This window comes from Lepidochelys kempii, chromosome 2, assembly GCF_965140265.1.
Source record: "Lepidochelys kempii isolate rLepKem1 chromosome 2, rLepKem1.hap2, whole genome shotgun sequence".
NCBI classification, from domain to species: Eukaryota; Metazoa; Chordata; order Testudines; family Cheloniidae; genus Lepidochelys; species Lepidochelys kempii.
Window position 1 is genome coordinate 121865264 of NC_133257.1, and position 115916 is coordinate 121981179.

General features: G+C 40.6%; 2 protein-coding genes and 1 long non-coding RNA gene across 3 annotated transcripts; 2 read left to right on the forward strand and 1 right to left on the reverse strand.

Moving 5' to 3' along the window:
* The first annotated feature begins 893 nt into the window (after positions 1–893).
* On the forward strand, positions 894–38361 carry VPS4B (vacuolar protein sorting 4 homolog B). The gene is made up of 11 exons (XM_073332214.1): positions 894–1066; positions 9638–9749; positions 15831–15981; positions 18264–18331; positions 19050–19169; positions 19703–19859; positions 21723–21871; positions 22034–22115; positions 24782–25001; positions 32203–32343; positions 36557–38361. The coding sequence occupies exons 1-11, from the start codon at positions 1043–1045 to the stop codon at positions 36656–36658; spliced, it is 1326 nt and encodes a 441-aa protein (XP_073188315.1). The 5' UTR covers positions 894–1042; the 3' UTR covers positions 36659–38361.
* Positions 38362–50109: 11748 nt separating this feature from the next.
* LOC140907070 (uncharacterized) lies at positions 50110–60989 on the reverse strand. Its single transcript, XR_012157356.1, has 3 exons — positions 60761–60989; positions 55640–55699; positions 50110–51782 (listed from the first exon to the last, which is right to left on the reverse strand). It is a non-coding gene; the product is annotated as an uncharacterized lncRNA (long non-coding RNA).
* Positions 60990–61331: 342 nt separating this feature from the next.
* On the forward strand, positions 61332–108361 carry KDSR (3-ketodihydrosphingosine reductase). The gene is made up of 10 exons (XM_073332215.1): positions 61332–61558; positions 69886–69975; positions 75189–75245; positions 83132–83197; positions 83356–83451; positions 86852–87043; positions 89242–89325; positions 99354–99437; positions 101913–102014; positions 102346–108361. The coding sequence occupies exons 1-10, from the start codon at positions 61445–61447 to the stop codon at positions 102463–102465; spliced, it is 1005 nt and encodes a 334-aa protein (XP_073188316.1). The 5' UTR covers positions 61332–61444; the 3' UTR covers positions 102466–108361.
* The last annotated feature ends 7555 nt before the right edge of the window (positions 108362–115916 follow it).

Below are 115916 nucleotides of genomic sequence, written 5' to 3' on the forward strand. Positions count from 1 at the left end.
AGAGACTAACAAATTTATTTGAGCATAAGCTTTCGTGAGCTACAGCTCACTTCATTGGATGCATTCAGTGGAAAATACAGTGGGGAGCTTTATATACATAGAGAACATGAAACAATGGAGACATGAAACTGTAAGGAGAGTGATCAGGTAAGGTGAGCTATTACCAGCAGGAGATCGGGGAGAGGTGGGGAAGGAACCTTTTGTAGTGATAATCAAGGTGGGCCACTTCCAGCAGTTGACAAGAATGTGTGAGGAACAGTGGACTTGTGTGGACTAGTCCAGGCTGAGGTTGATAGTGGGACAGAAACTGTTGAAATCATGGTGGAATTCCTCAAGGGCTTCTTTTCCATGGTCCAGATGATGGTTACTGATCCATGAGCCTACACAAAGGCCCCACATAAGCACTAAGATTGCATAGCACCCACCAGTGTGCTAGGCACTGTACGTCCAAACACAAAATCCTGGGGCCAGCTTGGAAGTGGTTTACAGTCCAATTTTAAACATCTGGTGACGGGGGGGGGGGGCAAGTCACAAAAGGGTGGAAAGAGCAGGACGCTCCCAGTGCCCTAGCCATGGCCAGAGCTGTGCACGCCGCCGGGCGTGCAAGGAGAGGTCCAGGACTCAGGGGCCCACACCCAGGCTGCAGGTGACATGCAGGAAGGAGCGGACGCTCCTAAAGCGGGGACCGCGTGAGGCGACCGACGCGCGGCTCTGATTGACAGGCAGGGGCCGCCTCCGGCCCTCCGCACCGGGGCGCTACCACTGCAGGCGGGGAACGGCCCGTGGGACGCTGGGGGTGGGGCTGCGGCGGCTCCGGCGCACAAGGTCCCGCCCGGCCCCGCCCACAGCCTCGCCAGCCTCCGCCCAGGGAGCGGCTGCATGACGTCACGCGCAATCACGCGGGCGCTGGGCGGAAGCGGAAGCGGAGGGGGGGTCCCGGCGGCGTTTTGGATACGGAAGTAGCGCGGGGTCCGGGCAGTGGGTTCCGCAGCTGGGAGCAGCTCCAGAGACCGGACACAGCGCGGCAGCGGCGTCCCCCGCCATGGCCGCGTCATCCAACCTGCAGGTGGAGACAGGCGGAGCCGGGGCCCCGCCCAGAGCGTCCTGCTGGGGGAGGGGGTGTCGGGGCCGACTGGGGGATTGGGGAGGGGAAGGGGGTGTCGGGGCCGAGGGGGGTGTGGTGGGCGGGCAGGGTCTGGGGAGGGGGCGGGCGGGCGGTGTCTGGGGTGGGGAGCGGGGCTGAAGGGAGCGGCTGTGGGGGGATGTCCGGCCCCTGGGTGCTGGTGCTTCCATAGTGCATCCCTTAAATGCCTGCGGCTCTCGGCACCGGTTGGGACGGCTTCTGTCGAGTATCTTGCGGTTTGTCTCGAGTCGGATAAAAAGCATGGGGTTTACTTTAAACCGTGTCGCCTTACCCGCTTTTACCTACCTCTCTCCTCAATCCCTAGTGTTAGAAAGGGGGATTTACGCTTGGTAGGTGGCCAGGACGATCTTCATCCAGCCAACATATGTTAAAGCATCTCTTGTCCTGTCTACCTTAAGCCTTTAAAATACCTTGATTTGTTTTTAAAATGCACCCTCTGTCATAGTTTAAACAAATTGTCCTGTTGGTATAATATGTCTGCCCTGCTTGGGGGTTTATCCCCTTTGTCCATTTGCCGTTAGCATCCTGGTTCAGTTGCTATGCACAGTGATGTTCACTGTCATCTCTTACCATACGCCCAGGATAGCACATAGATTTACCTCCTCATTTTTCAATTAAGTCCTCAGTTGTTTCTGATAACTTGAAGAAGCATATATCCCACATGCTACCATATATTTTAGGTTGGAGTAGGAGCGATCTGTAATTGTTAATATCCCCTCTGCTCTGTTGGCTGCATGGTCACTTTTTTGGGGGTGGGAGGGGCACTATGCTTCCCTTCTCCTTGTCTTCCCACAAAAGTAGTACTGCTATTGTTAAAGTGGTAACACACTTACAACTGCTGTCCTGCTAGATTAGTTATAAAGGTGGTTATACTGATATAACTATTTGGTTTAAATAAAAAATCGCCCCTGTAACTGAAATAGTTACACTGTGACAAAACTGGCTGCAGACTAGGCCCTAGTTTTTTTTCTCTCTCACACACACACACTTTTTTTTCCTGATTCACTATTATTTTTATTATCATAGTACTTAAAAGAACATTTTTTAGAAGCCTTCCTTGCCACAATGAAATTTATGCTCTGGAATCTCTAGCAGTCTAACATGTTGTTTCTGTATTATTTTCCTGTGTTTATAAAAGGGGAGGCATAGGCCCCTTGTCAGAGTTTTCAGGCTAGTTTAAGTGGGTTTCAGAAGTGGCCAATGAAGTATGTAGATTTTTGTTTGTTTGGTAGGAGCAGGACAGGAAGGTAACACAACCTCCTCTGCTTGCTGGGGATCTGCTTTAGCAGGTGGTCTTTTCACATACCGCTCCCCCTTCCACCCCCCAAAGAGAAGATTTTGCTCATGGTTTTAATGAGACAAAGATTCAAAATTTCTCACACCTGTTGGCTCCTATTTAAAAGGTCTCCGTTTTGAAACAAGCTTCCTTTAGTTTAATCTACCTGAAACCAAAAGGTTTTTGCTCCAGTGCCATTGTGTCAAAACCAAACAATAAAGGTACTGTGCTACTTCTCTTCTGAGCCCTACTGGTGCTGCTGCTGTGTATCAACTTTGTTTTGTCTGATGTGTTAGAGAGAGCCCAAATCCTGACATGGATGTATGCACAAGAGACAAAGGACAATGCATCCCATGAAGTGAGCTGTAGCTCACGAAAGCTTATGCTCTAATAAATTTGTTAGTCTCTAAGGTGCCACAAGTACTCCTTTTCTTATTGTTAGTACAGTTAGCAGAGGAAATAACTGTGTATGAGAGAACTGAATATAGTAACTTTTACTATATAAGTGTATAGTTACTCTAAGTAATTTTCAGAGTAGTAGCCATGTTAGTCTGTATCTGTAAAAAGAACAAGAGTACTTGTGGCACCTTAGCGACTAACAAATTTATTAGAGCATAAGCTTTCGTGAGCTACAGCTCACTTCATTGGATGCATACAGTGGAAAATATAGTGGGGAGATTTTATATACACAGGTTTCAGAGTAGCAGCCGTGTTAGTCTCTATTTGCAAAAAGAAAAGGAGTACTAGTGGCACCTTAGAGACTAACCAATTTATTTGAGCATAAGCTTTCGTGAGCTGCAGCTCACTTCGTCGGATGCATTCAGTGGAAAATACAGTGAGGAGATTTATATACACACAGAACATGAAAAAATGGGTGTTACCATACACACTGTAAGGAGAGGTTTCAGAGTAACAGCCGTGTTAGTCTGTATTCGCAAAACGAAAAGGAGTACTTGTGGCACCTTAGAGACGAACCAATTTATTTGAGCATGAGCTTTCGTGAGCTACAGCTCACTTCATCGGATGCATACCGTGGAAAGTGTAGAAGACATTATATACACACAGAGACCACGAAACAATACCTCCTCCCACCCCACTGTCCTGCTGGTAATAGCTTATCTATAGTGATCATCAAGTTGGGCCATTTCCAGCACAAATCCATGTTTTCTCACCCTCCGTGCCCCCCCCCCCACACACACACACACAAACTCACTCTCCTGCTGGTAATAGCCTATCCAAAGTGACCACTCTCTTCACAATGTGTATGATAATGAAGGTGGGCCATTTCCAGCACAAATCCAGGTTCTCTCACTCCCTCACCCCCCTCCAAAAACCACACACACAAACTCACTCTCCTACTGGTAATAGCTTTTTGGAGGGGGGTGAGGGAGTGAGAGAACCTGGATTTGTGCAGGAAATGGCCCATCTTGATTATCATACACATTGTGAAGAGAGTGGTCACTTTGGATGGGCTATTACCAGAAGGAGAGTGAGTTTGTGTGTGTGTGAGGGGGGGGGGGCGGAGGGTGAGAAAACCTGGATTTGTGCTGGAAATGGCCCAACTTGATGATCACTTTAGATAAGCTATTACCAGCAGGACAGTGGGGTGGGAGGAGGTATTGTTTCATGGTCTCTGTGTGTGTATATGATGTCTTCTGCAGTTTTCACGGTATGCATCCGATGAAGTGAGCTGTAGCTCACGAAAGCTCATGCTCAAATAAATTGGTTCATCTCTAAGGTGCCACAAGTACTCCTTTTCTTACTGTAAGGAGAGTGATCACTTAAGATGAGGTATTACCAGCAGGAGAGCAGGGGGCGGGGAGAAAATCTTTTGTAGTGATAATCAAGGTGGGCCATTTCCAGCAGTTAACAGGAACGTCTGAGGAGCAGTGGGAGGTGTGTGGGGGGAAATAAACATGGGGAAACAGTTTTACAAAAGGTCCCCCCCCCACTGGTAATAGCTCATCTTAAGTGATCACTCTCCTTACAGTGTGTATGATAACACCCATTTTTTCATATTCTGTGTGTATATAAATCTCCTCACTGTATTTTCCACTGAATGCATCCAGTGAAGTGAGCTGCAGCTCGCGAAAGCTTATGCTCAAATAAATTGGTTAGTCTCTAAGGTGCCACTAGTACTCCTTTTCTTTTTATATACACAAAGAACATGAAACAATGGGTGTTACCATATAGACTGTAACAAGAGTGACCAGGAAAGGTGAGCTAGTACCAGCGGGGGGGGGGGGGGCACCCTTTGTAGTGATAATCAAGGTGGGCCATTTCCAGCACTTTACAAGAACAGCAGGAAGGGAAATAAACATGGGGAAATAGTTCTAGTTTGTGTAATGACCCATCCACTCCCAGTCTCTATTCAAGCCTAAGTTAATTGTATCCAGTTTGCAAATTAATTCCAATTCAGCAGTCTCTCGTTGGATGGGCCAGCAATGCCCCTCTGCCATGTACATTGGTCAAAGAGAACAGTCTCTATGTAAAAGAATAAATGGACACAAATCAGACGTCAAGAATTATAACATTCAAAAACCAGTCGGAGAACACTTCAGTCTCTCTGGTCACTCGATTACAGACCTAAAAGTGACAGTACTTCAAAAACAGACTCCAACGAGAGACTGCTTAATTGGAATTAATTTGCAAACTGGATACAATTAACTTAGGCTTGAATAGAGACTGGGAGTGGATGGGTCATTACACAAAGTAAAACTATTCCCCCTCCCACTGTTCCTCAGACGTTCTTGTCAACTGCTGGAAATGACCCACCTTGATTATTACTACAAAAGGTTCCCCCTCTCCCCCAGCTTTCCTGCTGGTATTAGCTCATCTTAAGTGATCACTCTCCTTACAGTGTGTATGGTAACACCCATTGTTTCATGTTCTGTGTATATAAATATCCCCACTGTATTTTCCACTGAATGCATCCGATGAAGTGAGCTGTAGCTCACGAAAGCTTATGCTCAAATAAATTTGTTAGTCTCTAAGGTGCCACAAGTCCTCCTTTTCTTTTTGCGAATACAGACTAACACGGCTGCTACTCTGAAACCTGTCGTTGGAGTGTCTTTTTGAAGTTTTTTGTTGAAGAATTGCCACTTTTAGGTCTGTAATCGAGTGACTAGAGAGACTGAAGTGTTCTCCGACTGGTTTTTTCTAATTCTTGACGTCTGACTTGTGTCCATTTATTCTTTTACATAGAGAATGTGCAGTTTGGCCAATGTACATGGCAGAGGGGCATTGCTGGCACATGATGGCATATATCACATTGGTAGATGCGCAGGTGAACGAGCCTCTGATAGTGTGGCTGATGTGATTAGGCCCTATGATGGTTTTCCCTGAATAGGTATGTGGACACAGTTGGCAACGGGCTTTGTTGCAAGGATAGGTTCCTGGGTTAGTGTTTTTGTTGTGTGGTAAGTAAATTGTGGCTACATTTTTATATTGGTGTGAGCCAAATAAAATCAAATTCTAAATACTTCGTTAGAAATGTAAAATCATCCAATAATCTGTTCCCCTTCTCCATGCACAAATATAAGTACAGCTGTTAGGTAATCTGGAAAGAACAGAGCGTTGTATAGAAGGACATTTTTTGATGTTTGCAGGCCTCTTCGTCCTTGTTTGTTAGGAATTCAGTCCTTGTTTGCCCTGTTTTTCCTGGAAGACCCTCTTGAGATACCAAGGATATGAAACTGGATTAACTGAGGAGTAATTACTGTTGTTCAGACTTTTTACAACTTTTTGAGGTTTTGTACTGAAACAGCTTCCAGTCTACAACTGAGTCCTCCAAGATAAACTTCCAGCAAATTTCTTATTGGGGGAAATTTTTCAAAGGCAAATCTCCCCCTTTTATTTCTGAGAAGATAGGGAAGAAAAGTAAAAAGTTCCTGAAAAGTTTTTCATACATAAAGAATGGCACAAAGCCATACTACTTCCCCACTTCACCTAACCTGAATGAGAACCACATTCAGAACCCTTGAAATACAGAATTGTTGCTACTTTAGAGTTCAAGTAAACGTAACTCTTAACTTGTAGTTATAAATACTTGGCACTGCTACATTACATCTTTTTTTTCCCCCAGAACTAATCTCAAATCATAATGCAGGTTTTATCAGGTATTTGTATTGAAGTGGTTCACGTGGCTCAGACATATTGGAGCCTCATTAAAGATTTTTAGTAATGGTTGACTTTGATAGTGTATCCTGAGAAATTTTTAAGCTATGAAGATAAAATACATTTGAGAAGGTGTGGATTCTCCATACATCTTTTCAATTAACATAAGAGATCTCTAATAAAAATTTGGAAGCGCTGGATTAACACTCCAATAATAATTATAACATTTCAATAGCTTAGTATAGAGGAACACTTTTGCCTATCACTTCTGATTTATGTACTACAGATATATGTTGAAGGTACGCTGTTGACTTACTCTATATGAGTACAACACTCAGCACAAAGGGGCTCTGACCTAGTTAGCCTCTAGGTGCTACTGCAATATAAATACTAATAAAAATACTTCTAAATTGACTAGATTTCAAGTTGTATGCAGTGTTGTAGCCATGTTGGTTTCAAGTTAGCTGTAGAAGTACTGTAGACAGATACTGATTGTTGCCTAGTACAAAAATATTTTTTACTGCTAATATCTCTTCAGATGAAGACATGAATTTGCAGTTTGTTGCTGTATCTACAATTCTATATTTTTTCCACTCATTTAAAAATAAAGTGCTTTTTTAAATTTTCATAACTTTTATATTTTAATATGCCGGAAAGAATTAGGAGGTCATGTACTAGGTAACCTAGTAGAATAGATTTTAAACTCATTCTGTATTCTGCCAAATTACATTAAAAGAAAATAAGATCCTGATCCTGAAAAGACTTATGCAAATGCTTAGCTTTGCTACTGTGAGTAGTCCAGTTAACTTTAATAGGGACTACTCACAGTTCATATAGATAAGCAGATAAGTGTTTTCAGGAAAAGGGCCTAAAGGTTGCACCAGTAAGCTCTTACAGCCAAATTCTCCAAATGCTTAAATGTGAGTTAGTTTTTATTCAAGCAGGTAGTAACATTGATATTAATGAGATGACTTGTATGAATAAAGTTTACTCATGCATGTTTGTAGAATCCAGCCCTCTTTAACTTTGACATTTCTTAGGTAAGGCTGTATGTGCCACCTTGATTCTACTCCTTATGAACATATTATCATATGCACACAGTATTTCTCAAATTATATTTTATAATTTTAGGTATGTATGGCATCTTATATAAATGATTCATGGAGTGCATTTCTGTGAAAGATCTAGGAAGAAGTGAGATGGGTGGAGTCCTCCATCATTGACTGCACACCTAGCGAGTGGCATTTTACTTAGCTGTAAACAATACGGTGAATTATAAACTGTCTTGCAACACATGCACAAGGGAAGCAGAGTTATGGTAGCACATGCAACTTCAGCTCTGGCATTTCACGACTTAAGAGCTTACCTGTGTAACTTTAACATTCATTTAAAATAGACTTTTTAATTGATTTTTACTCTTTAAGCAGGAAAAGATCTAGACACCACTAGAATGCCCCCTAACTCATGCACCTTAAAAAGTTCATAGAGTCCTTTTCCTGGATCCTCAGGAGTTGCACTCTTTCCTTTCTAGTGTGTGTCTGTCACATACAGTGCAAACTGTATACATGAAATTGATGAATGACTTGGTACACCCTTAAAAGATTAAGAGAATAGCTTTGTCACAATCTCAGCACATGTCAGCTTACTGTTGTTTCTAATGTTGCTTTTAAAAGTGTTTAACAGAAAAACCTTGAATTGTGTTCATGTGAAGTATGACTTTGCAGAACACTGAAAAGTTCTTATCGGTAAGAACTATTCTTGTCAGATTCCTTCTTTCTACCCCAGCTGTGTCAGCATTAGAACATTTTAAAAGGTTGCATTCATGATTAATAAAAGGAAATGTTTTTCATGTTTTGATACAAGTGAATTGTTTTAGCTCAGACTAAAAAAATAAGAATGTACTCCAATCAGATCTTAATATCAGGTTCTTAGGTCAAACTTCCTCAAGCAGCAGGCAGTTGAAAACTGAGTTAGAGTAGAAATGCTTCAGTGCCTTTAACTCTAGGTGTCACTACTGTTCCACCTAGAATATATTGTTGGCATAACGTTTTGTTTCATTTGGTGGTTTCATTTTATATGTGGTTTTTTTAATCACTTTTGTGATATATCCAGTCTTGGGTCACTTGGCTCTGTGTCCACACTGATCTCAGCCAGCTCTCTCACAAAGCTTTGTGACCTTGATATTTCCCAGTTCCACTCTGAAGTCAGTCCTTCTCCCTGAGACACCCAACAGCAGTTGCTCCAACTTAAGGCCCTGGTTCTACAGTGAGCAATAAGTGCAAGGAGGAGACCTATGTGGAGCTTATTACATGAGCATGGCCTAAGTTACTACAATTTGTTATTTTGAATGCAAGCATTTGTTTGGCATACTTATTTTTTTTATTCTGTGCTGTTTTATTTTGTATCAGATAAAACTCATTTAGACTTACCATTACAGAAAGCATAACTCTACTTAGTCACATGATATAATTAAGCAAAATAAAAATCTGGGTAAGACCTGTATCACGCAGCTGCTGCCAGGAGTCTGACTTTTTTTCTCCTTAGTATGTTTTCTTTCATTTGGTAATGGAAGAGTACACTCAATTCAATCTGCAGTAGAACTGGTTTTTGGTATTACATATAAATTTAACATTTCTACTAATAATTGTACCTCTGGTATTGTTTTGGGTAATTACTACTTCTGGTGTTTACAAGAAGACTGGTTGCATATCACCAGTGAAGATGAGCATGAGTTCCTTTGCTGAATGTGACCATCAGGTGCTCCATATGTACTCAGTGAGTTTTATTTCAGTACTTCTAGAAGTAGGTCTCATTACCACAAAATGGAAAGAGATCCAGTTTCCTGGCAGATTAGTTACATAGTATTTACAATTTAATAATAATTTAGCAATTTTCAATTATCCTATATTCAGAGCTGTACAAGGACAGTCCCAATGAATTTATAATCAATTACCTTCAACTTGTTTGCACAGTAGATATTCATATTGTAAAGGCGAGGCATCAGCTTTTAGTGCAACCGCTTAAATTATCACGCTAATGTTGCAGTACTCTTGCATAATAGTTGTCATTTTAATCACACCACTTTTTCTTTTGCTTTACAGAAAGCAATAGACCTTGCTAGCAAGGCAGCACAAGAAGACAAAGCAGGAAACTATGAGGAAGCACTCCGCTTGTACCAACATGCTGTGCAGTATTTTCTCCATGTAATTAAATGTAAGACTTGGAATATTAGCTAGCTATTTGCTGCAATTTTTTAAAAGCTAAATTATATAAAGTTACAGCAGTCTACCTGATAGAACCAAAATGGAAAATATTCACCATGTTAAGTATCAACAAGTGTTTTGTCTAAAGATACTAAATCTCTCAAACAGTCAAATGAGACTTGCCAGCTATACTTTGATTTAAAGGCACATATTGTGTATCTTCTTTTCTACCACGCACATGCTCTCCAATTGCTCCAATCTTGTAAATAGTCCACTTTGTTGATATTTAGAAAGGAATCCTGCTACCAACGCTAGATGTCTTCAAAAAGTTCCAAGGTGACTACAGTGTAGGGGGGACAGGTAGAGGATGGGAAGAGTTAAGTATTTCCTTTTCGTGTAGGGAAAATCAGGTGGTATCTGGAAAGCCAGTCTTTGTGTAGTGACGCCACAGAAGTTACTGTCTTGTCCTGCAGGTGTAACAATGTCACGCTTCCCTTTTTCATTCTTTCCATTGACAATTCAAGCTGCTTATGCTTACCTTCAAGATTCTGCACAAATGAACATAGTTTAGACCTATATTTATTCTCTCATTTTTCTTCTGCCAATACCTTGTCTACAGTTCCCTTTATATCCTTCCTTTACTGTTCATGCTTCCTTCTCTGTTGCCTCCTTATGCCTGAATTCTTGCTTTTGACTTTGATGTGCAAGGAGATGCCTTTCTTAAGTTAAATTCCACCTTAAAATGTGTTATTTCTGCCAAGCCTACCAGTGCAAACTCACCCCAAGTTAGAGGTGCTGTTACATATACAATAACTTTAAAATCTTAAGTAACTTCCATTTGATCATTCAGGGCAGTTTGTGTGTGGATTGTGTTTGTCTATATCGGGGGTCAGCAACCTATGGCATGCGTGCCGATTTTTAATGGCACGCTGCTGCCTGCCAGGTCCCAGCCGCCAGCCCCGCTCAGCCCGCTGCCGAACCCAGGCCGGCAGCGGGTTGAGTGGGGCAGGTGGCTGGGACCCCGGCAGGCAGCAGCGTACCATTAAAAATCCTGCCTGCCCTGGCCCGCTCTTCTCCCCCCCTCCCCCACCTTTTCCCCCAGTGTGCTGGGTTCCTGCCCCTCCTCCTCTCCCTCCCTGCTGCTGATCAGCTGATGGCCCTTGTGAGGGAGGGGGAGAAGCGGAGCTGCAGCGCACTCGCTGCTCCGGGGAGGAGGTGGAGAAGAGGTGGGGGTAGGGTCTTGAGGAAGGGGGTGGAATCAGGGCATATCCCCTCCACCCCCCTGCCGTGAGCCGCTCTGGGCAGGGGACTGGGAGCACCCCCACACCCTAACCCACACCCCCAGCCCTCTGCCATGACCTGTGCACCCCCCCACAACCCCAATCCTGATGCCAGCCCCCTATACATTCCCAGCCCCCCAATGCCCTGACTCTTGCACCCCCCACATTCCCACCCCACCCTGAGCACCAAATGGGAGCTCCTGCGCCTCTCCTCCCCCCACATTCCACATGCACCCCTCGCACCAAATGGGAGCTGCCCAGGTAAGCACTCCACACCCAAACCTCCTGCCCCAACCCTGAGCCCCCTCTGTCATTCTAGCTCCTGGCCAGACCCTTCACCCCAACCCGCAGCCTGCTCCTTCACCCCCAGCCCTGTGCTCAGTGCACTCCCACCCTCAGCTCAGTGCAGAGAAAGAAGAAGAGAATGGGCTAGAACCAGGGAGAAGGTAGGTACCCACTCTGAGCACCGGCAGCGGGCTAAGTGGGGCCGGCAACCGTGACCCTGGCTGGCAGGAGCTGGTAGACAGAACCCCAGACTGGTAGCGCGCTGGTCCTGCTCAGCCTGCTGCCAATCTGGGGTCCCGGCCGCTGGCCCTGCTCAGCCTGCTGCCAATCTGGGGTCCCGGCCGCAGGCTCCGCTCAGCCTGCTGCCGGCCTAGGTGAACGGAACGCCAGGCTGGCAGCGGGCTGAGCGGGCCAGCAGTGTAAGATCAGCATTTTAATTTAATTTTTAAATGAAGCTTCTTAAACATTTTGAAAATCTTGTTGACTTTACATACGACAATAGTTTAGTTATATAATATATAGACTTATAGAGAGAGACCTTCTAAAAAACGTTAAAATGTATTACTGGCACGTGAAACCTTAAATTAAAGTGAATAAATGAAGACTCAACACACCACTTCTGAAGGTTGCCGACCCTGGTCTATATGTTCTACTCTATGGGGCAAGAGAATGTATCTTTCTGTGCTTTCTGCAATGCTGGGCACGCTTTTGGGACTTAATACATAGAGTAAAGCGTGCATGCCTTTTGTTGTGTAGCCTGAAATGCTTTTTAATAGATTAGAGACCAGGAGGACAATAATAACTATATTAATTATTATCTAAAGGTTGACAAGATAAGTGAGGTTTCTGTCGGTGAAAGAGACAAGCTTTTGAGCTTAAACAGAGAAAAAGTTGGTCAGATTTTATGCCTATCTCCCTTTCAGTGTGAATGACAACTATTTTTTTTAAGGTTTCAGAGGAACAGCCGTGTTAGTCTGTATTCGCAAAAATAAAAGGAGGACTTGTGGCACCTTAGAGACTAACCAATTTATTTGAGCATGAGCTTTCGTGAGCTACAGCTCACTTCATCAGATGTTTACCGTGGAAACTGCAGCAGACTTTATATACACACAGAAATCATGAAACAATACCTCCTCCCACCCCACTGTCCTGCTGGTAATAGCTTATCTAAAGTGATCAACAGGTGGGCCATTTCCAGCACAAATCCAGGTTTTCTCACCCTCCACCCCCCCACACAAATTCACTCTCCTGCTGGTGCTAGCCCATCCAAAGTGACAACTCTTTACATAATCAAGTTGGGCTATTTCCTGCATAGATCAAGGTTTTCTCACATCCCCCCCACCCCCATACACACACAAACTCACTCTCCTGCTGGTAATAGCTCATCTAAACTGACCATTCTCCAGGTTTAAATCCAAGTTAAACCAGAACATCTGGGGGGGGGGGGGTAGGAAAAAACAAGAGGAAACAGGCTACCTTGCATAATGACTTAGCCACTCCCAGTCTCTATTTAAGCCTAAATTAATAGTATCCAATTTGCAAATGAATTCCAATTCAGCAGTTTCTCGCTGGAGTCTGGATTTGAAGTTTTTTTGTTTTAAGATAGCGACCTTCATGTCTGTGATTGCGTGACCAGAGAGATTGAAGTGTTCTCCGACTGGTTTATGAATGTTATAATTCTTGACATCTGATTTGTGTCCATTTATTCTTTTACGTAGAGACTGTCCAGTTTGACCAATGTACATGGCAGAGGGGCATTGCTGGCACATGATGGCATAGATCACATTGGTGGATGTGCAGGTGAACGAGCCTCTGATAGTGTGGCTGATGTTATTAGGCCCTGTGATGGTGTCCCCTGAATAGATATGTGGGCACAATTGGCAACGGGCTTTGTTGCAAGGATAAGTTCCTGGGTTAGTGGTTCTGTTGTGTGGTATGTGGTTGTTGGTGAGTATTTGCTTCAGGTTGCGGGGCTGTCTGTAGGCAAGGACTGGCCTGTCTCCCAAGACTTGTGAGAGTGTTGGGTCATCCTTTAGGATAGGTTGTAGATCCTTAATAATGCGTTGGAGGGGTTTTAGTTGGGGGCTGAAGGTGACGGCTAGTGGTGTTCTGTTATTTTCTTTGTTAGGCCTGTCCTGTAGTAGGTAACTTCTGGGAACTCTTCTGGCTCTATCAATCTGTTTCTTTACTTCTGCAGGTGGGTATTGTAGTTGTAAGAAAGCTTGACAGAGATCTTGTAGGTGTTTGTCTCTGTCTGAGGGGTTGGAGCAAATGCGGTTGTATCGCAGAGCTTGGCTGTAGACGATGGATCGTGTAGTGTGGTCAGGGTGAAAGCTGGAGGCATGCAGGTAGGAATAGCGGTCAGTAGGTTTACGGTATAGGGTGGTGTTTATGTGGCCATTGTTTATTAGCACTGTAGTGTCCAGGAAGTGGATCTCTTGTGTGGACTGGACCAGGCTGAGGTTGGTGGTGGGATGGAAATTGTTGAAATCATGGTGGAATTCCTCAAGGGCTTCTTTTCCATGGGTCCAGATGATGAAGATGTCATCAATATACAGGACAGGCCTAACAAAGAAAATAACAGAACACCACTAGCCGTCACCTTCAGCCCCCAACTAAAACCCCTCCAACGCATTATTAAGGATCTACAACCTATCCTAAAGGATGACCCAACACTCTCACAAGTCTTGGGAGACAGGCCAGTCCTTGCCTACAGACAGCCCCGCAACCTGAAGCAAATACTCACCAACAACCACATACCACACAACAGAACCACTAACCCAGGAACTTATCCTTGCAACAAAGCCCGTTGCCAATTGTGCCCACATATCTATTCAGGGGACACCATCACAGGGCCTAATAACATCAGCCACACTATCAGAGGCTCGTTCACCTGCACATCCACCAATGTGATCTATGCCATCATGTGCCAGCAATGCCCCTCTGCCATGTACATTGGTCAAACTGGACAGTCTCTACGTAAAAGAATAAATGGACACAAATCAGATGTCAAGAATTATAACATTCATAAACCAGTCGGAGAACACTTCAATCTCTCTGGTCACGCAATCACAGACATGAAGGTCGCTATCTTAAAACAAAAAAACTTCAAATCCAGACTCCAGCGAGAAACTGCTGAATTGGAATTCATTTGCAAATTGGATACTATTAATTTAGGCTTAAATAGAGACTGGGAGTGGCTAAGTCATTATGCAAGGTAGCCTGTTTCCTCTTGTTTTTTCCTACCCCCCCCCCCCCCAGATGTTCTGGTTTAACTTGGATTTAAACCTGGAGAATGGTCAGTTTAGATGAGCTATTACCAGCAGGAGAGTGAGTTTGTGTGTGTATGGGGGTGGGGGGGATGTGAGAAAACCTTGATCTATGCAGGAAATAGCCCAACTTGATTATGTAAAGAGTTGTCACTTTGGATGGGCTAGCACCAGCAGGAGAGTGAATTTGTGTGGGGGGGTGGAGGGTGAGAAAACCTGGATTTGTGCTGGAAATGGCCCACCTGTTGATCACTTTAGATAAGCTATTACCAGCAGGACAGTGGGGTGGGAGGAGGTATTGTTTCATGATTTCTGTGTGTATATAAAGTCTGCTGCAGTTTCCACGGTAAACATCTGATGAAGTGAGCTGTAGCTCACGAAAGCTCATGCTCAAATAAATTGGTTAGTCTCTAAGGTGCCACAAGTCCTCCTTTTATTTTTTTTAAGAAACTGGAAGATTGCAGAAGGGGGTTGAGAACATATAATGTAAATAAACAAAAACCACTGCTCAACACTGATCTCTTAAACTACTGCCCAGTAACATCCGTTTTTTAAGCAAGCAAATCAAGAAGCCATCCATCTGCCAGTATCCTTGATCCTTCTCAATCAGTCAGGCTTTAGCCATGGGATCCAGAACACCCACAACTGGCTCTAAAGTTGCACCCCATCCTATCAGTACAAACCTTGTCATAGTGACCGCCACACTTGTGATCTGCAGACTTGATTATTGCAGCTCATAACTAGGAGTGAAGCCACATGCTTTGAAAAATCTCCACCTGTTACAAACCACAGTAGCCCGTCTGCTTAGCGACACAAATCACAATGAACATATCACCATGGAGCTCTGCTTTGCATTGTCTTCCCATTCAATAGAGAGTCCAGTTCAAAGTGTATCTTAAGCAAAAACCTGTTAGCTTAATCAAGTTTTCTCTCCTACAGGATAAGGAAAAGGAAATGGCTCTCTTGAAATAGTTGGCTGGTGTTTAGATAATGTGGTGGATATTGGCAATATAAGCATCGAAATGCTTCTTGAAGCATTCACTAAGCACAATGGATTTCTTGTAGGTCGGAGGTTTTCAATTTACTTTTTGTTCGTTGAGATTGGAGAAACTACTACACGCTACTTTCTTATGTATTCTGTTAAATTTAGTATTAAAATGGGGACAGAATTATTACCCTTTTCTGTTTTGATTTGTTTTGTTTCGTTGTTTTTTTTGCTTCTAGTAAAGCATAACCATTTTTTTTCAATTTTTTTAGATGAAGCACAGGGTGATAAAGCAAAACAAAGTATCAGAACAAAGTGTACAGAATATCTGGACAGAGCAGAAAAACTGAAGGAATATCTGAAAAAGAAAGAGAAAGCTCCACCAAAGCCAGTGAAAGAGTCTGGTCCATCTGATGAAAAAGGGTATGTGTTTTTTTTGGAGACGGTAAAGCAAAATGCAATATTTTTCATGTTCCAAACTCAGCTGAAACGAAAGTTAACTATTTGAAAGAACATTTTAAGTAAGTTTAATGCGTGTGAAATATATCAGGTGAGCAATACAGAAGTACAGTAACTAACCAAACAACATGCATACTAACACTACAAGCTTTCCTCTGTTGCTTTACCAATATGCCTTAGTCCTACCATGGAAGATCCACTTGCAGTAACTCACTCCACGGTATGCATCCGATGAAGAGATCTGTAGCTCACGAAAGCTCATGCTCAAATAAATTGGTTAGTCTCTAAGGTGCCACAAGTACTCCTTTTCTTTTCACTCCAGTAAGTTAACTCACATCTAGCAGGTCTTTAGCCTTTCTGCTGGATGACAGCTGTGGTGGCCTAAGACATGGACACCTACCTACTTAAAAACTAGATCTGCAGAGCACCAGTGACTAGATTTAAACCACTGATAACTTGGGCCAGTTTTGAACATGTGCTCCAGAGGTTGAAGCTCTGTATCACGTTCCCAGTCCATTGCACCATCTAGTCATATTTCTATTCACCCAACTCTTGTTATTGGCAACAGTATTTGTTGGACATCTAGATAATTACATTTTATACCTAATATTTTATGTCTTCATTGAAACTTAAAACTGCAGTAAAATTTAAGTGATTTGCAGAAAAACTGTCCTCGTTTGTGGCTTGTAATCCATCTGTAGAGAGGATTTAAAGTTGTACTTGACTCAGATTGGTAATTGAATTCAGTTTGCACATGGCAGTATATCTCGTGTTAAAATCAGTTACTGTCACTTCTCCCGTATCAGAGTCCAGGGATCCTTATTTTTTTCTGCAGAAGTTGATGGCCTCAGGGGACCCTAATGCAGCAGACAGTGTAGTGCTCTGCTTCAGATGCCTAATGTTTTCAGTATTTGCAGGAAAAAAAAGTCTCCTGAACTCTGATGGTGGTAAGGAGGAGGAAAGAAGCTTATTTTCAGTGTTGTTTTTTAAGTCTTCTAAATGCACTGATACCATGTTCAGTTATTAAGCTGTTTGCAAGAGACAAGGTGGGTGAGGTAATATCTTTTATTAGACCAACTTCTGTTGATGAGAGAGACAAGCCTTTGAGCCACACAGAGTTCTTCTGGTCTGGGAATGGTATTCCAAGCATCACAGCTAAATGCAAGGTGGAACAGATTGTTTAGCATAAGTAGTTAGCACATATTCTAAGGGACCATTTTACTCTGAAACCTGTCATTTTAGGTAGAGTAGCCCATTAACATCTCAGTGATAGGACAAAAAGAGGGATTAGTGGGTTACAGATTGTTGTAAAAAGCCATAAATCCAGTGTCTCTGTTCTGTCCATGATTTTTGGTGGTATTATGAATTTAAGCTTCGAGGCTCGTCTTTTGAAAATGTGCAGGTTTCCTTTGAGAATGAGGACTGATAGATTAGATCCAGCGATCACTTTGTTCACTATAACTATACTGCATACAGTTTATTTGCAAAGCTTTCTAGTTTCCTTTTTCAGTGAATGTAGCTTGTCCCTGAAACTCTGAATACACACGTGTCAGAACTCTTTCTAGCTATAGTACTGGTCAGCTGAGCAACAGTTGGTTTGTAAAAGCTCAGAGCTGCACCATGTTCCACATGCTTATGATGACTGTAAGACTGTGCATAGGACGTGCCCCCTATGCTGCTTTTCACCAACCAAGGATTTCCCTTACGTCTTCTCTTAGTTCTCTTTACACTGCTCTGGCAACACAACACTAGCTGGATCTTACCAGTAACTCCAACTGCTGCTCCAAACATATAGAGGATTGCTTAGATCTGCCTGCACTGAAGAAAGGACAATTGTACCCGTAATAAATCTAATTAAAAACAGTAAAGGTGGAATTTAGGCCATAAATATTTTCTACAAATCATGGAAACGTTAACTCCATAGGGAAACTTATTAAAACATACTTCATTAGAATTGTCAACAATATTTTAAAGAAATCACATTTTATATGAAGCTTAGAATGACACTACTTGGCTTTATATTTTTGTCACATGATTTTAAAAATAAAATTACCTCATTCAACAGGGCTGTTGGGCCCTCAAAGAATCTACAGAATTGAATTAAAAACACATTTCCCTCAATATCTCTACCAAAATGACGGAACGTATGAGGTAGAATATAGTTTCCATTTACAAAATTGTTTGTCTTGTGTAAGACAGGTGGCTTTCTTTGTAGTTGAACATCTTATTACTTGTGTCTGAATTAGGACTGACAGTGATGGGGAAGGAGAGTCTGATGATCCTGAAAAAAAGAAACTGCAAAATCAACTTCAAGGTAGTTCTGAAACTTTTTTTTTAAAAATCATTGTATCAAGTGACTTGTTAAATTAGGCAATTCTGATTTGTTGGTTATTTTTTTGGTCCACAAAAGAGCTGTAGACTGACTTGCCACAGAGTATTTAAATACAATAGAAATTCCTCTGTGCCTTCACTATTTACAAAAGAGGCTTTATTCACATCTTACAGATGAGAATGCTGAGGCCCAGAGAGGTGAAGTGACTTGCCCAGTCACCCTGTAGACTAAAGGCACAGCCAGGAATAGAACCCATGTCTGAGAAGTCACAGTCAAGTGCTCTGTCCTCTGGGCCACACGGCTTCACATAAGGACTAGCCACTTTATTTTAAATAGAAGCTTAAATTCTGCAGAAACTACTGGGGCTGATTTAGAGGGCTCTGGCAGGCAGTGCCTATTTACACACAACCAAATGATGTTAAAGAACAGTGTCCTGTCTCTAGGAAACTTGCACTTGCTGGCCAAATCATGGTCTAACTCTGGTTAGCCACAACAGAACTTGAACCCTGCTTAAGTATTGTGGTTAAACATTGCTGAAATCTGTATATGCTGCATGCAGTCTGTTCATGGAAACCATGCTGGAATTGACAAGCAGCAGTTCATATGTGAACAGGGTCCAAGATTTTAATTCTTGCTTATGACAGCAGAGGCTCTTTGACAGAATGTACCTTCCTAGTTTATCTGGTCTCTTATTTTATAGGTGCCATTGTTATGGAGCGACCAAATGTAAAGTGGAGTGATGTTGCTGGTCTTGAAGGAGCCAAAGAAGCGCTTAAAGAGGCAGTGATATTGCCCATTAAATTTCCTCATCTGTTTACAGGTGAGATAAATTTAGTATACATTCTTGGTTCTAATAGTTGCAGTTTGGGGGAGAGGTGTGGCTGGTGAGGGGTGAGAAGTATTTTACACTGTCATAATGGTGACCTATGTCTAGGTGTCCTCTAAGAGCTTCTATTCCATAGTCTGGTGGGATGTGTATGCTGGGATGGTGGGAGCAGTTGGGGAATTGTATTGGGAGAAAGGAGAAGTTGGTTCAAGAACAACTCATCTCACATGGTAACTTTAAATACAGTGATGTTATAAGCTGTATTTCTCTTACACATTTGCTAACTTTGGGAAACTGATGATTGGTATAGTTTATTAATAAAGCAACAAGTTATATATGAATCTAAATTATGTAAATACAACAGATACCAACTTCTTTCAACTGAAAAAGTGAATAAATATATAAACAATTTTACAAGCTTGGATGAGGTTTCATTTTTTTACCAAGTTCTGTATCAACCTGATCGTTGTATCAGAATTCTTCAGGCAAGTCCTTTTTTCTTTTCTTTTAAAATATAACTCTCGTAGGAAAGAGAACACCTTGGAGAGGAATTCTTCTTTTTGGGCCACCAGGAACAGGAAAATCTTTCTTGGCAAAAGCTGTGGCAACAGAAGCCAACAACTCTACATTCTTCTCAGTATCCTCCTCTGACCTTGTCTCAAAATGGTTAGGAGAGAGTGAAAAGTAAGTAGCTCAGTTGAATTTTTTTTATACTAAATGGTTTTATTTGGTTCTGAAACACTGCAATCTGTCAACTGAGGTTCAAGAATGTAATCACTACTATTTTCTTTTTGCAAATATTTGCACAACTTCACGATGCTTTCAAAAGTAGGTAAAATTTGAGGTAGTTTGTATACTAGAGCTGGCCCGAAACTCAGAATTTCAGGGTTTTGAAAAATTTTAGTGTTTTTGAAATTTTCCATGAATGGGGAATTCAGAAAAATTTTGCTTTGGAAATGTCAAAACATAGTGGTTTTGTAATGAAATATTTTCCCAGAGATCACTGGCAGCTCCTGAGTGAACAGACTTCATTCTTGTCCAGTTCGCTCTGGAGCTGTTGGGGATTAAGGGATTGGCAGCTCCTGGGCAGCCTGCCATGTGGGCTGCCTGACTTCACAGCCTGGGGAGCCAGATGCCCTGAGAGTCTTCCAGGCTCTTGGCTCAGCGGCAGGGAGCTCAGCGGCAGAAGTCCACATGATGGGCTGCAGACTCGAACCCAGGTTCCTGCCAGTCACTTGATGAAAGTTTTGTAAAAACCCAATCTTTTCCTGAAACATCTCAGGTTCACAAGCCAGCACGTTTCTTGGAAAATTTCTGGCAGGCTGTATTTTATATGTCTCATTAAAATAAACCAAAAAAGGACAGGAAACTTAAGTTTCTTCCCAACATCAACCTTGACTGTCTCTTCTACAGCTGTGCATGAGAAGAGGGTCTTCACTTTTTGTGGTCCTTGGTGTGGATCCTTTAGTATGAGGATCATTTTTCTCCCTCCTGTCTTGTAGCAAAACTTGGGAAATTTATTAAAAGTGAACTTCAAAGGAAAAAAATGGTAAATATTGGCTAACTATTTTTGCTTTTTTAAGGTGTACAAAGTCTGAAGGACTTCCTGGGAAAAAGCTCTTGATTTTTTTTATTTTTTTTTTTAAGACCAAGAAATGTAGGTCTTGCCCATTTTGTTTTTCCAGGAAAAATTCATAGATGATAGAAGAACTTGCAAGCTTATCACACCAGAAATTCTGAGGAAGTTAAATCTGAGAGGAAAAGTGACTGTCATTTACTGTTAAAAATACACAAATTTTAGACACTTTAAATATTCTTGTAATTCATATCAGTTGAGTCAGTGGCGATGGAAAAGCAGGAAAGATATAAAGCCCCCAGGTTGAATTTTTGGGGGGAATTAGAGAACGTCATTTTTTCACTTGTAAATGGAACAAATTTGAGAGACAGACCTGGTATCTGACACCATTTTTAGCCACTTTTCAGAGCTTTACCTGACACTTCTCTGTTTTAAATTATTGGCATCAACTTTTATATTGATCATATTTTTTCCTGAACAAATAAATATGAAAATGTGTAAGATCTCAGGCATATCAACCCTTCTGGCTACTTCCTTCACCTAAAGAGAACTAATGTGCTACCAGATACAGTATTTACAGAAGTCATTATTCAGTATTACTCTTTCAAAGTTTCTTGAGTTGGTTATATTACATTAAATATGTAACAGAACAACAAGTCTGTTTCTTCGTTTTCTACCCAGCTTGTAAAGGACCGAAAGGAAACATGAACAGATCTTTCACTAGCTAGAGCATGACTGAAGCACCATACTTTATAGTCCTCATTTCCCTCCAGCATTGCCAGATGACTTTGATTAGAGGGAAGCACCATTTACAGAGCTAAAGAACTTTGCCTCTTGAGGATCCTCAACTGCTTACTTAACATCATGATTATGAACCTTGATTCCTTATACTGTGGTAAATGTGATATGATGCAGTACAATAATATTGACTTGCTGTATTCTCATGGAAGATAACTTAATTTTTTTTCTAGATTAGTGAAAAATTTATTCCAGCTTGCCAGAGAAAACAAACCTTCTATTATCTTCATTGATGAGATAGACTCTCTGTGTGGATCAAGAAGTGAGAATGAAAGTGAGGCTGCTAGACGAATTAAAACAGAATTCCTAGTTCAGATGCAAGGTAAGATTAATGGCATTAAGGAACAGTTAGCAATTAATATCAGCTTTGGCTTTTTTGACACACAGTTAAGGTAAGATTGAAGATCATTTGTAGTTTTTCAAGATGTTTTAAAATGCTTTAAAAAAGTGTTTACATTATTAAATATTACCTGTTCTGGTGTAGGGGTTGGTGTAGACAATGAAGGAATCTTGGTTTTGGGAGCTACAAACATACCCTGGGTTCTGGATTCTGCTATCAGGAGAAGGTAATTTTATAACAAAATGTGTATTGTCCAGTAAAATATGCAACTTCACACTATACAGCACAAAGTGTTAGGTTTTTTCAATTCACTATTGATTAGGTGGTGGCTTAATCTGTGAATGTTCGGAAATACTATCCTGCTTTAACTACCTTGTATGGGAAACCTGAAGATCTATACACTGAAAAACTCTCCAATTAATTTATAGTAGATCCTGAATGTGTGGGCAGGGGGTCCTGTGGTCACCTTAAATAATACCAGTCAGACCAATATTTGGTTGCATGCAGTATGTGCTGGTGCCATGTAGGTCTCTGCCCCTTTATCTCCCTCTTCTCACATGCACGAAGTTCTGAGTTTACCTCAGTTGAAAACACCTACTTCGTCTAGTCTTGAGGCTTTCTTGAGCAGAGAATGGCAATTATGCTGAAGTGCATTCAAATGAGAGAAGCTAATTTTCTGGTCTCTGTAAGTATGGTAAAGGGCCAGTGCATGGACTTGTTGCACCACATACCCCCTAGCTCAGTGGTTTTCAAACTGCGAGTCGCGACCCAGTACTGGGTCACGGAATGTAAGGCACTGGGTCGCAGTGGCTCTGGTCGGCACCGCCAACCGGACCGTTAAAAGTCCTGTTGCGGTACTGCCCAGCTAAGGCAGGCTAGTCCCTACCTGTTCTGACACCGTGCTGCGCCCTGGAAGCAGCCAGCAGCAGGTCCAGCTCCTAGGCCCTGGGGGTGGGCCACAGGGCTCTGTGCACAGCCTCTGCCCCAAGCACTGGCTCTGCTGTGGGGGAAGAGTAAGAGGGGGCAGTACCTGTGGGAGAGAGCCACACAGAGCTGGACCTGCTGCTGGCTGCTTCAGGGGGCTCAGTGCAGTCTGGACGCCAGGACAGGCAGGAATCCTGCCTTAGCACCCCCATTGCGCTGCTAACTGGGAGCTGCCCGAGGTAACCCCGCACCCCAAACCCTGACCCCCTCCAAATCCAGAGCCCCCTCCTGCACCCCAAACCCCTCATCCCCAGCTCCATACTAGAGCCTGCACCCTCAGCCCACAGTCCTGACCTTGTCCCGCACCTTGCCCCAGCCATGAGTCCCCCTCCCACCCAGAGCGCCATCCTGCACCCCAAACCCCTCATCTCTGGCCCCACCCAGCAGCCCTTACCCCCGCACTCCAACCCTCTGCCCCAGCCCTGAGCCCCTCCCACACCCCAAACCTCTCATCCCCAGATCAGTTGGGTCGTGGGCACCAACAATTTTCTTTAACTGGGTCGCCAGAAAAAAAAGTTTGAAAACCACCGCTCTAGCTAATATTTTGTGGCAACTTTTCCAGCATTGAAAAATGAGATTACATTGTGCTTTGCGTGCATGCATTTTGGGGAAATAATCCCAGCAGTCTAAGAACAATAGTCACTGTGCTTGTCAGGGAGAACTGCAGTTCTAAATCCTCCTAGTAATACCATATCAGAAGGAAGGCTTGATTAAGGTACCAAAATTTGTAGCAGAGTCTCGCTGAACATGCCCTGAAGTTACATTTCAGTTGATGAACTTTATTTAAAATAGATTTGTAAACTTCAGAGACATTAATAATAGTTGTTCAGCCATACTTTGGTTAATTGAGCAAAAACGCTGTTTTGATGCTCCACACCTCAAAAATATTGAAGGGATTTTTGTCCCTTGAGCTTCTTCTAGAAACAAAATCTGTCTTCTGTGACTAAGGGTTTGTCTACGTGGAGATTTAGTGTGCAACAAATCAGGGTGTAAATCTACAGCTCAGTAACTGGCAGTGTGGACCCTGCTACCATGCATTATGGGCACATCTACTGTACAGGTGAGGGATGTGATTCCCCTGCTTGTGTACACATGCTCTCACTAGCTCTTACCACGCTGTTGCTAATATAAACAGCAGCGTGGCCCAGCCTAGAACTGTTGAGTACTTACTCTACAGTTTCAGGGAGGGTGCATACTAAGCTGTCCCTCCACTGCCGCTACCCATGCTACCATGGCTACGCTGCTGTTTATAGTCAGGCTAGCTTGATAAGAGCTAGTGCAAATATGGGTCCCTGAGCAGGGGAGTCACATCTGTGCCCTGTAGCTGGAGCCTAAAAGTTACATAGTATGCTTTGATGTACAGTAGATGTGCCCATAATGCATGGTAGCAGGGTCCACACTGCCAGTTACTGAGCTGTAGATTTACACCCTGATTTGTTGCACACTAAATCTCCATGTAGACTGCTGTTTCAAACATAAAGCACACTGTGGAACTTCTACTGCATGGTAGCAGGGTCCATGTGACCAGTTAGTGTGTGGCAAGCTAGTGCACTATAGAGTCACCCCGGCTTGCCATGCACTAAATCTTTATGTAGACATGCTGCAAGCATGGGATAATTTCAAACCCATGGGAAGATTTCTCAGTCATGAAAAGGAAGAAACGGGGTTATAATATTCTGAATGTAATTTTAATTAGTGATTGTTACTATGGATATTACAGTACTTTTTTTAGCAGACTTATAAAATAGTGCTAAGATTCCCCACACTCACTTCATGCGCGCACACACTCTTAAAGCTGTAATGCTCAGATTGCTTCCTTATTCCTTCTAGTTCTGTTAGACCATTTGCATAAACTGCTTTCCATCGAGTACCTGCAAGAGTCAGTGTTTGTGGCTTTTTTAAATTAAGGTTTGAGAAGCGTATTTATATTCCTTTGCCTGAGGACCATGGTAGGACTGCTATGTTTAAGCTTCACCTTGGGAGCACCCCAAACAGCCTGACAGAATCAGACTATCGAGATCTTGGAAAGAGAACGGATGGCTATTCTGGTGCTGACATAAGCATCATTGTTCGCGATGCACTGATGCAGCCTGTTAGGAAAGTGCAATCAGCCACTCACTTTAAAAAAGTAAGTATGTTTAAAAAAAAAAAAAAAAAAGTTGCGGAATTTCCAACTCTTAGTTTCTAGAGTTCAAATCTCCTTTTATTTTGAAATTTCTGGCAATTGAGCTTTTAACTTCTGATTAATTAATATTACTTGTATGTGAATTTTCATATGTTTTTAATCTATGAAAAGAATGTACATGCTAGGACAAAGAGCTTTTCTCTTAGCTCTGTTTCAGAGAACTGGTCTGGGCATGGCACAGGAATCCAGGAGTCTGTAACTTGTATTCCTGACTGACAAATTTCCTCTGACTGCTGCTTAAAGGGACACCACCGACTTTGGAATCATCCACTTAAAACCCACGTTAAAAGTAGCTAACTTCAGGTGTTAACATCTTCCCTGAGCTCCATGAGAATTGGCAAAGGCTTTTATATTTGCACTTTTCTATTGTATTTCTCTTCCCTGTTGCTATAAGAAAAGCCTATGCAGATGGTAATTGCTTATACATGAGCACTGAAAAATCTGAAAAGTAAATAAACAGGAATACATAAATAAATAAAAAATAAATTTCTCCATCTTTAAACTCTAACAATCTTAGGTGTTGGGACAGTAATGCTTTAAAATATTTTGAGTGACTTTTTTTAAGTTGATGTCACCTGAGCGCTCTGAGCAGGGACTGTATCTCATTATTTGGACAGTACCTAACATCTTGTGGATTACTGCCTCAGCACTTAACACGCAGAGGTACAATGAAAGGACTTTTAAAACTGCCATGGAATTCCATGTATATTGTCTTGCAAGGATTCTATATCAAATACAGTCCATTTAAAAATGATTTTTCTAACTGTTGGACTTGCAAGCTCAGCTTGAACTGAAAGTCAGCTGGGTTCTTTCCATCTCACAATGCTACCAAATCCTACAGGCCAAATTAGGTCTGTTACATCTATGGAACTCCTCTGCCTTTACAGAATTTTCCCAAGTGTTACTGATTGGGACTTGGTAACTAATTCTGTTGATGCACAAAATGCAATAGAGTTCAGCTTGCCCGCCTAGCTTGGTTATGCGGTGCTAAAAGGAATTTAAAAACCTTACAAATCTTTTTTGTCAATATAGTCAGAACTATCCTTCTGCATATACACTAGAAGCAGATCTATTGAGTAAGGTAGTGCTGTTCTTTCTATAAAATCCCTTTTAGGGTAGAACTACACTTAAATTATTTATATTTCCGATACAAATTTTGTTTTGTAGCTGTTAAATTAAATCTACCAGAAACTTATATAAGCTTCTCTGCACAGGTGCACGTTCTCTTCCTTTAGCAAAAGTAAAATCTCATTTAACATGTGTTCGCTTTTGAAAGCATAGTTTTCCTGTTTCTCTCAGAAAACATATCTGTTCTCAAGATGGTGAAGGAATGGGGTTTCATTTAACTTGTATGTGGTAGCAGTTCTGCCACTCTTGAGAGGCAGACATCTCCAGACGTCCCGTTTTTAAAGGGACAGTCCCGTATTTAAGACCACATGCAGGTGTCCCAACTTTTTTCTTAAAAATGGGCCAATTGTCCCATACTTTGTCTCCTTCTCCTTTCTCTTCCCCCTCTCGTCTCATCCCGTGCCCTGGGTTCTGCCCCCAAGGAGTGCGGAGCTGCTACGTCCCCTAGGCACCCTCTCCTGTTGAGCCACCTCTCTCTGGCTAGGTTAGCTGAAGGCCCTGCAGTCAGGTTCCCTGGGCCCTGGTGCACAATGCATCCTTAGGGCTTAACCCCTTCCTGCCTGCACTATAGCCGGTGGACAGGAGGCAGCTGGGTTATGTCAGTTGCCTGCAGCAGCCTAAAGTCTTAGCTGCCTTTCGACACTGTGCGGGCAGGAAGGGAAAAGCTGCTTCCAGCCACAGGAGAGGGGGATAGAAGAATGAGCTCTGCAAGGATACGGACCAGGTCATCCCTTCCCCGCATCCTCCTCCCCTGTGGCTGGAAGCAGCTCCCGTCCCTTCTCTCCTACGCAGTGCAAAAAGCTGTTACTGGCCACATGCTGGGGTGAATCCTGGCAGAAATTTCGTGAGGGGGGCATGTGACCCTGCGTGTCCCCCCCACATGTTGCCTCAGGAAGACACAGCACCAGGTACCAGGAGAGGCAGGTCTGTCCTGGGGGCCCAGCTAGGCATGGAGGGTGGAGAGTGCTGGGCAGGGAGTGTCGGTTCGGTCTCTCGCACCCATGTGAGAGAGATGTACTGGAATGTGTGTGTGTGTGTGTCACCTCTCCCCATGTGAACCCATAATCCTTAAAGATAAAAAGGTAAATAAAAAGAATCCAGATATGCAGTATTTCCTTTTTAACAAGGGCTCTGTTAACTTGATGTTAGTTTGTACTGCATAGTTCTGATTGATTGCCGTTGAACTCGGTTGAATATGAGAAATTTTACCAGGTGTTCCATATTGAGCATAGGGAAATATGGTCAGCCTAGAGGGTAGTGTCTTCTGTTCAAATTAGAAAAACTTTTATTAGATGGAAATTAATTCACACGCTGTGAGTTTTTTTAGTAAAGCCTAAATTAAACTGAACTGCTACAATTATTTCTGGTTGAAGCTAGGGTTCTCATCCTGTATCACCTTCAAAGTAACACATTCAGCCTCACAACACCTATGGCAAGGTGGGAGATATTCCTATTTTTACAGATGAAGAAATTGAAGCACTGTTGTTAAGGCTCCATGTACACTACAAAAATTGTATTGAAGATATAGTTGTCCTTCACCTAATTAGAACACAGCTGAAATTTGTAAGATGCATTGGCCTCAGACATGCTTGTAGAGTCATTTATGTGACCCATTGCAACATATTAGGTCCAGGCCACACTAAACATTTTAATTGTGCTGTAACTAGGTAACAGTGGATTGTGGATTGTAAACAGGCCCCAAATTATTTTCTCTGGGTCACAAAGGAAGTGTAAGGCAGAGATGGGAATAGACCTCTGGTCTCCACTCCCATTCCTTCTCTAATAAAGACCACACTTCATCTGTGACCTCGTATTTGTTCATGCCTAACCGTGACAATTATAGTAGCCTTAAACCCTGAATAGAACCACATTTAGTTCTTTCAGGAATGGTAGCAGCTAAGTGGTCAGTAGTACCAAAGGCTGATAATGAGCAAGAGAACATATTTAGATTCCATCACCATGAATAGACTGCTAACCTAAGGGATCAACAGCTTTTTTTCCATGTGATTCACCCTGACTGCTGTACTCCAGATTTAACTGGAAATGCCTTATTCTGATGGTTGATAAACATTGATATTTTAAAAATAAATTACATAAGTACATTTACCTTTTTAAAATAAAACTATTTTAAATATGAAATTATGATGACCTATGTTAAGGACTAAACTGTCACTCTAATCTATTTAATTTTTTTAATATAATTAAGCGGGAGGTGCTGGAGTCTTAAAGTAAAACTGGTGAAAGTTACTGATTGAGCACCTGGAATCAGAATTTGCTAGTTTCAAATGCAAAACAAGTTTTAATAATTGTTTTTCCCATGTATCCAGCACAATTAAGGAAGTTTTATTTAACTAGTAAAAAAAATTAAATATGGAGTTCATTTTTAATTGAAATCCAACTTCTTTCTAAATATAGCTTGACACAATAAAAATCTAATAAATGAGAAATGCATTAGTCACCATTTTCTAACATAATAAAAAGGTACAAAATTAAGACTCTGAATTAAATGTAAGTAAAGCTATATAGTTCCTTCAGTAACCATGTATAGTATATCCTGACTAGCAAAAAAAGAAAATGTAGTGTAAATACTCTAGTTGTAAATCAACATGTTTTAATGGTCACTAGCTAATGAGGATCAGCTTCTCCTTAGGAGAATAAAAAGTACAAATGCAAATCAACATTATTTAAATCAAGGTTTCCTGCTTGCTGATTTAAATCATAATTAAAATTGGTGATTTAAATTATCGATCTACCCTGCTTTATCCCAGTGCTCTCCATAGCCTTCCCTATCCAAATGTTTTACCAGTGTGCTGGAGTGCTGCTTCAGGAAAAGCTTAGCCTATCTGCTCTGTTGTGCCTTCTGGGATACAGTTACCTTAATCATGGGTGTCAAAAGCTTAGCCTTATCAATTATTTGTATTATATTAGCTCACTGTGATTCTGATCAAGGCTTATAGGTTCTAAGTGCTGTACCAGTACAGAGTAAGCCATTCCTAGCTCTGAAGAATGTACAGCCTATTTAGACGTATAGGCAGACAAAATATTCAATATGTCAAAAGTATAAGACTCATTAGTTACATTCCCCCCAAATCCCTGTACTTTAAAAGCAGTTTGCATGTATTCTGAATTATTGAGGATGTATAATACAACAAATGACAATGTAAAATAGCATTGTCAGCACTAGTTAACTTACTAGGTGCCTCACATTTTTAAATAATGTAACTCTGGTCATATATATTTTGGATATATGACTGTGGAAATATATAAACTAGGGCTGTCAAGTGATTAAAAAAATTAATCTGGATTAATAAGTGATTAATCACACTGTTAAACAATAATAGAATACCATTTAAATATTTTTGGGTGTTTTCTACATTTTCAAATACTGGTTTCAGTTATAACACAATACAAAGTGTTACAAATACATTGCTCACTTAATATTTATTTTTTGTTACAAATATTTGCACTGTAAAAAGCAAAAGAAATAGTATTTTTCTGTCCACCTAATACAAGTACTGTAGTGCAATCTCTTTATCATGATAATTGAATTTTAAAAGGTACAATTATGTACAAAAAAACTGCATTCAAAAATAAAACAATGTAAAACTTTAGAGCCTACAAGTCCACTCAGTCCTATGTCTTGTTCAGCCAATTGCTCAGACAAACAAGGAGATAATGCTGCCTGCTTCTTGTTCATGTCACCTGAAAGTGAGAGCCATTGTAGCCGGCATTGCAAAATATCTAAATGTCAGATGCACTAAAGATTCATATGTCCTTTCATGCTTCAACCACCATTCCAGAGGACATGCATCTATGCTGATGACAGGAATTGCTCGATAACAATCCAAAGTAGTGCAGACCAACAAATGTTCATTTTCATTATCTGAGTCAGATGCCACCAGCAGAAGGTTGATTTTCTTCTTTTGGGGGTTTGGGTTCTGTAGTTTCCGTAGCAGAGCGTTGCTCTTAAGACTTCTGAAAGCATGCTCCACAGCTTGTCCCTCTCAGATTTTGGAAGGCACTTCAGCGTCTTAAACCTTGGGTTGAGTGCTGTAGCTATCTAAATCTCACATTAGTAGCTTCTTTGCATTTTGTCAAATCTGCAGAAAAAGCATTGTTAAAATGAACATGTGCTAAGTCATCATCCAAGACTCCTAGAACAAGAAATACATGGCTGAATGTAGGTAAAATAGAGCCGGAGACGTACAGTTCTCCCCCAAGGAGTTCAGTCACAAACTTAATTAACGTTATTTTTTTTTAAACAAGCGTCAGCATGGAAGCATGTCCTCTGGAATTGTGGCCGAAGCATACAAATGTTTTGCATGTCTGGAACATAAATACCTTGCAGTGCCGGCACAAAAGTGCCATACGAATGCCTGTTCTCACTTTCTGGTGACATTGGAAATAAGAAGTGGGCAGTATTATCTCCCATAAATGTAAACAAACTTTTTGTCTTCACGATTGGCTGAATGAGAAGTAGGACTGAGTGGACTTGTAGGCTCCCAAGTTTTACATTGGTTTTGAGTGCAGTTACATAACAACAAAAAATCTACATTTATAAGTTGCATTTTCACGATAAAGAGATTGCACTATAGTACTTGTATGAGATAAATTGAAAAATACTGTTTATCATTTTTACAGTGCACATATTTGTAATAAAAAATAGTATAAAGTGAGCAGCGTACATTTTGTATTCTGTGTTTGTAATTGAAATAAATATATTTGAAAATGTAGGAAAACATCCAAAATAGTTAATAAATGTAAATTGGTATTCTATTTAACAGTGCAATTAAAACTGCAATTAATCGCAATTAATTTTTTTGAGTTAATTGCGTGAGTTAACTGTGTGAGTAATTCATAGCTAGGTTCCCTGTAAGCTGCACGGCTGCGCAGCAGGCTATTTAGGGCCATGCAGGTCACCCGGCCCCTACAAAGGTGCCAGGGAGAGGAGCCTCTCCCCAGGCCCACCGGAACTGCCGTGGTTGGGGAGAGGCGCCCCTCCCCAGCCCAGTCCAGGCCTGCAGAGCTGCCATGGCTGGGGAGAGGTGCCCCTCTCCCAGCCTAGTCCAGCCCAGCCCCCCTGGATCTGCTGGGGAGAGGAGCACTTCCCCCAGCCAAGCCCCACTGTAGCTGCAGTGCGGGGAAGAGGCACCCCTCCACCCAGTCCAGGTGCTGCTGTGGAGTGACAGCTGGGGGGAATCCTCTCTCTCTCCCTCCCCCTGCTGTAGCCCCAGGGCAGCCTGCACCTCAAACCCTCATCCCAGAGCCCTCTCCACCCTGCACACCAACCCTCTGCGCCAGCCCTCCCATCTGCTATGCACTCTAGGATGACTGTCCAGATGTTATGGGAAGGCTGATAGTGCTGGGTGATCTGCCCCTACTATTACCAGAAAGTGGGAAGGGTGTCAGCTGTAACCCTTGGCGCTCTCAGCATTTCCCTAATCCAGTTTATAGATTTGTATAGTTGCTTCAAGCAACTTTTGGCACTGAGAGTCATCTACAAGAACTTAGACCTTACCCAACCCCAAAAGAAGCGGGGTAAGATAAGATTTCCCTGAAGTGACCTTTATGTTCAGCTGTTGCTGCCACCACCCTCATGGTCAAAAAAGATCTGGCTTCTGTTTCACAGGACTTCAGCAAGAAAGTGGAGCCTACTAGTGGGAGGGAAGTCAGACTAAAAAGAGGGCACTCTTTTCAAATAAGGCCAAAATTTATTTCAATTGTCAAGAACCTCATATGCTTCAAATGTAGTTAGGTTTTATGTTTTCAAAAAGTGTTAATATTTACTAACGGGTGATTTACCAATAGTGAACCTTTTGGAAGGTGCGAATAAAATAACTCCCCCCCCCTCCCACTCCTTGCACAGTAAATAGTGAAAAGTTCTCTCAACGTCGATTACTTTCTGTAGCAAATAATGTATTGACTGGCACTTGGGGTTTTTTTAGCTTCTGTCTGTGGTCTATAAGTTTTTCTAGAACGCTTCACTCATATGATTTTTTTTTAATTTTATTTCCAGGTCAGAGCACCATCACTGACTAATCCAAATATTTTGGTAGAAGATATGCTTACTCCGTGCTCACCAGGTGATCCTAATGCCATTGAAATGACCTGGATGGATGTCCCAGGGGATAAGCTGTTGGAGCCTGTTGTTTCCATGGTCAGAATTTTGTTTTTATTACGAAATGTGTTCCTTCATGCTTCATAGAACTTTGATAATCTTAAAGCAAAGTTTTCCACACATGAGTGCTTGAAGCTAGGCACCTAAACTAGTGGCCTGGTTTCAGAAGGGCTGAGCACACCCATCAGCACTCAGTTAATCCCAGCATGCCATTTTAGTCATGAGTCTGGCACAGTTTGTTCAACAGTGCTGAGCTCTTTTTGTTATACAGAGCCAACTCTCCCCACCCTGACTTACAGCTTCCGTGTATCCATCCTGCCCATCTGCTGACATGCAGCTAGAACCTCTTTGTGGTCAGCTGTTAATTGACTGGTAGTCTACCAGGTGGATCCTCCACTGTTCATCCCTGTTTTTCAGTGGTCCCTACCACCCAAACACCCCTCAGGTTCTTCCCCTCTGTTGTCACTGATTTTTCCATCACTGTCATCCCTGAATCTCGGGATTGTATTGCTTTATTGAGAGAATATAGTCAATTGTTATACTGTAGGCTGATGTTTACAGATCAAAAATGATGCTGAAAACTCCCATTATCAAATATAATCACTTGTCACAAAATTGTATATGTATATAATGGTAGTTGCAGTGGATTTCGCACAAAGGTGTGTGAGGACCCCCCCCCCCCCATTCCTTTACTCGTCTCTTTAAAATTTATTTTTAGTCTGGAGCATAGAATATATTTACCATGTGTAGAGAAACAACAATTCTCTCCTGTTTTTATAAAACAGATCATAGTCTTCAGCTCACTCAATTTCAGTTCAATCAATATAGCGAAATCTGTTACATGACACTTATTGGTGCCATTTTTTTTCTAAGAATTGCAAGACCCTATACAAAATAGTGGATATAAGTATATTTGGCTGGAGGGAGCGTTGAGGAGAGATTTGAGCTGCCACTATACATGTTGTACCTATTCAAGTAGTGACTGAAAGAGTTTATCAGATCATCAGTGCTCATGAAATTTAAAAGTACTAGCTGGGGTATCTTAGCTACAACTTTTACTCAGAGTAAAAGTAGTCTGCACTGGGGAACTTTTAATTAGTAGTAGGTTTATCTCAGACTAAATAGGATTTAGCCCAAGGTACTTGTTGTCTACTGGGCAGAAAGCCACCTCAGGTTCTTATGATTACCTATTTGTCTCAAAAATAGAAAAAAATATAAAGCAATCATGCATTATAAGCTGTCAGTGGAATGACACAGACACCTTTGACATGGCATCTCTGACATGACTAGGGAGTTCTGAAAGCAGTAGCCAGTCGTAGCAGGAGTCTATTTGCTGCACTTACAGAAAACTTTATATGGCTCTGGGTGTGTGTATTTGACCCTGTTCTCTTAGTATAGAACAGAGATCAGCAACCTTTGGCACACGGCCCGTCAGGGAAATCCGCTGGCGGGCCGAGACCGTTTGTTTACCTGCAGCGTCCGCAAGTTTGGCCGATTACAGCTCCCACTGGCCGCGGTTTGCCGTTCCAGGCCAATGGGGGCTGCGGGAAGCAGCGTGGGCCAAGGGATGTGCTGGCCGCTGCTTTCCGCAGCCCCCATTGGCCTGGAACGGCAAACCGCGGCCAGTGGGAGCTGTAATCGGCCAAACTTGCGGACGCTGCAGGTAAACAAACTGTCTCGGCCCGCCAGTGGATTTCCCTGATGGGCCGTGTGCCAAAGGTTACCGATCCCTGGTATAGAACATTTTAAAACTATTTTTCACCATGGATGTCTGACTTCTTGCATTTTACTGTCTGCATCAGAACTTCTATGTGAACCTGACCAGTCTAATTTTGCCATCCATTCTAATACAATTCTTTAGTGTTAAAAGCCTCTATAGTTGGAGTTAACGTTTTTTTTAGCAACTAGCTCTTTACTTAGTTTTCAGTGCTTCTCCATCTCCTCCTTTCTCAAAAACAAACAAAAAAAACTAAAAATTAAACTATCCGTATTGTATCTGTGCACCTTCAATGGGTATTTGCATAAGTTAGTCATACACAGATGTGTGTGCACACCCAATTTTGCAAGTCTAGCCCTGCATCTCGATCTGATGGTCTAACAGGATTTCTTTTGGGCACTATGTAGAGCTGGTGTGACACTTTGGAGACTACCCAGACTGGTAAAGGATTCTGTTTCCACCTGCCCTGGTTCTTGGGGGCCTGTGTACTGTGCAGCTATGCTTCAGATCCCTGACATCAGTAGCCAGCGCATAAGCCTAAGTGTCACCCTGGCTCTCCCTAGCCTACTTGCTCTTTTGCAAGGTGATACCAACAACCCTTCTAGTCCTGTGTCTCCCCACATATGTCCTCCCAGGTACTTGGACTTTTTCCCCTGTGGTTCGTTGCCCCCAAAGGTGTGACACCAGCCCCACAGAACTCAGTTCACCATGGCCTACACACACCACACGGTTTGCCCAACAGAGACCTGTCTGGCACAAAAATGAACAAAAAGTTTTATTGAATAGAAAATCCACAGATCAAAGACAAAATAGTAAGGGAAAGCAAACATCTGACTCTCACAGAAAATAAACCTGAAGACAACCTCAGGCTTTACGCTTCTATATCAGATAAATTCCTTTTTCTAATACAAGTTACTTTTGCCTTAATGCAGTTTTCCAGCTATAGGAGCGATCCAGCATTCACAGACCACCTCGTGCCTTGACTGTCCCCCAGCTTCTGAATTAAAAAAAAACCCTCAGCTCAGTTCCAAGCCTGCCTTTAAAAGGGTTTTCCTTTTCTTTGTGTTTTTGTTCTCTCAGTCCATGATGATTCAAGGTTAATCACAGTTGTGAAATTTCCTCCTGATTTGATGTTGGGGAGCCACTGTGCTCTTTTCAACTTTGAGTTACTTCAGAGACTTTCCATTAACTGTAATGGCCCACCGTTGTCCTTTCCTGGTACTTGAAGGCCTAGTTACTTGAAGCCTGAACAGCTGTTTTGGGAGGTGCCCCTCCATGCCGGAGTGCTCACCACCCTACTGTAAAGTATGGCTGAAGCTGCCACACAGTTTTCTATATATACAAATACATGAATGTGTTTATGTATCTCATAATGATTGAGTGTAGCACACTACAAGATTTCATAAAAGACCTTAGTCGATATACTTTTATAGTACAGTAACATTTCTATGCAATCAGTTGATTTAACTGCTTATTTTGGGGGTTCAAACCGTTTGTTCTCCCCTTGGGGTGTCTGGACCCAGATTGTTACAGATGGTATTGTTGAACGTATTTAAGGAACCCAAGTTCTTCACTGGCAGCAATCCTGTGTTTGTGTTTTTCAGTGTTAGAAATCAGCTCTTGTTCTTAATCAGATCAGGCATTAATGCCTTTTAAAGAGTAGTCAGTTAATTTTGTGATCGTTGTCTGCAAAATAGTCCTGTTCACGTTTCATGTGTTTGGCAGTGTTTTTTAAATAATATGGTTTGTAATGTACCAACTCCAATCAGTACTACCTAGGATTGAAACTACAATTTTCTGTACTGAATATTAGTAAGTGCCTTTTTATCTCCAGGATTCTGGCTTCATAGATAAACTTTTTCCCCAGTTTTAGCCTATGAAAAGCTGGTGTGTCATAGTGGTGGTTGGCTGAATTGAAATGACACCTATATTAGCCTTTTGAGACTTGTAAAAACTGTTTTTGGTAATTGGAGAGGGTTTGCCTATCAGTCATGAATAGCTAAACTTTGCTAGATATCAGTTATAAAATATTTGTTTCATATACCAACGCAGCATCTATTGTATTGTACCATGGCATGGACTTGAACACCTGATTTTTCCTCCCTTATATAAGTTATTGTAGTTAAACTTATGATAGTGAGCAACAGTCGACAGACCCACCGTATGAAGTTGTTATTCCCTTTCACTAAGCAATGACGAACCAAATTGTGTGCTGGTTACCGGAGCAGGTTAAACCTAAAAGTTTTACTGGCCAAGGTTTCACTGTTAGAAATGTCACTGATATACCTCTGTCTTTATTCATGGACCACATATTTTGTATTATGGAAAGTATGCATGTAAATGTTTTTGGGTCATTTATACTTTTGTATGACTTGTTAATTCCACGTTTCATGGCTGTCCCAGTTGAAGATTTTTTTCCAGTGTGCATATTAGCAGCACGATTATTGGATGTGATATTGTTGCTAATGTTGTGTTTATGAAACTACTTCTGTAGTTCTTAATATATTCATCTGTACTATTTTCTTTCTCTGACAGGGTGATATGCTAAGGTCACTAGCTAGCACAAAACCAACAGTAAATGAACAGGATCTGGAAAAATTAAAGAAGTTTACAGAAGACTTTGGTCAGGAAGGCTAAACCAAAGACAGTTGTGGAACACTCAACCTTATATTTTCTCTTTCATAGGTATTTTTGCCTCCTTATTGATGGCATTTCAAATAATTGCCAATGAAAAAAATCACTTCCTTCTTACTTTGCACATGGAATAGAAGATATCTTTGCAAAGACCCTTTGAGCTTTTGTATTGTATTGTTTTCCTCAAATGTCTATTAAATGTCTACTGAGAGGTAATACTAAGAGTATAATTTTAGGATCATATGGAAAAGCAAAAGTGATGTGGTAAATTGTATTTAAATATTAGAAATCTCTTAAAAGATTAGTTAAGTTTTACTAAACGTTAAATTTTAGGTAATATCTGGTAGGCCTGGCTATAAATTATTGATGAAGTCCCATTGGGCCCAACAATGAATGACCTTTTTTGGTGTGGGAGAGGACGTGAGCAACTGTCAAGTGTTCTGAATGTCAGTCAATTAGCCTGCACATTAATTGCTTTATTTTCAGTTCGATAAGTATATCAAAATTTGCTAATAAATCAGATATTGCAGATGTACATGTCCTGTAGAATAGGTAAGCAAAGAACACTGTGATGGGGGCAAATATTTTGAACTTATGTAATGGCCAGTACTTATGATAAATACAGATATTGAACTGGTCCTTGGCTCTTTTTCTGGTATGCTGTGTTTAATTATTGCCTTAAAAAACAGCAAACTTTTGTTTTTTAATTCTGCTAGCTGATAGACATCTGTCACTGTGCAATCTAGCAAAGACTCACTAAATTTAAGAATCTTGGAAGAAAGTTCACTGATTTTTTTTTTTTTTTTTTTTTAAATCCAGATTTACTTTCAGCGGGAGTTTTGACCAAACATACAGAATGTTTTAGAGTACTTGCATAAGATTACATAATTGAAGGCCTGCAAGATATAACCAGTCTTTGAATGTTGTAAGGGAGGTACTTCTGGAACTCACGTATAATCATATTTTCAGAACCTGGGAAATGTAGGGAGGAAGTAGTAAAAGGCTACAACTTTGAGATGATGGGCTAAATTGTCCTAAGTACCTCCTTTAATACAGTGCATAGCACGTATCAGTTTAATGCTTAAAGATTTTGACAATACCTCTCTAAACAAAATACACTAGTAGTATCACGTTACTTTCAGTGACTTTTTCTAAAGGAGTATGGATTCTAAGATGTGCCTGAATGTAACTTACAACACTATAGTGTCAGCATTGAGTTTGTGCCTTGTAAGTTTGCACTGTAGATATGAAAGATCATTGAGGTATTTAGAATACAGTACATTCCATTATTACTGTAAAATTCTATCCCTGCATATGCTTTGTTTAACTTGCATTAAAAAAGTTTGCACATTTCATAGATATAATATATGTTCACTTTTTGATGGGTTTGGTTTTCTTTTTATGTACATATTTTGTGTACTGTATAAATCATAGGACTGGTGAAATTTTCTGTGCTTAAATGAAGTAAAATGTCATAGTACAACTACTATATTCAGTTTATTCCTTCAGTATTTTCACGGGGGCCTTGGACAAACTTTCTACTGCAGTTCATGGGTACAGTTTGCACTATTACACAGAAGCAATCTTAAGATATTTCTTATAATTCACATAGTCCTGAGACTTCATTTCCTTTTCAATAATCTTTCACTGTCTGTATTGTATACACCCAAATTCCTTTTTACATCATTCACGTCAATGAAGTAGTTGTTCCTTTGTCTCACATTGCAGTCCGTGTGCATAATTCTAAATATTTACAACCCTGACAAAATTGTTTAGTTGTGGCAAGTGTTCTGTGTTCAATACTTTTGCTATAGCATTATCAACTTGCATTTCTTATTTGTAATGAGGTCCACAGATCCATGACATTGGGTATTGTGCTCCATGCAGCCTTGGAGGCAGGCCAGACTTGTCACTTGGAGGCAGGGAAACTGTGGCTCCATCTCTGAGCAACTGCCAAATTTCATCTGTTTCTCCAGCTACAGGCAGGCAGACAGACCGGTTCCCCCCCAACCCACTTTAAGCCATTTTCTCCCTTTTTCTTTAAAATTTGCTTTGATCGTCAGGTCTGTTGTAAGAAAAATCCTCTGTGCCTGGCACAGATGACAGCAACACTCCTGGTACCAGCAAGAGATTGATCCCTCCTTTCCCTCCCCCCCCCTTCCCAGTGTAGGGGGAGGGTAGGTTGAAGCACAGTATCAAAGGGCCAGGGAAGTTTCCTGCCCAGCCTCTGGAGCTCTTGCCCATAGCCATGTATGTTGACCACAGAGCAGCTGCCAAATCCCTCCCCCTGTATTGCTTCAAGGGCAGGGAGCTACTACTAGGGATCTAGAGAGAGAGCAAAGAGAGCAGGCCAACCTCTTCCTCCATTGCACAACAGGCCCCTGCAGTGGCTCAGCTTGATATCCCTGGGGTGGTGTCAGCCTAGCTCCAGGCCACATCCAGGGATCTCCTTTACACAAAGCTTGGGACCCTGGGAAGCCCCCAGCTGCAACCTTTCTAGGATAAAATCCCCTTTCTCAGGGCAAGAGTGCTACTTTAAAGAGTAACCACAAGGTCCCTATCCCCCTCCCTCCAGGGAATCATCTGTCTGAAATGTTTCTCCTGAGAAGGAGGAGAAACCAAGATGAGGCATTAAATGAGGTTTCACAGATGTTCAGACCCCCAATAGTTACCCCAACAAAGCACCAAATAAAGCCCCAGTCCCATTCATCTTCTGAAGAGTCTGATTCAGGGGACTCTTCTAAGAGGCATAAGGTCAAATCTGTTTCCCTCTAACTGCATACATCTGCAAAAAGAGGCAGGACAGATAATGTTCAGCACTTGGTTTGCCCTGTTCACCTTCCTGGAGTGTAACAGGGCAGATAATCCTCAATGTACCCTGTGAGTGTGCCACACCTAAAGACTGGGAAAGCAGTGGGCTGGTGTCCTCAGATGCTGCAGCAGGTTGCCATGTGTTAATGGGCTGTCATTCCTAGCTCTCACTGTGGGTCACTTGGCCCTAATGTCCTGGATATTGCTCTCAACTTCTGTTGCAGGTTGCCATGCTTCATTACCACCTCCTTCCCACAGCAGATAACTATGGAGCAATAAGAGGGACATCAGTCCAGACATGGAAGAACTGACAGGCACTAATGGACCTCTTGGCCTGTCACTTCTTTCTTCTATCCCATTCTGTAAGGCCAGAAGGTTCCTCAGTTTGCACCAATCAAAATTCATCCAGGTGACTCAACTGAAAATAAACACGCCTTTGTCCCTACTGGTCAAGGACTTATTTCTAACTGGGAAAAAAAAAATTTTATCTGAAAAAGTGGCCTTGTCTCTATACAGGCCCTTCAGAGGCAGCCAACTCCAGACAGGCATAAGCTCAGCCCCCTCCTTTAAGCATGAAAACTGTTGAGGGCATCAAGCCAACAAGAATAAGTAAATAAGAGAGAATTGTCATTTGACATCCTAAGTGCCCCCACATGCTTTCACAAGCAATGCTGAGGTGGGCGGACAGTATTGCAAGTGTGGTCTTGCTCCACCTAAGAGCTTCTGCCTGAGGAGGAATCGGGGCATGCAGACAGCCATCCTAGATCTCCTATGCATGGGAGCAACTGAACCTGTCCCACCTCTTCAGAAGAAAGAGGCCTTGCTGTATATTATTCCTAGTCTCCTCCCTTCCCTCCCCGCTAAAAGTCAAGGCTCCAAAGCACTTCTTGACATCAAGTAAATGAACAGATACCTTGAAAAGAAAAATCAAAATTCAAGATGGAAACTTTAAAATCCATACTAGCTGCCATCGATGAAAGGGACTGCAGGACATCAGTAGATGTGAACGATGCCAATCTCCATACACCCATTCCACAGTCTCCCAGATGCTTCCTAAACTTTGATTTTTTCCAGCAAAACATTACCAATACAGGTCCTTGCCCTTTGGTTTAGCAACAGCAGGGTGGCCAGAGAGGAGCAGCTCTGAAGGCAGAGTTGCCGCCAGCAGCAGTGCAGAAGTAAGGATGGCATGGTATGGTATTGCCACCCTGACTTCTGTTGCCGGCCAAGCTAGGCCCTTCGTCAGCAGCCGCCACTATCTGGCCACCCAGCTCTGAAGGCAGTAGCACAGCAGTAAGGGTGGCATGGTCTGGTATTGCCACCCTTTCTTCTGCGCTGCTGCTGGTGGGGCGCTGCCTTCAGAGCTGGGTGCCCAGCCAACAGCCATTACTCTCCACCTGCCCAGATCTGAAGGCAGCAGTGCCAAAGTAAGGGTAGCCATAGTGTGACCCCCTAAAATAACCTTGTGACCCCCCCCTGCAACTCCCTTTTGGGTCAGGCCCCTCAGTTTGACAAACACTGGTCTCCCCCATGAAATCTGTATAGTATAGGGTAAAAGCACACAAAAGACCAGATTTCGTGTGTGATGCATTTTTCATTGCTGTGAATTTGGTAGGGCCCTAAAGAGCCAGTCATGCATCAAAATCCAGACAGTCTGAGCCTAGCTGCCTGGTTCTTGAACAGAGTCTCTTAAGCAAAGAGATCATTCAGAGAGTTAATATCCACAATTTTAGCTTCCCAGAAATAAATAATCTAAGTATATTCAAGGGCCTGATCAAGTTTTAACCACTGGTACCAGGACAAGGGTTTCACCTTCCCTCTCCAGACCCCATGTGCAATGGTACCACTGAGTCACAGATTTCTTCAAAATGGACTCAGGTTAGACCTGGCAGTTCAGACTCTCAAAGATCAAGTTGCTGCTTTGTCTACCATCTTTAGTGCAGTAGACAAGTAGTGAATTTAGTCTTATCCAGATGTCCAACGTTTTTCTTAGGAGAGAAGCATTGCTTCAACATTCTCCTAACATGTATGAAGTTCCTTTTGGAGCCTTAGTTCTCAGTGCCATTACAGGCCCTCCTGTTGAACCATTAATGAAGATCTTTCTCTACTTGCTCAACATTATTGTTTTTTTTAAATGACAATCATGTCTGTTCAGCGTACACAATGTCATAGATTTGTGGACCTCATTACTCCAAGATAGGAAAATGTATTTGAAAATTTCCTATTTTCTGTTGCAAGAGAAATTCTGGACACTCAACCTCAGGTGAAAAACAAAACCAAAAAACCATTGTTTGTTGGCATTTTAAGCTATTTCTTGAATGGATTTTTAAAAAAATATATTGCTGATAAACAAAAATGTTTAAAAAAAAATCCACCTACAAAGATGTTTTTGGTTATGCAGCCTTTTCTTGGAAAACTTAGAGAAAACAAACATAAAATCCCCATAAAACTTCAAAATTAAGCTGATCCTAAAATATGCCTGCTGTTGAGTACACTAGTGGGGAACAGAAATAAACAAAACCCACCATCATATCATATATATAATTTTATGCAGTACTCCTAAATATTCTTGAATTGCAAGATAAAAACTCAGGGTAACATTTGAATTCATAGATTTTAAGGCTAGAAGGGATCATTGAGATAATCTAGTCTGACCTCCTGTATAACATAGCCCATACAGAGAACTTCCCCAAAATAATTCCTAAAGCAGATCTTTTAGAAAAACATCCAATCTTGATTTTAAAATTCTCAGTGATGGAGAATCCACCATGACCTTTGGTAAATTGTTCTATTAGACCATTAGAAGCTAGAGGTGCTTCTATGGATGCTGGGAAAGATACTCAGCCCTATATTTGCAATAAAATCTGAAATATGAGTTGACTTTGGCTGCATAATATTTACTTACAAGAGATTTTTTTTCTGGACTTGGTAGAATCTTTACTACATTGGCAAATCTAAATGGAATACAGTAATTAATTTACTCTGAATGTCTTTCCCTCAAATGGGAAGATGCACCCAAAAGTGCACCCTTTTGTTCTCGTATTTTGTTCTCTTAACCAATATTAAGCACACATGCATCCAAAACAAAGTGATATTAAATGGGAGTGCCCGTTTCACAGGGTCTTGGATTCCTGCACTGAGTGAGGCAGGGATCCTGTGGAAAAATAGTATGTGGTCATGTAACTTAAACACTGTCTCATATGCACCAGGGTCCGAATTAAAGTTGCACAGACAAGCATTTCTTAACTGCTGGGTGCTTGACTTTACTGTTACATTCCTGATATGTACATACATCATCTTAGAGTATCAAATACAGTGGACTACCTATTTACTTTATGGTTACAAAAACTAAAAAAAAAGTTGTAAAAATCAGAGAAGGTTTGTGGGAGTCCCAACAAATTCACCTGCCATTAGTCTAGCTGGTTCCAATGTCTCAGTGCAGCAACCTTAGCTGGAGTAGATCTTCTTAAGGTGTTTGTAGAAAGATGTTTCCCTCTTTCCAGCTTGCATATTTTTGAGGAACCTTAGCAAGGCAAATATTTATAGCTCTAATTTTATTTTTTAACAACTCATCTTTTGCATCAATTTGTCATTGAATCCTAACTTCTAATGAGGAAAGCCTGATGCAGGGCTCCTAAATTCTGAGGCACATGTCTACCCTTTGTTTTGGGGGAGAAACTGCTTCATTAAATTTACAAGTTAGTGTCTTGGAAACAATCAAATGTGTTTATAGAACAATTCTAAGCTTGCAGCAACTGGTTTAAATTCCAGATTTATTTCACAGCCTGAACCTAGTAACACAGCTTGGAAGGCTTTCATCTATACACAGAATCATGTGCAGTGTCACCAAGCTCTGAATAGATACTGATAGCAACCTTTTTTCCTGGCACAACAGTGTCTTTTCTGTGTTGTACAACTAGCCTTCATTCAGGGCATTATGGGAAAAGCTGTGCATTTTTCTTATACTACTTTAACTTTTAGTAATCATGGCTAAGGACTTCTGTGTATCTTATCCATGTATAGAAATGCACTTTAGGGTGCCTGTCTGCAGAGAGAAGGGATGCAAAAGACCAGCCAACCTAACTGCACAAGTATGATTCAGGTAGTTTCCTCCACAGCAGAACCATGTTACATTCTACAAGTTGCTTTACAATTGTCCTACTCACGAGCAACCTCTAAAAGTGGTGCACCCACATCTTTTACTAAGCATGCTGTCATAAATATAAACGGGAGGGTAAACACCTTTAAAATCCCTCCTGGCCAGAGGAAAAACCCTTTCACCTGTAAAGGGTTAAGAAGCTAGGATAACCTTGCTGGCACCTGACCAAAATGACCAATGAGGAGACAAGATACTTTCAAAAAGCTGGAGGGGGGAGAAACAAAGGATCTGTGTCTGTATGTGTGATGCTTTTGCCGGGGACAGAACAGGAATGGAGTCTTAGAATTTAATAAGTAATCTAGCTAGATATGCGTTAGATTCTGTTTTCTTTAAATGGCTGAGAAAATAAGCTGTGCTGAATGGAATGGATATTCCTGTTTTTGTGTCTTTTTGTAACTTAAGGTTTTGCCTAGAGGGATTTTCTATATTTTGAATCTAATTACCCTGTAAGGTATTTACCATCCTGATTTTACAGAGGTGATTCTTTTTACTTTTTCTTCTATTAAAATTCTTCTTTTAAGAAACTGAATGTTTTTTCATTGTTCTTAAGATCCAAGGGTTTGGGTCTGTGGTCACCTATGCAGATTGGTGAGGATTTTTATCAAACCTTCCCCAGAAAAAAAGGGGGTAAGATTTGGGAGGATTCTGGGGGGAAAGACGTTTCCAAACGAACTCTTTCTCAATAACCAGTGTTAGCCGATTGGTGGTGGCAGCGAAAGTCCAAGGGCAAAAGGTAAAATAGTTTGTACCTTGGGGAAGTTTTAACCTAAGCTGGTAAAAGTAAGCTTAGGAGGTTTTCATGCAGGTCCCCATATCTGTACCCTAGCGTTCAGAGTGGGGAAGGAACCTTGACACATGGTAATTACGTTGTCTGTGGATAAGAACCAAGTGTGGTGTCATTCATAATAAAACCTTATTACAAAGTCATTGTAAATATTTGTGTGAGGTGCCATATACACAAGAAACACTGCTAATGCCACAGCTAAAAATGACCTACATAGGAGAAAGGGGGCACAAATGCTTTTTTCCCTTTGTCTGTCCAGAGAAGTCCTTAAACATACTTAAATGAAATTTGTTTTGCTATATAAACATCAGGAACTTCAGGCTCCCTCATGCCCGTTTCATTTCCTGGAGGACTAACTGGAAGACTTCTGAAGTGAATTGAAAGCTTTTTCAGCCCCTTCACTGGAGGTTGGGCTTGTTTGAATCATCAAGAAATTTTCTTCCAGTTGCTTATAGGATGCTTTGGTTTAAATCAGTATTGTTAAAAATCAACACACTTTTTTCAAGTCTAAATAAGAATTCTGTTTCTTCTTAATCAGATTTCATTTTCATGATACCTAACATGTCATCCAACTCTCTAGTTCTCCAGGAAAAGAACATGATGGACATGACCAGAATTTCTAATAAAAACAAAACAAAAACCTTTTAGATCATTCCTATATCTTACTGGCACAAGGCCAGTATTTTTCTTCTGCAGCTCACCTTTAAAGGGAACTATGCTGTACCTTGTTTATTTCTTTCATGTGTGGATAAGGAAGAGATCATAACCCTGAATGAGCCCTAAGAGAGGCGAGGCCTTGACCTTGATATACTATGCTGCCCTATCATGTCCTTCTCTGTTTACATAGCCAAGAAACATTGAGAGCTGCGTCTACTTCTGACAGTGAACCATCGGCTATACTGTTCTCCCCTTCCCCTTTTTATTGATAGGGCACAAATTGGGCATTGAGCTCAAATACCATTGCACTTGGTCATTTGGGGGTGGCAATTTACAGATGATCATCTCGGGGATCAAAATTTGAATTATCATCTACCACATACTGAAAAAAATTCAAGCCAAGCTTTGGCTAGCAGAGTTCTCCCACTGAACTGTAAAAGAATTTCAGGTCTGTACATATACCAAAGCTTTCCTTACAGATTTTTCCCTCCGGAAAAAGGATGGCGGAATCTTAGGGCCTGTCTACACCACCACTTAAGTCAATGTAAGTTAGGTCACTCACAGTTGTGAAAAAGCCACCCCTGTCCACACTGCGCTATGTCGGCAGGAGACACTTGTGGAGGTGGACTAATTATGCCAACAGGCGAGTGCTCTCCCATCAGGATAGCGCATCTGCACTACTGGGCGGCTGCCCCATAGGGAACTTAGAGGAGCGGGGAGCTAATGGGGAGGCTACCGGTCCACCCTGGTTCCTAGCCCCCACCAGCTGGCTCCAACAGGCTGCTCTTCCTGCAAGCAGTGGACAAAGCAGGCAGCTGCCAAACAGCCTTATAAGGCAGCATTGCACAACTTTAAACAAGCATGTTCCATAATTGATCAGCAACATAACAAGTTAACCGGGATGACTTTAAGTGAGCAGTTACTGTACCATGTAAAATGAATTTATGATGGGGCACAATACACCCTCAACATTTAAATGTTATAGGAAAAGGGGTTATTCACTTGGGAATTGCTCGAATAAATACCATTTTGTACAATGTGCGTCTAAGAGGTCTGGCTGCCACCCAAGATCCCCCTCATGGCCAGGAGAGCTGGAACAATTTGTGTAGTGGGGGTGCTGAGAGCCACTGAACCAAACTGTAAACCCTGTATATAATGGAAACCACTTCAAGCCAAGGGTGCAGCAGCATCCCCCACACCTTTAGTTCCAGCACCTATGCCAGATGATGATGCAGTGCTCTGCCCCTATTTCCCCTTTCTTCAGGGCTCTTTCAGCTAACTCCACAAAGTCTCTTTCAAATACACGTAGGGTCAGGTTATATTTATTAAATTAACAAAGTTAAAAAAAAAACACCACAAAATCTTCCTCAGGTTTAAACTGGCAAGCCCCTCCTCCCTGAGGAAGCGTCCCTTCCTTGAGGACCACTGCAGGAGACCTGCTCTACAGTTCCCTCACTCCAGGTGCCCTCACCCAGCAGCTTCCTGTTGCCTTTTACCCTGAGATCACTTGATTCAATCCAGGTGTATCTCCTCCTGTAATCAGGGCTGGCTTAGCCCCAGGGTCTCCAGCCTATGGGTAATTCACCCTGTTACAAGCCTACATTCCAAAGATATAGCATTCCTTTTCAGAAACATTTTTGCTACTTCTAAATTGGGCTAACTTCTATGAGCCTCTAAGCTGTTGTATCACAGGTATAAAATGGGGTAAAATCCCAGAAATCTTATTACTTTTTGAAGAGTTGAATCAGTATACTGCTCAACTCCAGTACAAGGAACTTCCATCCTCTAGTCTATCCTGACCTACATTTGGATTTTGGGGGCACCGCCATGGACAAATGTCACTGTGAGTCATGAGTATGTATCTGTGTTTTGAGGGCGAGGCTATGATTTTATTTTCTTCTGTTCTCCTCTACCTACCCAAGTAGCTTAGGGCAGTAGGTCACGGATTAGCAAGATTTGTTTCTGTCTGCTCCACCTCCTTCTGATGCCGCAGACACTTTAAAAGGTGTGTTATTCAAGGCAGGGACCTTGTTTTCACATGTTTATAAAGCCACGTGCTCTCTAAACCATAAACAATAATTCCTTCTGACTCATTTGTTTTTGTCATATCGGCCTGCAACAGTATGATGGTCAGACTACAAGAGATAATTACCAAAATCTAGGGCTGAATAGCTCCTACTCCTATCTCTCAACTGTTTCCACCACATTTATTTTGTTCTCGCCATGTTCCAGTGTGCACCATAACAGTAATTGGTTAGAAAAGAGAGGGAGGGAGCTCAGGAAAGGGAAAAGAGGAGTAAGAGCTTCAAATTACTCAAGATGGACTACAAGCCGTCAGGAACAGTATCCCCGATAATTTCACGGCAAACCTGGTGGCTGGACTTTGTCCTCCACCCATAACTATTTCACATTTGGGAACAATGTATACCTTCAAATCAGCAACACTGCTATGGGTACCCGCACGGCCCCACAATATGCCAACACTTTTATGGCTGACTTAGAACAACACTTCCTCAGCTCTCGTCTCCTAATGCCCCTACTCTACTTGTGCTACATTGATGACATCTTCATCATCTGGACCCATGGAAAAGAAGCCCTTGAGGAATTCCACCATGATTTCAACAATTTCCATCCCACCATCAACCTCAGCCTGGACCAGTCCACACAAGAGATCCACTTCCTGGACACTACAGTGCTAATAAGCAATGGTCACTTAAACACCACCCTATACCGGAAACCTACTGACCGCTATACTTACCTACATGACTCTAGCTTTCATCAAGACCACACCACACAATCCATTGTCTACATACAAGCTCTATGATACAACTGCATTTACTCCAACCCCTCAGACAGAAACAAACACCTACAAGATCTCTATCAAGCATTCTTACAACTACAATACCCACCTGCTGAAGTGAAGAAACAGACTGACAGAGCCAGAAGAGTACCCAGAAGTCACCTACTACAGTACAGGCCCAACAAAGAAAATAACAGAACGCCACTAGCCATCACCTTCAGCCCCCAACTAAAACCTCTCCAACGCATCATCAAGGACCTACAACCTATCCTGAAGGACGAGCCATCACTCTCACAAATCTTGGGAGACAGGCCAGTCCTTGCTTATAGACAGCCCCACAACCTGAAGCAAATACTTACCAGCAACCACACAACAAAACCACTAACCCAGGAACCTATCCTTGCAACAAAGCCCGTTGGCAACTGTGTCCACATATCTATCCAGGGGACACCATCACAGGGCCTAATCACATCAGCCACACTATCAGACGCTCGTTCACCTGCACATCTACCAATGTGATGAACGCCATCATGTGCCAGCAATGCCCCTCTGCCATGTACAGTGGCCAAACTGGACAGTCTCTACGTGAATAAATGGATACAAATCAGACGTCAAGAATTATAACATTCATAAACCAGTCGGAGAACACTTCAATCTCTCTGGTCACTCGATTACAGACCTAAAAGTGGCAATTCTTCAACAAAAAAACTTCAAAAACAGACTCCAACAAGAGACTGCTGAATTGGAATTAATTTGCAAACTGGACACTATTAACTTAGGTTTGAATAAAGACTGGGAGTGGATGTGTCATTACACAAAATAAAACTATTTCCCCATGTTTATTTCACACACACCCGCACTGTTCCTCAAACGTTCTTGTCAACTGCTGGAAATGGCCCAACTTGATTATCACTACAAAAGGTTTTTTTTCTCCCCTGCTGTTAATAGCTCACCTTACCTGATCACTCTCGTTACAGTGTGTATGGTAACACCCATTGTTTCATGTTCTCTGTGTATATAAAATCTCCCCACTGTATTTTCCACTGCATGCATCCGATGAAGTGAGCTGTAGCTCACGAAAGCTTATGCTCAAATAAATTTGTTAGTCTCTAAGGTGCCACAAGTACTCCTTTTATTTTTGTGGATACAGACTAACATGGCTACTACTCTGAAATCTGTCAAGTGGAAGAGTGGAGCATCTCTTAATAGATTGTCATCAAGGCCCATTGTTTTGGGGGTTTATTTTATTTATATCTCCCAGGAATTTATTGGTGTTTATTACAAAAATTAAACAGGTGAAAATCGGTACCAAATATTCATAAGAATGGCCATACTGGGTCAGACCAATTGTCCATATAGTCCTGTATCCTGGCCAACAGTGGCCAGAGCCAGATGCTTCAGAAGGAATGAACAGAATAGGGCCACTATCAAGTGATTCATCCCCTCTCATCCAGTCCTGGCATCTGGCAGTCAGAGGTTTAGGGATACCCAGAGCATGGGATTGTTTCCCTGACCATCTTGGCTAGTAGTCATTGATGGGCCTATTCTTCATGAACGTATCTAATTCTTTTTTGAACCTGATTATACTTTTGGCCTTCAGAGCATCCACTGGCAATGAGTCCCACAGCTTGACTGTTCATAGTATGAAGAAGTACTTCCTTCTGTTTGTTTTATGCCGCCTATTAACTTCATTAGGTGACTCCTGGTTCTTGTGTTCTGTGAAGGAGTAAGTAACATTTCCCTCTTCACTTTCTCCACTCCAGTCATTTACAGACCGCTATAATATCTCCCCTTAGTTGTCTCTTTACTAAGCTGAGCAGTCCCAGTCTTTTTAATTGCTCCTCATATGGAAGCTGTTCTATATACCCTTATTGTTTTTGTTGTCCTTCTCTGTACTTTTTCCACTTCTAATGTATCTTTTTTGGGATGAGCTGATCAGAACTTCATGCAGTATTCAACGTGTGGGCTTACCATCGTTTTATCTAGTGGCATTATGATATTTTCTGTCTTATTATCTATCCTTTTCCTAATGGTTCCTATTAACATTCTGTTACAGAGTGCTAGGAATATTCTTCTATGAACATTCAACTGTGAACACAGCTCCGTTGACTTAAGTGGAGTTTGACCCATTTACAGCAGCAGCTCATTTGGCCAAAATGTACATACAAGATAATGAAACCTGTTGAAAAAATGACAGCTGAGCTACTGAAAGCAAAAACATACTCCATATTAGAGTCAGGAGATGCTTTTTTTTTTATTTTTCAGAAGTTTTAACGTATCCATACAGATATATTCAAATACAATGACAGAAAACACAGCAATATCGTAGCAATGTTATATACAATGCTCACACAACAGCCTTAGTTAAGGGAGGTTAAGATTAACTGGTTTTCAAGAATGTCAGATTTTAAAATAAGACCTCAAACATTAGACATCCGGGAAACAGAGAGTTAAGGAAGCACTTCTCAGCCAAGACAGCAAAAGTGTGATATGAACTTTCACATACTGTGATCTTCTTTTTTGTTCCTGCTGAGCTTAATTAGAGGCAGTCGTTTTGTGCCACTAACAGACATTTTGGACACAAATGAAATATAACTCTGGGGCCTGCTCTATACATAAGCTTGAACCACAATAACTAAATTGGTTAAGTTCATATCTTTTGTTGCGTTGGTGCAAAATGGTGTGTAGACCAGCCCTATCTCTCTTCAATCCGTAATAGACTCCTAACCCTGATCCCCCTTAACTTCCCACTATCACCATGGAAGCCAACAACTAGTTCACACCTCCGTTAGCTGTAACTCCCATAGCTGCACTGCAACAGCAGGCTTGTGCCAGGAGAAAGTGCCCCATTGACAGTGCTGAAAGAATCTCATTACAAGAATGTATATGCATTACCATATACAGTATATACCCATACTAATATAAATAACCCACCTATATGTATTTATATAGTCAAGACACTAAGCTCAGGACCACTCAAAATATGCACTTAGAATCCTGTTGCATAACTAAACAATTTGCTGTGTAACTAATATTGCAACACAACCCTTCCGTAGTGTGCACATCAATGGAAGGTGTCCACAGACCACAGGCTCAGAACAGGTGGTCTTATCTGGGCAGGGTTGTTTCATATTGCAACAGACCCTTAAAAGGTCATTATTGTTTTTCTAGCAGGGGGCTAGCTATTATAGTGTTGGGACTTAGATGGTATTTTGATGAACAGCTTAGTCCCTTCTTCTCCATCAATCAGATTGCTATGGGGCTTGGAACTAGTAAAGAATACTTTTATAGAGCAGTGCACAAGGTAAGAAACGTTGCAATTTTCAACGTCATCAGGTTTGCACTTCAGATCTTCCAAATCTGTAATAGCATCAGTATGACTCTTTAGACTTTTAACTCTTTCACTTTATTTGGAAGGTCTCTGATTGATGCTTGAATTTCAGCTGTCACAGATATGAGCTCAATAAAAATGTCTTTAATGTCAGTATTTGTAGAAGGTGTAGGCTTATCTCTTTCTACATTCTTTTGTTTAAGGCATGCTCATTCTGTAACAAAATAAATATTGGAGATGGATCTCTTGCCTTTTGGGGAAAAAAGGTATGGATAGATTTTCCCCTTGCTGATATTTAAGCAGCAACCTCTGCCTACCTCTTTCACACTCCTTCAATTAAGCTATTTCCTTTTCCCCAATTCATTCTTCTTTTCTCACTTTTCTCTCTTCCTTCCATTTATTTTCTCTTTTTCTAACCCCCTTTCTTTCTCTTTTCCCCTTGTTTTTTCTGTCTCCTTACCTTTCTTTATATTTTAAAGAGGAAAAAAGAAAAGAGATTATCTTTGTGTTGCTTTATTCTTATTTCAAAGCAGATGGTATCTTCTTTTTTCTTTAGTTATTTATTCTTCCATTCTTCCATCTTTTCTGTTGAAGGAAGTTGTATACATGAGAGTGGAAGGAAGAAAACAATGGGGGGTCTGTCTCTTTAACTCCTTTTTTCCTCCAGAGCTACAGGGCAAACACAAATCTGAAATCTGTTCCCCTTCCCTTGTTTACAGCAGTAAATAGATGATGATTATGTTTATTTCTACTTCCTCCTGTGCAATTAGGTTGCTAGTAGCTCCTGTTGTTGCAGGGTAGCGGCAGAAGGGTAAAAATAATTGTGAGTAGCTCCCCTGCTGTACAGGATACCAGACAGTGCTGGAGTGGGCGGGAATTGTAGTGGAGATCACCTTGCTTCCTACTAGGGCTGTCAATTAATCACCTTAACTCATGTGATTAACTCAAAAAAATTAATCACGATTAAAAAAATTAATTGTGATTAATCACAGTTTTAATCACACTGTTAAACAATAGAATACCAATTGACATTTAACAACTATTTTTGGATGTTTTTCTACATTTTCAAATATATTGATTTCAATTATAACACAGAATACAAAGTGTACAGTGCTCACTTTATATTACTTTTGATTACAAATATTTGCACTGTAGAAATGACAAACAAAAGAAATAGTATTTTTCAATTCACTTTATACAAGTACTGTAGTGCAATCTCTTTATCGTGAAAGTGAAACTTACAAATGTAGATTTTTTTTTTGTTACATAACTGCACTCAATAACCAAACAATGTAAAACTTTACAGGCTATAAGTCTACTCAGTCCTACTTCTTGTTCAGCCAATCGCTAAGACAAACAAGTTTGTTTACATTTATGGGAGATAATGTTGCCCTCTTCTTATTTACAATATCACCAGAAAGTGAGAACAGATGTTCGCATGGGACTTTTGTAGCTGGCATTGCAAGGTATTTACTTGCCAGATATGCTAAACATTCATGTCTCTTCATGCTTTGACCACCATTCCAGAGAACATGCTTCCATGCAAATGATGCTTGTTTAAAAAAAAACACATTAATTGAATTTGTGACTGAACTCCTTGGAGGAGAACTGTATCCTGCTCCATGGTTTTACCTGCATGCTGCCATATATTTTGTGTTATAGTATTCTCGGATGACGACCCAACATATGTTGTTTGATTTAAGAACACTTTCACTGCAGATTTGACAAAATACTAAGAAGATTCTGTGAAAGTAGAATGAATTAAGAATGAATTATATTGAAATTATAATTCATTAAAGAAATGCTACTTGAAGGGTTTGTTGAAATATAGTTGTCAGGAAGAGAAACATTAAGGCGTGTGAGACAATGGGTCCTCAAACTGATTAACTTAGAGCTTCTACTGAGCTAGGAGATTGGTAAACGTTAGTATGCAAATAAGATATGTATGTATATTTGTCAGTTTCTGCTTCCTTTTGTCTCTTATGTTAAATTGGCTTTGGCTTAGCTGTAGAAATAAGTTATCTTTAGCCTCAGAGAGGGGCTCACATCTGGGTGCATTGGCAAAGCGCTTTGCTAATAAACAGAGTGGTCTGACAAATTATGTGAGTCCTGAATCTGACTTTGACAATTCCAATATCAGATTTCTAAAGATAGCTACAGCACTCGACCCAAGGTTTAAGAATCTTAAGTGCCTTCCAAAATCTGAGAAGGACAAGGTGTGGAGCATGCTTTCAGAAGTCTTAAAAGAGCAACATTCTGATGCAGAAACTACAGAACCCGAACCACCAAAAAGGAAATCAACCTTCTATTGGTGGCATCTGACTCAGATTATAAAAATGAACATGCATTGGTCCGCGCTGCTTTGGATCGTTATTGATCAGAACCCGTCATCAGCATGGACGCATGTCATCTGGAATGGTGGTGTCAAGGTTCCTCCCCCACTCTGAACTCTAGGGTACAGATGTGGGGACCTGCATTAAAAACCTCCTAAGCTTATCTTTACCAGCTTAGGTCAAAACTTCCCCAAGGTACAAAATATTCCACCCGTTGTCCTTGGACTGGCCGCTACCACTACCAAACTAATACTGGTTACTGGGGAAGAGCTGTTTGGACGCGTCTTTCCCCCCAAAATACTTCCCAAAACCCTGCACCCCACTTCCTGGACAAGGTTTGGTAAAAAGCCTCACCAATTTGCCTAGGTGACTACAGACCCAGACCCTTGGATCTTAAGAACAATGAACAATCCTCCCAACACTTGCACCCCCCTTTTCCTGGGAAATGTTGGATAAAAAGCCTCACCAATTTGCATAGGTGACCACAGACCCAAACCGTTGGATCTGAGAACAATGAAAAAGCATTCAGTTTTCTTACAAGAAGACTTTTAATAAAAATAGAAGTAAATAGAAATAAAGAAATCCCCCCTGTAAAATCAGGATGGTAGATATCTTACAGGGTAATTAGATTCAAAAACATAGAGAACCCCTCTAGGCAAAACCTTAAGTTACAAAAAAGATACACAGACAGAAATAGTTATTCTATTCAGCACAATTCTTTTCTCAGCCATTTAAAGAAATCATAATCTAACACATACCTAGCTAGATTACTTACTAAAAGTTCTAAGACTCCATTCCTGGTCTATCCCTGGCAAAGACAGAATATAGACAGACACACAGACCCTTTGTTTCTCTCCCTCCTCCCAGCTTTTGAAAGTATCTTGTCTCCTCATTGGTCATTTTGGTCAGGTGCCAGCGAGGTTACCTTTAGCTTCTTAACACTTTACAGGTGAGAGGAGCTTTCCCCTGGCCAGGAGGGATTTCAAAGGGGCTTACCCTTCCCTTTATATTTATGACAGGTGGTCGAAGATAAAGGGACATACAAATGATTAGCGCATCTGGCACGTAAATATCTTGTGATGCCAGCTACAACAATGCCATCCAAACGCCTGTTCTCACATTCAGGTGACATTGTAAACAAGAAGCGGGCAGCAATATCTTCTGAAAATGTAAACAAACTTGTTTGTATTAGCGACTAGCTGAACAAGAAGTAGGACTGAGTGGATTTGTAGGCTCTGAAGTTTTACACTCATTTGTTTTTGAATGCAGTTTTATTTTTATATAATTCTACATTTGTAAGTTCAACTTTCATGATAAAGAGATTGCGCTACAGTATATGTATTGGATGAATTGAAAAATACTATTTCTTTTGTTTTTTACAGTGCAAATATTTGGAATAAAAAATAAATATAAAGTGAGCACTGTACACTTCGTATTCTGTATTGTAATTGAAAATCAATATATCTGAAAATGTAGAAAACATCCAAAAATATTTAAATAAATGGTATTCTATTATTATTTAACAGTGTGATTAATCGCACAATATATTTTTTTTAATCGCTTGACAGTCCTACTTCCTACTGTTGCTTTTTGTCCATGGCCTAGCTAGGAGGAGGATGACTGATCTAGGTACAGGAGAGCCTCTTAAGCAATTCCTACTATGATAGGGTAACAGCAGCTGCTCATTAGCAGATTCTGACTCCTGACGCATAACCTTTGGTATCCCGTGCCTATGTCATGTAATTAGAGCAAGGAAATAAACATAATTCTCTTGCCAGCACTGCTCTGTTTCACATCCTTATTTCATGATGGCAAAAGCAAATGTAACCTTTGCCAAAAATTGATCAAATTAAGTCAGCTGAATATTTTAGTCTGGAAAAAAACCTGGCAGAGAATTGGAGCAGGTGGTTTTAGTGCTTCCAAAATCCCTGCAAGCAATTGCAAAGACAATGGAGAAATTGGAGAGAGTGAAATCCTCCATATGGCTATTTGGGGCAGGCCTAAAGGCACTGGAAATGTATAATACATTCCAGTGGGAGCGTAAGCAGGATATAATAAGTGGAATACATATAATAACTGATAACTCAATCTCGGCTGATGCAAACTCACAAGGGGTTGGCAGCTGTCATTCTTCAAGATGATCTTCATGAGCCAAATGTGTCCAAAGTCCTGATTAAAACACAACAGAATTGTACTGAGATTGAAAAAGAAATGCTGGCAATTGGCTTTGCATGCGTGCAGTTTAATGAATACGTTTACTGACAGAAATTGATCATGGTAGAAAAAAAAGACCATAAACCACTGGAAGTCAAATTACAGAAACCATTGTGTAAAATTTCCCACTTGATTTAAGAAAACAAATAGGAAATTGTAAAAGTACTTATTAAATGTGAAATACAAGCCTGACATAGAGATTCTTATAGTAGATATGCTTTCAAGATCACCTGTAAAAAAAGCAACGAACAGAGATGGAGGAACAGGCTGAAATAAATATAATTCAATAATACCCATTTCTGAAACAAAATGTGACAAGCTCAAATGAGATGCCCATAATGACCCAACTTCACAATAGCTTGAGAAAGTAATTCTATATGGATGGCCAGCAAAAGAAGCCCAGGCACCTTCAACTTGAAGCACAAAAACATACTGGAACTATAGAGATTAAATTTCTCCATTGGATGGGATTCTGTACCAAGGATGAGCATGAGATTGGAAATGCTAAACATAATCCCCTGTGCCCCTGTGGGTATTGAGAAGTGTAAGAGGAGAATGCAAGTTGTCCTATTATGGCCAGGCTCTAAGGTTGCTATTGAAGACAAGGCAACCAAGTGTAAAATCTGCAATAAATACAGGAAACAGAATGCAGAAGAAACACACAAACCAACTGGGATTCCAGATCACCTTGGTCCAACTTTGGTTTATGTCTATCTGAGTTAGAGGGATAAGATTACCTCTTATTTGTAGACTTCTATTGTTTTTATTATTATTATTGAGCTCTTAGATCACAGTTTGCTCACTGTGGGATTCCAGATGAGTTAGTAACAGATAATAATGTTCCACCATTCATAAGTGACTCATTTTCATTTTGGGAATTCCTTTTGACAAATTTGTTCAAAATATGCCAAGCCCTTCCTATGAGTTGGTAGACGATCCAGTGCTAACAGCAAAGAACTAGGTGTAGTAAATAAGGCAAGCCCTAGAGGATTCAGGGATGCACATTTAACATTGCTGGCATATCGCAACAAACATCACAATGATTTACTAGGATCTCCAGTTCAGAAACGTATGGCTCAAAGAATAAAAACCTTGGTTTCAACATCAATCAGGTTTCTTAAATCAAATACAATTAGCCCTAAAGTAGTTTCAAAAGTAGCTATATGTCAGGAAACTTGGCATGTGACGCAACCACTGCCTATCATGCTGACCAGTATCTTCTCACGTTAACTGTCTCCCCCACCCCAGCATACATCCCATCAGAAGTGGAACACAATGTTCACTTTTGGAAAACAAACTGTTAGCATCCTGCCACGATAATACCAAAGTCATGTCATAGCCATCCCTGACTGTCAGTGAAGTGGAAGGGACAGAAGATGCCTAAATAAAACCCGGGGAAGAAGTTTCTAGCCCTCGTGGTTGTGAAGAAAAGCTTCTAGATATAAAGGATCATAGACAAGAAGGAAAATAAAAAGAACCCAACATTTATTATCATTTTCTTTTTTAATCTTGTGATTTTTAAGCCGATTGTATGCTTTTTGGATGCCTGCCATATGATTTTTGGACCATTAGGATTGATAATTCTGCCTTGACCTCTATCCCAGATGTGTCTAGCTCTGTATTTTATTAATTGTCTGCATTAATCTGTGCTGGTTGTTTCTGGGTCATATGATATCTGCTTACCTCCTGCAGCAGCCCTGACTGACTGTTCTTCCCTAGGAGGTGAAGGAGCAGAAAAGGCAGAGAATCAGACTGGCTGGGCAAGCTGGAAGTTATCTGAAGGCTGGAGCTTTTCCCATCGTTACAAGACTGGTTCCAGCGGAAGCCAAAATCCCCAAGTGGGTCTGGGACCCATGTCATGTAGCCTTGACACATTTCAAGTGACTGGAGCCAGGAAACAAACATCAGTCTCATATCAGCTCTCCTGTGTGTCACATCCTAGCCATTACATTACAACAGAGAGGGTGTTTGGAGGGCAGAAGGAAGTTCTTAATCCTAGATCCTCAAAGGTATTGAGGCATCTAACTCCTACTGAAATCAGTGGGATTAGGTGTCTCAATACCTTTGAGGATCTCGGCCTTAGTCTTTTGGAAAAATAGAACAAGAAATTACTCTGTAGCAGCTGCAGGCCACCTCTAAGGCCCAGAAAAAATGGCCACTCCCGTCCTACCAATAAAAAAGGTCCTAGTGCAGACTATAGCCAATTGCTAGACTGTTTTAGAGAACCATTTTACAAAAACCAACCCACAATATGTGCACATCTTTTAACCAGCAGCAAGGCAGTATAAAAACCGGCCAGAAGGCAACAGTACCTGATGTCATTTCTTGTTTTCTTGTCCACAGTGGGACTTGGCTAGATCCAGGCCACACCAAGGACTTTCACCACAATGGTGCTCACTGGAGGGGAAGCGGAGCTATTGCTCCAGTTATCTGGTCCCTGTTTATTCTAATTTGCTGGTCAGCACCATATTGAGGAGTGGGATATAGGCAGAGACACTAGCACTGTTTCTAGAGTCTTCAGCCTGCCTGCCTGTACTTTTAGTGATCTTTTCCTTCACCTGGAGGCATCTGAAATTGGACAGATATTCTCACAGGTACTGGTTGTATTTTGGGACACTGTTCCAAGCTGTGCACGTGCACACAGATCTTAAACCCCGCACATACGGCGAAACACCACGCGCACTCCAGCTTCGGCTTTATTTTATTTATTTATTTTGCTTCAGAGGCAGCACAGAAGAAATTTTTTGGGCACACGGCCTGTTAAAAATTAGAGGGAACATTGTTTTGGGAATATTTTCTCACCAAGAAAGACATAAAAAGGACACTTTTTGTGGCAGCCATTTTGAGTGTGGCATCACCTATATGCTACCCTATCCTATTACTTTGATACTAAAATTGCCAGATGCCTTTGGTCATTACCAATAACTCACCTGTTACCATATTCTTCAACTTGTAACATAACTTGTTATTGCTAGATTTTGGTTGAGATTTTAAATGCACAAAATTAGGGACATATACAATTATGGTTGCCACAGCTGCTGTAATTTGGTCATTTGAATCTACATGGTATTATGTATGTATGACCTTTGGCCTTGGAGTTTATTTGCTATAGACCCATACCTTTCAGCTTCTTCAGCCCAGGGATGATGATTATCTCATCAACTACACCCTCAAATTACCATATTACTAATAATTAATTTTATGCAGTTTCTTAAATGCACACCAAACATTACAAAGCATATAAGTGAAGGTCTCTCAAGCACTGGGACCCTCCCACCTCGCAGGGTCCTAGAACCCAGGTACCAGGCCAGCCCAGACCAAATGGCTATACCACAGTTAAACAACCCATTAGCCCAAGCATCATCAGCCTGAGTTACTGGGTTTTTAATTGCAGTGTAGTCATAGCAATGGTGGCTACATATAAATACTGAATAGATATATGGACAGAATTCAGCCTCAGACAACTGAGGGGTTTAATAGTAGTACTCATCACTACTCTCTGGTGGCATCCCTCCAGGAAAGATATAAGTCATTTTAGTTTGTTTCCTTGGACTCCCACTACAGTAGAACCTCAGAGTTACAAACACCTCAGGAATGGAGGTTGTTCGTAACTCTGAACAAAACATTATAGTTGTTCTTTCAAAAGTTTACAACTGAACATTGACTTAATATAGCTTTGAAACTTTACTATGCAAAAGAAAAATGCTGTTTTCCCTTTATTTTTGTAGTAGTTTTTGTTTAACACAGTACTGTATTTGCTCTTTTTCCCCCCTGTCTCCGCTGCTGCCTGACTGCGTACTTCCAGTTCCAATTGAGGCGTGCGGTCGACTGGTCAGTTCATAACTCTCGTGTTCATAACTCTGAGGTTCTACTGTACCTCCCTCAGACAGAACAGCAGTATCTTTAGGTTGACCATGTTAGATACTGTCCAAGAATAAGAGAATGGATTTCTGTCCTGCAGTATGAAATCATCAGTTTCATCCATGTGGTTTCCAGACTATTTCCTGTCCTGAATACAGATACCGAAGGGGCCCCTATGTCATCTTTGGTTTGATAAGATCAGACACATCTTTTGGCTGGTGTCTCTTTCTCCCATATTCTCTCTGAGTCTTGTAAGGTCTTCTAGATTTATATCGAACATTATTTTCTTTCCATTCCTTCTGATAAAACACTTGCCGTCATGGTGGTAGTTTCTCAACTAATAGAATTCTTCCTCTCTTGCTTCCTCATATTTCTATTCAAAACATTTAAACTGAAATCATCTCGCTTCTTTTCTCGCTCCATGCCAACTCCTTCCCAAATCTCTAGAGCCCTTCACAGATACAAAATTTGTATCCTCATCCGATCCGCAAACCGCAAAAATGGTCCGTGGATATCTGCATCTGCGGATTTACAGGGTTCTACAAATCTCATCACTGCCTTCCCACCTTTCACTGCATCAAATTCAGGCTCCTTGCCCTCACCTTCAAAACTGTGCATGATCTCTGCCTACATCTCAGCTCCAGTTTCCTCCCACTCTCTAATCTCCTTGTAGTATTATTTGCACACCCTTCTTTTTTTCTGTCTTGGTTAGTCTCTTTTGGCTGGGACCTTGTTTTGTTTAGTTTGTAAATAGCTGTGTGCAATTTTAAGATGCTGTATAACACTATTATTAATAATATAATCTGTGGGTGTTTCTCATTCAGGAGATAATTATATCCTAAGCTGAGAAAACTCAGGGGCCTATATGCCTATAGCAAATACATTATTTGGTTAAAGTGGAGGAGTTGTTTAATTCCGATTGCCCAGAGCAGTTTTGTGTTTTTAATTGCCCTACGACTCTCTTCGGATTCCATCCTGCAAACAATTTGCTCGCGCTCCGTATCCAGGACTATTAGCTCGCTGAGCCCACAGTTCTTTCTTAGGTTTCAGAGGAGCAGCCGTGTTAGTCTGTATCCGCAAAAAGAAAAGGAGTACTTGTGGCACCTTAGAGACTAACCAATGTATCTGAGCATCAAATCTTTCTTAGCTACTCACCAGCTGCTCAAAAGCCTGGGCCCCCCTGAGGGTCAGCCCCGCCGAGCAGCGGCACCACCAGCCGAGGTCCACCTCTGCAAATCAGAGCCCGGCGGTGCCCAAATTTCCTGCCAGGGAGGCCAAACCTCCCACCACGGGGAGCAGGCTGGAGGCTCTGCGCTTCCGCCCCGTGCAATCCGCGGGCACGAACCCGGCCTGCCCCCCCCCCCCAGCGCCCCCGCAGCGGCGGCCCGTTCACAGCTCGCGCGTTCCTACCGATTGACTCCCTACCCCGAGGGCCAGGGCCAGGCCCGCGTCAAGGCCCGGCCAGGAGCAAACTCCCCGCTAGCCACCAGGGGGCGCTCGCGCAACCCCCCCAACCGCCGCCTTGCCTCGACCGAACTGCGTCCCGGGACGTACCCACGGGAGACCAATCCCCGCGCGCCTGACGCCACGGTGGCCAATCCGCGGGCAGCATCGAGCCTCACAGAACTCCGACCCGCCCGGCTAGCCAATCCCCTCGCAGCTCGCCCGTCCCGCGGGCCAATCACGGAGCGTAGCCGCTGTCCGCCCTTTCCCTCCCCCTCCCGCCTCCCGTGACAGAGCGGTACCCTCGGGCCGGGGCTCGGGCGGCGCAGAGCGGCCGTCGCCGCGGAGCGAGCTGGCCCTTGGTGCTGCCGGCCGCGGCCCCGCCCGCCCCGAGCCATGCTGCTGCTGCTGCTGGCGGCCGCCTGCGTCGTGGCCTTCGTGCTGCTGCTCTACATGGTGTCGCCGCTCATCAGCCCCAAGCCCCTCAAGCTGCCCGGCGCCCACGTCGTGGTGAGTGTGGGGGCGCCGCCGCCGCCGCCCCGGCCTCCTTCGCCCTCCTCACCCGCCTCCGGCCCCATCGCCCTGCGGGGTGGGCGGCCCCCGGGGCCAGGCTGGTGTCGGGGCGAAGATGCCGCCTTGCCTTGGTTTCTTGGTGGGGGGGGCTGCGGGTGACTCGAGGTGGGGACCCTGCCGGGACATCGCGGGGTATGTGTGTCTGTCGGTCTGTCTGTATGCACCTCCTGTAGACAGCGGGTGGGAGGGGGGGGTATGCGTGTGGACGCATCTGTGCGTGAGGTGGGAATGTAGTGCGCTTGTGTCCCTGTGTCTATACGCAGCGTGGGTGTGTAGTGGGGGGTGTATATACATAGGGTGCATGCCTGTGTGTGTATATATACACACAGTATATGGATTGGGGGGTGTATATACATAGGGTGCATGCATGTGTGTGTATATATACACACAGTATATGGATTGGGGGGTGTATAAAAATGTGTGTGTGTGTGTGTATATATATATATCTCCATATGCATATAGTGTGGGGGCGGTGAAATGTATATAGGTGTGTGTATAAATACGTTTGTGTGTGTGTGTATCTATCTGTGTAACCCTTCTGCCCGTCAGAGTTGGCAGCAACAAGGGCCGGGTTCAATATCTAGGGGATCCATTCCAATAACACAATGCAAACCGGCTGGAGCCCCCACCCAGTGACCTGGGACAAATATATACCACCCCCGCTGGGCGCCTCCAAGAGGCAATACTTCCCCTCTCACAAGCACATGTCTGAGTGTAGCAAAAAGCCTTTTAATAACAGAGAGAAACAATGTGGCATTATGTTGGGGAAACACCACCAATAGGATTCATAACACAACCCATGAGCAAAAAACCCACCCCAAGCAAATTGAGGCATGCCCTTTTCCCTTTGGTTCTTGAGTCCAGCAACCCCAAATCACCCAAAGTCCCAAAAGTCCAATGACCCAAAAGTCTCTGTCCCTGGTCAGGGCAGCCCCAGAGTTCGAAAGTTTATCTGTGGAGCTTTAACTCCCAACCTGGGTGGAGATGGGATGGGGGTAAGAGGCACCTTACATGATCTGAAGCTGACCGCCCCACAGCTCCATAGGCCTCCGCTCGCCGCCCTACAAACTCCTTCGCTCAGCTCCGCGGCCCACAAGCAGCTCCCGCTGTCCTACGAATTGCTCCACCAGCCTGTCCACAAGGCACTCCAGCCGTCCCGCAAACTGCTCCACAATGTATCTTCAGGCTCCCCCACTACTTAACACAACGCTCAGTGATTTCAGCTCTTTGGTGACTTCAGCTTGTAGTAGGGGAGCCTCAGTGCTGGTGCACTGTTAGCCCAAAGTGAGCTCAGCAGCCTGTAACTAGACTCCTAATGGCTCTGATATTCCACAGTGGAGAGAGGAGGAAGTGCAATTAGCATGTAAGGCCCTCACCAAGGGGCCCATGCCACCAAGTATTAATACTTGTCCCCAGCGTCTCTCCCTTCGCAGAGTTTTAAAACCCATGACCCTTGCCTAACGAGTGCTATTTAGTTGTTGGTGAATCCCTCCATCATAACAAAAGGCCAAGTACAGTTCCAAGCACAGTTCCCATAATCAGCCTAACAACAATTTATTCTTCCTGCCCCAATAACAGAGACACTGGGGATCCCACAGCAGCCAAAGTGACCATTTGGGCAGCTATGGCCTCATTCTAGGCAGGGTGGGTGTGCCTATGCAAATGAGATCGGCCCCTGAAGTTCTTTTCCACAACTTACCACACCTCACCACCAGATGTCAGGGTGGAGCTCATCCTGACACTGCTTACATCTATATATATATCCACATGCATATATACATGCACATAATGTGTGGGTATAACGTGCGCACATAGTGTGGGGTATGTGTGTATATTGTTTGCTGTGTAAGCAGTGAGCTTCCTTGACCCCTACTTCAGCCCCTCCCCCCATAGGAAGACCTAGCAAAAGAAGTTTGTGTCAGCCTCTCCCCCTGGATTAAGTGGGATTGGAGGATCAGTTTAAAAAGCACTCCCATGGTACAACAAAGTGGTGGTGATGGTGATAACTGATTGCAATGTTCACCAACATTCAGACATAATTTAGTTTAACTGGAGAGGAAGGGACATCACATTTCTAACCCCAGGAGATTTATATTTTTGTCCTCACTGTAGTAGCTGAGGTCCTATCTAGAGGTAGTTCTTAACTATGGAGCCACTGTCAGTGCCCTATTCAATATACATGTTTAAGATAGGCACTGGGGATGTCTAAGCAATGTGAGAGGTGCTCTTTGTGTGTGTCTCTGGGGAACCATTGCTTATCTCAGCTGGCAAAAGACATGCATCTGGTTCTAGTTGGCAGCCGGTGTCAAGTGGAGTGCCCCAGGGGTCGGTCCTGGGGCCGGTTTTGTTCAATATCTTCATAAATGATCTGGAGGATGGTGTGGATTGCACTCTCAGCAAATTTGCGGATGGTACTAAACTGGGAGGAGTGGTAGATACGCTGGAGGGGAGGGATAGGATACAGAAGGACCTAGACAAATTGGAGGATTGGGCCAAAAGAAATCTGATGAGGTTCAATAAGGATAAGTGCAGGGTCCTGCACTTAGGACGGAAGAACCCAATGCACAGCTACAGACTAGGGACCGAATGGCTAGGCAGCAGTTCTGCGGAAAGGGACCTGGGGGTGACAGTGGACGAGAAGCTGGATATGAGTCAGCAGTGTGCCCTTGTTGCCAAGAAGGCCAATGGCATTTTGGGATGTATAAGTAGGGGCATAGCGAGCAGATCGAGGGACGTGATCGTTCCCCTCTATTCGACATTGGTGAGGCCTCATCTGGAGTACTGTGTCCAGTTTTGGGCCCCACACTTCAAGAAGGATGTGGATAAATTGGAGAGAGTCCAGCGAAGGGCAACAAAAATGATTAGGGGACTGGAACACATGAGTTATGAGGAGAGGCTGAGGGAGCTGGGATTGTTTAGCTTGCAGAAGAGAAGAATGAGGGGGGATTTGATAGCTGCTTTCAACTACCTGAAAGGGGGTTCCAAAGAGGATGGCTCTAGACTGTTCTCAATGGTAGCAGATGACAGAACGAGGAGTAATGGTCTCAAGTTGCAGTGGGGGAGGTTTAGATTGGATATTAGGAAAAACTTTTTCACTAAGAGGGTGGTGAAACACTGGAATGCGTTACCTAGGGAGGTGGTAGAATCTCCTTCCTTAGAGGTTTTTAAGGTCAGGCTTGACAAAGCCCTGGCTGGGATGATTTAACTGGGAATTGGTCCTACTTCGAGCAGGGGGTTGGACTAGATGACCTTCTGGGGTCCCTTCCAACCCTGATATTTTATGATTCTATGATTCACTGGGAATGCACACTATCTTTGGTATTTTGTATTGTTAAATTGAATTTATTAGTCTTTAATGACACTTATAACCCTAGATTTACTGGATACTTCATATTTATTGTTTCCAGTAGCATCTGCAATGTGGTACAGGTTGTATAAACACAAAAGAATTTATAGTCTAAGGCAGGGGTGGCCAACCTGAGCCTGAGGAGGAGCCAGAATTTACCAATGTATATTGCCAAAGAGCCACAGTAATACATGAGCAGCACCCCCTAGCAGCTCCCCCCACTCCCAGCACCTCCCACCCACCGACAGCCCTGCTGAACAGCGCCTCCTCTTCCTTCCCTGCACCTCCTGATCAGCTGTTTCATGGTGTGCAGGAGGCTGGGGAGGGGAAGGGAGGAGGGAGGGCATGGCAGGCTCAGGGGTGGGGATGGGAAGGGGTGGAGTGGGGGCAGGGCCTGTGGCAGAGCCAGGGGTTGAGCTGTGAGCACCCCCCAGCACAATGGAAAGTTGGCGCCTGTAGCTCCAGCCCTGGAGTCGGTGCCTATACAAGGATCCACATATTAACTTCTGAAGAGCCACATGTGGCTCCGGAGCCACAGGTTGGCCACCCCGGTCTAAGGCTTATTCTCCAAGATAAATCAGAGCGTGGAGGAAAATGGGGACAACATACAAATAAAGTGGTCAGGTGTCATATCCTTTTTCCAAATTTAAAAATAGTCTTCATCTCCTTAAGCAGCTTGTCCATTGCCTGTTGGTATCATGGTAGATAGTGAGTTTTTAGAAGGTGTGAGGTAGGCATAGTGGAAATGTACGTGCGGATAAATAGGGGGTGGGGGGAAAAGATGGGCCTTGAAGGCAGGGTCAAGAAGCCACATGTTGCTTTAAATGCATAAAATAAACCTGGTCCCTGCCATGCAGAGCTTATAGTTTAATTACATTTGCCAGAGCATCTATGACTACATAGAGTTCTATGGGAGTTGTGAGTGCTGTGCATCTCTTGAGGTCAGACCTCTAAATAAAAGTGGACTACAGGCACTGGGGCTTAGTTTGTGTTGTACCTGTAAGAGGCACAGTATAGAACTCACAGGCCTAGGAACTACCTTTGCACTCTTCCAAACTGGGCTATTCTGCAAATTTCAGTGGCCACCAGCGTAACCTAGACAGCTCTGGAGACCTGCCTAAGTTACAGCAACATCCCCAGTGCAGTGGGCTACAGTGCTACCTGGAATCTTTGCAGCACTGTGGCCCAGACCTCTCCTGTCTTGGAAAGCCCCTGTGTGCTAGGGCTTACAATAATGTCATCTGAAGGCAAACTTAGTAGCTTTTTCCACAGTGCTAGTACCAGGGGAAATTCTCCAGCAGGGTTTTTAGGGCCCCTTTATGGATCTCTGGCCCTCTCACACAGCATAAAGGGGCTAGAACAAGGGTGAGGATCTTGCCCTATTACTGTACTTGTGTTGATTGACCAGGGTATAACATTGAACAGATAACCAGAGTGTTCTTAGTGTCGTGAATTTTATAAAGCACTTATAATTTTGTGTTGCCAGTTCTCATACATATAGCACCTACATCCTTAGGTCTATATGTTGCTCTCAATGTATTTACCTTTCCTAAAAACTACTCTGATGGCTCAGAATTCTTAAATGGGAAACATCAAGGCCTTATTAAAAAGAAAAAGCCCCACAAACTTTAAGCAATCCCATTTTAGTTTTCTTTAACATAAATTTAATCACACTCTTTCACAAAACATTACTGATTGGGATGACTTACTGAAACTTACAGCAAACCTTTCTAAGGTAGCTCAGTTTTTAGGCATTTTTACTTTGATAATGGCCATCTAAATTTCACAAGTTTAGATTTCAATGTTTACCTACTATGTGGTACAATAGGTAAAAAACCTTAAATGACTGTGCCATCAGGAGGAGGTTCTGGGGATCCTGTTTATATTACCATTCCCCACTCAGAAAGCATCAAAACTTATGTACCGTATATACTCGTTCATTAGCCCGTTCATTTATAAGCCGACCCCCCAGGATGGATAGGTAAAAATAGTAAAAAACTGTATGACCCTTTCATAAGCCGACTCTATATTTCAGGGGTTGGCAAACTTTGGCTCCCGGCCCGTTAGGGTAAGCCGCTGGCGGGTCAGGATGTTTTGTTTACCTGGAGCATTCAGAGACACTGAGCCCCTCAGCTCCCAGTGGCCACGGTTCGCCGTTCCCACCCAATGGGAACTGTGGGAAGTGGCACGCAACTTCCCACAGCTCCCATTGGTTGGGAACAGTGAACCGCAGTCACAGGGAACTGAGAGGCTCCATGCCTGCAGACGCTCCAGGTAAACAAAAGGACAATGTATTAGATATTCAATTCAATGATTTCATAGTTTAAAATCATCACATTTTGGTGTAGACTTGTTTATAAGCCGACCCCCGCTCTTTGATGCATCCCTTTTTTACCAAATATATTTGGCTTATGAACGAGTATATATGGTACTCTGTTATTACAGAAATTAACATGACAAAAAGAATTCATAAGATGTAATTGCATAATTAAAAATTCATTATTGAAGGCGAACATTTGCTCTAGTGTGGTTTTGTGGTTCTAAAAACTGTTCATGTAACATTTTTTTTAATGGTGTTTCATCATATAAAGTATTATTTTAACAGATACATTTTTAGACCTACCTGTGTTCAGGAAAATTTTTAGTTAAATGTTTTCATTTGGAAATCTTTGGCTGGTCTGAACTGAACATAGTTTTCAAATTTATAAAGTTGTTTGGGAATGCTGGTAATCCTGTAGCGCTTAAATGAAATTTAATTTCAGTAATGTAAACTGTGCATTAATAGATCCATACCAGAGTTTCCTGTTTTCATATTTCACACAGAAGTAAGGAATACTGTTGCAAATTAGACACTTTCAGATGTCCTTTTTTTAATAAACTATCACCATTTGACAATAAATACAATTATTATTTAGAATATCTCTCAGTAGGTAAAACTGTTTTATTCTGGAGCATGAAAAACTTCTATTTAGAGGCTCTCTTTTTCCTGGTGACACACACAAAATATCTAAGGTATTACCTTGCAGGAAGGACCTTGTAGGACTTAATGAAACTTTGAATAAAATTTAGCCTAGTGGTTCTTTCTTTAGTTTTTTTTCAAGCCAAGTAACTTCCCCTTCCCACTCCTTCCCTCCCCAAAATAAAGCCACCACAACCCCAGTTTTGTCAAATATCATGTTTAGTACCTTTAGTTGTATGACTTTCATCTAGATAATTAGCACTTTTTTGGCCTTGGCCATCTTCGTGTGCAAAAGCTGAGGTCCAGAAATTTAAGTGCTAAAAAAGAGGCAGAGCTGGGAACAGGACCCAGGAATTCTTAATCTTAATTCCCTCGTGCTTCTGGGGATGGAACACAAGCTAAGGCTAGCCTTTTTATAAAATCATGGAATTATACGTAGTGGTAGAAGCCGGTGAGGAGGCAGCATGGTTTAGTGGAGAGAGCACTGGTTTGGGGGTCAGGAGACCTAGTAGTTCTGCTTCTTTTGCTGACTCAACTCTGCCTCGGTTTTGGAAAATGTGTTGCTATTGAATGCTATTAAGTGTGCATTTGTAACTGACTGCAAGAAATGAGGTAACTTTTTATATATACGTTTACTAACTAAATTATGTCTTAAATTGTTTAAAATAGAGGTGTAGTTTAAAATAGGGACGTGATCTCCCCATCTGTAATATGGAGAAATAATACCTTTCTCTTTGAAGTGTTTTGAGATCTCTGGATGAAAAGAATGATATAAGAGCCAGTTTTAATAATACTTAGTCTTTTTGAAGAGGAGTGTGATGGGGAAGTGGTTTCTGCTTTAATTGTTAAAACAATCCCAAAGACATTTTCCACAGTCCCTTTAAAACAAAAGAACCACGAAAAGTAACTGATTCTAGCTATTTTGAAACGTCTGGTTTTTGTTAATTATATTGCCCAGTTGCGGGATTGAAAAGCTAAATACTATAGGCATGGGAAGAGCTGAATTTTACTCAGTTTTTACAGCTTATCGGTTTTTTTACAGTCAGAGAAAAATTTGGGCTAAACACCCAAAACACTAATTTAAAAAAAATCCATAAAATACCCAAGTGATCTGGGCATTAATTTTCAATATGTCTGACCAATAAGAACAGCCATACATATCTTACAATTTGCATGAAATAGACTGAATTTTAGAAAAAGTAAACACAAAAGAGGAATACCCAATAGCTATACTCTATTTTATAATTTAGTGGAATTGCCTAATTGGTTAACAGAGAAGAAGGTATTTTGAATCATAGGCTGTAAATTTGAACGCTGTCTTTTTGTCAAGATAACATCTTCACTGAGCAAAGTTGAACTGTGTTCTTTGTTGCACAACTTATTTCTATTACTTCTTCATATATACACAATTGGATTTGGTCCAATGGTTAGTTAATAGTAATAGATTAAAGGGATGGCCAGCCAGCATTCATTCTGATTTAAAGTTTGCTATGAACTGTCTTGTCTTCTTAGAAAAACCTTTGTATCAGTTGTTTTTACAGAGTTCAGTCTGTTACAACTGAGTTTGACAAATAAAAGCTTGTGCAGTAGATAAGAGTCAAGCAAAAATATGAGGCCAGATGGAAGTGAGGTCTAGGGTACGGGCTAAAGGTATGTTCAGAATTTTAGATGAAAGGTTGCATTAGGACAGTGCATATTAGTATCAAATTGTATATACACCTAATACTGAACTAAAAAAGAAAATATAAGAGACTCCTTGATGTAAGGAGCTCTGTGTTTTGTTTTGTTTTTTTTACATACACTGTAGAAAAGTGATTATCTTTGATAGATTAATGGTCACCTCTGATATATTTCAGAGAATGATTAAGAACTCTGAGAATGCAGTTGTGATGGGTAGGGCTGGGGAGATGAAAATAATGAATTGTTAATTAAATTACCTAAATGATGTATCTTTTTTAGGTAACTGGAGGTTCCAGTGGAATTGGAAAATGTGTTGCTATTGAATGCTATAAGCAGGGTGCATTTATAACTCTGATTGCAAGAAACGAGGTAACTTTTTATATGTATGTTTACTGAGTTATGTATTTAAGTGTTTAAAATAGAGGTGTCGTTTCAAATAGGGATGTGTTATAAAATAATATAGTTTGGAAGTAATTGTTCATACTGTGTTGCTGATTAATATTTTAATTGAAGTAACTAAAATCTCATGAGTTTTTCTTTGTCCAAGCAACTGGCTTGTTACAGAAACAGATTCTGAATGTGTCTTAGAAATGTTATTGACTGGAAAAAATTATATTTACATATACTGCTTGTTTCCTATAACTGTTGCTTTCAAGAACATGTAACTTCTTTCCTCCCTGGTAGTTCTTCTTTCATTTGGAAAAAATTGGTTTCTCCTGTCTCTGTGTTCTTATGGAACACAGTCCAACATTTCTGTGTTGTTGGACTGTGTTCCATAAGAACACAGAGACAGGAGGTTGTTCTTATCAGTAGGGCTCTACCAAATTCATATGAAAAATGTGTCACGAACCGTGAAATCTGGTATGTGACGTAATTTTACACTATATTTTAAAAGTACCCTATGCTATAGGGTAAAAGTATACAAAAGTACACAGCGTTTCTCAAAGCAGGGGTCCTGACCCAAAAGGGGTTTGCAAGGCTATTGTAGGAGATCATGGTATTGCTACCCTTACTTCTGTGCTGTTGCTGGTGGCAGTGCTGATTTCAGAGCTGGGCACCCGACCAGCAGCCGCTGATTTCCAGCCACCCAGCTCTGAAGGCAGCGCAGAAGTAAGAGTGGCAATACTGTGACCCCCTACAATAGCCTTGTTATCCCCCCCAGTGTGAGAGACGCTGAGTCTTAAGGGCTTTACATGTTTATATTTTGCTGTTTTCAAATGCATATTCATGTTTTGTTACAACACCATGAAATTTAAGATTTAAATATCTGAAACCATGAATTTCAAGATTTTTTTTAAATGCTATGGCTGTGAAATTTACAAAAATGGACTGTGAATTTGGTAGGGCCCTACTCATCAGTGATGGTATGGGCACAGCCTGGGGAATAGCATTTATTGTATTTACTTTAATATTCTACTGACTGGATTTGTATTAGTTGAAAACAACGTTTCCCAAACTGTGTTCCGCATGATGCAAATAGGTGTTCCGTGAAAGAATCGTAATTAGAAAAAAGGGTCTTGCACTTGATTTTTGTACTACTTTATACGCGCTTTCCAGTTAGAAATTGTTAGTTCAAGTTTATTTTAAATTTGTATTTTTGCTTTGTTTTATAAAACAAAATATATTTGAGCATAAATAACGCAATTTTTTATTTGAAAACCAAATGACTACAAAATAATATTGTAAGTGTTCCGTAAATATACACCAAGTGTTCCATGGCCAAAAAAGTTTGGGAAACACTGGTCTAAAAGGTAGGACCTTCAGAGCATGAAACACTATAGTAGTATGATTCACTGCTATATTGTATCATACAATGCAGATTTGTCTGTACTATGCTGCTGCCTTTTAAATTTCTTGTCAATCAGTGATGGATTTGACAAATGATTACTGTACATAGAATTCAGAAAACACTTTGTCAGGCCTCTAATAATTTTAAGATTATAAAAAACAATCTAAGCCTGAATTAATTAAATCTTTTCCTTGAATTGATTTATCTCTTGCTATTGGAGCTCATTTAATTTTTTTATCAACACTTTTTTATTTAAAAAAAAGGGTTTTAATGAAAAGTAAATCTTTTTCAGAAAACATCTAGTTTTTTCAATGGAAAAAGTGAACTGAAAACTTTCCAGGTTTCAGATTTTTGTCAATGGGGTGGGGGGGGGGAGAAATCAGGAAACGTATAGCAAACTTTGAAATTAAACATAAAAATCGGCATTTTTTCAGTTACCTCTACTTGTTATGTTTGGTAACTTACATAGTTGAAAATGTCTTTTGCATAAACTTGACCAGTCTGATACATTTAAAATTAACCTCACGCTGCCAAAAAAGAAAAGTGATATTTCAAACTTTCCTTATCTGTTCTGAATTTGGGAATAAATGATTGATTGGTTTGTTACACGGTTATTCCACGTGTTCTTCAGTATGATTTAAACAATCATATAAATAAACAGTAACCTGTAAAGCAATAACATACAAATTCCTAATCCCTTCATGTAAATAAATTAGGGCTGTCAAGGTTCCTCCCCCACTCTGAACTCTAGGGTACAGATGTGGGGACCTGCATGAAAAACCTCCTAAGCTTATCTTTACCAGCTTAGGTCAAAACTTCCCCAAGGTACAAAATATTCCACCCGTTGTCCTTGGACTGTCCGCTACCACCGCCAAACTAATACTGGTTACTGGGGAAGAGCTGTTTGGACGCGTCCTTCCCCCCAAAATACTTCCCAAAACCTTGCACCCCACTTCCTGGACAAGGTTTGGTAAAAAGCCTCACCAATTTGCCTAGGTGACTACAGACCCAGACCCTTGGATCTTAAGAACAATGAACAATCCTCCCAACACTTGCACCCCCCCTTTCCTGGGAAATGTTGGATTAAAAAGCCTCACCAATTTGCATAGGTGACCACAGACCCAAATCCTTGGATCTGAGAACTATGAAAAAGCATTCAGTTTTCTTACAAGAAGACTTTTAATAAAAATAGAAGTAAATAGAAGTAAAGAAATCCCCCCTGTAAAATCAGGATGGTAGATATCTTACAGGGTAATTAGATTCAAAAACATAGAGAATCCCTCTAGGCAAAACCTTAAGTTACAAAAAAGATACACAGACAGAAATAGTTATTCTATTCAGCACAATTCTTTTCTCAGCCATTTAAAGAAATCATAATCTAACACATACCTAGCTAGATTACTTACTAAAAGTTCTAAGACTCCATTCCTGGTCTATCCCCGGTAAAGACCAGCATATAGACAGACACACAGACCCTTTGTTTCTCTCCCTCCTCCCAGCTTTTGAAAGTATCTTGTCTCCTCATTGGTCATTTTGGTCAGGTGCCAGCGAGGTTACCTTTAGCTTCTTAACACTTTACAGGTGAAAGGAGCTTTCCCCTGGCCAGGAAGGATTTCAAAGGGGTTTACCCTTCCCTTTATATTTATGACAAGGGCTGTCAAGCGATTAAACAATAATAGAATACCATTTATTTAAATATTTTTGGATGTTTTCTATATTTTAAAATATATTTATTTCAGTTGCAACACAGAGTACAAAGTGTACAGTGCTCACTTTATATTTTTATTACAAATATTTGCACTGTAAAAAAACAAAAGAAATAGTGTTTTTCAATTCACCTAATACAAGTACTGTAGTGCAATCTTTGTCATGAAAGCTGAACTTTCAAATGTAGAATTATGTACAACAAAAAACTGCATTCAAAAATAAAACAATATAAAACTTTACAGCCTGCAAGTCTACTCAGTCCTATTTCTTGTTCAGCCAATCACTGAGACAAACAAGTTTGTTTACATTTATGGGAGTTAACGTTGCCCACTTCTTGTTCACAATGTCACCTGAAAGTGAGAACAGGAATTTACATAGCATAGTTGTAGCCGATGTTGTAAGACATTTATGTGCCAGATGTGCGAAAGATTGATATGTCCCTTCATGCCTCAACCACCATTCCAGAGGACATGCGTCCATGGTGATGATGGGTTCTGCTTGATAACAATCCAAAGCAGTGCAGACATGTTCGTTTTAATCATCTGCGTCAGATGCCACCAGGAGAAGGTTGATTTTCATTTTTGGTGGTTTGGGTTCTGTAGGTTCTGCATCAGAATGTTGCTCTTAAGACTTCTAAAAGCATGCTCCACACCTCATCCCTCTCAGATTTTTGGAAAGCACTTCAGATTCTTAAACCTTGGGTGGAGTGCTGTAGCTATCTTTAGAAATCTCACATAGGTACCTTCTTTGCGTTTTGTCAAGCCTTCAGCAAAAGTGCTCTTAAAATGAACAACATATGCTGAGTTATCATCTGAGACTACTATAACACGAAATGTATGGCAGAATGTGGGTAAAACAGCCAGAGACATAAAATTCTCCCCCAAGGAGTTCAGTCAAAAATTTAATTGACACATTATTCTTTTAACGAGTGTCATCAGCATGGAAGCATGTCCTCTGAATGGTGGCTGAAGCATGAAGAAAAATACGAATGTTTAGCATATCTGGCACGTAAATACCTTGCAACGCCAGCTACAAAAGTCCCATGCAAACACCTGTTCTCACTTTCTGGTGACATTGTAAATAAGAAGTGGGCAACATTATTTCCCGTAAATGTAAACAAACTTGTTTGTCTTAGCGATTGGCTGAACAAGAAGTAGGACTGTAAAGTTATAGGCTGTAAAGTTTTATATTATTTTGTTTTTGAGTGCAGTTATGTAACAGAAAACACATTTGTAGGTTGCACTTTCATGATAAAGAGATTGCACTAAAGTATTTGTATGAGGTGAATTGAAAAATATTATTTCTTTTGTTAATCATTTTACAGTGCAAATATTTGTATTAAAAATAATATAAAATGAGCAATGTTCACTTTGTATTCTGTTTCAGAGTAGCAGCCGTGTTAGTCTGTATCCGCAAAAAGAAAAGGAGGAGTTGTGGCACCTTAGAGACTAACAAATTTATTTGATCATAAGCTTTTGTGAGCTGTCCACTGAATGCATCCGATGAAGTGAGCTGTAGCTCACAAAAGCTTATGATCAAATAAATTTGTTAGTCTCTAAGGTGCCACAAGTCCTCCTCTTCTTTTTGTATTCTGCGTTGTAGTTGAAATCAATATATTTGAAAATTATAGAAAAACGTCCAAAAATATGTAATACATTTCAATTGGTATTCTATTGTTTAACAATGCAATTAAAACTGCAATGAATTGCGATTAATTTTTTTGTTAATTGCGTGAGTTAACTATGATTGACAGCCCTAAATTAAATATAATAACTGAAGTGTTCAGTCTCAGCCTTAACATTATCATTGTAGAGGTTTTTTCCTGATGTTTAACCTCTTAACCTCAGGGATAGGGGAAAGGAAAGTGTTAAATTAAATAAATAAACTGAAGTTTTGAAAGATGAATGAAAATAGCAATTTTGAGCCTTAGTCAAGATCTCACACATTTACCAATTCCAGAGTTGTTTTTACAAAATTAAAATAGCAGTTGTTAGGGGGCTGAAATGTTTTTAACTTCAGTGAAATACCAGAAAGTAATAAATTCTCATGATTGCAGTGCCTTAATTGTGCTTTATATTCATTTTAGAGCAAGCTGTTGCAGACAAAGAAAGAAATTGAAAAATACTCCGTTAACGATAAGCAGGTAAGATCATTGCCTCCAGGGTGTACTGAATGCTGAGCGGTTGTGCTACAAAAATAAAAGGGGAGGAGAAAAGCTCCCCCTACCCAACCCTACTACGTGGTTTCACCAGTCTCGCTTTGAAGAATAAGTGCTTGTGTCCTGAAATACTGAAGTTTACAAATTAATATTTGGTACATTTTAACTTGAAAGGCATTTTACCTGTCTAGATGCAAATACAAAGTTCTGATTTCTCGACTGCTGTTGATATTGCTAACACCAAACTAATACTCAAACCTGCTTTCAAAAAATTGATATGTTAGTGATGTCACCAGCTGTAGTTGGGGGGGTGTGTGTGTGTGTGTGTGTGTAAATATGTATAATACAACTATAGTTGATGACCAGTATAAGACCCTGACTCTAGATTTTGACAGCTATGTAAAGGAGGAAGTAGTTGTTTTTTTTTTAATCCTCTCAAAATCTTTAACAATTTTTAAGTCAAAATAAGTGCCACCAATTGATTTGGGAACTCGGATAGCTTTCTGAGCCCCAGAACTGAGAGCAGGGAGACTTGTGGGCTCAGAAAGCTGCCTGATTGCAGAGAGGAAAAGAGGTGGACCTGGGGCAGGGACAAGACGATTGGGACAAGGAACATAGAGGGGAGGGAGAAGGAGTGGGATTGGAGGTTGGCTGAGGGAGGGAAACTTGGAATGGGAGTTGTGGGAGAGTGACGGTGAATAGCTGGGCAAGGAGACTGAGACTGGTAACCAGTTGGATAGGGATAAGGAGGAGTAGGGGAGATAAATCAGATAAAGAGCCTGGGTGCAGGAGGAGAGCTGTGACTAGCTGGGGACAAAGGAGAGTGGGGATAAACACCCAGGAGGGATTGGAGACTAGAACTGGAAATGTCTTGGCAAGGAGACTGAGGCAGGAGGTAAAAATAGTACATGATCATATAATTAAAGACTGTATCGTAGTCAGGGTTGGCCCCAGACCAAATGACACCCCATGCCAGGAGTGTCTTTGACCGCCCGCTCTCCCCCCCATTTGTTAAACCTTTGAATACCTCATTTTTTATTACCTTTGTAGCCCATTTCATGACTTTGATGCATGACTTTGATATGATTTATCCCTGTCATATAAGATGATAAATTTGCACCCTAGGATCTGTAAATCTGTATTTATTCATGCCATTAAAGGAAATAAAAAAATTTGCTTCCTCTATGCTTATAGAAACTTTTCAATTTTAAGAGTAGCTGAAATGTACTAACCTCAAGAAATTGAACGGTGCACCAACGTTGGGTGGACCATTATTAAATAGTGTTAATAAATTAAATTAAACAGTAGGTGACAGCCTTAGAATGTTAACCCTAGTCTTTTAGTTCAAAAGGTTGCCCTCACAAACTGAAGCACAGCATCAAAGAGAGCCAAAGACTGGTGGCATTTTCAAGTGATAAAATAGCAAGCGATGTCAGTCTCTTGTTGGCCATCATCGACTGACGATAGGTTTTAATGAGCCTGAGCTTCGAAAAGCTGCACTTACCACTCTCAACTGTGACCAGCAGCATGAGCAGAATCCTCGAAGTTATCCACACATTAGGAGAAGTGTCCTTCAGCTCTGCATCAGGAATGAACTGCAGAATTTGGAGTGGAGAGCGCTTCCCGTGCGGCAAATTGTCCAATTTGACATAGAGGTCTTTATCATTGACGTCCAAACATTCCCCATGTGCCAATGTCGGGTGAAGGTCCGTACAATTGTTCAAAAGTGTTTTCTGTCTGCTGGCATATTTACTACAGAGACACATGCACGCACGCTCTCTCTCTGTCTCGTGGACATTCAAGCAATGTCAACAAGCAAGCAAAAAAACTCCCTCTTGAATTTTTCTTCTGAGCTTCCCATCACCTCATTTCTGCCCTTGTAACCAGCCTGGCTCTTTTTCCGATGAATACGAGTTTCCTTAAAGACAGGCTCAACTTCTGAGTTTTCTGCCATTTCTTTGGCAGCAGCGGGGCAGCTTCAAATCCGTTCTCTGTAAGGCTCAATGAAATCAAGACCTCTTCTTATCAAAGTAGTAGCGGTCGCGATGTCCATCGACTGAGTTTTGTAATGCCTTGCTTACAACGTTTACTTGGAACAGGATATCATGCCAAACCACAGATGAGACCAGAAATTTGAAGTCAGTGATCTGGTTTGCCAGGCTTTGCGCCTCATGTCGGACTCCGGCCTCAGCTTTACTTGGCTGCTCCAGTTCCATCAGGGCATCATAAACCTCAGTCATTTGTAACCTCACTGGCCTTACGCTGTCAATGTGGCTCTCCCAGCGAGTGTCACTTAGCAGCTTCTTGGTCAGATTTGTAACATTGTCCATGAGGATCTTCCACCTGAGAGTTGATGCTGAAAACAGGATGTATATTGTTTGCAGTACTCCGAAGAGAGAGAGTGAATCTAAAAAAGACATTTGATCTGACACAATCAGGTTGAGGGAATGGCAGGCACAAGACATGAAGAAAGCCCTTGGATTCAATGCAAGGATCCTTGCCTGGACGCCACTGTTTCTTCCCTTGATGTTTGCGCCATTGTCATAACCTTGGGCACAGCAGTCCTGAAGTTTTATTTTATTCTCATTCAAAACGTTCATAAACAGTTTTGTTAGATCTTTTCGAATAGAGTTGTCCACAGACCTAAAACAGATAAAGCATTCCTTTGTTTGGATACAGCCATCCTTGTCGTCAACCAATTACTGTAAATGACATCTTTTCGCTGTGTCTGTCAGGAGTGCAGTCCATCAGTACGGTGTAGTACTTCGCTTTGCTGAGCTGCATCAATATGTTATCAAGCACCTTCTTTGCCATAAGGTCAATCAGTTCATTTTTAATTGTTTTGCTGCAGTAGTGGTCTATAGCTTCATTACAAAATACTCGACGTAGGTGCTCACGCATGACATCATTGTATTTCCCAAGGAGCTTTACCAAATCAAGGAAATTACCATTATGTTCAGTGAACAACCTATTCATGAGCCATAGAAAGCCAAATTATTCTTTGGAAGGAAGAGGATAATTTGAGATCAGACACTCAAACATGTTCCTCCACTGCTGGATTTCTACATTAATAAAGTGCTGGTATTCATGTTGCATCAGAGCATCAACTAAGTTATGCCTGTAATTGTACCCAGTAAGTGCAAGCAACGATTTGGCATTTTTGTCAAATATTTTTCAAAAAAACCAGAATACTTTGTCAGTTGATTTCGAATAAACTAGCCAATGTCAATTCAGTTGCTCAACCTTCTTGAGCACCCTTTTGCAGTGTGACTTTGAGAAGTGTCACTTCTACACGTTTACTGAAAACGTCATATCCTTGATTTTGCCCGGCCCATTCAAAATTGTACGATCAAATATCAGCAGAGTTTAGAATCGCTGGTCAAAAAGCAGGATCTTATGTATTGATTTGTGGTGTGCAATTTTTCTCACTGCTGTTTCTATCATCATGTAAGGCTGATTCTTCTTTATCATTTCTCTCCTTTTCATGAAAACCAGATTTTTCTTTGTCATTACTCTCCTTTTCATGTGAGCCACATTCTTCTTCTTTATCATCACTCTCCTTTATGCCACCAGGAAAACTGGATGATTCTCCATCAGTTTCCTCACATGTTCATTCCTTATCTTCGGGTAAATCTACTAATTCCTTAATAGTGGGACTTCCATCATTTACTCTTCACTCCTCAATTTCTTCTGCACTGGGATAATCACTACTGCCTAAAACCCCATCTATGTTGTTCTGTTTCAGATATTTTCCCATCAAGTTTGTCCCTTGCTGCAAACTAGATTGCAGTTGAGCTTTTCGCTTCCTATACTGAGCTCCTGAAGGCTTCTTTGGGGGCATCTTTTATTTTCTGTGCAGGAAAACAGACAGTATTAGAGAGAGCAAAAGCCTATGTTCCTCAGTCTTAAAAAAGTCCTCAAACGTGAAATGTTAAGCATGGGAAAAGAAGTAACAGAATTTCTTTTATATTGTTGTATAGATAGGGGTTCGATAGATCTCTGGCATCTGATTAAATATGTCCTTTATTAGTCACTACTTACTTTCTTCAAGTCTTAAAATACAAGTAGACTTTCAGAATTACCCAACAAAACAAGGTTCACAATATTACAGCTGGGCTCTCACTTCACTTCAGTTCATTCTTTTATCTCACTGACTGACTGGCGACGCCCCTGCCCCTAATATACCCACAAGGGCATAGCTGACGGCATTCTCGGAGGTTCGAGGAAAATATAGTTTTCAATTCTCTGAGATTCTACAAAGGTCCCAAACGTTCTAGGAGGTTAGTGGGAAAATGAATCCACATATGGAATACCTGAAACATTTTACTTCAAACAGCACCCCAAGCTCAGCACTCTAGCCAGTCGCCTGCCCCTAAATCTGGCCCTGATCATAATGCGTGTGTGCAAGAGGGCTGAATTAAGATTGCACAGGCTGACTGGTCCTGCAGTTGCATTTAGCTATTTACAAGACAACATTGTCTTTTTACAATTGCCTTTTTCTTAAATTCGTATTTTAAAAAGCTTTACAAAAATGTTGGTAAAATTGAATTAGCAGCTTTAAGAAAGCAGGATGGTAGACCACAATAGTCAAAAGCCTTTCATACTAATTTTTGGATGGGCCTGCAAATAAACATTCAACCTTCTTTTTATCCTCCCTAATATTATAACCAGTTTTTGTCCACCATTACCACACCACAAGGCTGGATTTAGCAATACAACTTTTTGGGATTTCAAAAATAGTTAACTCACTTCATATAAAAAGCGTGCTTGTGTATGTATCTTGGTCCTCTCAACAGCCTCTTGCAGCAGAAGCGGAGACTTGTTTGTGCAGGGGTTCATGTATAATTGCTAAAACTTCAAAAAAAAGTCTTTTAAGAGACACTTGTCCAAATAAGCTATAAGTGTGGGGGCTTCTTACAGGGTATGGCACATTTTAGCATATATTTGGTGTTTTACAAACATAAACTGGCTCAAGCCTTTGTGAGATAGTTAAGTATTGTATTGTCCCTATTTTACAGATACAGAAACTAAGGTACAAAGTACAATTGTAAGTGTTCTGTAACCACACGATCCATTCATCTGACTCAGTTGTAAGAAACATGGTGCTTGTTAAGACAGTGCCTTTTTTCCACAACACGCCTGTTTGTCACTCTCTTTTTTTTGTGTGCACAACTATCATCCCACCTAACCCTGTAGCAAAGCTTTCTGGGAATATCTGGGCATGTATTGTGTACAGAATGCACAGAGGGAATATATAATGTCAACAGCAACTTGTGGTGCCATGTGTACTCAGATGTCCTGCTGCGCAGAATGCTGGGAGGAAGGTCAATCCAACCTTACACAGGAACGATTAGCAGGTTCTGTTTAAACAGAAAAATTAAACGTTGCAGTCTGGCCAAAGGAAGACAAGCATATGCAGTCTAGACTGCTGGCCAACTGGACAAATGGTTAGCTTCCACAATTATGGTATGTTAACTTGTGTGTCAGCATACATCATAACTAGAGACAGCCATGATGTTTAAAACAGTTTTAAAAACTCCTGGAGAGAGTTTGAGAAAGACCATTGAATGACGATGAAAGCCACAGAGGGTCAGCATCAGAACTAGAATGCCGAAGTCCCTACTCGCAGTCCCATCCTTAAAACATGAAAGGCAGAATGGTCTCAATTTGTTGAACTAGAGAGTCACCGGCAGTTCAGCAGAAGAGCTAGCGTTGCTGTAAGAAGCAGGTTGAGATTGAATTTCTGGTGGCTCTAGTGCAACAATTGATAGCCTAAACAGCACTGCTGCCCTTCAACCAAGAGTTGCTCCCAAAATTGAAGATCCTCAACAACCAGTGCCTACAAAGTGGAATGTGGAGACCATGAAATACCGATTTTTCTGAGAGTTACTGGTTGACTAACTTTCATCCATAGCCATTGGTTTCTATCAGTTTTATGTATTTAATGCTCTTTGCAAAGAAATCCTGGCCCAAGATTCTTATTTACATTTCTCTGTCTCCCAGATTAGGAGTTGTGGACTTCGTGGACCCCAAAGAAAAGTGCTATCAAGGGTTATACAAATATAAAATTACATTATCAAATGCTGTTTCACACCTCTTATGGGAGGGTGTTCTCTTTCCGTGGAGAACTGGGAAATTTATGGGGTTTTTTAAATAAAAAATAGGTTTGATGTAGTTTTTCCTCTGACCTTGTATTGTTTCCTGCTAAACTAGGAAGGGGCAAACTGATTTCCTGGCACAGGACAACTAATGCATTTGCTGCGGGGAGTGAGAAGTAGTCACCAAAAGTGTGAATAAACAATCAGGAACTTACAAATATTTGGGGGGGGGGGGGGAGTGAATCACTACACAGGTAAAGTCGTCTTCAGAGGTACTACCCCGTGGTTGAAGTTGTGTATATACTAGTTTTGACCAGGTTCAAGAGGTCCCGCAAGCAAAGAACTAAGAACCTATGTAAAGTGACCAATTTGACAGAGGCTACATTTACACTACAAGCTAGGGATGTGATTTCCCCGGTTGTGTATATGTTCTTGCACTAGCTCTCATCAAGCTAATGTGAGTAGAAACAAAAGTGTAGCCACAGCAGCAGAGGCGTGGCTGAGCCTGGTTCAAGGCTGGTTTGTACTCTGCCCTTTTCCGTGCTGTCACTACCACACTGCTGTTTATCATCAAGCTGGTGCGCATGTGTGTGTGCATGAGGAGGAAAATCACACTCTTAGCTTGTAGTTTACACATAGGTTTAGAAGAAGGGTCACTGGCACTGAAAGGACACTGACCAAGAGGGACAGACCCTCCAGAAAGGGTTTTGAAGGACTTTGAAATCTACCAGGGTCTCCATATGTAAGATGGTGACACCTGGTAAGACAGGCATGCATAAAGCTGTTTGTTGTCTTTCAAGATTTGTTTTGTCAGTAATGCTTTCCTTCTAAACAAATACTTTGCTTTATGAAGGCTGGCTGGTCACTGGTTAAACCTGTCATTGCCCCTATAGAGAACAGGGTGACAGGTGCTAAAAGAAACTCAGACTTGCAAAGGTGATCAGAGTGAGCTGCAGGAGGAAATTGCACCCTAAATTCCTCATCCGGAGGGAGAGAAACCCAGGTTCCCTCCCCAAGAAAGGCAATGGCTAGAGACTTGAGAGGAGGCCACATGAGTCACGTCACACCATAAATATTTGCCACAACTGTGTATGATTAACGAATTACTCATTGAAATGCTTTCCATGGAATCTGTTCCTTGCAGCTGTCCCAATTACAAAGCATGTCAACATACAGTTTGAGGGGGGAAAAAAAACTTGTTCTACAAGCTTTATATCCTGTTGATAAAACAACCTGTGGAAAAGAAAAGCATAGTTTCTAGCGTACAGAGACTGCACCATTAGCATGGGGTTAAGTAAAACAATGCTGTTTTACTTGTTTGCTTTATATTGCATTTTTAAAATAGGTGTTAATCCTGAATTTCCCAAGAGCACCACAGAAAAAGCCAGGGACTTTTGTGACGTGCAAAAACTACCTGTTAAGTTTGCCTGCAATTTTTAACGTCAGTGAGCCATATTGATTATCTGAGCGTCAATATCGACAAATGCTGAAATGGAATTACATGGTTTGAAACCATTAAACTTGATCGCTCTCTCTTAGTGGGTTAACTTGTAAGTGAATTTTCTCAGCCTAAATTATTAGACCTATAGTATTATTTGTAAGTAAAATTGAAATGTTAATACCCTGCACTTCAGTAGCTTCTTCTTATTGACTTCTCCAAAGCTGTATTTTGAGTTGCAGAAAAACATTTGACTTTTATAGCATTTTAAAGAGATAAGACTCTTATTCTGTTTGTTTCATTGTTGAACCTTTCATTCCCTTTTTCTTCATTAGGTTGTGCTTTGTATATCTGTTGATGTGTCTAAAGACTATGGACATGTGGAGAATGTCCTTAAACAAGTAAGAAAGTAATTTGTCTATTTTCAGTAATTTTTCCCTTGTATGCTACATATTTATAGTAAAAGTATTTTCTTTTCATGATTTTGAACATTTAAGTTGCTGCAAATGTACAAAAAATATTTTCCCTGCTACCAATATGCATACTACCTTTTGTATAGGCTCAAGAGAAGTTGGGTCCAGTCGACATGCTTATAAACTGTGCTGGAACATCAGTTACAGGAAAATATGAAGATCTTGAAGTGAGCTGTTTTGAAGTGAGTAAGCATGTTTTTTTTCCCTTTAACAGATAATTGGGCATAATTTCTAAAGAATCACTAATCCAACATTTACATCAAGTAAACTGTCTATTATGAGGTCCTGGAAGCTGAAAATAAAATATATGTAGTAAAATCACAGTTTGAAACTTTGAATGCTGTGACAGTTTTCTTGTTTTATAGCTAGATAGATATAGAGGAGACGGGTGGACGGATGGACACTTAGTTTGTGGCGTTTAAAGTATCTTCCTCCCCAAAAAAATGAAATGTGCTTTTTTTTTTAACAAGGACAATCCCAATGAATTCCATAAAGAGTTTGAAAATTGCCGATCATTAGCTCTAAACAAGAAGCAGCTATGTTCTGTGAATGAAATTATTACAAGCAAATTCTTCACTTGATAAAAGAAATTTAAGGGATTTGAGAAATTTAGGACAGATTTATAAAGGCAATTTATCAGTAAGTGTTTGGGTATATAGTGGTTAGTGGTTACAGAGAGGATACTATTAACTACTCTGTTCATCTTGACAGTTGTGGGCTTGTCTGCATAGTGTATTACTCTGCACTAGAGAGGTGTAAATGCACTAACTGGCCCATGTGGATCTGGCTGGTGCACATTAGGGTACTTTTAGTGCAGACTAATGCATTGTGTAGACAAGCTCTATGTTTAAGTTTTATTCAGAACTGATAAAGAAGTGATAAGCCACCTCTGTGTTGCTGATGATTCAATCCTTCATCTGTTAGCAGTCTTGCAGAATATCATATTTTAGGCTTTGTACCCTTGAAGAGTCTTAAGCTATGTCTCTTCACTGCTGAGTTAACTTGAGTTGTCTACACTTGCATTAACTCCTTTAGAGTTTGACTATCACAGGTGAAAACGGCCACAAACTAGTCCTCAAGCAGCACACAGGGTCTTGCCTACGCTCTAAGGCTTTGGCTAGTATTGCTATGATAGCAGAGCCCCACATTGGAAGCTGGCAGAAGGAGTTCTGCTGTCATAGCTACACCACCTCCCTGAATGACATTACTATGCAGACAGAACCAGTCTTCTTCATAGTTGCCAGCATGGCCATGTCAGCTGGGGAGGGTGATCTCCTCTCAGTCCCTCCCTCCCGACACCACAAACTCCCCACCCCACCCCGTTGACATTGGCTATGTTGGCAAAACTTTGTGCAGACAAGTCCAGAGTGATTGTGTGAGCAACTGACAAGTTATGCTAGCTCAAGCAATACCATATACCTCTTTGTAGGCCACCCAACTTCAGTTAAAAGCACATCCATTGCTTAGAGTGAATCACTCAGGGGTTTGTGTATGTGGATGGGACTCTGAGTGCAGCACACAAGTTCTAATTTGAGTTAACTCTGTAGTGAAGACAAGCCCTGAGCCAAGAAAATGACTGATCATCCTCACCCACAGTCAGCATTTCTCTGAAACTTAAAATCTTTTTTTGGTTCAAAAGACTACTGTGTTCATATGATTCATCACAAAGCATTCATTACTTTCCAGTAATTGAGATTACTGGTCTACAGATGAAAAACAGGCAAAGGAGAGCATATGTTCTGATTAAATTCTTAGAATGTATTTCATAAGGCTGTTTTGCCACATTAAGGACTTGAACAAGAGCCCGCTGAATTCAGTGTTAGTCTTTCCCTTAACTTCAGTGGGCCTTGTGTTATGCTGTAAATACCCAAATTGACTCATGCAGCTTAAATTAAAATTTGCAAAAGTATGTCTTGTAACTAAACTTCACTCTGTTACTACCGGTTACCCCGCAAGAAATCTACCTCCTTAATCAAAGTAGTTTGAAACCACGCTGCAAATCAGACATGACTTTTTTTAATGGTGCCATGCAGGAAGCAGATCTGTAATTTTGAGTATCATTCAACTACATTAATTTGCTATTTCAGTTTAGTTAAGGCTAAATTTCACACTTGAAATTGTATATTATAAAATAGGTAGTGGTTGTATTAAATTTACTATTAATGTCTTTCTCCTATTTCTGTAGGGGAAGGTTTCAGTTTATTTAGGAGCTGCTTTTTTATTTTTTGCAGGGCGTTAGACTTTAACTTGGGTGTGTTTACTTAAGTGCATTTCTTAACTTTGGATGTACATTATGGGGACAAATTCTACACTCTGTGGATGGCCTCAGACACTGTCACTTGTGTGTTTCTGCTGTGCTAAGTGGATGGAGAATTTTTTTGTCATGGAAAGGCTGTTCAAGTGTTGGTGCTGGTCCCCTTGTGTGTTGTGAAGTGTGGCTCTCTGGCATCTCTGGGTTACAGTTACTGGGGGATGACATGCAAGAATGGCAGGAGCAAGGCCAGTGGATTCACTCTAAGCAAACACAGGCCAAAATGGAGACTACAACTATGATAGTAGCCCTGAAACTGTTGTAGCAGCTCTGGAGCTATGTGGGAGGAATTCATTCTTGATCCCTGTGGAGGTCATCCATGCAAAGCTTACTTACTTGAACTTTGCGTAAGGGTCAGGATTTGGTCCTTATTTTGAATATTAGCCCTCTAGAAGGTCAGAATATTGAATTATACTGTAGTTTAGTCTGACTGATTGTGATCTGGACACAAATGATCTGATCTTGTGAGAAATCTTTTCATACTTGTGACTCTCGGAAAAGGTTAGCTAGTTTTTTTGTTTTTAAGTGTTAACTGAAGTCAACACCTGTCTTTATGGTTTTGTTCCTCCATATATAGTCTGTATTTGTTCTGTACTCTAAAGTGAAGCACTACAAAGATGTTTAGGCATGAGTTGTAAAACAATATTTAACATATTAATTCAGTATCTTCCACAGTCTGCTGTCAGGTAATTGCAATACCACTCTGCTAGAGGCACAAATCAACATGCTTCTCACTCCCTTTGATACCCTGCCAGTCATTGGACAATCTCCAAAATCTATTGCTTATTTACAATAAACTACCCTCCTGATACCTATCTTTAAAACAATGGCACTATCTAAAGTTTTTAGTAACTTTTATTCTTCACAGTGTACTTTCATATGATTGAATATTTAAGCAAATTGTTTCCTTGGCAGTTGCAAAATGCCTTATCTATCATCAGATCGGATTCCAATAGTTGAAAGTTGCTAAGCATACTTTATTTTGAAGACCAGCATCATCTTGTCTGAGTGCATTATTAAATGCAGTAAATGGCATTAAATTATTTTTTATATATATAAAATATATGTGTGGTCAAGATTCTCACCTCAAGCATGTATAATGTTCTAAACTTGGGATATAACTATCCTTCCTATAATTAGTTCTGTCAGTTAGTATCAGCCTCTTATGATTGCTGTGCTATGACTGTTGTAAATATGTATTGTTGAGATGTTGAACGCTAAGAATTTTGTATCTGTACTATTCTAATATGATATTCATAATATTTGCACAGAGATTAATGGCAGTCAACTACTTGGGTAGTGTTTACCCAAGCCGTGCCGTAATTGCTACCATGAAGGAACGAAGAATGGGAAGGATTGTGTTTGTATCATCTCAGGCTGGACAGTTGGGACTATTTGGTTACACAGCTTATTCTCCAACGAAGTTTGCTCTTCGAGGATTGGCTGAAGCCCTGCAAATGGAGGTATGATTATCTATTTCTCAGCTACTTGTAGCATAATTGGTAGATATTAGAAATGTTGCATCTCTTGCATCCTTGCATATGGTTTGAGCTACCATACTACTAAAATGCCTCTGCACAACAAGTCCAATTAAGAACAAGATGGCAGCCTTTATAGATTATTTAAATGAAACCAACCCTTAAAATGGTTCTAACAGATTATGAACAGTCTTTTTTAAAAGTGCAGTTCTGATCTGAAAGTGACCAGTTAAAAACCATTGAGTAGCCATGTTTGTCAATAATTTCTGTATTACTTGTATTTAGTTTACAAGTAAAAAAATTTTCTAACTGTTAGGCCCACTGTTCTCTCAGTCAAGCTGTGTTCTTTCCATCTTGTGTATCATTGCCAATAACAAATAATTAAATGCCACATTAAGCCCTCAGTGACAGCTGTGAAACCCCATTACTGTTTATAAAGTTGCACAGGTATAACTGACTGAAGCTCAGTAAAGAATTCTGATGCATGATAAGGCATAAATCAGCTCCTTTTTAGTTATGTAGGCTCCTTCCGTTACAATAGAAGGAAAAAACAGTGAAAACCATTTTAAACTGAATTAGGATGCTATAATTCTGAATAATTCATTCTCTCTCTCTCACACACACACACACTCACACCTCTGTTATGTAAAAATGCATCTTTTTTCTCAGTTGGTTTTAAGAGCAGAGCAGTACTTAAATAGACTCACAGACTTTAAGGTCAAAAGGGACCATCATGATCATCTAGTCTGACCTCCTGCACATTGCAGGCCACAGAACCTCACCCACTCCTGAAATAGACCCCCCAACTTCTGGCTGAGTTACTGAAATCCTCAAACCGTGGTTTAAAGGCTTCCAGTTACAGAGCATTCATCATTTACACTAGTGACCCGTGCGCCATGCTGCAGAGGAAGTCAAAATAAAATCCATGGACATGTGATCTGGCACTAACCCATAATTACTCCCTTAGATAATTACATTCTATAAACTAAGTTGGGGCAGATCCAGCACTAAAACACCTAACAGGCACATTCTTTCAATGTGGCAAGAAAGCTTTATATCATCCAAATGAACTTGAGTCTGACTACTTTTTACATTTAAACTGTTTAACATTTCTGTGTGGATCTCCCCTCCTTCCCCACCCCATTTTTGATTCCTACATTCTTGCTTCCTCAGCCAGAATGGACTTGAAGTGCTGTAAAGGGAGTGCTTAAAATATGCTTAGAGATGGAGGGTGGAGAGGGGGATAGAGAGTACCTCTCATCACTCCAACTCCATTGTCTATTATTTAGTGGCTCTGAATGCATTCTGTTCTGATTCTGATCAGAAGGTTGGTGGCTGATATTTTTGCCAAAATCTGACTCTAATTAAAAGGAAAAAAAAATCACCTATGGCCTTATGACTTGTAAACTTAAGTTAATTATAGAATATTTATAAAAGAAAAAAACATATTAGGAATGTTTACAGTACTCTTCTCATGTTCAGTCTGAGTCTTAACCTTACAATGGGTACATGCGTTAGAAAGCTAGTGATCTTATTTGCTAAGTGCTTTACAAACACATAACAGTCACTTTCTGCCCTGGGGATCTTTCTTAATGCTTGCTGTGTACTTATTCTTCTGAGTGTTTATTTTCACACACTATAATTTTTTTTAAATATGTGACTCCAATATTTTGAGACAGCACTTGGTAACACCTCTGTTTAACTTCAGAGGATCAGATTTATTTGTGCTGACAGAGTATTCTACGATCTCCTTTTCACCATATTTACAGTATACATTCACTGCTGGCAGAAGCACATTAATGTGAATTTGTGCCCGAGTAAGAGCCAGACTCATTGCTGTCCTACACTTTAAAAACCATAGATGAGCATGGGTGTTCAACAGTGTTGTGATCTGTTCATAAGCTCAATTTTTTAAACTGAGAAAGAATGCAGCTTTCTCCTTCCTACACTTTTTGGAATGAAGACGTTTTAAAGATCACTTATGTATTAATAGTCCTTCAAATTCTTTGTTGTTCCTATTATGCTTCCTTGTTAAAATTATAGGCCTGATCCTGCGGGAACTGGTTGTAAGACTGTATACATGTTTGAAACATCTCAGCACAATCTAATGTCAGTATAAATATACGAAACTTAACAATATTTCCCTCATATTAACAGATGCAATTGTTTTTCCAAAAAAACAGGTAAAGCCTTATAATATCTATGTAACAGTGGCCTATCCTCCAGATACTGACACACCGGGCTTTGCAGAAGAAATCAAAACAAAGGTAACTTAATTGATAAAGAATCTTGCACACATGTCCAGGATCTGTCACTTCTGAAATTAAAATGCATTGTCCACTGTGTTCATTAAGATCATGCTTTATATGTTTAAAAAAATAAAATGTCCCCTAAATGTCATTAGATAATGCTACTGAACTTTAGCTGTCAAATATTTAACAGGGAACATTCAGAATCAATTAACTAGTAAGAAAACATTTTATTCAGATCAGTGTTTTCTTTACAAAGAAATTTACGTAAAAATCTACGTAAATTTTCTTTACGAAGTCTTGCTGAAAATGTCACAAAAATGGGACCAGTGTTAGCAATTGTAAACCAGTCTACCTTGTTTCAACACTGGTTTAACAGAAACAAAAGTCTTACTTAACTGCTTAATATTTAAAGTTTAAAAGTTATTTGATTAAGATGGGCCAAATTTTGCGTCAGTTACACTCATGAACCTATGAATTAAGTAGTTTTCAGGGGCATAACTAAAGGCAGAATTTGGTCATAATTAAGGATACGAGTTTGTCACCAAAGTCATGTGACTTTAACGGGTTTCAGAGTAGCAGCCGTTTTAGTCTGTATCCGTAAAAAGAAAAGGAGTACTTGTGGCACCTTAGAGACTAACAAATTTATTAGAGCATAAGCGTTCGTGAGCTGCAACTCACTTCATCGGATGCATACATCAGAAAATATAGTGGGAAGATTTTATATACACAGAGAACATGAAACAATGGGTGTTACCATAAAGATGTAACAAGAGTGATCAGGTAAGGTGAGCTATTACCAGCAGGAGAGCGGGTGCGGTGGGCGGACCTTTTATAGTGATAAGGTGGGCCATTTCCAGCACTTTACAAGAACAGTAGGAGGGGAAATAAACAAGGGGAAATAGTTTTATTTTGTGTAATGACCCATCCATTCCCAGTCTTTATTCAAGCCTAAGTTAATTGTATCCAGTTTGCAAATTAATTCCAATTCAGCAGTCACTCTTTGGAGTCTGTTTTTGAATTTTTTTGTTGAAGAATTGCCACTTTTAGGTCTGTAATCGAGTGACCAGAGAGATTGAAGTGTTCTCCGACTGGTTTATGAATGTTATAATTCTTTACGTCTGATTTGTGTCCATTTATTCTTTTACATAGAGACTGTCCAGTTTGGCCACTGTACATGGCAGAGGGGCATGGCTGGCACATGATGGCATATATCATATTGGTAGATGCGCAGGTGAACAAGCCTCTGATAGTGTGGCTGATGTGATTAGGCCCTATGATGGTGTCCCCTGAATAGATATGTGGACTCAGTTGGCAACGGGCTTTGTTGCGAGGATAGGTTTCTGGGTTAGTGTTTTTGTTGTGTGGTGGGTGGTTGCAGGTGAGTATTTGCTTCAGGTTCTTCCATGAGTACTTTGGCGTCAGCCTCCTGACCCTCCCCCACATACACACACCTAGACAGGTCACTGGCTTCCATGAACTTTTGTTTATTGCCCACAATCTGTGCATGACTTTGATGAAAAATCCCCAGTACAAAATCTTAACCATAATGTAGTAATAAAGTATGATGGAAAGTATTTGTTTTTCTCTTGGTATTAGACACCTAAATGCAATTCTACCATATCTCTTTCCACCAGTGTGTCTGTCAACAAGAGGCTTTTATTTAAATAAATATATAAAAAATCCCTAAGTATTCTAATATAGAATAAGTTGCTTCTCCTCACTAGACCTTCCAGAACAGATCACCAAACAAAAGTGTAACTTTTTAAAGAGCAGCATGGCTAGGATTCATATTGAAGTTTAAACTGAGCATTGAGAAGATGAGGCTCCTTTTATTACCATATAGAGAACTAGAAACCAAGTGGATCACCCTATCCTAGAACAGCTATAATGTTACTTCTGAGAGCCATGCGTTATATGTAATAAGAGATTCAATTGAGTGTTGCGTTCCTTTTGTCTTTCTCTCTGTTTATATAGGAATTAAGGATTATGTAACAGAACTCTTTTGCAATCAAAATATTCTTGTTTAGTCAATCTCTTTTGAGATAGTATACATTTAATCCAAAATCCTTCTGCTACTCCCACCCAAAAAACCCCTAAAGGTGAAGAACTAGGAATCTGATTTGCAAGAATATTTATGTAGATTGGAAATTCTTTTGTGTTGTAAATTTCTTGTGTCCCCTCTGGTTTTGTACCTGTTATCTTTCATAACTGATCCTATTTCAAGGAAGTAGTTACAAGGAAATACCTTGTCTTACTCAAAGATTAGTTTGTGTTTAAAAGAGATCCAGTGGTTTTTATAGTTTATTTGGTAAACAGACTTTTTGAGGTGTGTATTAATGGAAAAAAAATCTAATCCTTAAATTTGGTTTTATTTAAGCAAACTATAGGAATTCTCATGTGACTTCATCTTGCTACTTGCTTTTTACAGCTAGCTTTTCCCTTTGCTTAAGGATCTTGCTTGTTAATATTCGATAATTTTAATTCTGTTGCTCGCTTTCACTCATTCATTATTCATGGACTAATGCCCCCCCCACCTCTGGAATTCAGAGGTAATTCAGTATTGTTGCTAGAGGCTCCAGGACTAAGTTTAACTCACCAGCAGTTCAGGCCACCAGATTTTCTGCCTCCAGTGGTGGAACACGGTGGTGGTGAAGATTCTTCCGACCACTTTGTTTTAAAATATTTATTTTTATTCATTTTGTGTGAAGTTCCATCTTATGAACTTCCTCCTCCTCCTCCTCCTCCTCCTCCCCTGGATCAGGTAAATGGCAGTGTGGTGGTTTCAATCACATGGATCTGCAACTGCTGTACCTCCCTTCCAGACAGCTCAGTCCCACTAAGGCGTGGTAGAGCTTTCTGGCAAACACCTGGCTCAAATTTAAGCAGTGTTCCCTATGTGTGGCAGCATTGTACAAGCTCTACAGGGAGTGAATTATGCACTGCCTGTTCCCAGTCAGCTGACCCTTGCACTGCCAGGGTATAGGCTCAGAGTCAGACTGTTGGGTCCCCACCCTGCCCCGAAGAGCCATGATTCCTAACACAGAAAAGCCTGATCAGGAACTCTGAGCTTTTGGGGAGAGGAAGCTGTCAAGCTAGCTGAGGGAGCAAGTCCTACAACAGAGCTAGGCTGGGGGGTTGGAGAAACATGAAATGATCCAGAGTCTCCCCTTACTGAAGTGGGTTCCCTGGGGAAAGAAGCAGGACTTCTACACAGGTCCCTTTCGCTCCTATTATGAGTTGGGGAATTCGCATGATAAGTAAGAGTAATTTCTACAAACTCAGGAGACTTTCAAAAAGCCAAAAGCAAGCATTCCCTTTCTAAGGCAATAATTAGTGGGGTGAAAAATCAAGCCTTAAATCTATTCTCCTTTTGTCTTTTCACCCTGAGGGTGTTTGCTGGGGCTTTTCTCCTACAAAGCGTGTCTCTCTCTGCTCTAATCATGACACAGACACACAGACACACTTCAGAATGATGCTGATTACTAAGTAAAGCCCAAGTGGTACTAGGTTGCTCCTACAGTACTTACTTGGGTGATTGCCAGCCGGGGGAACAGGCAGGCAGCTTTTCAGTTCCTGAGGGCATCTAGCAATCTAGCTTCATAATCGAGTTGTGTGGTTTCCTCTTCTGGTGGCTTGAGCTAAAGGGCTGAGCTTAACGCATGAATAATGAATTCAGAGAGAAGCTGCTCATGTTTTTTTAAAAAAAAAAAAATCAATCTCTGCTCTAATTTATACGTTCTTCCAGTTAGCATCTTTTTACTTTTAAAGAAATACTAAATAAAGATGTGCCCTAACTTTGTGGGGTTTTTTTAAGTCAAGGCCAAATGCCTGATGTAATCCTTGTTTATATACTGTTTTAGGTCTAGAAGAAATGATGAGTGCCTGTTTTTTCTCCATTGTACATTGGACAGCCTTACAACTAAAGAACAGTCAGGATAATTGTAGGGTGTCTGAAAGTTAGAGGGAATAGTTAGATATTTTTTTCCCCCTCACATTTAATAAACAACCAACAATTTATATTGCAGTAGTGCCCAAAGGCCTTAGGTGGGTTTAGGGCCCCATTGTGCTAGATCTGTGCAAATACACAAAAAGACAGTCCTTTAATGTTCATTCTAAGCTTTTTTGGGAAATATATTTTTAAAATTTAGCTGTTACAAATAACATTGCAGATAAATCATAGAACTTTTTAAATTTCTTTTCACTATGCTATCTTTCATTTTTTGCTTCAACATCTAGTGTGACGGTCACTTAGCTAATTTTTATAGCCTATTTCACTTCCTGGTTCTCTATAATGTTCAGTGTTTTGGTTGCAAATACTACAAGAAAATACTTTTTTTATTTTATTTATTTTAATAAAAAATCTCCCTATGGTTTATAATGGAATAGAAAAAGATACTGAAGTTTTTCTGGTGCATTTAGTATTGTAAATGATTGCATTTTTGGCATCTAAAATCTAAATTTTCAGCTACACCTTAAATATGCAACTCTGCATTTATTCCTTATCTCATTCTGTCGGGATACATTTGCATTAGGGCTATCAATTAATCGAAGTTAACTCAAGCAATTAACACACAAAAATAGTTATGATTAATTGCAGTTTTTATCACACTGTAAAATAGAAGAATACCAATTTAAATGTATTATAAATATTTTTGGAAGTTTTTCTACATTTTCAAATATATTGATTTCAGTTGCAACACAGAATACAAAATGTACAGTGCTCACTTTATATTATTTTTTATTCTTTATTATTTTTGTACTGTAAAAAACAAAACAAGTAGTATTTTTCAGTCCACCTCATACAAATACTTCAGTGCAATCTCTTTATCATGCAAGTGCAACTTACAAATGTAGAAATTTTTTACATAACTGCACTAAAAAACAAAACAATGTAAAACTTTAGAGCCTAGTACACCCACTCCTACTTCTTGTTTAGCCAATTAAGACAGACAAGTTTGTTTACATTAATGTGAGGTAATGCTATCCACTATTTTATTTACAGTGCTATCTTATTTACAATGTCACCTGAAAGCAAGCACAGGCGGGTTCTTCTTGATGATAATCCATAGCAGTGTGGACCGGCACCCCTTTATTTTTATCATCTCTGTCAGATGCCATTAACAGATTGATTGAGGTTGATTTTTCTTTTTTGATGGTTTGGGTTATGTAGTTCCGCATCAATATTGCTCTTTTAAGACTTCTGATAGCATGTTCCACACCGCATCCCTCTCAGATTTTGAAACCTGGGGTCAAGCACCAACCTTATTGATACCTTTTTTTGTTACCAGGTTTGCCTGTTACTTTGGTGTATGCTCATTTATTAGGGTTACTCTTTTGGGGGAGAGGTAGGTTCTGTAATTCTATCAATGTACTGCTTGTGTCTCATGTTCTCATACGGAGCTCTACTTCTCCCTGCTGCAAGTTCCCGCCCAATGGAGCTATCCTGCAAGACCTAGGTTCCCCAGAGCTGGGTTCTTCCAGCCCCAGAATCTCACACAGCGTGTCTAAGAGGATCGGGTTAATCAGCACTCCCAAGCTGACCCCTTCTATGTCCCTGGACTCAGCGGGCTCGGTCAAGCAGCATTTCCAAGCTGTCACCCTCATAGGCCCTTAGATTCAGCAGGCTGGCAAGAACAGCACCTCCAAGCTGTCCCCCTCGTGTGCCACGGGCACTGCACCGGAATAGAGCGTGCCTGAGCAGGCTGGGTCAAGCAGCACTTTCAGTCTGCCACCCTCCTATGTCCCAGGCTCAGCACGTCCCTATGCCCACTTTCACATTACAGTAGTTCTGGTAGTAACCCACTTGATGAGCAAACCCCACAGGATTTTTGGGTGCTGCAGGGATCTTTTAGTTTAGGTATGAGGAGTGTTGCTGCAGAGAAAATATGAGAGCCGAAAAACACTCATTGGGGGGGAGGGGGAGAGAGGCAAGCAGCTTAACCATGAAAGTTATTTATTGCCAGGTAATAACCATAGTACATTCACATACTTGGGCAGCACCATCAGCCAGGATGGTGGAACAAGCCAGGAGATCCAGAACAAAATTAATAAAGCCAGGAATACCTTCAGGAGCTTAAATACAGTCTGGACATCATCAAAATACAACACCAAAACCAAACTCAAGGTTTATTAGAGCTGCGTACTTTCAACACTACTTTATAGTGTAGAATGCTGGGGAATGAGAAAGTATGACATGTCCAAACTGTCTTCATTCCATACAACCTGCCTCAGAAAAATCCTCCGTATATTTTGGCCCAGAACAATCTCAAACCAAGATCTGTTGACACAGTGCAGCCAAGAGGATCTGAGCACCATCATTGCCAGGAGGCGTTGGAGATGGATCGGTCATGTGCGTCAGATGGAAACTGATTCCATCACCAGAATAGCAATAAGATGGACACCTGAAGGCAAGCGAAAATGAGGCTTCCCGAAAACAATGGCGAAGAGCTGTGGAAGCCAAGCTGAAAAAGATTTGCCAGAAACAGACAGGAGTGGAGGAGCTTTGTCGCTGCCCTAAATGCCAGAGGTGTAATAGGGACAACATGATGATGATGATAAATAACCATAGGGGAGCCAAACAAACAAAACAGTTATAATAAATCTAACTTAAATTTGATTATAAAATTCAGATTTAGAAAACTATAACTGATCACACAAGTCATGGTCAGAAGGCTATACCTGGAGGGAGAGAGAGAGAGAGAGAGCTGGGTTCAGTGAAAAATTTAATTAACACATTATATTTTCGATGAGTGTCTTCTGGAATGGTGGTGGAAGCATGAAGGTGCATACGAATGTTTAGCATACCTGGCATATAAATACCTTGCAATGCCAACTACAACAATGCTATGTGAATGCCTGTTCTCACTTTCAGGTGACATTGTAAATAAGTGGGCAGCATTATCTCCCCTGAATGTAAATAAACTTGTTTGTCTTAGCGATTCGCTGAAACAAGAGCTGTGTGGATTTGTAGGCTCTAAAGTTTTACTTTGTTTTGTTTTGAGTGCAGTTATGTTTTAAAAAAAAAGTCTATTTGTAAGTTGCACTTTCATGAGAGATTGCACTGCAGTATTTGTATGAGGTGAATTAAAAATACTATTTCTTCTGTTTTTCTGTTTCAGTGCAAATATTTGTAATTATAAATAGTGAGCACTGTACAATACTGTTCTGTGTTGTAATTGAAATCAATATATTGGAAAATATAGAAAAACATCAAAAAATAGTTGTTATAAATTTAAATGGGTGTTCTATTATTATAACAGATTTTTTCAGATCACAATGGGCCAGATATTCAAACGTACCCAAACTGATTGATTGAATACCTACCTCCCAGTGAAATTAATGAGACACACAAGGCAGGTGAGGTGAGGTCTTTTATTGGATCAACTGCAGTTGGTGGAAGGGACAAGCTTCACAGAGTTCTTCCTGAGATCCTTGCCACAGGCAGTTGGTCACTAAAAGACATCACCTCACCCACCTTGCCTCTCTGTACTGGCGGACCAACACAGCTATAGCAACACTGCAAACTGAAATTAACGGCAGTTAAGTTCCTAGCCTGCTTAATGAACTTTTGGAAATCACACTAGGCCTGTATATGCATCTTTAGATGACTAAAAACCTTTGCAAATCTGGTCCCTATGTCCTTCAAAGCTTTAGAATTAGTAGATCTCATCATCTTCCACCTGGTTGGTTGTTTGTTTTTTGGTTGGTTGGTTTTGATAGACTGGAAGAGGAAAACAGGCGTTCTTTTTACATTTTCTATTCCCAGTCAATTTCTCAACTTTTGAATAAACTAGTCCAAATGAAGAAAATATTCTCTGCACCTGCTAGCTAAATTGAAACCAAAAGCTTTTCTGAACAACAGAATCTGTGGAAGTACTTACATCTGGAAAAATGTAAAACAGCAGCTTCATTGAAAAGGCTGAAAATAATATTGATTTTTAATGTGGTAGTGACATTGTGACGTTTCCAAAGCTTGAGATGACCTCAAAAGTCAAGATGTTTTTCCTACTGTTTTGTTTTTTTTATAGAATTAAAAAAGCCACACCCTTAAATCATTTATTTAAATTTTTTATTTATCTATTTAAATGACCTTAATAGATTACAATAAATTTAGGACTTAGGTTGTCATAAAATTTTGAACAGGTTTATTTTAAAAAATGCCTTGTAATTAAATAAATACCTGTTGTTGTTTTTTAAGATTTTATCCACTTTGAGTCTTTGCTAATCTCTCTAGCTGTGCGTGTAGTTAAATGCTTTTGATGTGCACATGCAGCTAACTAAATGTATAGTTAACTTTTTACAGACCACTTGACCACTACAGGCCTGGAGTTCGTGTTTATTAAACAACTTTATCTGGAATAGGCTGTTGTGATGCAACTAAAGATTCTTTTATAATGGAAATGCACAATGGAGCAGAGTTAAGCTTGTGTATATGATCTTAACATAAGGTATTGCCATGCTCTTGAAGTTTTGATTCTGCAACCTCAATGTTGTACTAAAGTAGTTTCTGTATTGGAGTTTTCAGTCTTGAGCTGCTTAAATTTCAGCAGCAATTCTCCAAGCAGTATGCTTGAGTTATAAAATTGCCCATCTGCCCAAGAGCTAGGCATGCCAGGCTCTGGTTTGTTTCTGTTCTTTTAACAGACCTGTTCGATTAAAAGAGATCTAAATGATAGATGCCAAGTTATATGTGCCTTGAGGCATTAATGTAGCACATCAGCTGCTTCATTTGAGAGGTGCAAAAACTTCACATGCATATTTTGTAAATCCCCAACAAAGGGAAGAGATGAAAAAGTGGATTTTGAAGGATATTGTGTACAGAAAACTACACTTTTAATGATTTCTTGGTTTGTGGATCTAAAAGTATTTTCTTGTTAATGGAAAGCAGTTTAAACTTCCAGTATAAGCTACAAATGATAGAAATTGAATTTATATCTAGTATATAAACTAAATACAGTTTAATAATTCTAAGAACTTCAATTAAGAATAAAACACTTGAGCAATTACTATTTTTAATCTGCAATCGTAAAATATTACAAATAACTAAAAGCAAACAAAGTATTGGCAACTTTTCATGAAGTTGTCCTTTTAGTTTATGAAATATGCCTTTATGTTGTAAAAGGAGTTATATTTGACAGTCTGAGGTATCTCTTGTTAACAGTATTAGTACAGCGAACCTAAACTGATGCCAATCCACTTAAAACAGTGATCACCAACCTGTAGATCATGATCAACTGGTCAATCCTGGAGCCTTTGACCGTTGATCACGATCTCCGGCCGCTAAAAGTGCTGCCTGCTCTGGCCCTGCACCACTCCTAGAAGTGGCCAGCACGTCCCTGTGGCCACTGGGGGGCGGGGGCAAGTGGTCTCTGTGTGCTGCTCCTGCCTGTAGGCACTGCCCCGCAGCTCCCATTGGCCAGGAATGGGGAACTGAAGCCAATGGTAGGGGCAACATGCGGAGCCAGAGCTGCAGGGATGTGCTGGCTACTTAGAGGAGTGGCGCAGCACCGGGGCAGGCAGGGAGCCTGCCTTAGCCCCACTATGCTGCCAACTTGGAGCCGCCCAAGGTAAGTGCTGCCAGGTGGGAGCTGCACCCAGCCCTGAAACCCCTCCCGCACCTCTGTTCCAGCTGTGAGCCCCATCCCAGAGTCAGCACCCCGTACCCTCTCCTGCACCCCAACACTCTGCCCCAGCCTGGAGCCCCCTCTTGCACCAAACTCTCTCCCAGAGCTTGCACCCCCAACCACCTCCTACACCCCAACCTGCTGGCCCAGCCCAGTGAAAGTGAGTGAGGGTGGGGGAGAGCAAGCAACGGAGGGAAGGGAGATGGAGTGGGTGCGCCTCAGAAAGGGGTGGGGTAGATCCTGAGTTGAACTTAAATTCAAAAAGTGACCTTGTATGTAAAAAGGTTGGAGACTACTGACTTAAAGCCTAAGGCAGGTAAATTACATGACACAAGAAATAATGGTAACAGAGTATTTTTGTCTTCTCTGTGTTGTTATATAATCAAATTTATAATAATATTTCTATATCTTTTTTTAAAGCCTTTGGAGACTAAACTAATTTCAGAAACCTCATCTGTTTGTCAAGCAGAACAGGTTGCCAGAGTTATTGTTAAAGATGCCATAGTAAGTAATTTTTTTAATGAGGTCTTTGAGGGAAGGCATGGGATGGGAAATGGTTGCATGAAGTACTTGTTTAAAGATGTAAATAAGAATTGTTAAATATAAAAATATTTCTTCTACAGGAAATGTTACTTGTATTTTTTGTACCTGGGATGTTATTCTTTAGCATTTCTTTTTCCCTTTTTCACCCTACCCCCAAACATGTTTCATTTAATCTCTTGGAGCTAATATGTCTTTGGAGCTTCTACTCTAAAGACAAAACAAAATGCAGCAATGTCATGTCAGAATAAACTCAAACAAAAATTATGAATGTTTTAAAATATTAAAGATGTTTTCCATGCATCAAATGGTTAATAAAAGGTTACTTGCCTAGTGCCTATGAAAGATCCAAGAAAGCCTTCATTTCTCTGGTTGAGATCAGTTGACACTGAAATAACTATACTAAAATTCATAGTATTCTAGTGTGTGTGAATATCTGATTTGTGAATAATCATAGTGCAGAAATTCCCACTGGTTGTAGCAATGAAGACATCAGCCTTCCCAGCAGCTCTTTATTCTCAGAGATCTTGTGCTATAGAATCTTCAATCTTAAAGCACAAAGAGAAATGACATTAAAGAGGAGTGCCTGGCTTCAAGCACGTCATGAAAATAAAGTTTTGTCATGTTTGCTTGCAGCCACATACGTCAAATTTTGTTTCAGTTCTTAATTTATTCACATAGTCTGGCAACCCAATCGTATAATTTATAGTTCCAGACAGGTAGAGGCCATCCCTTTCTTACTTTAAAAACTCGATCTAAACCTTCAGCAAGTGTGTGTTTGGGTTTTTTTGAGTCTTCACCCATATGCTGTATGGTTGTTCTTAGCTATTTCCAGATAACCTAAAAAAGTAAACCCTGTGGCCAAGAGAATGCAGTACAGAACACTGTTTCAGAATGTCCAAATGTGTCAAAAAAATTAAAATAAAAGGGAGGGGGTCAAATTATCATGACAAGTAGATCTTTCCGTTACGTGCACAGGGTTATCCGGAGTAACAATAATACGTAAGAAGGAAATATTTATTTTCCAGTTTCCCAGTATTTTCACAGGGGCGCTGCCTGAAGATTACGATAATTTGCTATAGTTATCTGTGCAGTCATACTCTTGGACAATTTCATTATTTTGTTGAATGAGAAATTCTTGTTCATGGAAGCCAAATACCATTTTTCATAATGTGCCATATGTAAAAACAAATCATACCAATTAAAAACTGCTAGATGGACAAGTCTACTCTCTTATTTGAGAAGGCTATATCTTTTAGCTAATGTTAAATCTCTTTCCGCATGCTTAATTTCACATTTGTGCAGTAGAACCTCAGAGTTACGAACAACAGATTTATAAACTGACCGGTCAATTATATACCTCATTTGGAAACAGAAGTACACAATCGGGCAGTAGCAGAGACCAAAAAAAAGCAAATGCAGTACTGTGTTAAACGTAAACTACAAAAAAAAAAAAAAAAAAGGAAAGCAGCATTTTTCTTCTGCGTAGTAAAGTTTCAAAGCTGTATTAAGCCAATGTTCAGCTGTACACTTTTTTGAAAGAACCATAATATTTTGTTCAGAGTTACAAACATATCAGTTATGAACACCATTCACGGGTGTTTGTAACTCTGAGGTTCTACTGTATATCACTAGCACTTAGAGACCACATTCGGGAATCAGATCCCCATCATGATAGATGGGGGAGGGGGGTGCGCAGTTATGTGCGCATACAGATGAAAAGAGATGGCTCTCACCCTTAGTCATTAACCCCTGGATTTGTTCAGCCTTCCATGTGCACTTTGATTTTGGACACCTTATTCAGGTACTTAAGCAATCTGCAGTTCAAAACAAAAACGTGGTTTGGGTCACTGTCACCCAACATGAAGTAAAACTGGTATATTTCCCACATGTACCTAAAAACTGTTGCTCATTTTGACACATACTGTGTAGGTGAAGGATAACAGTCTCTAACCCCATTTGAAATGAGGTACCAAATAAACAGCATCTACCTTCAGCAAGCTAACCTTGATAAGGAACAAGCAATATTTTCATTCTCTTCAGATTCTAGCATTAGAGAGTCTTCTCATTGTAGAAGAATCTAGTATTGTCTTTGAAGCCTGTTTATAAGTGGGGAAAACATCTTAAATAATCAATGTTCCTTTATCATCTTTCTGTGCTCTGTGGGCAGAAACCTGCATGCTGTTGGTAGTTAAGTAATATCTCTAACGCTTTTAATTTTTTTTATTTTAATTCTTTTTTAATTTTTTTAATTCTTACGTTTCTTTTGGTATCGTGTTACTTCGCAGTACTTCTCCCCATTGAATTAAGGGAATGGAAGGACAGCAAGAGCCTTTAACCAGTCTGATTGGTAATATTACTTTAAAGCAATTAAGAGAGAATTTTGCAATTTGGTAACGTTTGTTTTTTGTGGTTTTTTAAATTTCCCCTCTTTCCCAGCAAGGAAACTTTAACAGTTTTATGGGCTCAGATGGTTACATGTTATCAATACTGACCAGTGGAATGTCACCTGTCACTGCTATTACTGAAGGTCTTCAGCAGGTAAGATTTGGAGAGGCTGTAATTTTTAACCATATTTATTCACAAAGATTTTAGTCATAATTTACATTTTCAAGTACTTTACAAACCTTGATCCTTCACCTCAGTGAGGTGAGAGAATATTGTACAGATATTGAATTTGTGGCACAGGTAAGTTAATTAATTTGTCCAAGGCAAGTCTCCAGTAAACGTTTATTCATTCACTGAATTTAAATTACTTACCTGCATGAGGCTGTTTGCTTATTAAGTAAAAACAATCATATTGTGTAGACTATAATAAAAAAAAAAAAAACATGTTGAGATAGCTCTAAGTTCTTTTTCTCTCTCGTTGCAGGTTGTTTGCATGGGCATTTTTCGCATCATTGGCTTGTTTTACCTAGGAAGTTTTGACAGCATAGTTCGTCGCTGCATGATACAAAGGGAAAAATCTGAAAGTACAGATAAAACTAAATAATCTTTACTCACTGAATCAAAAGAATGTTAATCTTGGACAGCTGGCTGCTAAATGGGACTGTTTCTCACCTGAAGACTTTCATTTAAAGGCTTTGATATGTGACAGATGAAATGGAAGTGAAAGAGAGAAGAAAAGTACAACCCCAGGAAATACCAAAACTATGCAAAAGTATGAATGAAGACTAGTTTTTTTCAGTGGTTTGAGTTGGAGAAACATTTGTGAATCTAGAGACTGTAAGTGTGAAGAGTAAAATTTCGAAGTGGGTTATTTGCTGGTAATTCTGGACAAATACTTAGGTTTTCTTTCTTTGATGGTGTGATCAGAAATAAGGATAAGGGTAAGTACCATCACACATTGAACCTAAGAAGTTTGAACTCTCCTTGAAGAGGGAGTTTAGGCTCCTAATAGATTTACACAACCATATTTAACTTTGAATGTTCTGATTACTTTCCCCATTGTCAGACAGACTTATCCGTGGCTTTCATCATGCACTACTATGGCTGTGGGATCTTTAGGTGGGAGAACTGTACCTATATGATCCAAAGCTTCTCAGTGTGGGAGTAGTTGGGGTATGCTTTAGTAGTTGCATACTCTTCTAAAGGGAAATGAAGAACCCATTCTCCACTGAGAAATGCTGGGAAATATTTTTTTGGCCTTCTGAAATACCTTCTAAACAAATGAAACCATTAGAACAGCAAGTAGTTAAAATTGCTGAAAGCCACAATCTAATTCTAAATTGATGTATAATCTTCTAATTTACCCCTTTTATCTGTCAGTTGAGCTGAGGAGAGAAAGGTAGCATAATATTGCCATTATGCACACTTTTAAAAACTGCAAATGATGAGCCAAACAAATAGTTTATAGAATCATTTGTAATTAAAATGTTAATTTAAAATGTTAGGCTCTTCCAGTAGCAGGAATGTAGCTTTCAGGAGGATCAAAATGGCATTCCAGGTTAATTTATTCCTGGATGTGAGTATATTTGTTAGGATGACACGGTCTGGTTTAAAAAGACACTCCACTGTTTTGGTTTTTATTAGATGCACATATGAATCAAGACTGCTTCACCCCTGTGCCAGACTGCACTGAACCCAATACTTTCTAGCAGTTTTAAGTGTCAAACACTGAAAATGCTTAGTTCATAACAATGATAGCATAAAGAGATTGTGATATATTGTTCAGTTGGACGACTACAGTAAGTGCCTGAGAGTCTTCTTTTGCAAAATCTGTATCTTTCAAATTTGTTCGCACTCCTACATTTTTAGATGTCAGGCTTTTCTAGTCTCAATCCATATTTTAAAGTTTAAAACTTGGCTGGTAAAATTTGTCCTTCTCACTTCCTCCACAGGAATAACTTTTAATCAAATATTGGGTGAAATTGATACTGTTACTTAGTCTTCTATATCCCTCATCTAAGGAATGGTTTAATGGGACGCTATATGCTAAAATATCTTTTCTTATCTTGCATTATTAACTGGAATAATTTCAAAATGTAACTCATGACTTATACTATTCCCCCCTCACCCCAGTGCAGTTAGTCAGTTTAACTTATTGGGTTTTTTGCACTTGCACAGTGCTGCAGGGTTGCTCTGTAAACCCTATTAGGGGAGTATTCAAACTGACAGTTTAAACAGTTTCTCATTGAGAGATTGAGTGTTTATACGAGGCTTTATAATGCTCTTCACAAAGCCTAAGTTTGGGGGCCAACCTACCAGAGTGCCTCTTTAAACATGTAAAATTTGCATGCCTCTAATTATCAGAAGAATGCATAGATTTGAGCATAGTGGGCATCCCTTACAATTCTAAACAGCTGAGTTTCACAGCCAAAGAAGCTATTTTGCATATACATTAGTTGCTCTGTGCTGTTTTTTATGGATTGTGTATTATGGAGAATTTACAATAGCATCCACAGTCATTGTTTGCTTTGTTTATTGAAAGTCATCACAGCCCATTCTCTCAGGACCTGATCTATCTTACTAGTGTGTATATAATATCAAGCCTTGATATAAATCAAGAATAAGATTAAATAAAAGTGTTCAAAACAGATACCAAGTCAATGAGTTAGTATTTCTGTCAAAATGCTAAAAATAACCTCAAGTTTCTGACTTACATCAAAAGCCTGAATGCCAAGATTTCAAAAGCAACTAGAAACTCTGGGTGCCTCAATTTCTGGGTGCTGAACTTTTAAGTCTTAAGGACTGTTCTTTCAGAAAGTGCTGAGTACCCAAACTGAAAATTGGGCCCTGTTTAAAGTACCGTAAATTGAGTAGCCAGTCACTAGCTAGTTTTGAAAGTGCTGGTTGAAGACTCCAAATTAAGGCTGGTGCTTGCTCTTAAAGTTTGTGCTTAGATAAGACTACTGAATTAATTTAACATACCGTGGCCCAAATCCTGCAGAGAGATGTGCATTTGCTTAACTTTGCACGTTGTAAGTAGTCCCTTTGACTATATGGCCTAGTCTACACTTAAAACTTAGGTCGACAAACAGAGGTGTGAAAAATCCACATCCCTGAGTGTTTGTAGTTATGCCAACTTAATCCCTAAGTGTAGATAAATCTAAGAATGCTTCCATCAATCTAGCTGTCATTGTTTGGAGAGGTGGAGTAGTGAAAGAAACCCTTCCATCACCGTAGTCTGCATCTCCATTACAGCATAGGCTACAGCATACTATAACTAAGTAAGGCTTTGCAGATTGAACCCTATATCTATTTTAGTAGTGTGAACCAGGTAACTAAAGAATTTGATCTTTAAATGTCCTAGTTTTGTTGGTGCAAGCTAGTGCATTTAGTTAACTAATTGATAGACTTTCATATACATTAGGATTCTGCAGTTGTTCAGTACTTTTGTCAAAGCCACCTAATCTGGAAATAATCAGAGCTAAGGGATTCTAATAAGGCTTTAGCATAAAGCTGTAAACATTGGGAGAGAGCTAAAAACAAGAATGCTGTGTAATCTTGTGGAAAAGATGACTGATAGCCTACAGATTGTTGTCAGCTAAATTTAATCAAGATAGTTGCATCTAATTTTTTTTTTCAGTAGAGTCACAGATCTCTGAAGAATTTAAAACAAAACACTTTTTACCACTCTTTTGTCAAATTAACAATATGTAATCAATGCTATAACCAAACTCAAATGTTATGCCTTTTTTTGAATTCTTTTAAACATTCCAATTTAAGTTTTGATAGTTGAGCCAAAAGGTTTCTCTTACATTCATTTAGTTTCTAGTTACTGCTTTAATGTTAGACTTATACAGTATACTTTCTTACTAAAATTCTGGTTTATGTGCAATTTAGGTAGGTTTAATATTTACTAAGAAAGAAGTTACATGTTTGCTGTGAAACACTAGGCACTTTTAAATGGTAACAATGTATATGGCTGTTTTTAAAACCTATCCCATCTCCAGTTTATTGCTTCAAAAGCTTTTGTGCCAGAACTGTAAACTAATTTTCATGTTTTGTATTCCTCAAAATAAATGGAGGAACAGAAATGCTTATTCTGAAGTTCTAAATTTAAGTCTCTTCATATTTAAAAAAAAACAACACCTAAGGCTGTCTTACAAGTTTTTGTAGTTGTTAGATTTGCACTCAAACTTTGGAAATCGATTGTCATCTTTTCAGTGTGTGTATAAAACTTTTATTGTAACTGAACTTACAGTAACAGAGGTGTTTATTTTAGGAGCAAATTTTGAAGGAAAACTTTTTAAAGTAAAATTTGCATCGTAGCAGTGAACATTCTAAGTGCAAGAAAGCCTTCCATGTTATCAGTCTTATTATAAACTAATACTTCCTCATTCACCAAAGTTGTAAAGCATTCAATAGCCCTGATCTGACATGGAGATCCAGTTAGCAGGGGCATATGAATGCCCATTCACTTCACTGAAACTTGGCACAGATGCAGAGGATAATGCTAGCATCATGGTTTGCTGAATATTTTATGCAACTTTCTAATACTGGTGAATCCTGATAGGGAAAGTTTGCTCTCTTCCTGATTTAGAAAGCTTGAGAATTGAGGTTTGTTTGTTGTTTGTTTGTTTTTTTTACGTTAATATAAATTAAAGCAAATTGTAGAATGTGATATCTATGGGTTAGGATTGCCTTGGCTGATTTTCTAAGAGAAAAATTCCCTTCTACAAAAAGTAAGCCTTCTTTTACCTACTCCTGAAATAAATTCAAAATTTGAGAAGTTGCTTTTCAAAAAAAAAACCTACTCTTGTGAACTCAAAGCTTCTCACCTGCAAGTGGAGAAGACAACGTGGCTACCAGGATACCCAAAGCAAGCCTGGATTGGGAAAAGAACATGCTAACAAAAGATAAATTGCTTGGCAGAGTTTTAAAGCCATGAGGACTGATATTTTTTTTATTATTGTAAATATTTGGGAATTAAGAAGTTGGAAACTCTCCACCTTTCAAGTCTATCACGGAGACAGGAGCAGGAAAACACTGCAGTTGGAACTGATCATCAAAGTAGCAGGCCAAAGCAAAACTGGATTTACGAAAAAGAGCAATGGAAATTAAAGGTGGTTCTTTGATAATCCCATTGAGTTTGACTGGCAGAGAGCAGATGAGATTGTAAGTGACATTGTTCTATCCTCTCCCAAGGTTAGCAATGGCAAGAGACTTCATAGTGAGGCTGTACTGCTATCACCAGAAAGAGGCCACCGTGAGAAAAGCTGGAGAACCGACTAAAGTCTCTTTTTTTCTAGGAAGCAATATAAATTTATAAAAATCTCTCTGCCTACACCCTCGGTACTTTGAGGTAGTTTAAATAAAAAGGGTCTTGAAAGGTTCCATGATCCTTTACTGCTGGGAATTTCATTCTAGCCTTTCAGATACTATCTTGTATTTAGGGAGAAAAATCCTGAAATTGATACCAAGCTCTAGCATAAGACTAGGACATAGGATAGCAAGAAGTAACAATGAAGCATTGGCAGCTGGTGAAACCTAACAAATAAGGACAAAAAGCTCCACAATGCCAAGACACTGAAGAATTGGGTAGAATGAGCTGAGACCACATCTTTGTATTTTGTTGGTAGGGAAATTCCCTTGTTGTTTTTAAACCTTTAAAGTTCTAATTGTGAAGCTCCTTCTTTGTTGCCATAATGGGTACTGATTAAAACAATGAATAGTCAGTACGTAATTATTTATTTTTATGTACATAGAAATTCTAGGAGTAGAGCTGAGGATAATATGGGCTTATAATACTGGTGTTAGGGTTAATATTGAAATATGCTAATTCCCAAAATAAATTAGTGAGGATTATATCAAATGGAAAAGACTTAATAGCATTAATGAGAGTAAGACCTGAATGAATTTAAGAGATCTGCTCTTGATAACTTGTCCATAACAGAGATGTCTGCTGATGTTACAAGAAATCTGGAAGAACTGGTTAAACAAGGCATATGTTCTTCATGGCTCTCTAACCAAAAGGGAGTTTCTAATAGCTACGCATCCCCTTTGTTTTAGAGAGAACTGAAACATAAAATATCATTCTTTTTACTTAAAAGAACATGTGGGGTAAGACTAGAAGTGAGATTACACTGAGCTCATTGTATGCCAAAATCTAGGGCAAAATTTATATTTTTATGCAACTTTTTGAGATTTATTAAACCCTACACTACGATAGCGTATGAAAAAATATACATTGTAAGGAGAGTGATCACTTAAGATGAGCTATTACCAGCAGGAGAGTGGAGTGGAGTGGGGGGAGAGAAAACCTTCTGAAGTGATAATCAAGGTGGGCCATTTCCAGTACGTTTCCAAATGTATATTTTTTCATGGTCTGTGTGTATATATAAAATCTCCTCACTGTACTTTCCACTTTCTGCATCCGATGAAGTGAGCTGTAGCTCACGAAAGCTTATGCTCAAATAAATTGGTTAGTCTCTTAAGTGCCACAAGTCCTCCTTTTCTTTTTGCGGATACAAACTAACACGGCTGCTACTCTGAAACCTGTCCATATGTAGGCAGTATTACACTAGCTCTGCTCACATGCAAGATTGTGGCCAAAACTTTCAACCTTGCCTGTTTGAAGTTAGATTCTTAACTCCATATCTAGGCATTTAAATCTATGGCCTGACTTGAAGCCCTGCACATCCATGAATTCCTCTGTAGTCCTAGGCAATGCGGATACTCATCACCTTTGAAAATCAGCCTATGTATATTTAAGAGCCTAACTTTAGGCAGCCAGGTTTGAAATTGTTGGTTTGTGTGGCCCATTAAATGAACTGGAGCGTTTAATTTCTTGATGCAAGAACCCTAAGTGGTGATTAAGTATTGATCTATTTCCTTTTCAATATTCAAGTGTTTCAGGATAGCAGCAGCAGTAAGGGGAGTATTAATAAATTTGACTTCTAGATTGCCAAAACACACACGAAAAAAAAAACCGCACAAAACTTATAGCAATTACCAAAATAACTTGGTAGGTATAAAAATATAAAAAATATTTTAAAACATAAATAAAATTGATGCCACTTAATTTTGTCTCGTATCAAGAAAACTCTCCACTTCCACCATAGTTTCCCATTGTTGTTGGTACAGTGGTACTATGGGCATATGTGTACTGGTATAATCAATCCTCCATCGTTCAATCCTTCCAGAGTGAGCAGTTGGGTAGCACTTTTGAACTCTGTTGCACAGGTCTCACAGGGAGCAGTAGTCCACCTCCTTTAATGCCCAGCCTGGTCTTCACAACCACATCAGTTCCTGTTACCTGCTACATTTTTGCTGCAAACATGGCTCCTTACTCTTGTGCTGCTTCCTAGTCTGGAGCAGTGTTTGTTTTCCTTGTACAGGTGAGGGGAGAGAAGTGTGTCCAGGCCCAACTAGGGTATTCCCTGAGATATAAGAATATAGCAACTAGAAGGAGATGGCAGAACCCTGATATCCCAGCGAGGAAGCCCAAGATGGCATGAACGGAACTGAAACACGGGCACCAAAAGGTGAGGGAGAATGATGAGTTCGAGAGTCACCTACATCTTTTATACCAAGTTCAATGTTATATGAACAATGCAGCAGGGACCCAACCACCATCTCTGTAATTACTCTGTACACAGTATATCTGAAGGGGAGGAAGGCACTCTTCTTCCCCAGTGAGGTGGATGAGGAGGAGGTGTTTGGCATAGGATGCAGCTGGATCCCTGCCTCTCATTGTGAATGTCTCATGTTAGCACATGTTATCCCTAGAGGAAAGAGACTTTGGTAGGTGGAAGTGATCATTAATGCCCCTTAAATAAACCATGTTGTAAGCCCAAACTCTTGGCAAATATACTTCTGTATGTTGGCTTTGCTGTGGGAGAGGTGGTATCTACCACTATCCTCTTTCTCCCCAATAAGTCGGAACATACTCTGTGATGCGTGCTCTCACGTCACACACAAACGTCAACCTGTCCCCTGTTGACATTAGGAGGCAAGCGTGAACCCAGATCTCATACCCACCTTATACTAAAACCTTCCTTTCCCCCATCCTGTTGTCTGTGCAGGGAAAAAAAAAAATTTAAACAGCTGCTTTTTTTTTTATTGCAGAGGCCCTAACTGCATCAGTATTAGCACTAAGCAAGTGCATAGCAACTCAACTGAGGCAACACTAATAATTGGTTTCATGCAGTTGACACCATAGGGGAACACACGTATGTGCTTACATGGTTGTTTAATAGCAGTGCTTTTAAGGCACTACATGTAGCTTGGCAAGACACCATAAATCATGAATAGAAACGTGCTACACTTCAGTTTACAAATTCAAGATCACACAATAAACATTTCCTTCTACAGTCACTGTAGCATTGCAATCACTGAGCCAGAGGCGTTGTATTGACTTTGAAAAGACAGCATGTACTGTGCACGCACATAGCATGTGTGCGGGTTACAGCTGGCACAGAAAGGAGACACACTGAATGTTAAAAATCATGGTGCAGCATGGGTGGGGACAACACAGAGCCAAGCAAACACCACTAGGCACAATCACCAAAATGCACTTATGGTGCCATGGGCTACTGGCAGAACAGCCTGTTAACTTTTAAGCACAATTTTCCAGTTTGTAGGCACCCTGTCACAATTATTTCAGCAAGTAATATTTAAGCTTTGGATGGACACTGAGTCAGAGATGCGTAGGCCAGACCACCATGGTAAGACACATTCCCATGACCCCCTGTCAGGACCTCTGGGGCCATCACTTTCAGGCTGTTTGAATTGAGCAGAGAGCCTGTCCACCTCACACATCCATCCTAAAAACAGGGGCTCATTCTTGGTCTCACAGATACTACATTGCAAGGAAGGTTTTCCTCACTGAGGTTGTGATCTTACAGAACACTCCACCTGCCCTCCAGTCTCCCAATGGCCCACTCCATGGTCATTCTGCAATTGCTCCAGGCGCTACTTAAGCAGCACAGAAGCATGGAAAGGTCTACCAGTGTGTGAGCCAGGAAAATAAAGGCTAGGCAGTGTCACCAAGAACCACAATGGGGTTTCTATGCATGTCAACTAAAAGGAGGGGGAGCGTGCTTTCAGCTTGGGAAGTAATGCAGCCTTTCTAAAAACGCATGTAGTGTGGACTTTTCCAGAGCAGACAGTATTGGTCAGGTATGGAACCATAGTGATATACAAAAAGGCCAACATAACCATCAGGAAGTACCCCAGAGTCTGGGGATGGAGGAGTACACAGAATGGGGACATTCTGTATTACTATAGTGCATAGAAACCCAATAGATCAGGAGCCCATTGTGCTATTGCCACAGCACAGTTTGGGAAGTCCAGCTCACTGAATCCATTGATTGTCATGCTCTTCTTTACCAGATATGGACCAGTCACAGCACTGGCTTATACATACCAGCTGTGTTCATCATCTGATGCTCTGCCAACTATGGCTGAGGTTCATTTAAATAAGGTATTTTACACACAGTGCCACATCATGGCTGAACAGTGTAATACAGAGTAACGTTCCATTACAACTATTTCCTGCACATTGCCTAGCCTGATTAATCTGAGCAGCAGGACACGCTACTGCTTTGCATACCTTGCTGATGACTGACCCGACTTGATTTTTCCAACATTATATTGATTTCCTACCATTCAATAACAGTCTGAGTTGCATGCTTCCATATGCAATTGCCACGGCTTCTGCACTGCAAGGAAAACTCATTTTGTTGTTTTTGTGCTACAAGGCTTGCTATTGCCTGTCCTTATAATAGAGAACAGAGCTATGTTCCTCTGTGCCACATCTATGGTTGCAGCAGACAGTTCATAAATGGTGTGCAACAGCAGCTGAGAGAACAGAAGGAAATGTGGACTCTTCACCCCATGCACCCACAATTCCCTGAGAGGCCCGCAACACACAATGACAATTTCTAACAAAGCAGCGTATCTGAAGGTAATGTGGAGGACACTGTAATGCCTACAAATAGTGGAAAATGCTTTTCATTAATGCGTTTTGGTGGCATGTGGACACAATGCATCAGCACAAGCAGTCAAGCGTGAATGCGCTCCACCAAAATACTTTTGTTGCTAGCATTATACTGACAGAACTTCTGCCGGTACAACTTTCTTAATTTTTTCACTCTTCACATAAGAATTTGTCATTCTCCTTGCCTGTCACTGAACCCCCGCTCTCTCTCTCTCTCTCTATATATATATATTAGATGGATTCACTAGAACTGAATATGATATTCTAGATGAGATTGCTGATTTATATAATAGTATATATTCTCTATTATTCTATATATGTATCCTAAAATTCAGTTTGCTTTCTTGACATTGCCGCACACTGAGCAGAAGTCTTCAGTGTGCAAACAAAGCCCAGATCTCTTTCCTGAGTTGATAGTTAATTTAGAATCCAGTAAGGTGTATGAGTAATTCAATTCCAATTATGGTTTCATATAAACAATTGCAAGGTAGGCAACAGCTATCTCAATCTTATTCAAGAAAAGAAGAGACCACCCTCTCTCCCAGCTTTATTATACTTTCAGGTGTGTCACCTGACATGACTAGTAAATTGGATGCATTGAAGTTAAGATGAGTATTGACCTCAAAGACAGCAACCAGAATGCGCTGATGTGGGACTGAATGTAGTCGCGTGGATACCAAAGTAGTAGAGACCCTCTAATATCTACAGTTATTAATTTAAAAGAGTGACTCTAGAGATCTCCCATAAGGTTTCAAACAGACCTTCTTCATGTCCATCCCCATTGTCCTCAATTGTGGGTAATCCAGAATTCTGTGGGACTTAAAAGACTGAGATGTGGCCAAAATCAGGCCAATGAACCAATTGCTTGGCGGTGAAAGTATGATGTCTTATGTGGAGGTCAAAACTAAATATTATTTCCCTTCCCTTACATTCCCCCCATCAATATCTGCAATTACAATGCTCTGTGACAGAATCACTAAGATTAATAGACAGTGAAATAAGGATTAATGTCTAACCATAGGGAATAGTAATTGAAACTGATGTGAAGGAATACCCACATTTCATCAGTAGATGGAATAAAGATACTAATGGGGGAAAATGCCACCAAGAGTGCCTGCAAATATGGAACAGAGACATGTTCTGCAATTTGCAATGCCAGTAGGTGAAGCTGCTTAGAAAGCCTATAGCCAACTCAGCTTGGTGATGTTTGTGTTTTAACAGATAATGCTGATTACTATTGGCTCCCACACACTTCACTTCCAGTCAGCAACCAGTATTCTCATGAACTGCTAGAGCTAGAATATTCAAAAGTCTAGAAGCCTCATACACTCCAACTAACCACCTTGGGCTGGCTGAATTTGCTAACCAATGGACAGAATCATTTATTACATTCCACCACTTAAAGAGATATCATGGAATGAATGATAAACAGGATTCTTGTCAGAACAAACTTTCAGTAAGTCTGTCCTATAAAGCAGAATTGAGGTTTTTTTAAAAAAATCAAAACTAATAGTGCCATATTTAAATTACGTTTTAGTCCAATTTAAGGGTAAAGTGTAACCCAAAGTAATCAAGTTCCAAGTCTTTCCACTTAAGCAATCTGTGCCTACCACTGAATACTTGCACTACCTCTCATTTGTCAGCTTTTACCATAAATCCTGCTCATTCCCCAAGTGTATTGACCTCTACTGTATATTGCACTGAACCTCCTTCATCCTATAGGGCAGCTGTGTCAAACACCTGGCTCATGCATGTACCTGTATTTACTCTGATGTATTTATGTAGTCTGCTTGCTATAGTCACATTTTCCAAAACCCAGTGTGATTAAAACAAAATTTGGCCCTCATCATTGCAAAGAAAATCTTCTAAATGTGAAGTGTGAATTAATACAGTGATATTTCCCTGAGTCTGCAGATGAAACATGCCTACAAGAGGTATGAACTCCCATACTTCATGTTTCATTCATCTCATTGGGGTAAGGGTAATAATTGTAAAACATAATAAAGACAGAGACTTTAGATGTTAGCATTACCTGTCTCACTGCTGATAGGAGGTGGGAAAAAACACTGTAGTGGGTGGAAACTGAAAATTGCAAGGATTAGAAACAGGGATGGGGGAAAGAAACAGAGAAAGAAGGATGGGAAAAGCAGATACAAAAGGGCAGTATTATCAGTGGTTGGAAAGGGGAATCTATGTTCACACCCTGTGATGCTGAGGGGGGCAAAATGCTGCTGAACAAATGTTAATTAAAAGTTAATAAAGGCCCTTACCCTCACTCTTTGTGCAGATCCACTGTGGGTCAAAGTTGGCATGTCTTAAATTTATTCCCTAGCTCATCAACCATAATTAAAACTCCTCAAAATAAATTTAACAGACCTGCCTTTTGGTCTATATGCCTCACTGAGTTTGACATTTTCATTGCCTTGGTGTTCACTTAGTGTCAAAGCCCAAGTATCAGGAACAAGAGACTTCTCTGAAACTATGTAATTTTTATATACGTGTAGGTGCTCTGTATCTTTACCCTAATTTATAAATGCCAAAGTCCAATTTTTCAACATAACTGCATAATGATAAGATCATTTGATGTTTACAATACCTGATAATTTCCCTTCTATATAAAGTTTTTGCTTATGTGTTCCTGTCATAATGTAACTGACAACCTTTACATGGTAAATACCCTTGCAACTAAAACCCTTACCTATCGAAGCAATCTTGTGAGATGCTAATGAAGGACTTTATCAGAAAAGATGCTAATTCCATAACCAGTGGCCATTGTGGTGAGGATCTGATGTCAGATACACAAAATGCATTGCTCACTCCCATCAAAGGAAAATGCCCATGTGGGTAGAGAGACTGTCAGCTTGCTTTCTGTGTGAAAAGAAGCTATAAGTACTGATTCAAAGAGAGATCCTGTATCTCTAGACTGTTTGGATTCTGACAGGGTGGAATGACTAAACAAGAAGATGGAGATCCCCAGAGTTATTCTGGGTAGTCCTGAAAAACTTTTGTGAAACTGGCAGATTACCACATCTCTGCTACCATTTTGGACTTACAGACTTTTACTCACCTGTTAATGTATTTTACCTGCTTTTACCTCTTTAATTCTCATTTCTTTTTCTTAGCTAATAAACCTTTAGTTAATGTACTAAAGAAATGGCTGCCAGTGTTGTTTTTGGTGTGAGATCCAGAGTACCAATTCACCTGAGGGTAAGTGGCTGGTCCTTTGGGACTGGGGGCAACCTGATGTAGTGTGATTTTTGATGTATGTGACCATTATCACTAAATTCAGTTTTTCTGGATGGCAAGATAGACTTGGGAGTCTAAGGGGACTGTCTGTGACTCCATGGTAAGACAGGTATAGTGATCCAGGAGTTCACATTTGTTACTGGCTTGGCGAAATCTCAGTATAGAATACACCACCAGTTTGAGCTGTCTGCCCTGTTTTCTGATAGTCTGCCCTAAGATAGACACTCACAGTTGTGAGCCACTCCAGACAGCATGACAGCATCTAGTTAATTGGCAGAGGAAAGTGATCCGACAACGGCAAGAGTACTCTCGTAGATATTAATTGTGGGAACAGTTTGTCAAAAATCTTTTCAACCTTTATACACAACTACACCTTTTGAACTGCTGAATAGCTTACTAATACCCACATTTTCAAAAGTAGCCAGTGACTTTCAGAAGTGCTGAGAACCCACAACTTCCATTGAAATCAATGGGAACCACGGTGTTCAGCACTTCTGGAAATGAGGCTCAAACTGGGCACCCAGAAGAAAGCCACTTACAGTGGCCATTTTTAAAAAACCTGAAAAAAACCTGTTCACCAATTCAGTCTGTGCCACATATAAATTTCAAGTCAACTTTCACATTTTTTTCTTTAAAGTTCTGCTTTTTCCCCCAGGTCTCAGGAATCATTTTATGTAAATCAATATTTCATACCTATTTGAAGTCTCCCCCTAAAATTAGGAGATACTGAAATTCATTATAAACCCAGTAACATTATAAACACAGTAACAAGTCAACTGATTGTACTGAGTTACTTCTGCTTCTTTTCCTGG

Coding starts and splice junctions, on each gene's coding strand:
- VPS4B (XM_073332214.1), top strand. CDS start 1,043: ATGGCCGCGTCATCCAACCTGCAG. Junction 1,067..9,637: donor CCGCGTCATCCAACCTGCAG/GTGGAGACAGGC, acceptor TTTGCTTTACAG/AAAGCAATAGACCTTGCTAG. Junction 9,750..15,830: donor TTTTCTCCATGTAATTAAAT/GTAAGACTTGGA, acceptor CAATTTTTTTAG/ATGAAGCACAGGGTGATAAA.
- KDSR (XM_073332215.1), top strand. CDS start 61,445: ATGCTGCTGCTGCTGCTGGCGGCCGCCTGCGTCGTGGCCTTCGTGCTG. Junction 61,559..69,885: donor TGCCCGGCGCCCACGTCGTG/GTGAGTGTGGGG, acceptor TATCTTTTTTAG/GTAACTGGAGGTTCCAGTGG. Junction 75,246..83,131: donor ACTCCGTTAACGATAAGCAG/GTAAGATCATTG, acceptor TTTCTTCATTAG/GTTGTGCTTTGTATATCTGT.